General features: G+C 36.3%; 3 protein-coding genes, 1 long non-coding RNA gene, 1 other non-coding gene and 3 pseudogenes across 7 annotated transcripts; 2 read left to right on the top strand and 6 right to left on the bottom strand.

The window, feature by feature from the left end:
* Positions 1-6948: 6948 nt before the first annotated feature.
* HSD17B11 (hydroxysteroid 17-beta dehydrogenase 11) lies at positions 6949-27002 on the bottom strand. Of its 2 annotated transcripts, XM_039845652.1 has the most exons (7): positions 26329-26996; positions 24213-24320; positions 21182-21313; positions 19683-19789; positions 15357-15494; positions 11048-11164; positions 6949-8653 (listed from the first exon to the last, which is right to left on the bottom strand). In XM_039845652.1, the coding sequence occupies exons 1-7, from the start codon at positions 26536-26538 to the stop codon at positions 8563-8565; spliced, it is 903 nt and encodes a 300-aa protein (XP_039701586.1). In that variant the 5' UTR covers positions 26539-26996; the 3' UTR covers positions 6949-8562. The 2 variants fall into 2 exon arrangements, with proteins under 2 accessions (XP_039701586.1, XP_039701587.1); XM_039845653.1 differs by lacking the exon at positions 15357-15494 and having other exon boundaries at positions 26329-27002.
* Positions 23372-23489, bottom strand: LOC120588504 (uncharacterized; annotated as a pseudogene).
* A 12542-nt stretch (positions 27003-39544) lies between the features above and the next one.
* NUDT9 (nudix hydrolase 9) lies at positions 39545-67767 on the top strand. Its single transcript, XM_039845655.1, has 8 exons — positions 39545-40104; positions 49898-50137; positions 52316-52411; positions 54535-54621; positions 58919-59030; positions 59885-60031; positions 61133-61217; positions 64704-67767. Exons 1-8 carry the CDS (start codon positions 39998-40000, stop codon positions 64880-64882), a joined length of 1053 nt encoding a protein of 350 aa, XP_039701589.1. The 5' UTR covers positions 39545-39997; the 3' UTR covers positions 64883-67767.
* On the bottom strand, positions 47918-48039 carry LOC120588392 (uncharacterized; annotated as a pseudogene).
* Positions 67768-77782: 10015 nt separating the features above from the next.
* Positions 77783-114142, bottom strand: SPARCL1 (SPARC like 1). Of its 2 annotated transcripts, none has more exons than XM_039845656.1 (11): positions 113712-114142; positions 95061-95125; positions 91962-92138; positions 90624-91577; positions 89269-89341; positions 87942-88060; positions 87347-87467; positions 85691-85827; positions 83710-83858; positions 82962-83110; positions 77783-78222 (listed from the first exon to the last, which is right to left on the bottom strand). In XM_039845656.1, the coding sequence occupies exons 2-11, from the start codon at positions 95112-95114 to the stop codon at positions 78194-78196; spliced, it is 1962 nt and encodes a 653-aa protein (XP_039701590.1). In that variant the 5' UTR covers positions 95115-95125; positions 113712-114142; the 3' UTR covers positions 77783-78193. The 2 variants fall into 2 exon arrangements, with proteins under 2 accessions (XP_039701590.1, XP_039701591.1); XM_039845657.1 differs by having other exon boundaries at positions 90657-91577; positions 113712-114140.
* LOC120588298 (uncharacterized) lies at positions 81076-87158 on the top strand. Its single transcript, XR_005649218.1, has 2 exons — positions 81076-81711; positions 86548-87158. It is a non-coding gene; the product is annotated as an uncharacterized LOC120588298 (long non-coding RNA).
* Positions 114143-123528: 9386 nt separating the features above from the next.
* TRNAI-UAU (transfer RNA isoleucine (anticodon UAU)) lies at positions 123529-123601 on the bottom strand. Its single transcript has one exon. It is a non-coding gene; the product is annotated as a tRNA-Ile (tRNA).
* A 122-nt stretch (positions 123602-123723) lies between these two features.
* Positions 123724-123842, bottom strand: LOC120588388 (uncharacterized; annotated as a pseudogene).
* Positions 123843-144179: the final 20337 nt, after the last annotated feature.

Consider the following 144179-nt stretch of genomic DNA (forward strand, 5'->3'; position numbering starts at 1 on the left):
GTGAATTGATCCCTTTCAGGATTTCCTGTAGTGCAGTTCTTATAGTGGAGAATTTCCTCTGTTTTTGTATGTCTGGAAAAGTCTTAATTTCTCCTTCATATCTAAAGGAGAGCTTAGCTGGATACATTATTCTAGGCTGGTAGTTCCTTTCACTTAGTAGTTTAAATATTTGATTCCATTCCTTTCTGGCTTGCAACATTTGCGCTGAGAAGTCGGAGGATAATCTAATGGGTTTATCTTTATACTTTACCATTTTCTTCTCCCTGGCTGCCTTGAGAATTCTATCTTTGTCACTGATTTTTGATAACTTTAATACAATGTGTCTTGGTGAAGGCCTTTTTTGGTTGAGATAATTGGGTGTTCTGTTGACTTCTCGAATTCCAAGCTCCAGCTCATTCCTTAGATTTTGGAAATTCTTGTCAACTATTTGTCTAAAAATGCTTTCTAGTCTCTGCTCCTTTTCCTCCCCTTCGAGAATGCCCATTATTCTTATGTTTCCTCTCCTGATGGTATCAGCTAGTTCTTGTATTTCTCTTTCATCATTTTTCATTCTTCAGTTTCTCTCCTCTTCCTTCTGATTTATTTCTAGATTTCTGTCTTCGATATCACTGATCCTTTCCTCTATTTGGTCTACTTAATTTTCCAAGCTTGCTTTTTCATTTTTCATCTTTCGCAGTATGTTCTTCTTCTCCAGAGGTTCTATTTGGTTCTTTTTGAGGGTTTCAATCTCCTTGCTAAAGAACTCATTCTGCTGATTTAGCTGCATTTTCAGTTCCTGAAATTGTTGATATGAATTGTTTTGGATCTCATTGAGCCTTTTCAGAGGTACCATCCTGAATTCTCTGTCATTTAATTGGCATATTTCTATGTCTTTCAGTTCATTTTCTGGAGATTTGTCTCTTTCTTTCTGAGATGCCTTGTCACCTTGGCTGTTCATGGTGTTTAATGGGCTATTTCTTTGCCTGGGCATTAATGGAAATGTATTCTGTGGTAGATCTTATGTGTAGATCCCATGCTCAGATGTGTTGGTTTGTAGGTTTGGTGTTCTTTATTCTGTTTTAGATGTTTAGGTTATTGTTATTTTAAGGGGAGAGATCTGGGGATCTCTCTCACTCTGCCATGTTTCTGACTTCACTCCTGAACATATGTGGTTTAGATCTGACCTCCTGCTGGGCTGCAGTTTCAGGAATCTGTTTTCTGTTGAACGTCTGTAACCTCAATACTCAGCTTGCTCAGAGTGGGCCATACCAGAAGACTCACATCACCCAAGCTCATATGCTATTAAGAGGCTTCTGAAAGGCACATAAAAAATTTATAGCAGGATCTAGATGCTTTTACTTATTGGGGTATTTGTATTATCCAGGAATTAAGAAACTTGGGGAAGTGAAATCCCCTTTTTAATGGCATGCTCAAGTAGTTTAGTTGCTGAGGAATTTCATTTAGCCTGAGATGAACTGGTAAACTATTTTTTATTTATTTTCATTATCTTGGGCTCGGAATGTTCATGTGTCTCAAATATGAGTCTCTATTGGAGACTTTATTTGTATGTCTTTATAACATCATTGGCTTCATGTTAGCAGCTTTTCATAACAAGTAAAAATGTTTAATTTACTGTAATCTCACTTTAGGTCAGTTATTTCCTACTGATATGAAAGAAAGCACCTTGAGTTTATCATTAATTTGTCTTCACATCCCATTTTAGGATGATTTGCTTTGGAGAAAACTTTCTTGACTAAACTAATACTATCCATAGCATTATCCAGGAATTCTTATTAGATTCTTATTAAACTGAAATACTTTCTGAATGCTGTCTGCTCATTTCTTTTCTCTTTCCAATTAATGTCCCTCTTGAGAGCCATCCCTTTGACTGTCAATTTTAGAAATGTAATTTTTTTTACACAAGTAATAATAACCAGAAAGGGGAAAAAAATGAAACAGCATAACTAGCAGATTTATAATTCGGAGCATAGATATTAATGACATTAATAGTAATCATAGCATTTACATAGCAAAAATGAAGGACAAGAGAATGTATGAGAAAACACTGGCAGAGGTGTTATTCAAACTAATTTTACCTTCTGAGTAGAGCCATTCTGTGAGTGTCACTTGCACACAAGAGAATTCAGAAGAGTTGATGTGATATTGTAATTGATGGTGAGCAGGAGGAATAACATGGTGAAAAGAAAGGTCAACACTAAGCCATTATTAGGAATAAAATCCCTTCAAATAAATACTTTTTTTTCTCTCCTAGAGAGGTTCATTAATTCATTGTCAGCGTGTTTGTGTACTGCCAAATTGATAAAGCAGTATTAGGTAGTCTTAAAGGTCATATAACCTTCTCTTTGAGGTTCCAAAGCCTAGTATATATGCAAATAAACATATCCCAGTGTCGCATCTCATAGAGTGCCTCAGCATATTTTTGGCTTATGAGACTCCTCACTTCATTGTTTCTCAACCTTTCCTTGTTCCCTGAATTATTATTCTTTCCTTATTAATTCCAATCTCTTCCAGACCTGTCTTTTCTGCTTTCAACTATTTTCTGATCTCTCCCATTGTAAAAATATTCAGTGACATCTTTACCCATCCATACTGTCTTTCATATTTTCCTGTCAAATTAGTCTATGGTGATTGCCTTTGTTTTCTGGCTACCCATTTCCTTGGGAGGGTAGAAATCTCTTACCCCTTTACTCTCCATCTGGTGCAAAGTTCTATTACAGTTCTAGATATAAGGAACTACATGAGCTCACAGGAAGGGCAACTCACCCAATGCTGAAGATAGTGGTGGGAAGTGAGCCATAAATGGGACTTAAAGGGCAGATGATGAAGGGAATAAGACTATTCCAGATATAGGAAACCATATGTGTAGGTTCAAGGCAGTGAGAGATCATGGTGCATTCAAGGGATAGGAAGTTCTGTCTTGGAGAAAAGAGCTTAGGATAGAGAGAAGATAGAAGATGTAACAGAATTCCAATCACTCAGAGTCTTAGCATCAATGAGAGCTAGAGAAAGGTTTTGAGCAGAAGACCGTTGTCAGATTTAGAAATGCTGCAAGATGAAGAATACATTGGAAGAAGGACAAGAACAGATGGAGGAAGACCAGTTAGGAGGCTTTTCAGGAATCTAGGCAAGAGATGATGGTGGCCTGAATGAACGTTGTGGCAAAGGAGATATTTGAGAGAATAATAAAAGAAACGAGTATTCCTTTTATATATATATAGTAGCTGGTATATTTTAGGGACTGTTCCAGGCATTGGGGATGCAGCAGTGAACAAAATACGTAAGAAATAAACCACTTCCCTTGGGAAGTTTATGCTCTTAAGGCAATGGAGGCAATATAGTATGCTCCATAATGATAAGTGCCAAGGAGAAAAACAGAGAACAGAAATGGAATCTTATAGGACATGGCCATGTAGGCAGGTTTGCAGTTTTAGCTATGAAGTGAGAAATTCTGAAAAGACCTATGGAAAAAGATTTAAAAGAAAATAGGGAGCTAATCTCGTGAATATCTGGAGGAAGAGCATTCTGGAGAGGAAACAGTAAGGTACAAGTTCTTGAGATGGGAACATGCCTGGTGTCTTGAGGAACATCAAGGGGACCAGTGTTGCTGGAGTGAATTGAAAGAGGGCAAGGGTAGTGCAATGGTTAGTTTTATAGGTCAGCATGACTAGGCTATAATTCTTAAATTCAATCTAGCTTAAATTCAATCAAACCAAACACTAATTTAGGTGTTGTTGTGGAGATGTTTTATAATCAATCAGTACTCTTTAAATAAAATAATTCTTAATAATGCGATGGGCCTTATCTAATCAGTTGGAAGGCCTTGAAAGCAAAACTGAGCTTTCTCTGTGCTGCAGACTGAATATTTGTATCCTCCCAAGGTTCATATGTCAAAACTTAATCCCCAATGTAGTGAAATTTGGAGATGGGCTTTTGGGAGGTGATTAGGTCATGAAGGCGGAGCCCTTGTGAACGGGATTAGTGTTCTTATGAAAGAGACACCAGAGAGATTCCCTACTCCTTCAGCCATGTGAAGACAAGAAGACAGGCTGGCTATTTGTGAATCAGGAAGCAGGCTTTCATTCACCAGACACCGTATCTGCTGGTGGCTTGATCTTGGACTTCCAGCCTCCAGAATTGTGAAGAATTAATTTCTGTTGTTTATAAGCCTCCCAGCCTTTGGTATTCTGTTATAACAGCCTGAACTAAAAGACCTTGAGTACTCAAAAAGAAATTCTGCCTCAAGAGTGCAGCATCGGCTTCTGCCAAGAGTTTCTAGCCTGTTGGCTTATCCTACAGGTTTCAGACTTGTTATCTTCCCACGATCATGTGAGCCAATTCCTCAATCCCTTGAAATAATCTCTCTCTCTATATATATATGTATGTGTGTGTATAAAATCTATTGGTCCTGTTTCTTTGGAGAACCCTGACTAATACAGGTAGTAAAGTGGAGGATAAGAAGACTGAATTACATATGGCCTTGTAGTTCATGGTAGGGACTTTAGCTTTAAGTTTTAGATGAGAAGCTAATGCAAGATTTTGAGGTGAAGAAAGACATGATCTCAAATATTTAAAGAATCATTCTGACTACTGTGTTGGGAATAGCACAAAGGGGAATAGAGGTGATGATTGCTTGGATCAAGGTAGTAGCAGTGGGGATGATAGGTGATAAAATTCTGGATATATTCTGAAGGCACAGCAAAAGCAAACACAACTGTTTTATCATGGATGTGGGCAATGAGAGAGAGGAATCAAGGAAGACATTAATTTTTTTTTTCACCCTGAGCAACTGGAACAATGGTTTGAAATAACATCATAAACTTAATTTTGGTAATATTACCTTGAAATGAATGTTGGCCACACAGACAGAGATATCAAGAAAGCATTTGGATATGTGTCTGATGTTCATAGGAGAGATTCAGGCTGAAAATACAAATGTGGGAATGGCAATTGATATTGAATGTGTGTGGTGGGGATTAGAGGATTTTGGTGAGGTGAGGGATGAGGATAAGGGGAAGGAATAAGGCAGGTATAACCCTAGGTTATTGGTTTGGACACTTGTTAGAAATGCCATTCTCTGTTAGGGAACACAGATGGGATAGAGAGATGCTAGGCTTCGCATGTGTTGATTATAAGACATTTATTTAACTGTAATTGAAGAAAATCTAGGAGATTATGTAGTCTAATTAGATTCTTTTATAGATGAAGAAATAGGTTCTAGAACAGCTAGCTTAAATTAGATTGCCCAGTGCTCTTTTTTGCAGTACTAAGGCACCTGTAATTATGGGAAAGACTGTAAGAATACAAGGCACGTCTCCCTAATTCTGAGGTTGGCCCAGTTATCCCTAGACAAAAAAAAAAAATTTTTAATAAAAAGAAAAAAGAAAGAAAGAAAACGAAAAAAAACCTGAGTAGTCAGATTAGCTCTGAGGTCAAGTGGGAATTCTTATCTGTTTTAGGGAAGAGTATGATGTCCAGTATAGATTAAGACTATCTCAATATTTTCAGGCTCAGCATTTTAATTTCAGGAAATTACATTATGGTGATATTAGGCCAGGGAAGAATGGACCTTTTTAGGTCGAACAGTTGGACAAGTGCATTGCAGCATTTATTTACTTTAAAATAATTCCTAGATGAAATAGTTTCAGTTGCCACCAGAGCTTTTTATTGGCTGATTTTGGAATATTATTTGAATACCACGAAAAGCTTGGGTAAAAGGAAACAGAGGGAGTTTAGGATAATGGTCCAACTCTCCAAGAATTCCACTGAGGCTGTATGATAAGAGAGATCAGCAAACTTGGGTTCAGATCTTCAGCTTGAACTCTAAGTAGCTATGTGATTTTAGGTAAGTTTGTTGAAACTCTTTAATCTACAGTTACCTCGTCTATAAAATGAGGATAATGATGTCACACAGAGAATTGTCCAAGTGAGTAAACCTGTCAGCCAGCCTGGGGGAGGAGGCTGTTAATAATTGCTCCCTTTCTTCATAGTAAAATCCTTATTAGCCATTTACTCACTAGCCAATTTGGTGTTGAGGATGTACTAAGAGTGAATTTTAACCCCCTTCCTTGGCTTGATTCCTTACTCTTTCTAATCTTTGTTTCCGTTAAAAAGAGTAGATTTCTAGCAAGTGAGAACAGTGGTATGGGGGTAGGGTAGGGACGAGTGTTTCTAAAAGTGAGCATGGGAACATTCTCAAATGGAATAGGAGAGCTGTGAGTCCTAACAGTCCTATGGCAGGGCCTCGAGATGTCAGCAAGTCCTTGGAGGTTTTATGGTGTGTCCATGGAGGGCAGTTTCTTTGACACAGTCAGGATTTATGGACCTCACAAAAGAGAGAGCCATCTGTCATCGAGGTCCTGGTTTAGGGACAGAGTTCCCTGATACTTGACATTAGGAGTCTTTCCCCACTCACCCTAAGATAAGGTAAGCCTCTTTGATTTTGGCATGCCATTCAGAAGTAGCCCTATTGATGGCTGAGATGGATTTTCCTACTAACCTGCTGAGAAGTGGGTTCAAAGGTAGAATTAACTTGATTCAAATAATAGTTATTTAAAAGTTTTCAAACTTAAGAGTCACAGCAGAAATTGCCTGATGTTGGTGAATTGGAGCAAGCTTTTTTTTTTTTTAAAAAAGCAAAGAACAAAATTTAGAACCCCTACAGCGTTCATTCCATCATTTACCTTCCAGCAGAGTAGGGCTCCAGCCTCTAAGGTTCTGGGTTCCTGCTTACTACTGCTGTGTTCACAGCTATTTCAAGTCTTTCGACAATGCCCACGACACAGGATCACTGCAGGATTAAATGGCAAACTGTGCCTAGCATGTGGTTAACATTCAATAAAAAGAACTGGTTACCATTCTGTCAGCATAATATCTAGAAGTAGTACTTATTTTTCATAATGATTAAGGCCAAAGTTCATCTAAGTGTTAATTTCAGACAGGCATGTTAACAGCCAAAATAGGTTTATTGTGAAAAAAAGAAAGTTATCAGTACATTCTGGATCTCAGTTATCTTACTGAAGTTTCATTAATGGCTTTCTCCTAGCCTACTTCACTTTTCCACCTGGCAAGCTGAACAGGTATAACTTAATTAAAAGAACAAACAGCTATTTCAAAATAAGTTAGAAGCTTACTGTAACAGACTGTACACGTTCTAGTGTCATTCTCACAGATACTCTAGTAGAGTGCTACTGCAGTATGGGTAATGTATAGAGAGAAATCTAAGTTACATTCTTTAAATGTTTTGGAAAGCAGGTATTTTTGCCTCAGATATGTCTTTACATCAACTAAATGTTGAACATAGTCTAACAGTAATTGTATTTTGATTTTCTGTATTAGAAGAAGGTATTTGATGGGGAAGAGGGAGAAATTTATTGTAGGAATATCTTCTGTGAAATTTGCTTATGTGGTATAGAATCTAGAGTATAATCTTCCTTAAACAGATTGTCACATAATCCTTGTGATCTGCAGTGGCACTGACTTGTTCAATAAGTCAAGAGTTTAGGACAGCACCTGACACATGTTGAATAAATATTAGTTTCTGTTTAGAAATGATCAAAATCTTTCACTATGAAGTATCTGAATCTAAATGTGGCTCATTTGTTATATTTCACAGAGGTCAGTGACTCTGATTTATGTTTTATGAGTATGAACTTTCTGATATAAGGACCAAAATTCTTTATATCATATGAATGTATCTAACATAGTCTTGAAAACATTTTTCTATACTAGAAATCCAACAAACCTACTTATTTTTTCAATTTATAGGTCTAGTCTTATATTACCATCTCTCTGTGCCTCACTCTCATCTGAGAAATTTCCAGACAGTAAAAAAATAAAGATCTTTAATTACATAATCTATTTTTCTTTATTTTGACGGTTAAGCCATGTTCTGTTCAAAATAAAAAGATGGAATCACCACAGGTTTAAGTTTGATCCATTTCTTATTGTTGCCACTTTGGGTACATTCTTCCAATTCTCTGCTTTAAATCCCAATGATACTTTTTTACTTGCAGCAAGTGTCCACCTTGTGCTGAAATGTTTGGCATTAGAACATAAGGTATCTCTCTGGAATCAGAGTGGTAATGTATAGGATGAAATATTTGAGTGACATATTTTATATCATGTGAAATTCATTGTGAAATGCCACTAGATATAGTCATTATATTTAGAGAGCTTGAAGTTTTTATGTATAATAGAAAAAGGAAATGTGAATAGTATAAAATTTAAGTGTGATTAAAAATAAAAATATATCTTAAACATTTACAGTGCAAATTTTGCAAAGCCTTCATATAAGCCATAAAATCTTGGAAATTATTGTAAAACTGCTTTTGTTCTTTTTCTCGATTTCCATAAGGTCAATTGCTAAGATATTTCTCTCTTTGTTACATGACATTAGCTTTCAGTTAAAGAACAGGAATAATAAAGGATACTCCAGAGCCTCAAAAGGTGATATTGAAGAAAAAGATAATTGGGAAAAGCAGAAGTCCAAACATTAAAATTCTGATTAATATTAGATGAAATCAACTTAAACCTGGTAAATCAATTTTCAACAAAACCAAGTACTTATTGTCCTTTAATTTTATATCCAATATTTGCATCAAACTTAATATTGAACTTCCGTTTTACAACTGTCAGGAAACGATCAGGAGAGATCCTAAAAAAAGATACATGAAAATAATTAGAAAATTAATATTAAGTGCATTTGTAAGCTATCTTCTCTTAAAATACTTATGTTTATCATGTATCATGTCTATGTTCATTTTAAACAAGATTAAAAAGTTTAACATGGTCATTGCTATATGTTCTTGCCAATTAAATCCTTTTCCTTTTCAAAAGGAAAAAAAAAGGTTTAACATTCTTAGGGTAGAAGTGACTTGGAATATTGTTTTAAAATAAATATACGCCTATATTTTTCAAAAGATCTAAAAGAGGAAGTGTATGGAACTGAATAGCTGACATGCTAGAGGATTTTAAAAAATTGACATTGAAAAGGAAGCGAGAATAGCAACTAATTTTATACTTTATAATCCAGAATATTATTAAAATGTTCTGCTTCCCCACCCCCACTAAGAGGCTGGAGAAGCAGAATTGGTTCCCCAGTCAACAGACTTGGTTTTGAGCATAATTCTGAACAAATTATTTAACTTTTGAGTTTAAATTCCTCACATGTAAACAGAAAAATTAACACCCACTCCACAGTGTTCTTTGAAGAATCAATGTGTTAATATAAAATATCTTAAATGATGATAGACAAGTAGGTCTAATTTTTTTCTCCTCACCCTATCCTTAAGAATATTGAGGAACTTGTCACATTCCAATAAGTCTGACAGAAACTAAACAGAATATGTAATTTAGTATACCTATATTCAGACATCTGTCTAGATTTGGAAGTTTGGAAATTGAGCACTGAACATTCATAGGGGAAAATCAGGGCAATGATAATAATAGTAGTAATTATAAAAATAGTGGTATATAACATTTATCAAGTATTTATAGTATGCTAAACACTTTAAATGCATTATTTTATTTATTCTTTATAGCCCTATAAAGTCTTATTGTTGTCTCCATGTGACAGATGAAGAAACTAAGCTTCAAAGAAGTTAAATAACTCATTCATGTTCATGTTGCAAACAAGTCACACAAACACAGCTTCACCTAACTCCAGAGCACAGACTTTGAGTCTCTATGCTAAAAGTCTAGGAAACAGATTCGTTTATTCGATCATCAAACTGTTTGGTGTCTTTTAGGTGTCCATCAACTCTTCACAGTGCAGGGTATATAGTGATGAAAAACAGGCAAAATTCCTTCTCTCATAGAGTTACATTCTAAAGGAATGTAATCATTGAGTGCTTACTTATGTGATGTGACAAATAAAATGCTAAGCACTTCACAGGTTTTAACTCATTTACTCACCAAGGAGATCTTTGGGTTTTACTCCCTAAACCTCTAAAGATATGTTCAACCACATTTCCTAGAAGAAGGGGCTAAAAAACCCGACACATGTCACTTATGCTTTTGATTTCTTCAATTATTTTTCAGTCTCTAGGTCAGTAATTCTTAAACTATGATCTTTGAACTAACTGCCTGTAGCAGTGGCCAGTTAAAATACAGATTTCTGAGTCCCAACTCAAACATCTTATATTAAAATCTTGAGAGGTGAGATCCAGAAATCTATATTTAAAATTGACTTCCCAAGTGATTCTGATACCACTACCATGTTGGAGGAGCCTGAGTCTGGAGACATGCAGTAAGAGGCGTTTTTGTTTGTTTGTTTGTTTGTTTGTTTGTTTGAGCTATGGCACCTATTCACTTTCTCCTCATTAACTGACCAGTCTCATTGCCACACAGCTTTCTCAGATGAGTAATGAGGCAATGTGTTAAGATAAGCCATTCTTTGCACCAGTGGTTTCCATTGTTGGCTGTACATTAAATCTGAATATGCATACAAATCACCTATGGATCTTATTAAAATATAAATTCTGATTCAGGCGATCAGGAAATTCTGCATTTCTAAAACTCTTGGGTGATGCTAATGCTGATGCTGCTGATCCATGGACCACATTTAAAGCAGCGAGGCTCAAGGATCTTTAAAACTATATAAGATTATTTAGCAATTCCTATGCTGCAGTGTGATTTTGCACAAAATAATACCTCAATGATTATCTTTTGTATATTTAAATGAATATCTAAAACATAACTATGGTCTCTTCTAATATTACTGTCCTACAATTCCGTTATGTAGTAATGCTTAAAAATTGTCTTCATATTCATTCATTTATAAGACAAGACTTCCAGAAATATACAAATTTCTTTCTTAAAAAAAACTTAAAAACCTATGGAAATTATTCAGTTTATTTACCCAACTGCTACACCAATCTTGCTTCAATAATTAACAAATGTACTTTAGAAACTGATGGATTCTTTAAGCCCATTATCTTTATTAACTTAATTTCCTTTAATTGTACTTTATAAAAATTTGGTTTTAATCTGAGTAAAAACATGCATTAGATAAATATTTATAACGCTGACAAACATATCTGTCGCTTACCTTTCCAACATTGTTAAAATTTTTATAGAATATGGAACAAAAATCATTTTCTGGTCAGTCAGGATCCCATTCATCAGCTTGTCTACCACTTCCTCAGGTTCCAAGGGGGGTCCCAAACTGAAATCAGAAGCAGACTTCAGAAACAAATAATTTCACTGATGCTTCAGCTTTAGTTTAGTGCTAAACAAATAAGTTAAATTACCACAGGAACCATAACATTACTGACTTGGAGCATCATAGGTGCTCAAAAATGGTAGCTGCTTTAGCATTAATAATAAGAATAACAACCACCACCACTTACTTAGTGCTTGTCATGTACTGCACATTGTGCTAAACATTCTACACAGCTTATCTCACAAAAGTTTTACAATTACCCTATGAAGGAGAGACCATAGTCCCTACTATGCAAATGAGAAGTATGGAAGTAACTAGGATGCAAAAATAATTTAGCTAGATTAAGTCTGAAAAATTCACTTTTAAATCTTTAGAAGTCTTGGAATAGAAATCAGATACCATTGTACAAGTTTTATTATATACTAAGACTTTTTTAATGAATAATTTCTAAAGTATTGGAGAATTTAAAATGTAGGAACCTAGGTCCTTGGTCACCATACGAAACTCTTATATTGTGTTTGATTATTTAACTTTACCACTTTATCAGGTCTTCATTTAATTTTCAGCTGTTACTTAGCTCCATGTTATATCTTCACTGTGTAAACACCCTGGTATATTCACTATTGAATAGTAGGTGGTCCCTAAAAAGTGGCCGTTTTTATCTGGGTGTTAGAATAAGTGCACTTATGATGCAGTTGCACAAAATTTGGTCCTGAATTTTTAAGATTTCACTAATGACTTAGGAAAAAATGATTCATAATTAAATACAGTCATGACATTTGCCAATGTCATCAAACTGTTTGACGACTAACATTTTGGGGAGGCAGATTTTAAATGATGTGACTAGTTAAGAGAAGTGAGACAGAAAGAATTGGATGAGACTCCTTAAAAATGAATACAGAATTGTTCATTCAGAAAAAAATAGCAATAAAGTAAAAGTGGGATAAATGAGCACAATAATTGGATACCTGAAGGAGAACAAAACATAAAACATATATGATATAATTTTTCATTCTCAGCATAGATTGGTCATTTATTAGAATGCTGTGTTCATCCCAGGACTCTGAAACAATAGTGTTTCATATGAAGAGTTTGGAGATGTGACAGGAGAGGAAATACAACAGTGAAAGTGATGGCTTTGGCCAATGGAGGTAAAAATGAAAGGCGATGGAAACTTGAAGAAGACTAAGTTGTCTTTTAACCTGTGGCATAGGTGGGGTGTTTGATCATCTAACTTTACCACTTAAGTAGCTTAATAATTTTAGGAAAGAAATTTCTACTCTTTAAAGTTCAGGTTTTGGTTTTTGTGTTTAATTTGAAAAATAGGGATAATTCAGTGGTATGCTGGTAAATGTTTCACTGGCTCTCAAGGAGACAGAATTACCAGTTTTGTAGCATTTTCCAATTTCTATGGTGTAAATACTCCCTTCATGGCCAATTTCAAGTTACCGACATGGTGTTACTGAATGAGTATTATCCACCACACTCCATTGGTAATGTGAGGAAACAGATTTCGTTAAATATATTACATGTAGGAGAGTAGATGTTTTAAAAGAATGTTCAACAAAAATAATTCTTGGTCGTCAAAAAAATTAATCAGAACATCCAATTACACTTAAGCTAATAAATCCAGATTATGCTACATTGTCTATACTACTAATTGGAAAGAGATAACTTATTTGAGAGAAAAACATTTCATTAAAAATTGTTCATATACCTAACAGGAGTCCCAAAATACATGAAGCAAAAAACTGACAAGACTGAAGCATAAAATTGACAGAACTGAAGGGAGAACATAGACAATTTAACAATAAAAGTTGGAGACATTAATCCCGCTTTTAATGATGGATTGAACTGGACAAAAGATAACAAAGAAATAGAAGACTTGAAAAACAATATAAATCATCTAGACCTAGCAGCATTTATAGACAACGCCACTCAACAACAGCAGAATACATATTCTTCTCAAGGGCACAAGGAACATTCTCCAGGACAGATCACGTGTTATACCACAAAACAAGCCGTGTTAAATTGAAGAAGATTAAAATCAAAGTATGTTCTCTGACCACAATGGAATGAAATTAGAAATCAATAATAGAAGGAAAATTGGAAAATTCAGAAATATGTGGGAATTAACTGATGAGACAAAGGAAAAAAATCCCAGGAAATTAGGAAATACTTTGAGATGAATAAAAAGATATAACATACAACATTTATGAGATGCAGCAAAAGCAGTGTTCAGAGGGAAATTTATAGCTACAAATACCTACATGAAAAATGAAGAAAGATCTCAAATCAATAGCCTAACTCAGATTATGCTGTTATAACCTTTACAGTAAACCAGTTTCTTTGCAGTGTGTTAGATGTGTAAATATAAGAACAAATAAACTACATCATTTGTGTGATTTAAAAGAGAATTTAAATTCCAATATTAATATGATACAAATTATTTTGAATCAGTCATTTAGAAGTCAGTTCAGTTTCCTTCTTTCAGAAAGGCTGTCCTCTGTGTAAAGAAGACAAAGTTTGGTCTGAATCCAGTTCTGCTACTTACAGGCAAGTTACTCGACAAGTAAGCAACTATTGTTGTGAGGTTTAAGAAAATTACTGATTTTATTCAGTGCCCCAAATATAAACTAGAATAAGATCTCTCTGTCCTCTAATTAGAAGAACTAAGTTTCTAGATTAAAACCAACCTCACATTGGCATCCATTCTAGTATGAGCCTAATCTTCAAAGGGGTTTATATGACAGGCCCAAGCCCTAGATGCTTCTTTAGCCAGGTTATATTCCCGTGACTAGGCTAGAATCACACCACCTTCTATTTATACTTTCTTCCTATAGCAAGCTTCCATTATTTTTTTATTGTACTAGTAGAGCCTTGCCAAGAAAGGGCACCCTTGCCCACAGGAAGGTTAGCTTGTGCAGCCTGGTCCTAGGGACTAAGGTAAAAAATTCAATTACAATTTTAAAAAATATGGTGCCTCTTTTTAACTGCTGAAAGACGGTCTGAATGAAAAACTTGACTCAAACATTATTTTGGTATCTAGATCCTGAAAATAATGGGAGAAATTGGCAAATTTTATCCTTGGGAATGCCACTCACCTTTTCCTTTGACATTCCCTTTCAGTTTTAGTGAACTCTTTTAATTAATTAATTAATTTTTTATTGAGATATAGTTGACATATCATATTGTGTTAGTTTAAGGTGTACAATGTGTTGATTTGGTACATGTATATACTGCAAACCCTAGCGTTACCTAACACCTCCATCCCATCACATAACTATCATTTCTTTTTTGTGGTGGGAACAGTTAAGATCTAATTTCTTAGTAACTTTGAAGTTTTTAATACAGTATTGTCTATAATCATAATGCTGAGGGAAGTAAGCAGTTTACCTACTGCTTCCAGAATCCCATGTGTAACATATGCCAGTTATATAAAATTCAGACATTTGATCTGTACCTAGGGAGATGTCTAGAAGTATGTTCACCAAAATGTTAAGAGTAGTTTCCACAGGGTAGAGGGTTTTAAGAAAATCTAGAAAGGGACTTTCTTATTTATATTTTTCTGTATGTTGGAATTTTTAAAAGTATATATTATGTTTATAAAGACATTAAAGCTATGCCCAAAGAGCGGAAACACTAACAATTAACCTCAGAGCGGATCCTTATAATTTTATTTTTTAACCAAGGAAAGACCATGGTCTGGTACTCATTTTGGAAGATAATCTCTGGATTACCAACAGAAACTGTTTTCCACATTGTAGTCCTGGGTTCTCTCTATCAGAATTACCTATGATGTGTGGTAAACACACGTAGTTCCAGGTTTCCATCCCCACCACTACCCTGTCCCACCCAATAAATCAACATCTCTGGGCTGGGGCTCCTATGTGGTTCCCAAGCATCCCTGGTGAAATGTATGTACACTTAAGTCTAAGATCCACTGCTTGGGGGAAGAAAAAAAGGGAAGATTAGCAAGTTCACCTGTGTCATTCATATTTACATTTATATATATTCACCGTCTCTCTTTGTCTCTCCATCTGTTTTCCCACAATCTACAAAAGCTGAAATTGAGATGAGCCAAGGGCATGGAATATCAGGTGTTTTAAGGATTAAAACACTTAGGAAAATCCACAGAATGGCTCATATTCATGCAATTGCCAATCCTTTTATCTCCATTTCTGTCTCAACTAACCTGGTACTTGGGTTTTTGATGAAGCCAGTATTAATGAAATTAGTGCAAAGACATGTTGTTTTGACTCCGGTTCTTTCCAAGGCAGCAAGTTCTGCAGTCAAAGTTTTATGAAATCCAATAGCAGCAAACTTGCTTGAACTGAAAATAAACACAGAGAGCTCACAAAATAATTCAAGAAAGCTGCTGCATCTATTTAATTCAGATGTCTGTTTTCTTTAGGTGTGGGCCTCTGTTCCGCAGCATGGCCAGCACCTGAATTTCAAGGCCCAGACCAGACCTATTGAATCAGAATCTGTATTCCAGAAGATTCTCGGGTAATTTACAGGCACAGGAAAGTCTAAAAAACACTGACATAGAATATTTACTGCATTCCAACATCATTTATCAGAGTGACAACTGAGCAGGTTGAAATGTCTTGTTAGGAAAATTGGTAGGGTATTCGTTTTGTTGTCGCTATTTCCATAAAATTTAATTTAGTAGGCTGCTCATTATTTACTTTAATGGAATTCACTTGCCAACAGGGGAGCCTGCCTGAGACTTTAATTGCAGAGGCAAAAAATTCCTTTTTTGGCCTCTTGTGTTCCTGGCAACTAAAAGAGTCCAGACAAATAAATTACCCAACAATAACGGATAAATTAAATAAATAGTGGCATATATGTACAGTGGCATACCATGCAGGAATTGAAAGTGATGTTGCACATATATATTAATTAACATACAAAATGTTCATTTTAAACTTAAATAAAAGCAATTTTTTTGTATGTAGATTTTTTTAAATGTATGACTATCTATCAGTATTTAAAATGTCCTAAAAAGTTATAACAAATGCTTATTATGGTTATTTCTGCATGGTGAGATTATCAGTAAGTTTTCTTTTTTTCTTTTTCTAAAATATATTTTCTGATTTTTCCTAAGTGAACCAAAAGTGCGGGAATATATTAAAACTCAGAGTTAATGTACCTGAGCATGTGAAAAGAATTTTATATTTTTGAACTTCAAGGTGAATTTATTTTTAGACATGAATATACATATGTATATACACACACACACATATATACACATATGTATATAAGAAAGCTAAAAATGAGTGGATTTTTTCCCCATACTTTGTAATATTACATCAAATTTCTTATTCTTAATAATCTGAATTAATATTTCTTATTCCAAATTATTCTTTTAAAGAACATTTCATTACAAGTTAATGATCAGGTCTCAATTTTGCCACATGTATACATACTGCTAACTTTCATGCTTGTAAATTGGCTATTTGAGTTGATAAGATACATTAGCCAGAGTTTTGTGGTACCAAATATTTTTCTTTTTAAAATGAAGATACTTTTAAACAAAATACTTAGCAAGCAGCAAAACAATATAATCAAAAGATTAACCTCATTATGAATTCAGTTCTTTCAACATGCATTTTTCACATTAATCTTTAAAACTATTGAAATATGACTCCAAAAGAAATTTAAATATTTTTTTTCTAATATAGAAATGGATTCTGTAATGGATTCTTTTGCTATGGCTGCAACTCAGGACAATGATAGCTGAGGGCTGGATTATAGGGAAAAAAAAAAAAAGATTACTCTAGGTCCTCTCTTATTTCATTCTAACAAACAAGAGCCATAGCATATACGTTTAATTCCACTAGGGCAAAGCATTCTAGAAGCTAAAATGAGAGGAGGGACTTTACCATATTGTGTGAATATAGGCAAGTGGAATTGAACATACCCAACAGGTACCCTCCTGTCACTGAACACTTGCAGGATTTCAGATTCTATGCTAAGTGCATTACATTATGATTTAAACTTTATAGCACCCTGATGAGTTAGTTAAGTTATGAGTTAGCCTGTTATGGATGAGGAAAATAATGCACAGAGAAATTGAGTAACTTGTCAAAGGTCACATAAAATTACTAAGTGATTGAGTCAAGATTCATAGTAATCCTATTCTGGAAACAACCCAAATGTTCATCAACAGTAGTATGGATAAAAAATGATCTAAAAAAATAAAAAAAATAAAATAAAATTAAAAAAACGATCTAGTCACAGAATGCAATGCTATAAAGGCATGAAAATGATTAAACTATACCTATCAACAATGACAGGGATAAATCTCACAAAATAGTGTGATTTTATGTACATAAAGATCAAAAATAGGCAAAATTAATCAATGGTGTTACAAGTCAATATAAGAGTTAACTTTAAGAAGGAAAGAGGGATTGGTGAATGGGAAGAGTTCCCAAAAAAGCTTCCGGAGTCTTGTAATGTCCTATTTTTTGACCTGTGTTGTGGTTAAATAGATGTATCTACTTTGCAATAACTCATTGAGCTCTTTACTCATGATCTCTGCAGTTTTATAAATGTATGTTATACTTCAATAAAAAATTTGTTTTAGAAAGCAACACCTCAGTTTAATAACAGCTGATAAACATTGCTTTCTACTGGGAGAAGTCTTAGTGAATCTCTGTGAAAGTTCTACCATCGATCAGATGCAGAGCAAAAACTAAATTGAAGATACTGTGGTCAATAAGGACCAAAGACTGTGACAGCTCAGGCCAGGGATAGCTAAGGATCCAAACAGAAGTTCTGCGAGGGCAAGCAAACCATAGATCTTTCCCAAGCTGGACATATACAGCTCGTGTAGGTGCAACCTTGCCTTTTAGCCTAAAGGGCATCTTCGTGTAAATTAGAAAAGGCCATTCCTCTTCTCAGGCTAATTTACTGCCATTTGCAGGAAAATCATTGAACTCTAAAAGGACCTGACTGTGAACAGTGCATCCTAGAATTGTGCAGTGCACAATTTGTACAACTGTGTATATCACTCCTGCTTTGACAAGTACTCCATGAGAGCTTTTACTTCTGTTGAAAGCACCATCACTAGTCACCAAAATAAATTTGTTCCGTACACAAAGTATGCTCTCTCTTGGTTCTCACTGTAAACACTCAGTGGGGTAGAATCAAATCAGAATCAAGAGCTACAGTATTTACTATAGCCCTGTTGAATTCTCTGATACTCTTTGCTCACCTGGAGAATATGATAGAATTTGGCAGGGCAGGAATGTTATATAGTAGACTGGCAGCAGCACCTGCAACTATCTTCATCAAGGAAGTGAAATTAATACCAGATTGTATTAATTCTTGATGGCTAGGGGCTAATCAGCTAATTTAAATCAGCTTTGAAAGAGATAAGATACAATCTGCACACTATAGGTCTGGTCTTTCTCTGACTGCTTCAGCAGTTATTTCATTCTTTTTTAAAAAAACTCAATCCATGTCTATATTTATTTTTTAAACTATTATAAAACAAATATATGTTCAGAAAGGAAAAAGGAAAGAAAACAGATGAACAAAAGAACAAAATAAATCTTATTTTTCTTGCTATTACCTAAGAATAACCATTCTCTAGGTGTGGTTAGAATAAACGGTTCGATACACTTTCTTGCAAACTTTTAAAAATGCAAGAACATATATATATGTGTGTGTGTGTGTGTGTGTGTGTGTGTGTGTGTGTATATATATATATATATATACCTCAAAGTTACCAATCCATGCCTGTTTATATATTTATACACATATCTATAGCTACATATACAACTATATAGTTTCTAGCATTTAGATACATAATCCCAAAAGAGCACAATGGTAGAAAACAAATTTGAGCATTATTTGTATGTATATTTACATAATCATAATTCAACATTTTTAAGAATTATTTGTAAAGTATAGAAATAGCCAAGAAACTGTTGGGGTGTATGCAACCAGGAGGATCGCCTTGGCTGCAGTGGCCTCAATGATCAGTTCTTTACAGTATACAGTGGGGCACATTACTTAGCCCTGCTTGCTATAGTATGTTCTTCAATTATTACAATAGTGGTTTTTTTTAATGGATAAATATTACAGGTCTTTTTATAACAATTTCATTGTTTGGATGCTTTTAATGTTTAGAATCCCACATTATATTCTCTTGTCTTCACACTATTTTATTTCCACAACAATACATTATTTAAAATTATTAATACTAACTTCTGTTCCTGGTACAAAACTATTGCTCTTATTTTGTAATTCCTTGCTGCTTAAAGGGATGAGAAATGCTTTAAGCAGTTGGTTTCTAACTGGATAATTTCCCTGCAGCCACCTCTGAGAACAGTCAACATAGGAGGGGATTAATGGTTAATAATGGTGTTACATAAGCCACTTTGCGCAACTTTGTGCCTATTTCAGCAACTTCAACTCTACATCATTAACTATAATGCTCATTAGACAGGTAAGAAACCAAACACAAGTTAAGCTTAGGAACCAATGAAGGAAACACATGTTCACTTACCAATAAGCCATTAAAAAAGGGATCCCTACATAACCGGCTGCTGAAGCCACGGTAACAATATGGCCATGATTACACTTCATCATCGCTGGAAGAAAGGCCTTTGTAGTCTAGAAATAGTTGTTATTAAGAGAGAAACGAAATATTGTTATTTCTGATTCACAGACCCCTTGAAAACACTTTGAAACAAACGTGTACTTTGTTAACAGTGTTCCTGGAAGAAATGAAAAAACCTAGATTAATTGCCAAATGTGGCAACATACAGCAACTGGATAGGATGCCCAGACTAGAAAAATTAAGCTAAACAATAGATACTGAAAACTTGGGGCAACCATCCCATTTAAATTGTGAACAAGTTAGGGGTGGCTCCAGAGTATAGTGGTTAGCACATCTGCTTTGCATGCAGAAAGTCCTGGGTTCACGCCCCAGGTGGAGCCACAGACCATAACCCGGGTACCCTGGGCCTTGGGGTGCCAGGCCCTGGGTGCATGCCATGAGCGTGTGGGAAGAGACGCCCCACCTTCAGAGATCCAGTTCTTAAGGGGAAACAGGAATATCCATAGGTCAGGGGTAGAAATGCGGGTGGAAATAAATAAATTGTGAACAAGTTATGTCCAGTGATCTTCTCCCTTTTGTCACTGATATCATCTATCATCTCATACACTGAATAGGTATAATAATGTAGAGTTATCAAAAAAATTTACATTTAATGTGAAATTGTTAGAAAACAGTTTGGTTATATCATCAAAATACTGAAGAACAGTAATCTTCTCATCGTCACTGAATGTTTATACAATAAATACTTACTGAGCACCTATTACATGATGGGGATTCAGAAGCAGGTAAGACAATACCTTATATTCTAATGGAGGCAGAAAGATAGGCCCATTCATAAATCATAAAAATACAGACAGATGTCAGTAACTTGGAAATATTAACATGATACTGCATTTCTATCAATTGACTCCGATATTCTTTTGAGATTATTCATCCCAAACTGGCTATTTGGCAATAATTAGAACTTTACACACACACACACACACACACACACACACACACACACACACACAATGTTGAATGGTGAGTTGTTTATAAAGTTTACAACTTTGAGGCCAGGATACAACAGGAAAACTGGGTCTCATGAGAATCTGAAAGATAACTGAGTTCACCTTTTATAAAATCACAGATGACTCAGAAGGTACCTAATCCCTACTTCATCTCTAAACATGATCACACAGAGATGCGAGACTCTAGCTTAGAATTAAAACATATATAATACCTCATGTTTATTTATTTATTATTTTTTTGAGGGGGAGGAAGAATAATTGATGAATTTTGGTCCTAGCATGAAAAATGATCTCTTTGTATGTTATCCCTGGTATCTGAAAAAAACTTTAGTGTCGAGTTGATTTGATACATCTATGTCTACTGAAAGCTCCATTTTAAATTTAATCTTAGAGTCTTACAAAAGGGATTTTTTTTGTAAAAGAAATCATACTTACCCAGAAATGTGCAAATATATTAACTTCAAATGTCTTTTCAATCTCAGGGTCTTGTGTAGCAAACAAATCTGATGTATAGACCACACCAGCATTATTTATTAAAATACTAACATCTCCAATTTCTGCCTTCACCTTTAAAAATAAAGAAAAATATTTGCATCATTAAGAGGTATGAAGGTAGTTTTCCATGCAATAACCATTAAAGAAGTATCTGTTTATCCATAAGCTGTTGGAAAAAAATTTTGACTCCATGTGCCAACATGGAAAAAATAACTTTTAAATTTTAGGTACTTAATTTCAAAACAGCTCTTCCTATAAGTTTGTTAGGTAGAAATTTTCTTTTGCAATTTAGTCTCATGACTTTGCTCTACGGATTATAGCTCAAGAGGCATTTACTAACAAAAATATAACCAGTGACAAATAATCATCATTCATTTTTTAAATACTACTTCAAAAAGTAAGCCAAAAAAAGGTTAAATTAATTTGCAAATGCAGGAACTATTACGGGGAACTATGTAAAACTGATTGCATCATTAAGCTGGCTACATCTTCTATTTATTTTTTTGGTCATTCCGTTCTAATGCTCACCAACCTTTTTCCATCAAGAAGCAGTAGGCTGCTAGCAATGCAAGAATATCTCATTCAGTATTTTTATGTTTTTTTGAGTAACTAAGCTTCTCTGTAGATGCCCCCTAGAGTTACAATGCATTTTGTTGTACTTTGTGTTCCAAATGAAAGCTAGCTTCTATTAATAGAGTTATCATTATTTAATGCTGCAGTGTGTTGGGGGACTAAGGGGGAGGTGGCGACTAGCCTATTAAAAACTTTCACATATGTAAGGACTATGCATCTTATATGATTTCATGATCTCATTTAATTCTCACAGCAATTCTACGAGGTAGCAACTCTCAATATGCCCATTTTAAAGATGAGAAACATGAAACATAGAATGGCTAACTTTCTTGCCAAAGGTCACATGACTGGGACTCTTTCAGATTTTCTGACTGCAGAGCCCAAGACGAGTTTCAAACCTCAAACAGAAAGGAAGCCAGGAGGGGAAGGCCCATCAGCACCCCAGTAGGACACCAGTGTGCCATGGAGAAGCCTCCCCAGCCAGAACTGAATTTCATCAGGTTGTATTTAAATTATGAAAGAATCAAGCTAAGTTATCTGGTCCTTGATCAACATTATGTGTACCTATATCCACACCTCTAGCACAATATGAAAACTGTTGTTCAGAATAATGCTCCTAAGTTATTTAGAAAAACAGGATATTTTATGCGGTTTGAATGATGAAGCTGCTGTAACTCTTCCAAAAACATCACGAATCAAAATATACGTTACTGCTTTATATTGCCAAAGTACTTGCCCAGACCCTTTTGACCCTTCCTTCATCTTTGAGCTCCTCCATCATCGCCTATTGTCTCCCTGGAATATGAATATCTGGTTGCACATTTCTTAATAATGGAAGCAAGCTGAGCATTTAACTGTTTAGTGGCATAAAACTGTCCTGATAACAAAATAGCCACTTAAAAATATCTGATAATCATATGTATTGTGTATACTGTTTGAGCATCGAGTTAGTTCATCTTAGAACAATTTCAGTAAAAATAGTATGGTTAAAATACATGGAATAGGTTCAAATAAAATTATCTTTTCCAGAAAAGCTTATTCCCAGATGAATCTGAAAATGAATATTTTCCATTTAGATAACTAAAGATTTTGGGCTAGTAAATCCCCTTGACAATGGCTAATAACAAAATTATATAGATAATACTGGTGGTTTTATTATAATACTAAGAACTAATTCTTATAGGGTGACTACTGAGTTCTAAGAACTTTATATCATTAATTCACTTAATCCTCATCTTTTTTGTGATCCCCCTTTTATAATTGTAGGAAGTCAGGCACAGAGAGGTTGAGTAATTTGTCCAAGGCGACATAGTTACTATTATTGGAAAAGTGCTCATCTCTATGAAGGAGAATAATTGTTAATTTAAGTAAAATAGTTATTGTTAAATGCAGATGTTTCTTACCAATAGGCCTTGATCTTACTGTACTCCTTTCTAGGAAAGCCATTTCTCATCACTAGGCTGGATAATTTTTTTTTTTTAGGCGAGGCAACCCTTGGTTGACCTCACAGATTGCAAGGACCTAGTCAGCTTACGATCCCTCATTTTTTATTGTTTACACCTACAGCACCTGGTCTTCCAAGTGGTCTCCCATCTAAGTACTAACCAGTCCCTACCCTGCTTAGCTTCCAAGATTAGATGGGATCGGGCTTGTTCAGAGTGGCATGGCCGTAGACTGGGTAATTTCTACTTATTCTTTTGACTTAGCTCAAAATGTCCCCAAATCTAAAATTCCTTAAAATTTAAGAGGTTCTCAGGTATGGCTGAATCAGAATCTTTATACCGTACTGAATCAGAATATTCAAGGTGAGGTCCAGGAATGATTATTTGCCCAGGTAATTCTACTGACCTTCCTAACATTATCACATTTGGTTAACAAGTACATGTGTGAGGTCAAAGTGAAATCCCATTATACACAGCACATCTCAGTTGTAAATAGAAGAGGCCAATAATGCTATATAGAAATGGATATATCTATAATTAAGACTGATAAACAGGTTTATCCAAACTCCCTAACCCAGTTTTTTGACTGGGCTTCAGAAGATCGTGTCAGTGATCTGCAGTGTCACATAAGAATTTACCTGTACCAGAATCAGATGGGCAAGCTCTGGGTGTGTATGTAGGGTATTAAATATGTGGATTCTTGGGCCCAGCCCTCTACCTACTGAAAGAAAACCTCTGGGGTGCCTATTTTTTAACAAGCTCCATGGAAGATTCCAGAATACACTTAATTTAGAGAACTTCAGTTCTAGGTTCTAGTTCTGGGTCTGCCATTAGCTAGCTGCATAACCTTGGGCAAATCGCAAAACTTTTGTTAGTTTGTCTGGGTCATGACTGGGTCATCTCCAAAATCCCTTCCAGCTCTGACATGATGATTCTAACCAGATGTAACATTTCACCTTCTTCGCGGAATTGTAAATATCTTCTCGGTTACTGCAGTCTACCACAAAGGCATGAGCCTTTGCACCCAGTCTCCTGCATTCAGCGGCTGTTTCCTCAATTCCATGCTGGAAAAGTAGCAAAGAGGGCAAGGAAAACAAAATAAGTTATGTGAGTATATTATACCAACAGTTGAAAAGAATTAAGGCTAGTCAGATTCTTTGAACTAAAATCAGGCAAAAATTTACTGACACATTTTTGACAGGGATATAGGCACACTTTGCTCTCAATACTTTAACAAGCTTCTTTTATTTGGAACTGAACTTAAAGCAAGTTTAAAAAAGATAAAAATGTTAAAATATTGGTTTCGTATTCACGAATTTTACATTGTGTGTGTATGTATGTATTATGTATGTGTGTTCCACATCAGGCTTTTAAAAAAATCCTATTAAACTTTTTCTCTGTGTCACTAAAAACTATTCATGGACGTCAATTTTCTGGCTGCAAAATAAATAAGGAGTTAAGTACTATTCATTCATTCATTCATTCATTCATTCCTCCAACATTTTAATGTATAGGTGTCTAGAAGGACTTTGTGGACACAAATATGACTGTCAGAGTCCTGACCTCAGTGGATTCACAGTGTAGTAGAAACATAAAATAAGTATAATATTTAGTAGGACCATATTAAATTGTTATTCTTTTGGAATAAGGGATTGAATATTGCCAGTTCAAACTAATAGAGTGGTAAGTATAATATGAGGGCTATACAGAGAGTTATGGGAACACACAGAATGGGCATGTGATGCAATTATAGAAGAGGTACATGAGTTAGATCTTAAGGATGAGTAGAAGAGCCGTGCAAAGAGAGGGGCAGGGCATGCCAGCCAGACTGTAAGCAAAGGGACAGAAAGGAGGAAGTTTCTGTGGGGAAGCACTAGTCAATTGGTATTGCTAAGTCATAAATGCAAGTGGGAATCCAAATTAAAGGGCATTAAATGTCATATTAAGTATGTGTTATTTGGCATATACCTTGTGTCAGACACTGTGCTAAATGCTTTGTATACAGTATTTGGTATAATCCTTCCAGCCCTCTAAAATAAGTATTGTTTTATCTATTTTGAAGAAAAGGAAACTAAAGCTCTCGGAAGTTACCCAAGAAATTGGGTAAGTTATCTACGAAGAAGTAGATTGCTCAGGGGAGCCTGACCACCCTGCTATACCAGACCTTCACCACTTGGACCATACCAGACTAGGCTGGACCTAGTTTGTATCTTTCATTGCACATGTAATTATTTAAAGTCTATTTTCTTTACTAGAGTAAGAGTATAGGACCCTATTCTTGTTTGCCTCTGTGATCTTAATATCTAGGCAACAGATAGTCAAGTAGTATTTGCTGATTGCTACCTCAATCAGTCATACTGGGTTTAGCTCTCATCTAACTTTACATTCTATGAATTCTTGTTCATGCCAAGATGTTAACTAATTGGATGTTAACTAATGTGTAAGGTAAGGCATTTCAGGCCACCAGGTGCTTTCTGGAAACCTGTGTGTATATCAACCACTTGCCAAACATAAGATAAAATTCTAATTCTTCCTCTCTTCCTTAAGCTTACAACTATTCCAGTAAAAATTACATTAAAGACTTCCTTTTTGTTGTGTTTAACTAAAATATGATTTTTAAAAATTACTCTTGTAAATTACTATGGCATAGTAATGTTGCTTTCTGTTGGATATCTTTTAAACTCACTCACCTCAGTAACTGCAAGTAAGATATTTTTCTAAATAGGTACAAACCTCTTACTCTATTAATACACTAGCTAAAACTATTCTTCCATATGATTAAGATAGAGGGATCAGAGAAATCAGATTCAGGAGAAGATTACAAATTATTGTCAGGGCAAAAAAGTGAAATTTACAATGGCAGTGGGCAGTAACTGAGAATCTTATTATCGTCTAGGTTCATTCATACTGTGCTCATAAACACATTAATTAATCCCTGTTCTCCTCCATCTACAATTCCATAATTTTTTTCTACTTACTTTATAAAGATTCTGTAAGGGGTTGTTGCTTGCAAAATGCATACATATCCACAGATTAAAGTTACCAGGAAGAAAACATAATAAGCAGTATTACCTTATTTATATCCCACAGAACCAGTTTGCTTTTAAGTTTCGCAAATTCATAGGCGGTCAGTCTCCCGATTCCATGTCCAGCTCCAGTAATCAGGACGATTTCTCCAGTGACTGATTTTCTCTTCTTTGGAATAAAAAGCTTCAGGAGAGACTCTAAGGTGAAGACGATCAGTAAGGGCAGAAGCAGGAAGCAGCTGAGAATGAACTGCATCTTGTTGGTTGCTCCAAGGATTTGGTATGCTTTACCAATCACTAATTGTTTCGGGGGTGAGGAGCCGGGAGGGTTAATACCGTCAAACGCTAACGAGAACAAAAGCCAAAACAAGGAAGGGATCCCTTATCAAAACGAAACAACTCTGAAACTGTCCCTTCCACTGGGCTGGGCTTGGTTAGGTCCTTTGCAATTGGCTCAAGATGTGGTGAGGAGCGACTGCTTGCTGGCTCAGAAACCTGGCAAGGACAAAGTTGGGAGGGACAAAGTCGAGAGGAGAGGAAGGCTTCCTGGTTCTGGTTTGCGCTGCCCCCATGAGGCCCGCAGCCAAAGTCGTCTCACTCCCATGATTCCTATTTCGTGAGCCGACCTTGGAGGGATAGTTGCTGCTTGTTTTCCCAAATTTGATAAATTCCTCTTAAAGGGTAATTGACAGGGTCCGTAGTCCAGATGCTTCTTTGAAACATAATGGTCGCCCTTCACTAGTTAAGTGATGCAAATGTCGTTGCCTGTCTAAATGAGCCTAGGGAAACGCCCCATAGTTCTGCTCCCGGCTGAGACGACGCTACATTGCTTTTTGTTTGAGCTAAGCACGACTTTTGGAGGACGGATGAAATTTTGTCCTTTCAGGGACAAGGATAATTAAGACCCAGGAAATATCTGATCATATTAAAGGCAATTGTTTCCACAAGGAAGAGCAGTATTTTGGATAACCTTTTTCATTCAACCTATTAGAATTTGTGAAAGAAACTTGTTACCCTTTCATAATTTTATATTTATTCAGCTTAATAAAGCACTGCCTACAGAATAGATAATAGAATAGAAACTACCATGTCTAAAAATTACTTACATAAGTTTTGGTTTAGTAGCCTATATATCTAAGTATTCAATATATAACTGGTGATTTTTAAAAATCGTAGAGATTGGTTATTGAAAAAAAAAGAAAAGGCCCAGCTCTGGGCTTGTGTGAGAGTTTAATAATTGTCTGTTGTGTGTATTTTTTTCAATTAAGTTCTTGACAGTAATTGAATTGTTTTTTTTGCAAGACATTACGGTGCTTGGAACGAGACTTGTCATATGGGTGACTAATGGTCACCCTTTATTTTTAAGAGGAAGGAAGATAACAAGAAAGGAAAGTTCACAGATAATTCATACTCTTCCCACTTAAATACTCCTACACTGTTATAGGAGATGAAGAGATAGTAACAATTCTGCAAAGGTGAACTCTATAGTGGAGTTCTTGAAAATTCTGAATCTCATCTCCAATTCTTTCCCATGGCCCCCAAACTCAAGTTTACAACAGTACAAACACATGTATAGAAACTTTACTGTTTCCAGAGCTCTTTTCCACATCTATTATCTCATGTCATTTTCAAAAAGACTCCTAGGAAGTAGAGAGAAAAATTATTTTTCTCCTTATTTTATAAACAAATGAATCAGACTGATTTTTAAAAAGTTCCCATAGCAAGTAAAAATTTGGGACTAGATATAGGTTCAGTGTTTGTTAAATATTTTTTGCCCAACATTTATAGGAAGAAATCACATTTTCCATGGCGACCCAGTCTATGTATATATGTTTGCTTCGTATATGTTGACTTTAACATATGTTGAGGCTCTGACTATTTTCCTATTAAGGAATTGTAATAAGAAAAAAAACGAGTAGTTTTGACTCACTAAGTTATCCAAGGTTCCATTAGGGAAAGAACGCAGTGTTTGGAAGCATTCATACGTGAATCTCATGTGTGTATGTGACCACCTCCCTGATCATGTGCCCTAATTTGTAAAATTGAGATATTACTGATACTTAGTCTACAGGATTCTAGTGGAGTTCAAATAAATTAATATAAAGTACAGCACTTTATCAGCTACTCAACTCTGTATAAATTATAATTATACTAATAATTAGCTACAGTGGTAAAGTATGTGATTTTGTATAATTGCAGTTTTAAAAAATACCTTTCCTTGAGAGAGTTTAAAATGTTATATATGTGGAGCATCTTAGTTTCATTCTGCCTTCTTACCTGTTGAAATGGTATTTTAAAAATAAAAAAGTACTCAATGTTTTGAGCACTTACTATTATAGCCAGACATTCTGCTTAGTGATTCACATACCATACAGTTCCTTTTATCCTCTCAATAACCTTAAGCAATAGGTTTAATTGAGATCTCTATTACATGAATGAAGAAATAAAGGATTAAGAGAAATTAAGCAGATCACCTAGTACAGGTCATAGTATAAATGGCAGAGTTAAATTTAAGCCAAGGCTATTATGACTGTGCTGGATTGCACAGTATATCTAATTAAACACTACCTTATTTTTTTTTTAAAAAACTCTACCTTCTTCTTAAAGGCAATAAGGAAAATGCCACTCCAACAATTTATTTTCTTTCATATTTTTGCATAAACTCTAACTAAATAAAGGCACAACAACATATGCACTATGGAAGAAAATGAAAAGACAAAGTCGTCTTGTTTAAAAACTACTACTTTATCAAAAGATTAATTTCATTATATAACTATATAACAAACTTACTTCTGTTCCTGGGTGTAGGAGGCCTGAGATATAAGAGTGGAGAAGAGGAGGCAGCTTAATGTAATGTAGTGTCTTTAAAATATTTTATGTCAGTTTCCACAGAGAGAAATATCTTTTACACTGAAGATCAACACATATATGCAAATGCAAAGGCCCCGAGACAGGATGTGCCTGGCATGTTTGAATAAAACATATGTGGCATTTAAAGTCATATTGACCTGCACCTACTGGTCACTGGGCCTAGGACAAATAACTAAATATTTGTTTTTAGGCCTTTTTTGTAGTTTGGGGACAATTTGATTTTAAGAATAATTTTTAAACGTTATGCCTTTCTTTAATGTTTTTCGAAATTACTGAATGAAAAATAATTTCAATTAATTAATGTTGAAATATGTCTTTGGGAATTAATATTAAAAATAATCATATTAATGTTTAATATGCTTCCCCCTCTTCCAAATTACACATCATCCTGGAGATCCTGGTTATCCAGGCCTCTGTTTTATCCTCTGGTCCATTTGAACCCTCAGTTGAGAATAAATTATTCAAGCCCCAGTGAGTCTCAGAAGTTTCTTCATTTGTAATGTTAGCACCATAACTCTAATGTATACACTGCACCTCCTTTCTGGTTCGTGGCAGGTTTGTTTAAAACTTGTCTTCTTATTTTCTAATCACACCTAACGCTGGGGGTACAGGATCATATCTTTCCTTTAGTATTCAGCTTTTTCCTTGAAACATTTTGGTAGTATAAATGATCAAGGAATGACATTTAAATGTACTTCTCAATAACAGGGCAGCAAATAAAATTTGAATAGTATTTTGGAAGATAACCAAAATTTTATTTCCCAAATTCTTTTTTAAAAATAGTACATTTTCATTGACCTGGAATATTAAACCTAATTTAATGCCCTGTAAAGACGATGAGACTGTATGAATTGAATCACAGAGGATCGAATAGGCACAAAAGTTACTAATTTCTAAGAATAATTCAGCAACAGCTGTGGAAAGTTTCAGAAAACAGTGATCTATTAATCTGATGATCAGTAAGAAAACATGCTTATAAGGAAATTAAGTTTGTGTTCTGAGGAAAGTTTGTAAGTGAATTCATCAATGGGATTATGAAGTTGTAAAACCAAGTATATGTCAAACAAGTTGGTCTGGATATATAAAGTTCTTTTCTGCCTCACAGAGACCTGAATTTGAACCTGGATTTTTTTCATCTAACAACTTTTTACATATACTGTGCAAACTATACAATTTTTAATTCAGGATTTAAAAGAGGTTGGTGTTTACACTTTGCACCAGAATTTAATGCTGTTTTTTAAAATCTAATTTGCTTACTATTTTGTTATTCGCTGACTCAGAGTAAACCTTATACTGAGAAAAAGATGTTTAGAATCTTTCCTGTAATCTTCACCTTTGTTTTGTTCTAGCTTGTTTTCCTCCTCAGTCTACCGTGGATATTTGTTATAATTTGATTCATTTAATATGAAAATATTCCCCTATGGAGAGATAAGGGAATAAATAAAAGAGTATGCAGGGCTATTTATCTTTGACTTGTAACCCTGGGAATTAGAGTGAATTCCTCTTTCCCACTGTTGAAGAGTTTACTTCATTATAAGCAAAAACACTCAACATTATTCCGTTTTTGTTAACTTTATTTTCTGCAGCCTTCTGAGCACAAAGGGGTTTATACTCTGGATTTTCCTGGAGCTTTACAAAGCTGCAAGAACCCTTTGTTTTATGATCTCTCCTGTGTGAATTCTAAGAATCTAATAACTGTGCCATAACTACGTACCTACCAGTGATAACTTTTGAGAGTTCATTTATCTTTCATAAACCTTGACACTGCATTGTCTGTGAGCTGCCAAATTTACTGCTATTTGTAATAGTAAAAGTTACATGTTGGAGACGAATGTGCAGAGAAGAAACTAGAATAAGGCCAAAAAAATGATAGATTGATCTTTCACTCAATTCTTTTTGCCACTCATTTCTAGAGTTGTATTCATGATCCCTAGTAACTACCTCACATCCCAACCTCAAGTTGGTGCCTCCCACACTCTCACCACCTCCCCTTGCCTGCCAACTCATCTGCTTCAGTGCACAGACTACAGCAACTACTTGACTGGTGTCCTTCAATCAGCTGACTCATCTACTTCCTGATTACCCTACTCAGTTCCTCCCTCTTCCTTACTCGGCTTAGATCCAACTCTCTTCATTGTAATCAATTATCCTGATTATCAATCCTTCCAGTAAGCTCAAATAGTGAAGATCAAGCCCTAATTCAATCCTGCTCTCTTCTTCTTTGTGCTTGTACCAAGAAGGTGAACATTTCTGAAAACAAATGTTAAAAACAACACAAGGCCCAAAATGCAGTCCCTTATGCCAAGCCTCACATCACCAAGCCAAGACGTAACACCTAATTTATTACAGTTTCAGCCTCTCCTAGGAATGGAATCTTAAACCATTTAACCTGAAATTACCTGCTTAGCACTAGTGAGGTCATCTGCCTGATAGATCCCTGCCATCCTCCAAAAGAAGGTGACCTTGCCACAACCAACCTGCTTTTTGCCAGTTGTTTAACTTCTTTGTCCCACTCTCTTCTGCCTATCAAAGCCTTTCATAAAAGCCATTCCTCAGAACTCCTTTCTATCCAATAAAGAGGATGCTTCCCGATTCATGAATCATTGATTAAAGCCAATTAAAATCTTTAAAATGTATTCAGTTGATTTTTTTTTTTTTTTAAATAAAACAAACAATCTCAACCATGCAGAGTGAATTCATGAACACAAATTTCATATGGGTGTGAAGTACTCCCTGGGAGGAAATTCCCTATTATGCTTCCTTTCTCACTCTCTGAAAGAGGGCCAAATCTCATGTTGTCCTCTCTCTTCAAACTGCCTGTACTTTCTTTCCTACCCCTACTCTCAGCTGATGACCTTGTTTCAACTGACAAACATAGAAGCAATTACAAGGAATGTCCTCATCCTCTGGCTACCAAATCCATCATTCTCTGCACCTGACCTCAAGCTTTCTGCTTCCTCTTCCGTTCCTACGGATGGAGTGTCCCTGCGCCTACATCATCGTCAGGAAACTCCTCAACTGGGCACTGGATCCTGCTGCTCTTGCCCAAGGAGGAAAAAGTTTTCTGCTACCCTCTTAAGTAATTGAGGTTCTGTGAATGAAGCAGCTAATACACACATACACACAGATTAGCAAGAGAAAAGACAAGAGTTCACAGAAAAATGTGATTCAAGCAAGAGTTTAGAATTAGGGGTGTATATACGATTTTAATAGGGGAAGTCATAGCCTTGCTCTAGAGCCCTAGGGCTTTTGCTCTGTGAACTCCACACAGCTTCATTATCTACCAAGGGTAACTCGCACCCAGTGGATCTTCAGGGCCATAATGGCCAAGAAACAGGCAAGCTTGCAGTACAGTCTGGACCTGATGCAGAGCTCTCCGTTACTCTGGCAACACTCAAAATAGGCAGCATTCTGAGTTAATCACATGCCACCTGCAAACCCCCAAGAGTCCATGACTCATGTTCCTTTTTCTTGGTGGTAGGTAGTATAAAATGCAACCTTTATCTAGAATTTTAGCACCACCTGGATTCTAGAATTAATGTTTACAGTGTCACATCCTTGAAGCCATTCATCCATTTATGTTTACATTTTGAGAATCTGCACACATAATACCAGCACATATTTACGTTCAGTATTTAATGGTAAAATGTAAATGTGTTACAAGTACAATAAAACTTAAAAACTGTATACCCTTGCCCTCCTTGAATGTGGATTCTTCAAAGTGACTACCAGTGATTTGTCCATTTTCCCAAATAGGCCAGCACATGTAAACAGGGAGGCATTTGTGATTGTGATGTGCCCATACAAAATCTCCTGGAGTGAGAAGGGAGAGGGACAAATGGTCAGCGTCTGTAACCACATACAGACTTAATTTCTTTAAGACAGGTTTTTTGTTTTTTGATTCAAACAGGCTTTGCCTAGTATAATAACAGCCTTGTGACTCACTTGCTTTTCTGAACCTTATCTTTCTGCCTTTGTGTGCCTACTCCCTTAATCATCAAACCTTAGGACATAAAGTTCAACCAAATCTTTTAAGAATAAAGTCTCAAGTCTATGATCAGGAGGACAATAAGTTCCCATTATACTAAGGATAACATCTTGGCTTTCCATGTGTTTCAACCCTGGGCCCATCAAGGATGGAACCGCCCCACTGACCATGGGACTAGACGGGATAACACCGTGGCTGATTCCAGAACCAGACACAATGATCAGTTACCCCAGCCCCATCCAATCAGTAGCACCCATGACCCCAACAACATTAGTTTCCATGGCTAATGACTTTTCCCTATAGGATCTATCCCTTAGAGACACCCGGGGAGCCAGGTCTTTGAGCCTTAGCTCACTTGTGTCTCTGGGACTTGCAACACTCTAAAATAAACTGTTACTTTCTTTGCTTGTAAAACCTGTACGTATCTCATTGGACTTAGATGCTCACAGGCAGGCACACCCACCCCTCTGTTCTAGTAACAGGTCCTGGGCCTCAAGAATGAAACCTAGTCTCTGCTTCTGCCTACCTTTAACCAGGACAGGAAAAGCTTGATGGCATGAATGAGGAATTTCTTCAGAGGGACAGGACAGGAAAAGCTTGATGGCATGAATGAGGAATTTCTTCAGAGGGAATAATATGACGAATGTTCTCCAGAATTGGTAGACAATGTGTATATGGAATTGATTTGGGCTCAGGGGAAAAATATGGCCTAGAGTTCCCCCACCCTGTCATAGGGACTACCATATTCTTTATATAGTCCTAGCTCTTAAACTCAGTATCTGGAGTTTTATTTTCCCATGTGCAAGTATGGCACCTTTAACTTATCTCCTTGTTAAACTTAAATGTCCCACTTTTGACATTGTTTCTCAGCAATCCTAGCCGTAAAACTACAAAAGGAATTCTAGACTTCTGACAGGCTTTCAGTGCTCCACACATAATCTCAATAAATATTCCAGTAGTTGAGGACCATTGGACTACCAAAGATTTGACTTCTGAAACCTGTGTTGAGACTGGCTATTAAAGAGATTTACATTTGAAAAGGGCATACAGATTCTGAAAGTGGAAGGGGAAGTTTCTTCACAGAGAAAATTAAACCTCTTTTAATTTACCCATTTAATTTGTATTTGCACAGTGGTATAGGTCAAGTGGCTGAATCCATGAGCTAGCAGTCTGCCAAATCCCTTTAGCTAGCTATATGTAAATATAGAATAGCCAACTATATTTAGATCACTTTTCTGTACCAGAAGGAACGTTCTTTAGGAATGTTACTGTATTTAGGAATGCAGCTTTCTTGTGTGCATATCCATGATTGCCTAAGTGCCCACTCTAATGAGTTGTGGCATTTTATAGTCTTACCAGTATTTTGTATTGACCTTTTCCCTTCCACCCCTGTTCATTCTAGGTGAAAGTGATCTGTTTCCTTTAATAAATTAACTCTTAAAAACAAACGACAAAGAAATAAGATACTGCATTTAATATAGAAGATGCCCTACTTGAACTAGTAACAAATGAAATACACATACACTCCAATAGATGGGAGAAATGGAAGGTGGCAAGATGGGGATGCGAACTCATAATTATGCAAGCATGTACAAATGTTGCAGAAAAATCAGATCGACAAGAAACCAAGCACCACTTGGAGAGCTGGAGAACTCAGGTTTATTATGCTTGCAGTCCCAGAAGAACTAGTGCTCTGAGGATCTGGGTCCCGAGCTCAGGGATAACCTTGCTTTTATAGAGCTTATCTGGGCAGTTACAATTGGACAGTTGGCAGGGGCTGATTGGTTAATTTGTCCTCAGGCAGTTACAGAGTGCGGGAGTTGCTATGAGTTACAGGCAGTTACAGAGTGAGGGATTTTTGAATTTAGGCAATATATCTGTTATCTAGACAGAACAAGCAAAAAGGAAGATGAGTCTCTAGTTAATTTTGAAGTCACCCTGCCCTTCGGCCTATGTGGCAAGCATATCTACAGAAGCAGAACAAAGAGCTGATTATAACGTTAGCCTAATGAAAATTTCTCTTCACAGACAGCTCTTATAGTCCTCCTTGCAGCACTACTATTGTATTCAGTAGTTTCGATTTCATGCAAACCCAAGTTTCTAAGTTCTTTCTCTAGCAATAAATATTGGTAAGAGGTTATTAATGCAACCTTATGGGACTCACTAAAAGGAAAGAAATTACTGACTTAAAATGTGAAAACAAAATGTATTTTGTTCTTTGACTAGCTGTTAAATAAGCTTACTTCATTTCTTCCACAAAACAACTCTAACAATGAAAATTTTGGAAAACATTTCTTTTTTTTTCCTTTTTAATTAATTAATCAATCAATCAATCAATTTATTTATTTATTTATTATGGTGACGTTGGTTAACGAAATCCAGTAAGTTTCAGGTGTACAATTCAACAGTAAGGCATATGTATATTGCACTGTGTTCACCTTTTTCTTTTTTAAGAAATTGGAATTATTTTCTTTTCTAATTTTCATTTGCAATTGGAGTTGACATTAAATATTACTTTATATTAGTTTCAGGTGTATAGCACAGTTAAACAATTTGCTCAGATTACATGAGGATAATACTTTTAAAATGTTTTCAAATTAAAAAAAAAATATTCTGTGTATCTTATTGCCCTGGGACACCCCGTCCATTGGCATAATGGTTTCAGTGTTTCAGGGGGAAGAACAGATATAAATTAGAACAAAGAAGTGACTGTCACATGGGATTTCTGATTCTCTAGCACAGGATTAATCTTGAAAGCCAGACTTTGTCCAATGAAAAAGGGTTTTAAAATTTCCTCAATATGCATTAACTTATTAACAGAACTTGTGAGTATGAAGTCTCTTCTGATTGAAAGAACATGAAAAGTGAACAAAATTCTTGCCATAAAAGAAGAGAAAGAAGGAAGTTGGCTACTTCTGACGCAGATTGTGAAAAGGAAGACAGAGATGACAGTGGAGGGGAGTATTCAATCTGGTTCCCCGACTTTCCATTTCAACTCCTGCTCATTGTTGCTGTTTATCTAGTTCCAATGTTTAGAATGCCTATGTCTCTATGTTGTGAGGAATAGAGTTTGGAGTATTAATGGCTTGCCATTGCACTTGGGATAAACTCCTAATTCCTTACCGTGGCCTAGAAGACCTATATGATTTGGCTCTTATGTTAAGATTTTTATATAAAATAAACCCACTATAGTAGTTTAGCCAAACAGGGGCTTATTTTTCTCATTAGTCCAGAAGGAGGCTATTCAGGACTGTTGCAAGTTCTTGAAGAAGTCATAAAAGACTCAGGCTTTTTCTTTCACCTTATTCTGCCATCCATGTGGCTTTTGTCTTTATGGTTTCAAGATGGCTGCTCCTTCTCTAGGGATTGTGGCCTTCTTTCAAACAGGAATAAAATAGCAAAAGGGTTAATAATTTCTGCCAAATGGGCCAGTCTCTTTTCACCAGGAAAATAAAAGCCTTCCCAGAGACCCACGCAGTAGGCTTCCGCTTTCATCTCATTGGCCAGGAAAGGTCAGTTGGCCCCTTTAGATGTAGGGAGCATAGGGAGATAAATTTTTAACTGGACACATTTCTATATATGACATGGAAGAAGGGAGAATGGGTAAGTGAGTACTAAGAAGCAGCGAGTTTGTCCACCAAGCTTCATCAAGGATCAGGATTCTTCCAGCTAACTGCTATGCTTTAGCACATCGACTTTTCTGTTCCTTGATTATGGCCAGGCTCTTCCCTACCTCAGAGAGTTTGCACTTACAGTCTTCTCTGTCCAAAATGTTCTTTCTCCAGTTTATCCAATGGCTGGCTGCTTCGTGTCCTTAGGTATCTCTCAAATGTGACCTCTTCAGAAAAGCCTTCTCGGACAACTATCATCTAAAGTATTCATTTCTGCTTCAGATATTTTCCACAGAAAGTAGTCTATTTCCTTCACAGCACTTCTCCTAATCTGCAGTTCCTAGGTTACTTATTTATAGTTTATTTCTCTCCGCTAGAAAGTAAGCTTCACGAGAGCAGGACCTTGTCCATCTGTGACAACATAGATGGACATTGAGATAATTGTGCTAAGTGAAATAAGCCAGACAGAAAAAGCTGAAAATCACATATCACTTACATCTGGGATGTAAACCTAAAAGCAACAAAGGAACAGGACAAACAAACAGAGACTCATGGACATGGACTATAGACTAGTGGTTACCAGAGGGTAGGGAGGAGGGTGGAGGAGGGAGGCAGAAGTGATAAAGGGGGGCTCAATTAAAAAAATGTAAGTACATTAAAAATGTTGATATCTATCACAATATATATTTATTTCTCAGCATCTTTTGCCTTTCTCACCAAGATGCCCTTAAAGTTGGTATGTGGTTTCTAAATAAAAAAATAAAAAAATAAAAAACAAAAGCCCCATTTAAATTTTGATGACACTTATTTAATTTGGGATGTGGCTAAATGGACAGTTACATAAAACCGTATGTATCTGAGAAAGCATTTTGGTTTTGCCCGAGAGTGGGCTGCAACACGCTGTGTATTCACTAAGTAAGTTCTAGCTGACCTAGGAGAACAGTTCCTGAGAGGAGGAACCTGGGACACTTGGCTGTCTGAGCCAATTGTGGTGCAGTCCCAGGGCCATGGAGTTGGTTTTGTTTGCATAGTTGTGTAGGTCTTTAAACTAAGTACTCTCCAACCTCCCTTAAGAAATGTAGAGTTAGAAGAGTAAGGCTCAAAGAACTTTCTATGAGCCCTCCTTTCTGTTTCTCCCATTCTTTGATCAGAGATTTTGAGACTCACTGCCTTACTCTTCTCCTCCCTAATGACTAATCTCTCAGTAGACTTTAAAATGAGCTGAACATTTTAAACAGAATCTGCATAATACATTTCCAGTTTAAGCAGAAGTTGATGGTTATCAACAACATTGAGACCAATATTTATCTGACCAGAGGAAGCCAAATCTAGATATTTTTGAAAAAGCAAGCACATTTTAATAGTACTTCATTACCCAAAAGAACTGTCAAAGATAAAGCTGTACGCTAAAGCCATAAAGACAGATTTTATTCAGTAATACATCTGCATGAACTGAATTCAATTTCCTTGAAACTAAAAGGAGACTTTAAAGGGTGGAGTGTCCAAGGGAAAGGAACTGAAGGTTGTAAAGGGGATGAGTGACCTATGTGACTAGGACATCTGGGTTTGTTAACTGGAGCTTATATCAGAGGGGAACAGAACTTCTATCTTTAGAACAGGAAGCAGTAGTACAAGTTGAAGAAAGACAGGCACTGCAGTTAGGCCCTTATCCTTCCACAGGGACTCAGTGAAACTAGCAGAGAGGGTAAGGGAGAGGGGAAGGGAGAGGGAGGGGGAGGAGGAGGGGAGAGGGAGAGAGAATATCTCCCAGAACGTTAGCATTTCAAAGAAAGGGGCTCTTAGGTACTAGAGGCAACAGTTCTGGGTGGTAGGTTTACATCACAAATGGCAGAGAAAGGTTTATAACTGCAAGCTTTCTAAAGAAATATCTTTTAAGAGAAGGGTCCAGGGTCTATCTGCCTATTACCAGGTTTTGCCTGGAATAAACAATAAATTCTCCTGGAAGTGCTGCGTTTTACTGGACAGGATTTTTTTGATTTTTTTTTTTTTTTTTTTTTTTGTGGTGGGGGGGCAGGGAGGGGGCGGGTGGCCGCTGGGATCGTCCTAGGAACAAGTTCTTAAGCTGCTAGAAGCCGTAGTAGTAGTTTGGTCAAGTCTCCTCATGCAGAGGTTTAGATGGGGTCATTATACAAGAGTTCTGCAGTCTGATTAATCTGGCTTTTAAAATGGTCAAAGTTTTTAGAGTGTCTGTCTATACTACACCATTGTAACAGTGCAATATGTACTGAAAAATTAAATGTTTGCCACATTAATAATATAAAAGTTGAAATCCAGGTTACAAGCTGTTTTGGACCATCTGGATTTCCGATGGTCCTGCTCCTGGCTGTGTGCCTATTTCACAGCTGGTTTACTACACGGGTTTATTACGGCCATACCCAGCAAAGTTTTCTGAAACTCAGCAACTGCAGCAAACAACTTGATAAAAAAGGAAGAGAAAAGTTAACTTTGTCTCTTTTCTTTCTTTTCCTATCACTACTTGTGCTGGCTGGAAAATTACTGTTTGGCTATCACCCATGCGTACCCCTGGCAGACCCAGCTGGCTGAATAAAGAGCGTGTTTCCTACAACTCACTGATTTCTGGTGGTCCCTGTGTCTTTCCCGGGCTGGCGGCTACAACATACTTACTCAGACATGACTAAGATGCGCGTGACTCACTACATCAGCTGACTGTAACCCCTTCCTGCAAGAAAAAAAAACAAAAACCAGAACAAACTTCTCTTGGTCCCCTTTCTTTCTACTTCTTCCCGTTTCTTGTCTTCCTTCCTTCGCTTTTTCTGTCTAGCGCTTTGTCGCTGTTCCCCTCCGCCTCACCCCAAGAACGCCTGCGCAAACTCAGAGGTCCAAGTCGGCAGGCGCTCTGTAGCCCGTAAAGCCTTTGCTTTGCAGCGTAGCCGTAAAGCGCCGGTCTCGCCTTGGGGACGTCAGGGGGCTCAGGTGGTTGTTCCCCGGCAGCTGGGGCAGAGAGTGTCCGTGTCCCCTGTGGATCTGGTTGGCTTCGTTGCACTTAGGAAACAGTTGGACTGGGGAAGCAGCTGGACTGTTATTTTGGGAGGCCTCCTGGTCCCTGTGTGTTTAGGGGATAGACCTAGCTAGTCCTCGGAAACGGGAGGGCGGCCCGGTCCTAGTGCCGGCCAAATACCCGGGGCCCGGGGCTGTGGCGCCGGCGGAGGCTGCAACCTAAGCTAAGAGAGACTTCACTGCGTGAATTCGCCCGTGGGGCGCTGATGGCCGGAGGCATCCTGAGAAAGACTTTAGCCACGGTGTCTCTCTCTGTGGCCTTGGCCTCTGTGACTGTCAAGTCCTCGGGCTGTCGCAACATCCCGGAGTGCAGGTACTCCTCCTCTTAGTGCTAGCTCCCCGCGAGACCGTAGGTTGCGTAGAGAACCTGCTTCCGGTCTGGCGGATTCTGCAGGCTTTGTTTGCGTCCGGGATTTTTATTGCCATGCACGTACACGTTTTCAAAAAGGCTCAAAGTGTTTTATCTGCCTTTTGAGGAAAACTAGTGATGGAGACCTTTCTTGATATCAGCTATTGAAATTTGCCCATCCTCCATAAGTCACCAACATTATTGTCCTTAGTTTAAGTAGCACTTTTTTTTTCTGGTTAATTCTTAAAACGTTATTATTAAAGTTAATACATGCATTCAGTTTAAAGATGTGGAGGGCATAAATGGTATTAACATGAAAAGTGTGTTTATTCCTCCACTTTTCATTGTAGATAATGTTTTTATTATCTACCTCTTTTTCTTGATTTGTCAGCTCTGGATAAATTTTAGGATTTGTGATATCGTACTGCCTCCTACTTTTATTCTCCTCCTCTTTAGTTTTTATTTTCCAAGACCATTGTTCAGGCAACACGGTGGCTTTTGCATTACTCTTTCAGACTTCAGTCACGTGCATTCTGTTAGTCATCTCTTCTTTGACATTGTAAATTTTGACAACCTTTTTTTTTTTTCTTTCTCTAAATGCTCTCTTTAATAGAAGCCTTTTCTTATTTTATGGATATAAAAAAATCTTAATCTATGAAAATGATAATTAGAATAAAAATTGTCTTTTATTTCCTGAATTATCTGTTTTGGATCAATGGTTCTGTAAGTTTTTGGTCCTTTTTCTTTCTGTTTTTTTTTTTTCCCTCAAACTTCTGGTGGACACCAGTTATCCATTTATATTTTAATTAATGTAGTTTGTAGTTCATAAGCATGGTTTTCTCTAAACGGGAGAACTGATAAAACATTGGCTCCATATACCAGGACGCCTAGACTTGAAGGTTTCAGTTGAGTGTTTGTGAGCAGGTAGTAGCAGGTGGACAGGCTGGGAACCGGTACGCCTTTGTCTCAGGCTTTACACTAGTGGAGCAGCTTCTTCGCTGAGTGTGGCGGCCTGAACTTTATTTCCTCAGTGTGAATTGTAGTGATATAAAGCCTAAGTTTCTGCTGTGTTCTCTAATGCCAGTATTCACGGTAGAGGTCCTAGTCCTTATTTTCTTTAACTTTTGGCTTTATCTTGGGGGTACAAACTATTTCAGACTTTTTGTTTGGGGGAAGGGGAGGAGGACTGATTTTCATGGTTACTGCCCTACTGCCCACTCATGACATTGGGGCCCAATTATTTCAAGCTTGAAACTTCTCAGGGTCCTCCTGTAGAAATGGCATCTCTTCCTCACCTTTTTGTTCGTATTCTCAAATATAATTTGCTCTACTTTTTAGGTCAATGTGATTCCACCTACTTTCTATCTCAAATTGGTTAAAACCTCTCATTCACTGATGGGGCCCTTTTCTCTCCCTGGCTGTGGATTTTGTTGCCTTTTATATATCTTAATCTCTTCAGTGGGATTTGGGGAAGGAAGGAATAAACATCTATGCTCTTTGGAAGTCACTAATGCTATTTTCGATAAATGCCACTAAAACAATGTGAAATTTCTTGGCAGTTATTCTTCATTTTTATAATGTTGGGAGCCCTAGGCAAAGCAGGATGTATCCAAAACCAGTGACTGCCTACTGGCTTGGAAGAAAATGCCAAATGTTAGGCCAACGAGTATGTGTTGAGTATTTGGTATCTTACATTGCAAGGCATCCTGGAAGAGACAAAAGAAATTTATCATCAAGAATTTTACTGCAGTTTAATAATTTGGAGAAATCCAGAAGGTCATAGTTTTGCAGTTGGTTTTGTGATTTAACTAGAAAGTCGTACATGCCTATTTCTAGAAAAAAATAATATACAAAGATGTAGTCAGTGTTTCCAGATTTTACAATGGGATCTATCAGCAATGTGTGGAGAATGGTGTATATTTTATTTCTGTGAATATGTATGTGTATATGTGTGTGTATAAATAAATATATATATATATATAAAGTCTAGATAGTATAGCATAATCTTAAGAGCCTGGAATTCAGACCCAGCTTGACTAGGATCCTGATTCTACTCTAAGTTTACCTTGGCACTTATTTATCTTCTCTGGGCCTTTGTGGTCTTATTTCTAAAAAAAGGATAATAATATCTAACCTTAGAGTTGTGAGGATTAAATGAGTTAATATATTATAGCACAAGAACAGTGTCTTACACATAGCATGCACTATATACATTTAGTTATTATTATGGCTGTTAGTATTACTGCAAATTTGTTTTATTTCAAAGCACCATGACAGTATTGCATTTCTTCATGTTTGACTATTTGAAGGACTGGTTTTTATTCTGTAAAATGAACTTTATCAGCTACTTAATTCCTACTTGCTTGGTAAAATGTATTTTTTGCACCTATTCAATAATGCAATAAAAGAACCTAGGCTATATATGTGTATATTATATATATTCTTATGATCCATTTTAGTATATCACATTTAAACAGAAGATAAAAATAGCAACGTTGCTACTTCTTAATGTGGTAAGATACATAGTCTTTAAAGTTCTGTTTTTCTTGCACAATTAAATATTTTGGAAAAGTAAATAATCAGGTCTGTAAGTTTCTCTTGTCAGGGAGGGTAGCAGGTTTGTGGAATTCCACATGCATATTGCTAAACCAGGGAACAAAGAGCTAAGTACTTAAAAAACATCGTTGGTACTTGGAATAGAATGGAAAGATCCGTGTTTCCAATTGGGCTTATCATTAATGTCCTTGACTGTTTTCTCACCCTACTCCCAAACCATGAAAAATGACTCTAACTTTGTAATAGAATTCAATTAGAGACTAGGGCTCCAGGTGTAAAGTTTTGCGCTTCTGAACATACATACCTAAAGTCTATTTGCTACTTTTGATAAATACATGTGTTTCATAGCTGTTCATTTTTATTGAGTATGAGTTTAGGGTGGGCGATGAAAATCTTATTTTGAGTGTTCATTATTTGGATTTCCTAAGCTATGGCAGCTTAGGCAAGCAAAAATCATAACATGAAAATGAGGAATCCATCACTTTAATAAAATAGTTACATGTCAAATATTATTTTCCCATGTCACATTTGTGAATAGCCTCTGAGGATATTAACTTTTTTTATTGGTCAGGCTTTCCTGATTGTTGGGTGTTTGATAGTACTTCCCAGATGCAAACTGAGTGCAAAATGAAATAACATTTATTCAAAAGTCTTTAAGACGAAAGGGGACAAATTGCACATAAAGCTATAGACAAGAACAGGAAAAAATTAAACAAGTTAAGAATTAAAGAAGAAAAGATAGTTTGGCAGTTTCTCACAAAACTTATCGTATGATCCAGTAATCTTGCTCTGGTATTTACCCAAATAAGTTGAAAACTTAATTTCCACCCAAAAACTTGCACACTGACATTTATAGCCACTTTATTCGTAATTGCCAAAACTTAGAAGCAAGCAAATTGTCCTTTAGTAGGTGTATAGATAAATAAACTGGTACACCTAGACAATGGACTGTCATTTAGCTTTAAAAAGAAATGAACTATTAAGCTATGAAAAGACATAGAGGAAACTTAGATGCATATTATTTAGTGAAAGTAACCAATATGAAAGGCTACATATTGTATGATTCCAACCATGTGATATTCTGGAAAAGGCAAAATGATAAAGACAATAAAAATATCCACTGCTGTCAGGGGTTGCTGGTGGGGTCAAGGGATAGATAGGGATAAACTGGAGTAGCTAAGAGGATTTTTTTAGGGGCAGTGAAATTACTCTGTATGATATTATAATGGCTGATACATGTCATTATACATTTGTCAAAACCAATAGAATGTATAACACCAAGAGCGAATCCTAATGTAAACTTTGGACTTTGTTGTGATAATGATGTGTCAGTGTAGGTGCATCTATTGAAACAAATGTACCCCTCCTGTTGATAGTTGGGGAGGCTGTGTGTGTATGGGAGTGGTGCTGGGGGTATGTAGGAACTCTCTGAACTTTTCACTCAGTTTGGCTGTGAACTTAACAACTGCTCTAAAAATTAAAGTCTATTAAAGTAAAAAGACAGGAAGGAACCTTGGCTACTTTCTTCAATTCACACAGGGGGTAGGTACATGGAAAGTAAAAGGCATAGCTGCTTTTTTTCTTTTTTTTTTTTAAAGTTGACAAGGCTAAGAAAGGGTAATGTTTCAAGCAAGAATGATTTGAGTATCAAAGGGTTAAGGGAGGTCTTGGGGAAATTTTGATGAAGGCTTCTAATATTTTTGCCAAAATTATCCCTTATGATTTATGAAGGTGAAAAGTGAGGGTTGCTGTAATAGCAGTTCTACAATTTTGTTGAACATAAAACGTTTGATTAATTATTTGTTCTTAGTATATATATATATATATATATATATATGTGTAGATTTATGTATTAGTATATATAGATATAACCTAACTTATTTAACTAATGTAAAATTTATTTTCATAATTTCAAATTTCATTTTTAAAGATAAAGCCCCAATCAAACTCCTTTTTGCTAATTACAATGAAATTTTTATCTCTTCTTAAGTGTCCTTTTTCTTACTTTCAGATAATGAAGAAGGACCTCTTGTATCTATGATTTGTCAGGCATTATGCCAGACACAGGATATAACATTGAGCTACTACAAACATGCTCCCTGTTCTGTGTTTGCTTACGGTCAGATGGCACCCTAATGTAAAAATCACAATTTTGGTATTCAATGAAAAGTATAATGGATCTCTGATATTGTATAGCAGGAGAACTTGGTTTCTTCTAGGGAATTAGGGAGGAAGACTTCCTGGAGGAAGTGAACTTTGTTTTGAATTGATCTGAAGGATGGATGCAAGTTAGCTAGGTAGAGGAGAAAGTAAAGCAGTTGCAGGTAGAAGAGCGTGTAGCTTCCTCTACTGGGAGGGAATGGAGGAGTTTTTAGACACTGACAGCAGCATGGCAAAAGCACAAAGAATTGAGTGTGGTAGGAACTTTAATACTTTTTAAAAAAAGAAATTGCTTTCTATGCAATTGTAATTACTTAAATTGACCAAAAGGCATAAATGTGATCATTCATCCTTTTATTTGGTGTGTTTGGGTAGGTTTCTCTTTCTTTTTTTGCTTGCTTCCTTTTCTCTTTTCTTTTTCTTCTATTTCTCATCTTTTCTTATCCCTTCTTCCAACCCCCTTCCCTACTACCCTCTTCTTTACTTCCCCCTCACCTTTTGCTCTCCCTTTCCCTTTATTCCCCTCCTCCTGTACTCTTTTCCATCTCCTTCCCTTTCTTCCCCCTTTTTCTTTCCTCTTTGCCTATTTTTAAATCAGGTTGATTTTTTTTTTTTGCTATTAAAATTGTATGAGTTTTTTATATATTTTGGATATTAACCCCTTATAATACATGATTTATAAGTGTTTTCTTCCTTTCAGTAGGTTGCCTTTTCATTTTGGTGATGGTTTCCTTTGCTATGCAGTAGCTTTTTAGTTTGATGGAGTAGTCCCACTTGGTTATGCTTGCTATTGTTGCCTTTGCTTTTTTTGGTGTCAGATTCAAAAAGTCATCTCCAAGACAGATGTCAAGGAGCTTACTGCCTATGTTTTCTTCTAGGAGTTTTATGGTTTTAGGTTTCACATTCAAATCTTTAATCTATTTTAAGTTAATTTTTTGTATGGTGTAAGATAGAGGTCCAGTTTCATTCTTTTGCATGTTGCTGTCCAGTTTTCCCAACACCATTTATTGAAAAGAGTGTCATTCCTCCACTGTATATTCTTGGCTCCTTTGTTGTAAATTATTTGGCCTTATATGCATGGTTTTATTTCTGGGCTCTATTTGGTGCCATTGATCTATGTATCTTTTTAAAATGCCAGTACCATACTGTTTTGATTACTATAGCTTTGTACTGTAGTTTGAAATCAGGGAGTGAAAGGCCTCCAGCTTTGTTCTTTTTTGTCAATATTGCTTTGGCTACTTGGGGTCTTTTGTGGTTCCGTGTAAATTTTAGAATTATTTGTTCTAGTTCTGTGAAAAATGCTATTAGTATTTTGATAGGGATTGCATTGAATTTGTAGATTGCTTTGGGCAGTATGGACTTTTTAACAATATTCTTCCAATTCAGGAGCACAGAATATCTTTCCACTTGTCCATCAGTGTCTTATAGTTTACAGTGTCCAGATCTTTCACCTCTTTGGTTAAATTTATTCATAGATATTTCATTCTTTTTGATGCAATTGTAAATTAGATGTCTTCTTAATTTCTCTTTCTGTTAGTTCATTGTTAGTGTATAGAAACACAACAGGTTTCTCTATATTGATTTTTTTTTTTTTTTTTTTTTACTGAATTCATTTATTCTAGTTTTTTTGTGGAGTCTCTAGGGTTTTCTATATATAGTATCACGTCATCTGCAAATAGTGACTGTCTTTTTTTCTTGCCTAATTGCTTTGGCTAGGACTTCTAATACTATATTAAAAATTTGTATTGTTTTAAGCTACTGAGTTTGTGGGAATTTGTATGTCAACAGTAGAAAAAACTAACATATCATGTACATACTCTTAAATATATGTACTTATTTATTTTTTCCATCATTGTTTTATAAAACTGGGATCATATTGTACACATTTATCTGCATTTTGCTTTTTGTTTTCAATAAAACCTCATGAAAATACAAGTCACTTGATATCATTATTTTTAATAGCTGCTTAATAGTCATTTCATGGTGTGGCTCTTCTACCATTTGTTAAACTATCCCCATATTGTTGGGCATTCCTTTCCCATTGAACACTGCTGAAATAAACATCTTTTATACATATTACTGGTTTTGTTTTTGTGGGATAGATTACCAAAATGAAATTACTGGGTTTAATGATATAAATATATTAGTTATTACTGCCAGATTGCTTTCTAGAAAATATGTAATAATTCACATTTCTACCAGTAATGTGTGGAAGGTGGTGTTATCTTTTTAAAGGGTTGTCATTCTAGTTGGTAAAAAGAATTTAATGTTGCTTTAATTTTCACTTTCAGTTGCTGGTTATTATAATAATCTTTTAATGTTTGCTGGCCACCTGGATCTGCTTTTCTGTAATTGTTTAGTTCTGTAATTTGCTCAGTTTTCTATTCCAGTTCAGTCTTTTCTTGTCAATTAGTTAGAATGCCGTATATTATAGATATGAACTCTTTGAATGTCATACACATTACAGTCCATAGTTTGCATTTTCACTCTTGTGCCCTTTATTCACAGAAGTTGTTACTTTTGTAGTCCAATTTACCTATTTTTCTTTTGTTTCCTGTGCTTTTGTGCATATCCAAGAAATCAATGCCAAATTCAATGTCATGAAATTTCTCCTGTATGTTTTCTTCTAAGAGTTGTATAGTTTTAGGTCTTTTGTTTGGGTCTGCGATCCATTTTGATTTAATGTTTGTATATGCTGTAAAGTCAGGGTCCATCTTCAGCCATTTGCATGTAGATATCTAATTTTCCCAACACCATTTGTTGAAAACTGTCCTTCCCTGTTGATCTTGCCACTCTTGTTGAAAATCATTTGACATATGTGTGAGGAGGGTTTATGCCTGGGCTTTCTAGTCTGTCCTGTTGATCTATGTCTGTATTACACTGTTATGATTCCTATAGATTTGTAGTAAAATTTATCTATCTATCTATCTATCTATCTATCTATCTATCTATCTATCTATCTATTTATTTATTTAGGCGAGGTTGACCTTAGTTGACCTCACAGATTGCAAGGACCTTGTCAGACAATCCCTTGTTTTTTATTTTTATTTTTATTTTTTTAAGCCTACAGCACCTGGTCTTCCTAAGTGGTCTCCCATCCAAGTACTAAACAGGCCCGACCCTGCTTAGCTTCCGAGATCATCAGAAGGGATCAGGCTTGTTCAGGGTAGCATGACTGTAGACAGCTTTGTATTAAATTTTAAATCAAGAAGAGTGAGACCTCCAACTTTGTTTTTCTTTTTCAAGATTGTTTTGGCTATTTGGAATCCCTCGTTCCTGATCTTAGGGAAAAGCTTTCAGTCTTTCACCATCAAACATATGAATTTTATTATGTTGAGGTAGTTTCCTACTCTTCCTAGTTTTTTCGATTTGTTTATCATGAAAGGATGTTGAATTTTGACAAAGGCTTTTTCTGTGTCCATTGAGATGATCATGTGTTTTTTTCATTCATTCTGTTTAAGTGGGGTATTACAGTGATTGATTTTTATATGTTAAACCATCCTTGCAGTCCAAGAATAAATCCCATTTAGTCATGGTGTATAATCTTTTTAATGTGCTGTTGAATTCTGTTTGCTACTATTTTATTGAGGATTTTTGCATCGATATTCATCAGGGATATTGGTTTGTAGATTTCTAGCAGTGTCTTTGTCTAGCTTTGATATCAAGGTAATAATGGTGGCCTCATAGGAAGAATTTGGAAGTATTCCCTCCGGTTTAATATTTGAGAAGAGTTTGAGGAAGACTATTGTTAACTCATCTTTAAACATTTAATAGAATTTACCAGTGAAATCATATGGTCCTAAGCTTTTCTTTGTTGGGAGTAAATAAGTAAGATTTTTATATCACCTTTTAAAATAATTTATATAACCCCATTCACATTTCACCATGTGTCCTGCAATTTTTTTCCTTTATGGTTCAGGAACCAGTCCAGGATCATTGATTGCACTTAATTTTCATGTCTCCTTAGTGTCCATCTATCTGCAAGAGTTCCTCTGACTTTATCCTTCTTGACCTTAACAATTTAAAGAATAGAGATCTTTATTCTGTAAGATGCCCTTTAACTTAGTTCTGTTCTATAGTTCCTCATGTCTAATCTCTGGGCAAATAATTTTGTAAGGAATACCTCAGAAAAGCTCGCTGTGTACTTTTCAGTGTGTAATATCAGGAGGTACATAATGTTGTCTTATTTTACCACCCCATCAAGTTGGTGTTTGTCCTATCAACTGTTTGTCTCAAGAGGGGAAAATTGATATTGTAAGATCAGGGGAAGGGAGCTGTCATCAGTTTACTATGTTTTCAGAATTCCCTTTTCCACTTTAGATGTCCTAATTTAGGTTCATTAGGAATTTTAATCTTTATTTTAAGAATAATGGTAAGTTTTTAGGCATATGGAGATATGAAAAGTTTTTGTGTATGCTGTGAGGTAAAGGTTAAGATTCAATTTTTTAAATATATATGTTATCCACTTATTTCAGTTTTATGCCTCTTAATTTTACTTTAAATTTTACTCTGAAGTTTACAATTTGCATATTTATTACAGCCTGATTTTAAGTAATGTTACATTGCTTCACATACAATGTATGAACCTTATAACATTAATTTCTATTTTCCAGTTATTCTCCTTTGTGCTGTTTTTGCCATATATTTTACACATGTATATTAGATTGTAGACTGTACTTTAAAATGTATTCCTTAATGTAGACTTAAACGGTTTTCTCTTACATTTGTTTTTATGGTTGAATTTCCATAACAAACTTCCCTTCTCAACTTTTATTCTAATCAAAGTAAACTTCTGTCCCTTTTTCTCAACTTAATTCAATGTAGGTTCCAATTAATAAGATTTAGCAATATTTTCAAAATTTTCATATTTGAAAATATTATTTCATAGATCTTAGACCTTTATACTAATATGCATCACATTTGAATTTCTGATTTTTAAGTTTTTGAAATTGAAAGGCATATTTTTGGGTCTTTGAATTTGATTCTTAAAAAATTTTTTTTTGTGTTTAAGTAATATGTGTTTCTTTTTTTTTCCTCTCAGAAACTCATTTTCATCCTGTGGGTTTCATCTTAACTCCAACATCATGTCTGCTTCTAATGGTGCCAAAGAGAATTCCCACAACAAGGCTCGGACATCTCCTTACCCAGGTTCAAAAGTTCAACGCAGCCAGGTTCCTAATGAGAAAGTAGGCTGGCTTGTTGAGTGGCAAGACTATAATCCTGTGGAATACACTGCAGTCTCTGTCTTGGCTGGACCCCGGTGGGCAGATCCTCAAATCAGGTGAGCAAATTAGCTGGCATTAGCTGGGCATAAGAGAAGGTAAAGATTGTATTTGTAAATTATCATTTCGACAGCTGAAAAATTATTTTTATCTAGTACTTGACTTTGCTATAACTCATTTTCCGTATTTGCTTGAATTCTTGCCAAAGCTAGGCAGTCCATGTTTGTTTATTCTTTTCGAGGTTTTATGATGATCATTCCAAATAGATAAATCTATTTTGCAACAGATTTTTGTTTTACGAAATGACAAGTGATGGTATCTATTTTCATTTGTTTTGTCTGGATTATTCCTAGGTAGCTAGACTTGTATTTGAAGTAGTGAAAATATTTTTCAGAAATTTTTTTCAGATTACTAACAACAGGATGATGATAAAATTAGACCAGTGTGAAAACTAGAAAAGGGATAAAGGAGAGAAAGTGGAAAACAAAAAACTGAAGCAAAAAATGCTTTGATGAAATTCATTGAAGCGTTACATTGATTCACATTTTATATTTATATTCTTTTTAATACAGTGATAGAATTTTTTAAATGTATTATGAGCTAGGCACTGTACTAAATGTTTTATAAGCATTATTTTATTTTATTCTTATAACTATTCTGGAAGGCAAACAGGGTTGTTATCTCTGCTTTGTAGGAAAACACACATATACGCACACAAATGGCAGCACAGAAAGTTTGTCCTTTGCAGATGGTTAAAGGGCAAATAGATGGTATAGCTTGGACTTGAACTCTGTCTAAATCCAGAATTTATGTTCTTAACTAGTGTGCTAAATTGCCTAGTTTTAAGGTTGTTTAATAAGTTTTTGTTTAATAGGTTAACTTATTGTAAATCATAGTCCTTTTAAGGCATTATTTAATTAAGTAAAAAAATTTGCTAGTTCGATAGATCCAGTATTAGTTTATTAGGTTGTTAAACTTTACCGTAAACTTTTTGCTGTCATTTGATTTTTGAACCACAGTTCCTTATTTTATCCAAAGATGTGTTTGCAATTTTGTTATAGTACTTGGATTATTAATTAATCATGAAGCTAACCTGTGGAGAAATTATTAGCTTTAAACAAGTTCCTTGTTTTAGAAGATGTACATATTTTCCCTGTTTTAGAGGATGTACATATTCATACATACATTATACATATACACAGTTTAAATTAATGACATTGACAGGGGTGCTATATAGTGTGAACAGAGGAAGATTAAATGCATTTTTTTATTTTTCATCAAATTTTTTAGGAGTTGAATTTATATCACTACTTAAATCAAGCTTTATTGCAAACATTATGCTTTAATTATAATTAGGTTCATGCTTTTTTTTAAACAATGAATTTCTAGAATCCCAAGAGCAGTGTAAAGCTGGTTTTATAATTTAATGACTTTTACCATTTAATTATTTTTATTTGTGTGTTAGATGGAAGATTGGTTAGAAGTCTTGAGAAAATGTGTGAATCATTCAAATTAGAAATTATTCCCAAAACAGAACACAAAAATTTCTATGCTCACTTACTGGAATTAAAGCAAAAAAAAAAAAAGTGAAACTTATGTCATAATTGCCCATGAACTGTCCAGTGCTATATGACTCTTTATTCATTGACAGTGCAGTTATGTCAGTGATTTGATAATGGTAAGGAAAGTAGTTTATTTATGTCTGTTTTCAAAATATTTATTTTGAGATGTGATATAAATGTAGTAAAGTGTACATTTCTTAAGCGTGCAGGTATAGCTCATTAAATTTTATGTTTATATAGCTCTGTAACTATTATCTAGATTAAGATCCAGAACATTTCCAACATATTATATCTGTTTTAAATCTACATTATATTTATTATGAAGTTTATGGGGTAAATTTTCTGTTTTGTGGATTTACTTTGATAAAAATATTAGTGTACATTTGAAGAAATTAAAATTACTTTGCGATAGTAGAAACATCAAGATATCAGAAGGAATCTTATTTTTGGAATTACATGGGAACAAATAATTGCCATATTTTGCCCACAGGCCATTCCATCTGGCTAATAGTAATTATAGACTTCTTTTGTAGCATGTGGAAATAAAGTCCAGTTCTTCTGCCATTAGTCCTTCCCAGAGGGTTATGATACATATTCTTGTATTGTAAGGTTTGGTTAAGCTATTGGTAGTATTGGACCATTATTTCTTACTTTGCATTGGTATTCTCATTACAGTGAAAGTAACTTTTCTCCCAAGTTTAATGAAAAAGATGGACATGTTGAGAGAAAGAGCCAGAATGGCCTGTATGAGATTGAAAATGGAAGACCTAGGTAGGTACTGAGAATGGAACATCTTACAATAATGTGTCTTCAAAAGGTAGAAAATATAATTAACATTTATCGAGTGCTTGTGTGTGCCAGACATTGTACAAAAGAATTTATATATGCGATCTAATTAAATCATCACAATAACTCTGTGGGTGGATTTTTCTAGTTTCATTTACAGATAAGGAGAAAATGTAAGCAATTTGCATGTAGTGAGTTAGTGGCAGAGGCGGGATTTGAATGCATCTTTTTGTAACTCAGCCTTGAAGGTAGAACTAATTAATTGAATATGTTAACAGAGAAAAGATTGAAAATGGTATATTCAGTAGTTATTTATTAAATAGAATAATGCCTTAAAGTAAGAGTTTATCCAAACACATAAGAGTAAAATAAAAATAGCCCAATAATTTAACATCAAGAATCTTTCTATAGTTTTAAAAATTACTTTTCTACACAACTCCCAAATTTTCCATTTTCCTTAAGAAGCCATTATGAAAGTTTGGAAGAAATGTAAAAATTAGCATGACCCAGATAAAACAAGGAAGGATCACAGATTTGTAATTATGGTTTTTACCTTGTAAAAATGTTGCAATTTGTGTTCTTAGTTCCTTTAGGACAGGAAATAGATAACGCTCCTCTTACTGCACCTGGTCTTTTATGTTTGCAAAGTCCTTTACCTTTGCAAAATCCCCTCTTTGGTCATAACTTATTTGCTTTTCTATGTTATTGAATCTTCTGTCAAACTCTCTTTGCATTTGACTAATTGCTTAGGTTCTTTTCTGGGTAACATAAATTAAAAGATATGTACACATATAAAAGCATAGGCAGCAAGGGCAAGATAGCATGTTGTTTTAGTCCAGACTCTTGGACTAGTAGAAACCAACCCTAGCTTTCCTAAGCAAAAAGTGAGACTTACTCTAGGGCTATAGGTTCATCTCTAGGAACCTAAAGCGGAAAATTCAACTAACTTTAGGAAAGGGTGAAATTGGAAATCTATCAGGACTGCTTCTCTGTCTCATCTCTGCTCTTCTTTATATGTTTCTTTCATTTCTCTTTTTCTGCTTCTCAGGCTATATGTCTTCTCCAAAACTTCTAGTTTATAAATTACAGACTTGCTCACCTCTAAAACCAGCATTCTCTCTCTTAATTATTTGCTTTGATCATTTGTGTTCAGAGTGTATGGTTACATGGAATAAAACATACTTAATCGCCACCCTGCCCCTCCCCCTGTGAATTTGAAAAGTAGTATTGTCACCTGGCCAGGTGCCATGTCTTATCCTTCTGTTTTTATCTGAAAGTCTTGCCGAAATATTTGAGTCTAGTACAAAACAGTATAAAAATTCATTTAACTTTAATAACAGTCACAGGGGGAAGACCAGAATAAAAGGAGATGCTGAAAGAGAAATTTTGGGAAGTTATTTACTTTTACATACTGAGAGGAAAAAGATATAATATTAAATAGGTAAGATTGCAGATTAGGGCATATTACTGGTATGTAGTGATGATAGTTGAACATTTAAGGTCTATTGATTGGAAGAAAATTACTCAGGCATGAGTGCTGCTATGTTTATCTGACAAGCATTTTAATATTGAGGTGACATTGGAACTTTTATAAAATTGTTTTCTTTAAAAATAGAATACTTGAAATACTTGAAATCTTGAAATATTAAATAATACTACTACTTGATTATATGATACAAAATATATATTACTGAGAATAAAAATTAAGAACCCACTGAGGAATAATAGACTTTAAAATGTAACAAAAAATGTGTTAATAGGAGAGGTTGTAAGAAAGTGAAGTAGAAAAAGAGGATGATGAGAAAGTGAAGAGAAAAGTATCTTGAATAAATCGTCGCTGTTGTAGAGATAGATAATAGTTAGGTGCAGAGTATTTCATTCTCCAAGATTTAAGAGTCTAGTCAGGTTCTAGTTTGCATTTAAGAGTATATGTGAAAACTGAAATTAAATAACAGTAAAAGGAAGTATGTGCTTTTAGTGCTAGATATATGATAGTGCTACTGAATTTGTGTGGAGAGATGATTTTCTTCTTATTGTTCTTACTACCTTTTATTGGGCCATATCAAGTTGGTTAAAAAGAAAACCTGTTCAGTTGATTTTTTTTCCAGAAATCCTGCAGGACGGACCGGACTGGTTGGCCGAGGGCTTTTGGGGCGATGGGGCCCAAATCATGCTGCAGATCCCATCATAACCAGGTAAGAACTAAAACAACATTTCAGTAGCAAAGAGCTAAGTGATTAGAAAACTACAGACTGTAAACATGTGTCATATATATACATATATATATGTATATACATATATATAGAAAAATGTACATTATGTATGTATATATGTGTATTTGTATGTGTACACATGCTTCTGTACATATATGTATTTGTATACACGTGTGTATATACATATGCACACACATGAAATCTATGTGTTAAAGGGACTATATGTAAAATTATAGTGATGTTTTATAAGTGTAAAGCTGTGGTTTTATGTTGTATGAGTAGGTTAGGCATTATCTAAACAAAATTAATTCACCAGATATTTATTAGCATCTATCTATTGTCAGAATTGAGTAGGTGCTTTGGAAGATATAAAAAAGTAGTTTCAGCTCCCTTTCATTAAAGAGCTATGGCAAAATTTACAAGATAGACATGGAATAAGAAAACATGTCAAAGTAACATGGGTGATATAGGATGCTTTAGAAAATTAGAAGATTGGATGTGGGGCATGATGATGGTAAACCAGAGCACCCAAGAACAGCGTTATGAAGGAGGTAGATCGGAGCTGAACGTGAAGCTTGGATCGGGGATAGGAGGAGCCCTTAGAAAAAGACTTGTAGTAGTATCTATTTGAGTAGTGAGGGACAATAAAAAAAGCAGCTTGGTTGAAACAAAAGATTCTTATAGGAGAATAGTGGGTGATAAAGTTAATTAATTTTTATATGATTCTATTGTGGAGAATGTTAAATGCCAAAGTTAAGTGTGAACTGGAGCCATTGAAGGTTTCAGAACAGGGGAAAGCCACTCTTTTCCTGAGGCAGATCTATCTGGTAAGCCAAATCATATTCTGAAGGTTCGTTGGTCAACATGCATCAGAATGAAAAAGGTAGGTGAATCTAATATTTAGATCAACTTAGCATAAATATCCATAGGGACCATCTTTCCAACACACCTGGATTTTTCTGTCACCTCTGTCATCCTTTTAATTTTTTTCATTTTTAGAATTTCTTCACTGACCAGCTCCCTCTTTACATGTAATTGTCAGTTTTCTTCTTTAAATAATGCTAATATTTAATGCAGATATTCTTTCTTTTTTTAGTTTTGATATTTTAAGGGCCTTTTGTTCTTCCAGGAGACTATTTTTCTCTGACCTGAGATATAATAATGATTTCATAGTTTAAGTCTGAAAAAGCAGCTTATTTTCCTTATTTTCAAGTTACCTTAAGAGGTACAAATACTCGTGCCATCTTATTCTTACTTGCCCTTTTAGTTCTGCCAAAATGAATCTTTACCCATCACACCCATCTATTCATTCACCCATCCATCTTCCATCCATCCATACATTCATCCACCCATCCACCTCCCTACCCACCCATCTACCTACCTATCTACCTACCAACATGCCTATCTATCCAGCTTAAATTCCTTTAGAAACTTTGTGGTTTAAATGAGATAGCACAAGTTAATATATTCTTATTAATGTAAGTAAAATAATGTAAATAAGTATTAATGGCAGTATTAGTTTTTTCCACTTCTGGTGAGGTTGACTAAAAACAAGAAGATGTGAAATATTTGAAGCAGGAATGCTAGCAAGGATTGGTCAAGGAGCAACAAAGGGAAGTCAGATTTAAAAGTTAGCTTCTAATTAGCTTATATTTATCTATGGTGGACCAAATAATGGCAGTGAGTAAACATGATGATTGTATGTCGTGTTGTTTTGAAATGGTAGACTTTTTGAGCATAACTCTGTTATTATGCAAATGAGAGAACTGAAGGTTAAGAAATGGTCCAAGGCTATAAAAGAGCCCACAAGTGGTTTTCTTTCCAGTTTTGGTGAAAGACAGGAAGGTATGATCCATCAAGAAGTGGAAAGAGAATATCGATAGTATATAGGACTATTATTTCTTTTGTTATAGTCAAAGAAATTTTGTTTTAAATTTGATGATAACTTATTTGGTAGTAATAAAAGAACATAACAAGAAACTATTCTGCTTAATATCCTTAAATGAGTCCCTTCAGGAAAAAAATCAGAATGTAAACATAATACGCAAGTTGTTCACATCTGTCTGATCTTGCCTTTTTGTGTGGCAGCATCTCTCTACTCTGCTTCTCTTTCCTGTGCTCTGACCATAACTGGCTGGCTGGCTGGCAGAACAGCCAAGAGTCTGTGTTAGTCTTTGTTTTCCCAGTTCCTTACATGTGATGTGTAGTAGGTGTCAGTAAATGTTTGTAAGTGACCAGAGCCATCATTCGCCTTCTTATTCCTCATATCTAATTAGTGTAAACATTCTGTTTGTTTGGCTTAAGTAAAATAATATAGCGATTAAAGGTAGAGATTCTGGAACCAGATTGCCTGTGTTCAAATCCTGGTTTATACAACTTATTCACTTTGCAATTTTGGGCAAGTTATCTCCTCTGTGCCTCATTTTTCATACCTGTAAAATAATGACAATAGTACAACTACTTTATAAGGTTATTTAGAGCAGGGGTCCCCAACCCCCATAGACCTGTTTCTGTCTGTGACCTTTTAGGAACTGGCAGGAGGTGAGCAGCAGGAGAGCAAGCGAAGCTTCATCTGTATTTGCAGCAGCTCCCCAGAGCTAGCATCACCACCTCAGCTCCATCTCAGATCATCAGGCATTAGATTCTCATAGGTGCATCAGTCCTTGGTACCAAAAAGGTTAGGGACTGCTGGTTTAGAGGCTTAAATGGATAAATACATTGAAGCACTTACTACACTATCAGGTACATAATAAGTGCTATATAAATTTGCCTTTAAAAAAGAAAGTAAAATCTATCCTTTCTTTATTCCCACCATGTCTGCCCTCAGTCCTATCTTCATCATTTGTATCTGGATCATGGCAATACTTCCCAGCTGGTCTTCTTGCCTCCAGTCTTGCTTCCCTCCAAAGCAACCTCCAAAATTCTGTCAAAGGGAGTGAGCTTTATAAGATAAATATTGCTTATAGCTTTATCCTGCTTAAAAATATTCTTTGACTCTCCAAGCAAATGAATTTGATGAATTTTTTGCCTGCTTCTCCAGCCTCATATCCCGTCTTTCTCTCACTGATGGCTCACGTTGCCAGACTCCAAATATACATTCAGTTTCTTGAACGCATCATTTTATTTTTTTATCCAATGGAAGATATTATAAACAAATGATTTTTTAAAAAAACAACAGACTGGGAACTATGCATGTTGAACACATCATTTTATTTTACAACATTGTTTCTTGTTTGTTATTCCTCCAGCTGGCATCCTTGAAAACAGATGTTGTTTTCTTGTTATCTATTATTCTTTCATTTATAGTTACTGTACTTATCAGACTGTCACTCTGCTTATAATTTAACTTACATTTCTAGCTCCATTGCTAGTATATGAGCTCTTCTAGGGGAGGAATTATAGGTTAGATATGGTAGTCAGCCACTATAAAAAGAAATTTGGAGGCTCATATCTGAACCAGTTTATTTCATGGAAACTCCTGCAGAGCAGTGATTAGATCATAGACTTTCTTTTTTGATTTAGTATTGGAAATTCAGAATCTTTATCTTAGCCTAAGAGAGTGTTAGGACAATTCTTGAATTGGAGTTGGGGGCAGATGAATGTGATTGGGGTAGGGAAAGGGGTAAAAGGAAGTTTATCAACATTTTTAGGAAGAAAGCTATGATTAGAAAAAAATACATTCTGAAATTAACATTGCCACGATACTTTTTAAAGAAAACATATTCAATTCAATTCAAAGTATAAAGTTAAACTAAGGATAGAGTAAGATTTTTTTAAATCAAAAAAGAGGCATAAAGATTGAGAAGCACTACTTTTGAGACCACTAAGCCTGTATTATGTAGTCTGCTTTTCTGACAACAGTGAACTGTTAAAAAAAAAAATTACCAGGTCTTTATACTACCTCTAATTCTTAAAAAGGATCCTTGGACTTAAAAAAAAAAACTTTTATGACCGTTCCTTTAAATTCTGTTCTCCTTTTAAATGCTTTTTATTGGGGTGTGGGGGGGGAGTAATTTAAAAGTATAAAAACTGTTTATATCCTGAATTTTCATCACAGAGAATATAATATCTTTTATAGAAAGTTCTGGGTTGTAGCAGTGCTAAATATAGAATATTTCTAATACAAAACATTTTTTTTTTTTTTTGGTAAAAGGTGCTGATTTAAAGTAAATTTATGTGTACTGTTATAAAGAAAAATACATTATAATTTTGTCTCAAGCTTGAGATAGAACCTTGGTCTTTGTCCTAAATCGGTATGATCTTACATTACTATTTACAGGTGGAAAAGGGATAGAAGTGGAAATAAAATCACCCACCCTATTTCTGGGAAAAACATCTTACAGTTTGTTGCAATCAAAAGGAAAGACTGTGGAGAATGGGCAATCCCAGGGGTGAGCATTAAAATGAAATCAAATTAATGTTTTAAGTTCTTTTTAGTCACTTTATTTACTGCAAGGTTATTGCATATATATCTGTTCTACTCCATTTATCCTCTATTCCTCCCCACTTCAATTAGTTATTCTTTCATCATTTATCATTGAAATTTAATGTCATTGTCAATAATAAGTGTAGGATAATACAATAAGGCTATTAGAATCTGAGTCTAAATCTGAAACCTTTGGGAAAGAAAATGGACTTTGTAGTTAGATGTAGGCTTGTGTCCTGGCCTTCACACTTTGAGCTGGGTAAGGTGGAGTTCTGACTTTCATCTTTACAATAAGGATAATCATATTTACTTAATAAGATTACTAGAGATAGCATACAAAGCAACTGGTGTAAAATAGGTACTCAATAATGTGGGATCCCATTTCAGAACTTGATACATACTCTAAGCCAAAGGTAAGATTTTTAGCATTATTTTTTGTTGAATTCTGATAATTTTAGACGTAATAGATAACTTAGATCAGCTTAAGATCAACTTGCTATATTCTTTCTTGCCTCCAGGCCTTTCTTCCTTTGCTTTTGTTTGAAAAATACTAGGAAAGGAGTCTGATGGGCTCAGCTAACCATAGGCCAACCCTGGACCAATTACTGTGATCAAATATATGAGATACCCTGATAGGCTGCTTTTACAAGAAAGAAATGGTTTAGAGAAGAACATATGACAGAAGAATAGAGATCATGACTGTGGGCAGATAGAATAATAAGTATCCGCTGTATCACTCAGTAAATATTTGTTGAATGAATTAAAGCTTATTACTTTTTTTTTTTTTTAAAAAAAAAAAAACAAAAATGTGACTCTTAGGGGATGGTGGATCCAGGAGAGAAGATTAGTGCTACACTGAAAAGAGAATTTGGTGAGGAAGCTCTCAATTCCTTACAGAAATCCAGTGCTGAAAAGAGAAAATTAGAGGAACAGTTGCACAGACTCTTCAGCCAGGAACATCTAGTGGTAAGAAATGATGGTTCCTAGGAAGGATTTAGTACTGTGTGGATTAGCGAAAATTAAAGTTCACCTGGAAATGTGGTAGATAATTCTCTGAATAAAATGAAATACTTGTATATTTGTTGTACATATTCATAAAAACAACTTAAATTGTAGTAGATCTTCACCGTAAATAGATTTTTACTGAAAGTTTTAGAGCCCACTTTTAGGTCAGTTACATCATTTATTATAATACCTTTTTTTCCTCCTAGTTTTTCTTTAGGTGTGAACTAATGTGACACTGAGCTCACCCATCCAACAGAAAAACTTTAAAAAATTTTTGCATTAATTCAGCTCTTTTGAAAGGACATTTACATCTGAGGTTATGTTATTAAGAACGTTTCTGGTTGATAACCGTTTAAGTCTCATGTCTGTTTTGTCTACGTACTCTTTGTAAACATTTTAAAAATCACCTTATAAGGAAATGTACACTAATTCTAAGGAAAAGGACAGATTTTTTTCTTTTTTGTTGGCTTTTGTTTGGATTGCTTTTTTTTTTCTAGAATTAAGATTTCTTAATTTGTTCTCTATATTGTCCATTTCTTTGGGTCACATTTGTGTTAGATGGCTAGATCCAGATCTTGTCATGTATTAATAGTTTAAATATTAGTGTTTGCTAACTTTATTTATAGATATCTTTTATTTAACTAGATGAATCTATATTTGTATGTCTGAAATGATAATTGCAGAAATTATTAAAACAGAAGAATACTTAAATTATAGAGACTCTAAAAAAAATCATATGGCCAAATATGATTGTTATAAAATTCTGATATTAGAATCTGAGGTGTTGAGGGTTTTGTGAATTTTAAAGCAGCCTCAAAAGGAATTTAAAATAAGCATATGGAATGCTACATTAAAGGTTCTATGACATTTATATTTCTTTTATTATGTAAAAAACACATAACATAATTTACCATCTTAACCATTTTTTAAGTGTACAGTTATGTTAATTATATGTGCACTTCTTTGGAACAGGAGATTTACATTTGTGATTATAATGCTTCTCTTCTATCCACTCCTATTTCACCCTACGCTTTTTTTTGGTCTGCTTCCTTTTAAAAATAGATATATAAGGGATATGTTGATGATCCTCGAAACACTGATAATGCATGGATGGAAACAGAAGCTGTGAACTACCATGATGAAACAGGTAATTTTACTTATGTTTATTAAATTAACTGAATTAAAGGATCAATTTAAATCAAGCAGCCTAGTAGGGCAAAATTAAATTTGGATCATTTTACCATTTTAAGCCAATCAGCTACTGATTATAGGATTATATTATATGAAGCCAAAATTGTTGATATTAAAAGAATACGTAGAAGAGAGCCTTAAAAGTATTACCAGTAACTAATTTCCTTACATTCTTTGGTACCATATAAAATTAAGATTGAATTTATAGACTAAAATTATGTGCCTTAAAGTTGTCAAATTATATACTATGAGTCTATTTGTGTAAGACAAGAACAAAAGCAACTGGAGATTTGGGTAGGAAGTATGGCCAGGATAAAAGAAATAGGATATATATTTGTCTTACTATTTGAAATAATTTTATAACAAGCATGCTTATTAAAACATAAGACAATATGAAAAAAATTCCAGCTGTTGAAAGAATTTAAAATGAATGCTTTTTCTGGTCTATGGATTTAATAATTTGTAGGGAGTGGGAAAATAAAATCTGTTATAAAAAGAGAAGGGAAATCTGTTATCTTAAAAATTTATTATGACATTTAATTTATATATTGAATGGCTTCTCTTGAAACATATAACTAAGTTGGATGACATTTTATATATTTTGTTTTTATCAATAGCATAATGAAATGAGGGTATCATATCAGAGAACTGAATGTCCTACACATGACTCTTTTCTGAGCTGTGGGCCCTTGTGTAAATCACTTGTTTTCTTGGACTCTTATTTCACTTATAAAATTGGCTGGAACTAGAAGATCTGTCAATTTCACATTCTTTACTTTTGCTTGTTGAACTTGGAAAAACTTCCAGTGCCATTTCCATTACTGCTATACAGCTACCCTAACTGAAGTATTACACGAGTTCATTCTGATATTGAGAACTTAGAAGAAATATATCAGGGGAGAAATATGCAAATCTAACTTAGAAGCATATGAATTAAGTACTGATTAATTGAACTGTTTATTTTTGGAGTGATCCTCTAGAGGTTGATTATATAGTTTATGAGTTGTTTAAATCACTGTTTTCACTCTTCTATTCTCTCTTTAAACTTAAAATATATGTGATCTGATAATTCCAAAATCTCTGCTATATCTGAGTCTGATTCTGATACTTGCTTTGCCTCTTCAGATTGTGCTTTTGCCTTTTAGTATGCCTTATAGTATTTTTTGAAACCTGGACATGATGTATCTAGTAAGAGGAACTGAGGCAAATAGACCTTTAGTGTGAGGTTTTATGTTTGAGTCAGGTTATGCTTATTTATTATTTGCCATAATTATGTCAGAACCTTGTGTCAGCCCTTGTTTTTGTCTCTTCTGTTGTGTTTGGGTTTCCCTAGAGAATTCTTAAATAAGGTCTGAGCCATGCAATCCTTTCAGTTGTATCCAGCTGTTACTATACAGGAGTTCTGTTGATGTCGTGATAAGGAGTGGGGGAGGGGACTCATAGGAGAATCCTTTGATTAGGTCCTTCACTCCTAGTGAGCCTGTGCCCCTGGGCTATGACCATCATGACGGCTTCTCAGCAGTTCCCCCTCCCCCTCACATGCCTTAGGAGGGACAGGAAGTCTAGAGTTGGGCAATTCTCTTCCCTCAAGTTGGGTAAGCCTTAGTAAAATAGTTTTCCTTTAGGGCAGAAGGCTTCGGGGGTATTTCAGAATGATTACTTTCTAGTTCTCCCTGCTGAAAGCGAGTGGGGATTTTTCTCCAATATTCACCATAAGAACCTGGTATCATTTTTGGAGGTAAAACTCAAGAAAATGTGACCCCTCTCCTACCCTCACCCCAGTCCTGGGCCTCCAGAAGATTTTATGTCTAAAATTAGTCCACAGATTAGTTTCCAGAAATTAAGTCAATTACCTTTTAAATGGTCTTAACACTTGCTGGCTGAAGTGGTGGGCTTCTGTGTTCTCTGTGTTTGCTTGTTTCTCTAGTTTTCAAGATGGCAGAGTTCTTGGCTTTCATTTGGTTCAAATTTTTTCATGTCAGCTTGGTAGTGATGACTTCTAAACTTTTACATGTCAGACTGGACCTCTTTAAACATTTTAGAATTTTGTTTTGTGTAAATTATAAGGTGACCAGAAGGGAAGAGGGAGGTAAAAGAACTTCAATCATTATTAGTTCTGATGAAGAACATGTTGTTAGAGTACATTGTTATTTAGATAATCAGATATTTTAATTTAACTTTTAGATTCAGGTTTATTTTTTAATTCTGGTCGCCATTGATGGTTTGATGTTGTCGTTGTGATGGGGATACACAAAGAGCTGTCATTTGAGATGGGAATTGAGAAAACTTTGTGCTAAAGTATTCAGTCGGTTCTATTTTTAAGTAGCTTTATTATTTTATTATTATAAAGCTAACTATTATAAAGGTAATAAGTGTTTATAGTAAGTTATTTAAAAAATAAGTGATGTAAAGAAAAATTAAAAACACCAATTATTTTATTTCCCAAAGATAACCAATATTGATATTTTGCTTTTCCTTTCAGACCTCCTGTAGCTGTTTTTAAAATAAAAACTGGGTTCATACTATACGTTCTGTTTTGTTATTTGACTTTTCACTTAAAAATGTATTATGGACATTTTTTCACATCTGTATATGTAGATCTGCTTCATTTTTAATGACTATATGGGAATCCATTGTGTAGCAGTTCTCTCATTTATTTAATCTGTGCCCTGTGGATGGAAAGTTTGGATATGTTCACTCATTTTTTTTTTTTTTTTTTTTTTTTTTTTAGTTATAAATCATGTTGCCCTGAATTTCGACAGGCTTGTATTTTTATTTCCTTAGGGTAAATTCTTTGAAGTGAGATTGCTGGATTGTTTTTCATTATTTCCTCCGTATCTAGCACAGAGTCTGGTGCATAAGAGGCACTCTGATATTTGTTGATTGAATGCTCATCAAAGAGCATTTGCTTTTTAAAAGCACTTGAAAAATATTGCCAAGTTCTACAGAAATATGCCATTTATATTCCCAGTAGTGATTGTGAGTCCTTACGTTTAAGTTTTGGTAATTACAAATATTTTCTTTTATGGTTTCCAGTTTGATGTCATGCTTGGAAAGGTACACTTACCCTAAGACTATAAAACAAATCACCAATAATTGTTTTGTTTCTTTTTTTTTAATTGAAATCTCTAATCCTTCTGGAATTTATTTTGATGTAAGGTTTTGTGTTTATTTAATATGAACTCTGTTTTTTGTAGGATAATATTTTTTTTAAAGAGAAAAGCTTTCTTACTAATGTCTTTACTTAAAATTTAGGAACTTGGTTAAAGTATGGACATTTGGAAAATTTGGGATATTCTAGTTTTTGATTCACTTGGCCACCTAATACAATGATGATTTTACTTATTTTTAGTAACAATACTTGAAAATACAGAGTTGTGCTGCAAAAGAAATGAACAAATTAATTACTTTTTCTTGGTGATGTTTTTCCTTTGGTAACCAGGTGAGATAATGGATAACCTTACCTTAGAAGCTGGAGATGATGCTGGAAAAGTGAAGTGGGTGGAGATCAATGATAAACTCAAGCTTTATGCCAGTCACTCTCAGTTCATCAAACTTGTGGCAGAGAAACGAGATGCGCACTGGAGTGAGGACTCTGAAACTGACTGCCATGGGTTATAGCTCACAGTCTCCATGTATGCCAAAGGCCAGCAAAGGAACATGTACTGATAAGGCAATATCACAGAACTCATACTAGAAAGGGGGCAGGGTAGGTGACTTAGAAATTATTTTATTCACTTTCAAAATGATTTTCATTTAGAAAGTTTTACATCAGAATAAAATTAGTAAATACAGTGAAATGCAGCACAATTTTTTGCTTTCTAGTCAAGAGAACTATAAACAACCATATTTTGTATGTATTCTATTAAAGCATGCCTTAAAGCAAATTTAAACAACTTTGATGCTCTTTAAAGAATTGTAATCTGAATAAAGACAGGTTTCTGATCAGCCGTACTTCTGCTTTCTATCTGGTTCTTGTCTGTCAGTTCTTTTTTTTATTGTCTCCCCCTTATCTTCTGTGGTCTGAAGGATGTTCCTGCCACATCAAGCTCCTCTAGGAGGAGTACCACAATTGTCTAATTTATTTTTTAATTATTTGCTTCACATTTTGCTTTATATGATCTTGTTGAAGCTGATTTAGAAAATGGAACCCTTATGTATTCTTGTCTTCAGAGCCTTCAGTTTTATGAAGAAATTTCAACACTCTTAGTTGATATATAAAGATCAAGATCAATGAATAAGAGCTTATGTTCTCATTTTCAAAAATTCTGAATTAAAAAATTAACCAGGAAATTAGTAATTTAAATACATTTATTTTACTCTAATTGTACATGTCACAAATCAATTAAAATAGATGTTCAGAAAAGAGTTGAAATCAGACAAAGACAGAGGTCTTTGGGAGTTGACGTATTTTTTTGTTAGGAAGAGAATGTTAAGGATTCAAATAGGTTTTTGAGGCTCACTGTTAACATAATTTCCACAGGAAAGGGGAAAGAATTGGTGTTCTAGGTGCTCTTGGAAGCCTGGAAGAAGGGAAATAACAAACACTGCCTTGTCTCAGTGTAAATGTATATTACATTCTGGCTAAGATATTCATTTGGAAAGTCCTATGACGTTAACTCCTGTCAACCTGAAGGAGGGACTGAAAGAATTCTATCTTTGTTCCAGTTGGACCGCAGATGGGGCATTGGAAGAAAAGGGGGTTGAAGGGAAAACGACATGGTTGTTGTCTTTTCTTTAGACATTCGAAAAAGGTATTAGGCTTGTATTAGGCTTACTCTGTAGCTAGAAGACAGAAATAGAGCTAAGGTAAATCAAGAGTTTTGTTTGTTTGTTTGTTTTGACTTAGTGTCAAACTCCTTTGGTGGTAAACCTGAACTGAAAAGACAGGAAGCTTTTTTCCCCTTCGTGTGACTATCAGTTTTACTGAAAAACATCAGAATGTTTGGTTTCAGAACTCTGCCTTAAATCCCTCTGGAAGAGTTATGTGTAGTATTTTCTAAAATCCATAAAATCCTTGGCTCTGGGTCTATAATAAGGGACTTGTACTTGACAAGGATGACATACCCATTGAGGAGGGGTAGGATGGCCTTCTCCCGGCATGAAAGTGTCTGATTACACTGCTACTGTTTGGCAGGAAGAAACTGCCTGACTTGTTCTCAGGCAGGAACAGTGACTCAAGGTAGTGTTTATTCTCTTAGGATATCCTTTTCTGTTTTCTTGACTTAAGTAGGATCACTAGGAGAAAAATATTCTTATCAATGTAGGGCAGTTCTATAAATTATTCTGTCAGGATTCTTTCCAGGATGGGCTGTGGCCAACAGTGCTTTAAAGTTCAGAAAAAGTATAAATATGTATTAATTGTTCAGATATGGTCATTTGAATGAGTCGCGTGTGAGGAGTTAATATTTTCACTAAAAGAGATCTTGGAGCTAAATCCATACATTTACCCAAGATCATACAGATAATTGGAAAGATGAGATTAGAATCTAGGCTTTTCAACTACAGGCTGGTGCTCTTTTAGCCATGTTTTGATACAAAGATGAATTTGCTAATTTTGTAATTACCAGTAACTAATCATTGAAGCTAGTTTCCGGACACATTTTTAGTTAGAAATATGCTAGAATTTTAAGATTTTCCATTTGAAGTTGGACTATAATATTGATTAAACAGACTGGATTATGGGAGGAGAACTTAGCTATTTGAACTCAAAAGACTTAGGTTCTTATTTAGTTAGGCTCAGAAGCTACCTGTTTGACCTTAAAATTTCTGGGACACTTTATTCTTCAAGATGGTTGACTTTAAATAGTCTGTATTGAAGAATCCTGAAAATTTATATCAAGCACGCAGATGATTTAGGCCTTTCTGACATTAAAAAAAAAAAATACTGCATATTCCTGATTGTAAGATACTATCAACTGTAAAATGTACCATTTAGTTAAGATAGTATTTTAAAGAAAAAGATCCTCGCTGAAATGTATGTATCTGTTGTGAAATGTGTCTTGATTTCAGAAAATGTATAAGTGTGACAAGTATTTTACAGACTGGAAAATAGAATTTTTTAATGTTATCTTGTAAGTTCATTCAAGTATTTCTCCTATATTTTCATAAACTCAAATTCTGAGTAACTTATTTTATGAATAAATGGCCTCAACTAAAAAGTTGAATGATGTGCAATTCAGTAAAAGAGTTATCTGTTGGGATTTAAATTTGATAATCTTCAATGTATTATATGTTTATACTAATATTTTGTTAGTGAAGAAATAATCGAGTCTATTTCATCTCTCCTAAAATAATTATTTGTAACTCAAAGCCTTTTGACTCTTCACTTTCACCCTCATCAATGGTAGAAGAGGTTGTTTTATTGATTTATAGTTTGGATGAATTGAATAAATGAATGTAGAATTGTTCACAGGCATTGAAATTGTTTTTTGGCTTTAAATTTAACAGCTATGCTTTATTTTATTTTTAAGTGGATTGGAAAATAAAGACAGTAATTTTCATGATGAACTGGCTCATCTTATATAGGGTATTGAAAGTAATATTTTTATAAATGTTATAGATTAACAGACTAGAATATATTGCTATAAGACCATTAAAAAAAAAAAAAAAGACCATTCATTAAGTATCAGGACCTAAAAGGAAACAATCAAATAATAAAGGAGTTGTAGTTCAGCATTTTATCTATCTTTTCTGTTATACATTTTATATTAGCTTTATTAATGAAAACATGCTTTTTATAATTCTTAGCATTTCTAAAATTATATCATTAAGATTCATATAATATTTTAAGTAACTCCCTACAACCCCCCATTTTCTTTTGTGGGCTCCAAACATAGCAGGGACTTCTTGAAAAGATCATTAAACTTATACTTACTAGGTTGGAAAAAGGCTATATTTTGGGACCACTTCTTTATGAAAGAAAATAATTTCATTTCCTATACTTGTAGAAAAAATTGGAATTAATATACTATAGTATACATAACTTATTTTTTGGTTTGTGCTTGAGTTAGTCGTCATATGTAGTTGTTATCCCTTATTCAATACATTCTTGTCAAAAGTAAAATTTAAATAATCCTATTATACCATGACCTTAACCTTAAATCTAGTTCAAAGCCATCTAGGACGGATTCCATTTAAATAAAAATGCCTTTTTCCCTCATTAATGGCAGACATAAACATAAAATTTAAGAAGTGAAATGGACTTTATAAAGAAATAATTTTTACTATTTTATATTCTAGAAGAAAGTGAGGCTCAAAGGAGCTTAAGATACTCCAAAGTACTAAATAGCAGAGCTTGCATCCCCAAGTTGACTTGAAATGCTTTTTCTACTGGTTTCTCCACACATGATCAAGAAAAGTTTCAGGTCTTAGGTCAGTTTTCAAAAGTATGTGAGATTTGTACATCAAATCACTTAAATCAGATAAAATGTAAGTAACTAAAGGTCTACAAAAGGGAATGGTAACCATTAATTCTTGGTCTCAAATTTCTTTCTGATAAAATCTAAAAAAATTTTGTTTTAGTTTTGTATTCATTTAAATACTTTCTTAAAGGAAACTTAAAGTATAATTACCTGATTTGGATCTTAAGGAAAAGGAAAAAGAAGAGAAATTGGAAACTACAAAGAAAGATGAAAAAAGTGAATTGTGAATAAAAACAAAATGTGAGCATTTTGTTTTTGGCTTTTTTCCTCATTCATCGACTTCATCCATCCATCCATCCATCCATCCATCCATCCATCCATCCATCCATCCATCCATCCGTCAATCCAGTATTTATTCAGCTATTAAACGCTCTCAATGAGCCTATCTTCTATTTGGTAGAGCTTAAATTCTAGTGGATTTTAAATAATTTTTTTCTTTCAAGAGTTATGTTTATTTTGCTTAGTCAAACCTAAAGCCCAGTAATCTGTCTTATGTGTTGATAATTCTTACAAATCCATCAGTTTCACCAATTTATTCTTTGCCTGATTTTTAATACTCTCCTACTATCCGGTGGAAGAAATAGTTTTGATTTCAAATACTAGTGATTTTTATTTTTGCCACATAGATTTACATAATTTTATACATAAGATGTTCACAGAGAGTTCTAAATTCTAATTATAAACCAAGACTCCAGGAGTTTGCATTAATTTAAAGCAAATCTTACTGAGTTTCAGCCACAAAAGGGGTAAACAATGCACCTAGACATGACAAGAACCAAAATAATTAGCAGTCAATTATAAATGCAAGTACTTAGAAATTTAGTAGCTAAGATTCAATTAAGATGTGAAAATACTAAACAGGGTCAGTGTTCTCATTAAGCACTGTAACTTTAGTGACAAATTTCCGAAGTCCTACTTATGTTGTAGCCACCACGCCTCGAAAGACACATGGGCCACCAGCAATCAGTGAGTTATAGGAAACACACTCTTTATTCAGCCAGCTGGGTCTGCCAGGAGTATGCAGACCCCAAATTAAGCAGCCCCGAAATGTAGAGGTACAAGGTTTTTAAGCCCTAAATCCCATTCCTCATTCTGTCTTAACACAAAAGTCTATTTATCTTCTAATTATTAACTGAAAACCCACAGGTAGATTGTGCAAGCAGGAGTACAGAAGCTTATTGTCAGAATGTTATGTTTCCATGGGCTATAGCCTATGTTCTCATGGGCAATAGCCAAGCAGTAATTTTCCAGCCAGTAACATTCCCCACTGGCCTTAGGAGAAAATCAAATCCTTGATTCTTCATGCGGAATTTGCTCATAGCCTCTATTTTATAATACTAAAAGTTTAATAGAGTTACTTCTCTTCCTTATATATGCAAACAAGAAATTGAGGAAACATGGGCCAAAAGTTAACAAGAGGAGGAGGATGATTAAAGGTCCAGCTACAGCAGATGGGAGGGTTGTTAGCCATGGTGACCAATTGAACATCCTATGAAACCAGTGACTTGATTCTAGTCTCTGTTTTTCCCTAGCATCTAAATTTCTCTGTACTAGTAAACTTGCTCTAATTATTCCAGAGTTATTGGCATAGAAGCAACAGGTTTCACCTAGAGCCATACATAATCTGTCTTGTTCTAAGAATAATAAATCTAAACCTCTTCTATTTTGGAGGACCACCTCTAGTGAATCGACTTGAAGTTCTAGCCTGCTGAGGTCAGTTAAGTTTAGGGGAGTTCCTACCCTGACATAGTAAGGGGGTTTTAGGTTTAGGCACAACCAGCAATCTTGTCCTATGTCTGAGGTGGTCTTATTTAAGACCTGGCGTATTGTTGTTAACAAAGTTATTAATGCTCCTCCTGATCGTGGCTGGTCAAATGCCTGGGCTAAAGAGATAAAAAGGAAGAAACAAAGGGTTATACTTATGTATGCTTGAGTCTTAGTCTTAAGGGCCCGTCTTCCTGAGCTGTCCACTCTCGTGCTGCCTTCACGTGGGAGTGATGAATCCATGATGGGATGCCGTCTACTTTAACTGCAGTGGGCGTCGTCAGGTAGACAGTGAAGGGTCCTTTCCAGTTCGGTTCTAGTCCCTTGGAAGTGAACTTCCGGATCCACACAGAGTCCCCAGGCTGAAACCGATGGGGAAGTCTGTCCCCCAGGGCTGAGTGGGCAGCACGAACTCCAGAACAAATCTCCTTCTGTACACTTTGAAGGGCCTGTAAAGACTTAAGTAAGACAAAGTTACGTAGTTCTGCCTTTTTCTCATCTTCTATTCTAGGTACTAAAGGTGGGGGTTTTCCGAGGAAAATATCAAATGGAGTGAATCCATTAATATATGGAGTACGCCTGGCTCGGAGAAGAGCAAAGGGGAGAACTTCTACCCAGGTCCCACCAGTTTCTTATCCTAACTTGACTAATATCTCTTTTAGGGTCCGATTCATTTGCTCTACTTGGCCCGAACTTTTGGGGCCGATAGGCGCAGTGGAGTTTCCATTGCAAATTTAGGTAGCTAGCCAGTTTTTGTGATACCTTTGCTATGAAGGCTGGCCCGTCATCCGACCCTAAAGTTCCAGGGAGACCAAATCGAGGGAGAATTTCTTGTAGCAGTTTCTTAGTAACTACTAAGGCAGTTTCTTTCCTGGTAGGGAAGGCCTCTACCCATCCTGAAAATGTGTCTATAAAAACAAGTAAATACTTGTAGTCCCCCACAGTCGGGGTTATCTCAGTGAAATCTACTTCCCAGTGGTCCCCCGGATAAGTTTCTCTTTCCTTATGCCTAGGTTCTTCTATCTTCCCCTTCTTTGGATTAATTTGGGCACAAGCCGGGCATCGTGAGGCAATCTCCTCTGCAGTTCTTCTCCCTTTTAACAAATGAAAGTAGGGTTCTAAAGCTCGGAGCATCTTAGCTCACTCTAGGTGTGTGGTCTGGTGTAGTTGGTGGAGGAGAGTCCTTCCAAGGGCCGTGAGAGCCTGATTTTTTCCATCTGGCCACCACCCCTGTTGGTTCCTAGTGGCTCCCTTATCTTGAAAATATGTGTTCTCTTCTGCCGTATAGGCCGGAGACGGAGGCAGTTCTGGGTAAGGGACAACAGTCAGTAGATGTGGTGGGGGCCCCACCGGCCTTGTGGCCGCTGTTCTTGTCTCTGCATTGGCTCAGTTTCCCTCAGCCTCAGGACTATTCCTTTTTTGATGCCCTTTACAAAGAACAATAGCAAGAGTCTTAGGCATCTATACGGCTTCAAGTAAGGCTAAGATCTCCCCCTTGTTCTTGATGTCCTTCTCAGCTGAAGTCAGAAGCCCTCTTTCCTTGTAGATGGCTCCGTGTACATGTGCAGTGGCAAAGGCGTATCGGCTGTCAGTGTATATTGTGACTGCCTTATCCTTTCCCCATCTTAGTGCCTCAGTGAGGGCGATGAGTTCTGCCTTTTGAGCAGAAGTCCTATGGGGAAGAGCTTGTGACCAGATGGTGCCAGTTAGAGTTACCACCACTGCCCCAGCGTTCCTTCTTCCTTCCTGCATGAAGCTGCTCCCGTTGGTGAACAGAACTTCATCGGCCTCAGGCAGAGGGAAGTCTTTGAGGTCTGGCCGCGAGGAACACACGGCATCAGTGAAATCTATGCAGTCGTGAACGGGGGGTCTCGCGGTCTGGGTTTGGCAACAGATTGGCTGGGTTGATGACAGTAGCTTTGGATTTTAGCCATATGTTTGGAGTCATCCGGTGGCTCCCTGTTGTCAAACACCTTCTGGGCTATCTCAGCAAGTTGAGACAGGTTCATTCCTGCAAAACCTTCTAATTTTTTGCAATTTTCACCGGATATCGGGGGCCACCTGAGTAGCAAAGGCTATATTAATTGCCTGCTGATTCTCAGGGGCCTCAGGATCAATGGGGGTGTATATGTGGTATGCCTCATTCAAGAGATGCTCCAGGGGATTCCTGAGGTCCCTCCCTGTGTAACTTTAGTTACCTTAGAAAGGTTAGTTGGCCGACGAGCAGCCATCCTAATTCCTCCAGTTAGAATCTGGTGGTACCGATCTAATGCTGTTCTCCCTGTCTGAGAATCGTGTCCCCAGTCTGGGCGGGTGGAGGGAAATTCCTCCTCAGTCTGTTCCCTGCTTCCTCAACTCTCCTCCCTCCCGCAGCTATCGTTTGCGTTTCAGTCAGAATGCGACCACGTTCTTCCTCAGTGAAGGGGGTAATTAAAAGCTGTTGGCAATCATCCCAAGTGAGGCAGTGAGTCTGAAAGACACTTTCTAAGAGTCCCATTAGCGCCTGGAATTTCTCAGAGAAAGGCGGATTCTGTGCCTTCCAGTTGTACAGATTCCTAGTTGAGAAAGGCACATAAACCATAAAGGGCCTATCTGTGTGATGTCCCTGGGGTGGTGCTTCTCGCAAGGGGAGGATGGCTGGGGTGGTGGTATTGGCTGGTGCCCCGCCTGGAGTCGGAGCAGGAGGCCCATAGGGGTTACCTGCCTGCATCTGAGGAGGTGAGGCGGTGCTATTTGGCTTCTGTTGTCCTGGATTATAGGGTGGGGAAAGGTCACTGTCCTCCGGTGGAGATTGGAGGACTGAGGGACTGGTCTGTCTAGGAGATTCAGTTGCTGCATGTTTCGGGGTGCCCACAACAAGACTCACGCCCTAGAGAAAGGGCACACCGGCGGAGCCAAGGAGTTGGGTTCTGAACAAGGTTTAACCATTGATCAATGTAGGGAAACTGATCGGGATGTCCCGGGTCTCCCGTGACAATCTTCCAAACATTTCTCTCTAAACTCCCGTCAAAAGAACCCTCCAGAGGCCAGTTTACATCAAAAGACAGCCATTCAACTTCACACAATGTTCTTAGTCTGCCTGGAGAAAACTTTATGCCATAGTCAGCTCCCTCTACAAACCCTTCTTTGAAATGTCGCGGGAGACAACCCAAGGGTGTCTTTTGTGAACTCGGGCTTCCCCCCATCGCTTGCGCAGAAAACGCAAAGCAGACACTCAGACAAGAACAATTACTGGGATGTAGGTGGACCCAGAGAAGTCCGCCACCTACAACCTAGACGAGACCAAAGACAATATACAGAACCTGAAAACAGGGCACAGGAGGCAGCGTCCCGCAGCCTGGCTATGGTCCGGGAGATATGACTGCGTCCAGTCTCTCCACGGACCCCCACTGACCGGTCAACAGAAACAGGAACAGAAAGGTACCTTTTATCCAGACGTTGAGGCCTCGGAAATTCTTGTCGGGACCAGGAACAAAGAGTGTGTCTTAAAGGTTGCGTCCTTGACGATTGTACTGACCCTGTCACGGCATTCAAGGGCCCTGGAAGGTCTCAGGTTGGCCAGCCCTTTGAATCCACAACAGGGACAGCAACTGCTCGGGAGGCTGGTCCGGTCTTAGATCCCAGGGCCACTCCCTGAGATCTCGCTGGGGCCTCCAAATGTTGTAGCCACTAGCCCCCAAAAGACACATGAACCACCAGAAATCAGTGAGTTATAGGAAACACACTCTTTATTCAGCCAGCTGGGTCTTCCAGGGGTACGCAGACCCCAAATTAAGCAGCCCCGAAATGTAGAGGTACAAGGTTTTTAAGCCCTAAATCCCATTCCTCATTCTGTCTTAACACAAAAGTCTATTTTTCTTCTATTTACTGTCAACCCACAGGTCGGTTGTGCAAGCGGGGTACAGAAGCAGAAAGCTTATTGTTAGAATGTCATGTTGTCAAACTGTAATTTACCAGCCAGCACACTTAAAGTTGAGAAACCCTTTGCAATTAAATAAAGGAAAAGTAAGGTGCTTATTACATTTAGAAATAAAAACAAAATTATGCAAAATAGTATTTTCAAAATAATGTAGGTGATAAACAAGCAAGATGTTATTTTAAACTGTGTGTGAAGTTTTCAAAACATCATCGCTTAAATAATGTCCAAATTTAACATGTTTCCAACTTGAGTTGTAGTCTTGTTATACTGGTCATTTCTGTCCCTCACCCCCAAGCAATTGTTATGACCTTCTTGGGTCAGCCCGATGCTCTCGTTCCCTCTGCCTGAGTGCCCCACCCACTTCTTATTCTTCATGACCTGGCTGCCATACCATCTTCTCTGTGAATGAAGTCTTTGACCCCTAGCCTAAGTCAGCTTTGTATTTTTATCTAGAAGCACTCTTTAAATTACATTTTTTTTTTCATTTAGGAATCTCTCTTCCTTATCAGACTGTGAATTTTTCTCATACTTTTTGTATTTCCAGCCCCCACTATAGACCCTATTATATACTAGACACTCAGTAAGTGTTAACGATGAATGCTATCTGTACCAACAAAAGTATTACATATGGAATAAAGGCAATTCTATTACTTAGCATTGTTTTGGCCTTTATTAAAAAATGTTATAAGAATCCAGAGATTAGGAAGATTAGAGAATATTCAACAAGAAGAGCAAACTAATTATATTGTTTGACCAGTGAGAAAAAGTTAAAGAGAGCTGGAAAAAAACTTTTTAGAAGAAAGCAACAAGGTGATTTAGAAAAAGAGCAGATATTATGAAAAGAGGTTAGTATTCTCTTTCTGAAGAGTTGGCTCATTATAGAGTAATTCAGTATAAACACCTCTTTGATGGCAAGTGGAGAAAGACGTTCGAAAAAGTCACTGAAGATTTGGGGGGAAATTTGCTCACCCTTTGTCACACTCTTCCACAAGCTATTCGGGGAAGGGGTTGTGAATAGCTGATGCCTGGCAACTTCAAAAAGCCTCATATTTTTGTATCAAAATTTGGAAAAAAACATAACCATCATCCAACTAATAAATACTTTTCACAATTTGAGATTCCCCAAACCCATGCTTACTAGGGGCAGTTGTAGAGGTTGAATTAATTAATGCTGTTACTGGCAACTGTAATTTCTCAAGAAGAAAATAATATGGGAAAAATCTTGTAAGATTGGTAGGGAATAAGCACAATATGAGTAAATTCCTTAAAGCAAATTAATGTGGTCTTTACTGGCCAGCTGATTCTGAAAGCAAACTTTTTCATGGTCTTCAATTACATTTAATTCAAATGAACTTACCCTGTGAGTTTCAAACCAAATCACTGTCCTCTGGAATTGAATTTTGGAAGAAAAATCAACTTCATCATGTTCTTATTAAGACTCGTCCCCAGCATCTGAAGCAAATTATAACTCTTTATGTATGTCACTCTTCAACTGTTTTGTATGTATTTGAAACTCAACTCTGATTTACCTTTGTACTATTATTTCTTTTGCCTAAATTTAAGCAAATCATCCCCCTTTCCCCCCTTTTTCATGTTTCTCCTTTGTATTTTTTCCCCATTCAAGATTCAAACCCTTGAATTTTTTTTTCCCCTTTGGTAAGTGGCACTATTAGGAATCACTAAGTTATCCAACACAAGAATATCTTATATTCTTTTACCTAGTGTAATCGAATCAGTCCAAATGATACTGAACATCTTTTTAATTACCTTGCTTCAAATGGCCCTCGGAGCAAGAATTCAAAGAACAGTGTGATCTCCTGGAATCTCTATGCCCATCTAGTATTTAAGCCATATTGCTAATGTTTTATGGTCATGGGCAATATGAGTCACAAAATTCAAAGCTACACTGTATAATTGGTTCCAGACTAGGAACTCCAACTTCTAAAGCATCTTAATTACTGAAAAAATAACTTCATCTCCTTGGTTAGGATTAGAGTTATGTCTTTATCATAAACAATCCACAATTAAAAACTGTGACCACCAAGAATATTAAAGTGCTTCTTCAATATATCATTCAGGGCAGTGATACACATAGGAGCCTTAAAAGATAGAAAAATTAAAAGTTCTAAAATTTTCGGTTATTATATAATATTTTTCATTTCAAAATGAAAATTATCTTCAAATAAAACATTTTTGGTCAATATTTAAGTAGTGTCTTTAGCATTAAAATTACTTTTCCTTAATCCAAAAAACATTTAAAATGGTAATATAGATCTAATTAATGCCTCTAAACATAATTTCACTATTCTTGACATAGTAATAATTAGAAACTTGGTTTCTAATTAATTAAGATCTCTAACGACAGTTATTTGCAACTACCCATAAATGCATTCTGAATTTTGAAATAATTTCTAAATTTTCCTAGTTGGAAAAAATTATAAGTAATAATGAGATTTTGATTAAATAAATTGAACATAATTATTTAGTCATGACATGTGTGATGTGGTCTGATTAAGAACAAGTGATTCACTGAGCTAAGAAAAGAGATAATAAACACAATTTTGAAGTTAATCAGAGAAGATTATTCTGATAAAAAACAAACTCTTCCATAATTATCCTTTAGATAAATTTCTAGAGGCACATTCTCTCAGTGACTATCACAGATAAGGCTCCTAACAACAATTACAACAAATTTTTGATTATTTTTAAAAATAATCAAAGACAATTGCACTGATAGCTTCCATTTCAGTTAGAAAATATGTTTTAAAAAAAGCTTATTTTCTTTCAAATATTATAAGTAGATTAAAGTGGGTGTCAGGGTCATCTATTACTTTGCTTCAGACTTTGCAAAACTCTATTACGATGTCTTTTATATTTTTGCAATCTAGCTTTTACCGTATTAATAGATACCAAAGAAGAGCTCAAATAAAAACACAAATTTTCTCTTATGACACAGTTTCTTGCTATCAATTTATGGTAGTAATATTTATCTCTGACAGCATAGGACATTAAGACAGTTCAGAGCTCTCCACTGTCTGTTATGTTTACATTACATTATTTTGAGGACGTGAAAAGTGTAGACAGTTTACAGGGCCTCTCTCTCCCCTGACACACATGCACAAAGGTTAAAATTAGTTTTATCAAGCAGTGCATAATCATTTACACTTTTAACTGAATTTGGTGAAGAGTACTTGAAATAATTTTTTTTCTGTTTACACTTACATTATGACAAAGGACATTCATCAGCAACTACCTTTAACAACTATGTGTTTACTATAAGAAACATCTCTCCCAATCACACTCACACTTAAAAAAATGTTTTAAGTAGTAAGATCTAGAAGACACAATTATAATTCGATATAAAGTGTGGGCTTATATAATTGCTTAAATAAATGACTGGGAATAAATGTTTGGATTTTTATAAATTTTTATTAGGATATTAAGATACTGAAAATAATACACATTCACAACAAAAAAGCATTATTCCATTTTTGGACATGCACATGATATTACGGACAAAATGACAGTATTAGTTTTTTCAACTTTTATAATCAGTAAGTATCTCATAAATGGATGCAGAGTGATGAGTTAAACTCCTGTTTACAAACAGCATGCAATATATTGCCTTTACTTCAAAGTTTTATTTCCAAAGTTAATGTTAAATGCCTGATGAATAACTGTCATCAAGCAGTTACTCTCATTGTCTTCTCAGACATGCAAACATTTTGCTAAATACGAATCTACAAGTATTATGGTTGCATATATTTCAGAAGTGGTCAGAACAGAAGAGGATGCTGGAAAGTTTGAGTTCTTTCAGATCTTAATTCAAAACAGGAGATTTTCATCTATGTCTTCTGTAAAAAATGAAAACAAAACATATTTTTAGAAAGTAGCCTGAGTAGAAATATAAACAAATAGCATTAGAGGTGGGGGATTAGAGAAGTCATCAATAAGGCAGTGTGATGGTTCTCAGCCCTGGGAGGGCATCAATATCACCTGTGAAGCTTAAAAAAAAAAAAAAATATATATATATGAATGTGTGTATATATATATATACATATATATACATACATATATATACATATATATGTGTGTGTATGTATGTATGTATGTATATATATATGAAATGAAAATGAAACTTGCTAAGGATAAGTGGCATATATATATATATATATATATATATATATATATATATATATATATATCCCTGGCATCCTGAATCAGAAACCCAGGAGTGGGCCAATGGAATGTATATATTTAGAAAGCCCTGCAGGTTGTTCTGATGTAGGGTTCAGAACCACTGAGAAAAGAGATTGAAGGGAGGCCCATCCAAGAAGTGCTAACTATATCAATCCATAACAGTTGCTAAAATATATATAAGGCAAATAAATGGAACTATAGGGCCAATTAAATCAAATTTCTGATGAAGTAATTGGGAAAGAACTAGTTGCCATGGATGGATATAAGGCCACCCCTTACTAGTATGGCCCGCCTCACTCAGTAGCTGTTGAACGAATGCTTAAAGCAGGTTAATTTGAAGCATGCTAACTACTAATCTGTATGGGACACCAGGTAATTTTCCTGCCCAATATAAGTCTTCCTTTCATACCAAGAGTGGGAAAGATTATGAGCTTTGGTTTATTTCTTTTGAGCACAAGCTTCATTTGTAAAATTGGGATAATAGTCTCATTACTTATATATTTACTTATATTTGCACTCATACTTTTTGTCTTCTTCCTGTTGTTTGGATTGTAGGTGTTGTTCCTGTTGACTTTAAGGTTTGTATTCTACCTGTACCCAGGATCGCTTCTGACCTCAGAATTCTCTCCATATTTCCTCTTTTTCTTTTTAAAAATTATATCTTCATCTTTTTCTTTCTTGCTGGATCCTTCCCATTAGCACTTAAATATGCTGTATATCTAGCCTCGAGAATAGTGCCTAGTACTAGGTGGGCCATCAGTAAAGATTTGTTGAATGAACAAATGAATGAATGAATAAATGAGTGAGTGAGTGCTCAAGCTTCTTTTATTTCCAAAAATGCTTTTCTGAACTCTACATCCCTCTCTTGCCCTTTCCTGCCTTCAAACAACCACTTTTACCCTTTTTCATCTCCTGTTCTTTCTCAGCTAGTAGAATCTGCCTTCCATTTCTACTATTCCACAAAATCTGCTCTTTCCAAAGCCACCCAGGATTATCTTTATTTCTGTATCCAATAAGTATACTCAGTCTTTTATCTTACTTGACATCTCAGCAACACTTGGCACTGTGCTCTCTTCCTCCTCTTTGAAACACCCCGTTAGGCATGATACTACCGTGTTTGCTTCTTTCCCTTAAGGAGACTTTTCATTTTCCTTCGTGAACTCCTTCTTTCTCCTCTATCCATTGCCTAGATGTTGTTGTTTCCTGGTGCTCAATGCTGGACCCTTTTCTATGTAACTCAACACATTTTTCCTTGGGGAATTAATTTCTTTCCCCAGAGTCAATTACTTTCTGTATGCTACTGATTCCAAATATGTATTTCAATTTCCAAACTCTGTCTTAAAAAGTCGATCCATATCTTCAATTATCAAATGTGTGTGGTCTCCCAAGTACTTCAAAAATTAATGTGTTCGAAATGGAATTTATCATCTCCCCCAAATTTGCTACTGTTCTTGTGTTTTCTGTCTCAGGTGAAGGTACCTTTATTCATCCTGCCTGGCCTGAGCCAGGAACCTAAGGGTCGTACTGTTCTTTCTTTCAATCTCTCAGCTGCTTCCTGACCTTACATATTTCCTATCAAACATCACCTTACTACTTCTACATACTATACATCTTGAATATGTTTATATTCTTGGATATATCTTGAATACATTTATATTTTTAATATATCTCACATATATTTATTTTTCTATTTCTCCAATGTAACTGCCCTGGTTCAAGTTCTCATCAACTCTTGCCTGAATTTACAACACCCTCTCAACTGTTCTTTGTAACCAAAAGAATCTTTCTTACATACAAATCCAGTGAAATCACTCCCCTATTTAAAACACTTCAGTGATCCTTATTTCTCCCAGGATAATGTCTGAACTGACTTAGTAGGACCTGCATGATCTGACTCATTTCCTCTATTAGTCTCACTTGGAAGGTTTTCCTAAAGATTTGCGTGGATATAGCAATATTTGTTATGTCATGGGCAATATATAGACAAAACTTCTCCATCTCTAAATTGAACCCCCTTTTTACACGAAAGGAAAATGAAACTTGCTAAGGATAAGTGGCATGCTCTAATTGACATAGCTAGTTAATGAAAGAGCTGGACTATCTGAAGTACATTTAGTTCAAATCAAAGGCAATTAAAATTCAGGAAAACACCAGCTAAAATTTACCTTGTCCTTCTGTTGCTTTCTCAGCACCAAGGGAAGGAAGGGTATACTTACAAATAAAAATATAAGTTTAGCTTTCCCTAGCTGCATCCCAAGCAGTAACTTGTTTGCTTGTTCTGACCGAACATTTAATATCTGCTTTATTGGCTTACTATGTAATAATTCTTTCCCTTCTCCAAAATAATGTAATCAGAGCCAAACCACAGTGAACAAACAAGACCATTAGGAGCTTTACGAGTCACTGAGCTTTACGCCTTTCCTGCTCCTCCCAAAACAGAGCCTGAGTGCTCCTGTAGGCTGAGGGGCTGACAGAAGTTTCAAAAGAACAGCAAAGCACAACTGATTTCCTTAAATAAATGACTTCTCTTCAAATTTGCCTTTTGATCACTCCCTTAAAATTAAGTGCCATCTAAAAGGCATACATAAATACGTCCTGTCCCAGTTGTTATTCCCCTCCTCATGATGGTGGAGCAGAGCAAGCAGGGCACCTGTATTGAGTACCTTTTAATGTGGGAATTGGAAAGACAATTTTAACTATTTTTCAATGGATATATTTGAATTTGTAAGTACTGGTCTTATGGAATAGGTGTTAGAAAATTGGCATTATTTGTATGGGTCTGGGTCTTAATAGCTTGTTAATTTCCTGTCAATGCAAACAGGATATAAACATCATGTGGTAGCCAGCCTCCAAGATTGCCCCCAACTATCCTCATCTCCTGTATCTCCGCCCGCATTGTGTCTGGGTTGGTCTGTGTGACCAACAGACTATGGCAGAAGTAATGGTATGTCACTTCTGAGATCAGGTTATAAAAGACATTGTGGCTTCGGTCTTAGATATCTCCTCTCTCTCTAATCACTCACTCTGGAAGAAACCAGGTGCAGTGCTATGAGCAGCCCCATGGAGAGGACCACATGGTGAGGAACAGAAGCCTCCTGACATGTGAGTGAGCTTACAGCAGATTCTGAACCAGAACCATCCAGGTAAGCTCTTCCTGGGTTCCCGAGCCTTGGAAACTGTGAGAGAGATTTTAAGCTTTTAAGCTTTAGAGTAATTTGTTATACAGCAATAGACAACTAACATACAGAACTAGGTGCTCACAAAAACATACATTCTTTGCTCATTACAGTGGTGCTTATTTCTTTTTTTTAGTTGTGCTTATTTCACAGACTAATATTGTAGAGAAAAAGGACTAACTTTTTCTGCTTACTTACTTATCAATACATAACTAAATCCTCATACTCTCTGCTCTTTCTCCCTAATTTTAAGGCATTATACATATGTATGAAAAATATTTTTAAAGTAAAGATCACACATGTTGCCTCCTTCTGGGAAATTCTGACCTTTGATGAGCTTACTTTTCTTTACTGCTTAGGTGGATGTAATCCTACATATATGTTGTGAACATCCATAGAAAATCTCTGCTTTAGAGGTTTGATGTTCACTGTTCACTTACACTCTGCAAGCAGTTTTGATTGCTTACTTTCTGAGCATCCTTCATACCCTGATTATTGAAAATATGCTTGCTCACAAAAATCAACTCTCACTTAGGAAAAAAAAGGAAGTAGATTAACATATAACCTAGCAAAACAAATGTCTAAATTTAAATTTCTCCACTGTGGGAGTAAAGAAAGAACTTTCTGATCTCTCGCTCTCTCTCCTTTTTTTGTGGGGTGAGAGGTGGGGTGGGTGGGGAGGACACTGAAGATGAAATAATCGGTCACTTTTGGACTAAAGGAATAATATCTGGACACAACTTGTGATGTAAGACCCAATCTTCAGTGTGTTGGTAATGAATTCTACTATTCTTCTGACACCTCACATTGGCAGAATCAGGCTGGCTGTTTCACTCTTCACGTATGATTTTTAAAAGTTTGGTCCAATACCCAGGTTAAGAAAGGATATAAAATCTTTCCTTCCTTGGAAGAGTAGCCTTCTGAGATTTGGCACAACTCTCTGGATTTATATCATTTTCTTAGGCTTAACCAACTGCTGAGACCTCAGTGCAGTTGTTCCCTAAATATGCACAATTGCTATACTTTGAAAACAGTATTATAAAGCAAGTAAGAAATAACTTTGCAATGGCAGCACATACACTGAAGAAGTCCTACCCGGGATGCTTCCATTTTGCTGTCTCTAAGTTTCAGTTTGAACACACACACACACACACACAGCAGAACCTCTTTATGAGGGCTGCAGGGCTTATGGCTTGTCTAGAAAATGATGAATTTACCTTCTTTAATCCCAAAGCAGTGGCCCCACTCCTTCAGGGTGATGTGCTTATCCTTGTTGGGGTCACACTCCTCAAAGAAGCGAGTTATGCAGTGTTCCATGGGTACCAGCGATGCTCGCAAAGGAGCAAGCTCTGAATGTGTCAAGACTCTGCAATGAAATAAATGGCAGTGTACTAACTGAGTAGCTTGTGTATGAAAGTTGACAGAGAATCACCAACGGCATTTTTCTTCCACAAGGTTGCTGAGTATGCCAAATAAATAGCATACTTATGAAAAGCTGCAAATGCAATAAGCTATTTATGGGTAAGATAGACAGCTTTTGGGGTGTCAACTTGCAAGGTTTTCTTCTTCACTGGCAACTGTCTTCCCTCCACCTTAAATTTATAGGAGTGTGCCCCAGCAATCATGTTCGTATAAACTGGCTCTTACTCACTAGTCAGAGGTAGGTACTTGGCCAAATTGGGCCAATAGGATTATCTTGTGACTTTAGGATCAAGAATGAGAAAAAGTTGAAAGAGTAGTTGTGGGAGGCTGGACCTAACATGTAAACTTGAGAGCTGTGTGGCCATAATCTGTTATTTTCAAAGCAATTTTACGTACAGACACCTAACCACGTTTGGTTAGTATTTCAGTGTTCTAGAATGGAACTGGAACTTTTCTGAAATCTGTTTAGAATTTTCTTTGTAAAGATAATTGGACATTATATCAGGAGGATGACTTAGTAACAGGAAGGTAAAGAGCTTTTACCTGTCCATAGGATGTTTGTCAAGTTCACTAAACTGCCAGTGCACAGGATACACATACATGTGGTAGTTTTTCTTAAAATCTCTCAAGAGAAGGTCAATGGAATGGTCCCCAGCCAAGAGTCTCTTTTCATCCAGGTAAATTTTCTTGACCTGGGATTAGGAAGGGGAAGATCATCAGAGAATCAGTGTAATCTCTTGCTAAACTTTACTCAAAGAGTGACAGTAACTTGGCAGAGGAAAACAAGCCCAGCCCATCACATGAGACCAAATGAAATGCCTTCTAATCAGCATTAAAGCTTTCTTATTTCTATATAAAATGGCAGCTAACATTAAAAAACTTATAGTTTTCAGAATAAAATTTGTCTTTTTAAAGTTTTTCTTGTAATCAAGTAACATTTATTGCATTCCTTAAAACTATGAGAAGGTTTTAATGAAAAGGGCTGAACTGACTTTGGCAAAATTATTGATTAGTTAGTGAAAAGCCCTGCTCTTCCACCATTGGAATACTCTATTCTTAATACTCTATGTAATTCCATCCAGTCCCTGCTCAGTTCAACCCTGGTGTGGTAGCATTTGGCCACTTCCATTGAAATCTCTCTGTTTTGTTTCTAATGCTCTTAAGGCTCTCTGTTGTGATGTATTAAAGAGAGAGAATAGAAATTATTTTGGGGCAATGCATGTAAAACTCTCCATTTGTGACATTACTCATTATTTCACTGAGTAATCAGAAGCAATCAGAACAGAACTTCTACCCATTCCCATGACCATATCTACAAATGTCCCTCCATGTTACCATGAATGAAATTCCTGTGCTCCTAATCGAAGCCCATGCCCTCACTGGTGCTCAGGAGCCCACCCCTTCTCATCTACTCAAGAATACCCTATGGCAATTGGGCACCTTTCCTTCTTTACTGGATTATTTCCAGAAGCACATAAACATCCTCTACCATCTCCCATTGGTAGATGGAAGTCTTGTACTCACATTCCCCTCCAGCTGCCACCCTATTTCACTTTTTGCCTTTACAATAAAATGTCTTAAAAATATTGTTTACACTTGCTGCTTCCACATCCTTCTTTCTATTCTATTTTGAATGCTGTCTACTCAGACTTCTCTCCTCCCCACTCTGCAGAAACAGCTCTTGTCAAGGTCAGCTATAATGACCACATGCCAGATCAGTGGTCAATTCTTAGTCCTCATCTTGAAACCTGCTAACAGCATCTGATAAAGTGAATGCACACCCTCCTTTCTGTTTCATTTTTTCTTCATAACACATATCATCCCGCCTGACATATCTTTTACATATATTCGCATGTATGTTCATATTTGCATATATAAAATATACATTTACATACATATATACATTACACACACACACACACACACACACGCACACTTATTTATAAAGAGTCTGTCTCTTTGCCTAAAATGTAAGCTCATGATGGCAGAGACTTTTATTTGGTTCATTGCTCTTTCTCTAGTACGTAAATTAATTCCAGGTACCTAGGATTCATTGAAAAACTATCTGATAAATGAGTTTTCCCTGAGAACTTTTGGACTTAATATTCTGCACATTTTAATCTTAATATATATTACTAACATTGTGAAGTAATGAATTTGCCTTACATCATAAATCTATATCTGGTCTGTGAGGGCAAAAAGATGTTTAGATTTAAATAACATGTGTGGGCCTGAATATATAAATGCTGAATTAAGGTTCAGTTTATTCAACCAGAGTCTGCTCTAGACCTTGCTCAGGCCACTGCCCTTTGTGTAGTAATGGGGTAGTTTGGCCATGTCCCAAACCTTGTGGCATGAACATTGACCACTATTATTCTGTTAATCTATATGCGCTAACTAGGCATGGGCAGGAAAAGTGGGCTTTTGCCAATTTCAGAGGGAGGTAGCTCCAACCCTGGTCCCCAATTTTTTTTCTTCAGGCCTTGTAGACAGACCCGTGGTAGCTGACTCATGGATAACTTACTTTATTTCTCTGCTTCTCATTTAGATATCCAGCATGTTCAGGGTTAGACTCATAAAGCTGCATGAGGATATTCTTGAGCCAGTCTCTCATCCTTAGAGGAAATTGAGTCACTTCAAAGTCCGTACAAGTGGGAATAGCTGTTTCAAGCAGAAGTAAATAGATTTTAATCTTTGGGTCTTACTCCTATCCTAAAGCAATTCCTCATAACAGGAAGCTTAAGATTTTCCGGTGACTGACAGCATCCTTACTGCCCCATCATCACAACAGTGGTCCTTAACCCTGGTAACACAACAGAATTACTTGGGATGTTTTGAAAACATATCAGATGCCAGCTTCCATTCAAAGAAATTCTGATTTGATTGGTCTGGGGTGAAGCCTGGGCATCAGGATGTTTCAAAAGATCCCAAAGTAGTTTTGGTGTGCAGCCAGGACTGAGAACCACTTCTGTAGAATCAGAGAGCTGGAATTTAAAGGAGGAGGACATTAAGAGCTATTCATTATGGGAAAAGAGAAAAAAGTAGAAATTCACTTACACCGTGGTAATGATATAATAATTTTAAATCTCAGTGGTTTAAAGGAGCAAAAGTTTTTTTTTTTTCAGTGTTATTGAGATGTAATTGACACATAACACTATAAATTTAAGGTGTGCAGCATAATGACTCGACACATGTGAAATGAACACCACCATAAGTTAACAACCATCACCTTATATAGTTACAAAAATATTTTTGTTTTACTTGTGATGAGAACTATCAGGATCTACTCTCTTAGCAATTTCAGTGTTAACAGCAGTGTTAACTATATAGTTGTCATGTACTTTAATTATATCAAAGGTTTATTTCTCTATCCTGCTGCAGATCCAATACAAGTTGTTGAGAGGGCTCTCTGCTCATTGCAGTTTCTCTGGGGCTCAGCATGATGAAGACTCTACCTTCATAACACCATCTCAACACTAGAAGAGGGAGCCTGGAGAATTATGTACCAACTCAAATGCTGTTGCCGAGAACTCACATGGGTGACTATTCCTCATTTCATTGGATAAAGCAACTCATATGATACATCTAAAATCAAGGGGGCCTAGAAGTCTAACCCTCTCGTGTGTCTGGAAGGAGAGGAGAACTGGAAATATTAGTGAGCATGGCTAATGTGGGGAATCACTTAGCGACAAGGAGATACAAAGACAATTGAGACTATCCTGGGAAAGGAAGACAATTTTTAGAAACTACTGGATGAAATATGTTGTAATAAACCTTCTTGGCAGAGGCTTAACCTAACTTGAGAAGAGGACAAATAACATGGCAAAATTCTAATGATTCATCCCAGTTATTAAGTGGATAACATTATCACAGTGGGGCCAAACCCCTGGCTGCACTGTAGACTTGTCTAGGCTACTTTAAAAACAAATGAAAAAACAATGCTAAGGTTCCAACCCAGATTTCAAATAAAACTGAAATCTCTTATAATTAAAGCCTAGGCATTCTTCTTCTTCTTTTTTAAGTCTCTCAGTTGGTTTTAATGTGTAGCCAAGGTTCAGAACTACATTAGCTTTTTCCTGTTTATATATGTATGAGTACGCACATGCATATTATTCAGTTATGCACAGATTCACCAAAACCTTCTCAGCAATGGTGCTTGGTATTAGTGATGGAATCTTACATTTGCAGGCTCCAAAATAATCCAGCTGCAGCTGGTGCCCCTTTTTGGTCCCCTCCAGGCTGCACTTAGTAGCAAATAGATGACAGGAGCTAGCATAGGTCTGGTTGTCAGTGCCACAAACCTAGGAAAGACAAGCATGAGAAAAAGCTCGTGTTTCTGAATCTTCATTGGGAAAACACTCTGCTCTTTAAAGCTCATAGGCTCCCTGGTAAACTGTGCTGTGCCATGTAATTGGTCAGATAGGTGAGGCTATTAAAATAATAACTGTCCTAGTTGGCACAAAAAAATCAACTAAGCTATACTAATGGTGATTACAATTTGGCTCTAGATAACTTCAGTAGAATGAAAAATGCATATGTTCCTAGGATAGAGGGAATTAAAAAATGAGTTCTACAAATCAGTGCGATTATTACATTTTTAGGGCACAGTTGAGATTCTTTGATTTTGCTGGTGTTTTTTCCTATTTAATGTTAATTCAAATATTAGATGATGACTTGGACATTCACTTTTTTTTAAACCAAAATTTCAATTGCAAACTACTTTCATTCAAATCACTGTTTGGTGCCCCTTAGAAAGCATTTTGTAGAATACTTACTTGGTCAAGGAATTTTGTAGGAGGACAAGTCACTGGATCTTGGCAGACACAGCGGGGTTTTCCCTGTTGGTCAGCCTTACACATGTGTCCTCTTTTACACTCGTAGTTCATGCAAGAATCTAAGAGAAAATTTTAGATAGGAAACATGGACTAAGCTAAATTGAGTATGTATACTCAGATTTATTCAGACAAGTACTCTATTTTCAGTAATAAGAGAAAATTTGGGAAAACATTAGAAACGATTTTAATGTTAATTTTCAGGTGGGGCCCCCTGGCATCAGACTGTTTTACACAATAGTCTGGATCTGCGCAGTTTGGGTTGGAGATTTAAAAGGAACGAACGGCAATTCTTGGCCTGACTGCAATAGTCATAGTCTGAAGTCTATAGTGCAATTTTGTTCAAGTTGTTCAGAAGTTAAATAAGCCATGAGAATTTTATTGTGTGGAAATTCAAAATGTTTGTGATTGGGGTATGTGGTTGGGAATCAGGTCTTAATTAAATATGAGATCTAAATTCACTAGTAAGTTATGGATTTGAGAATAAATAAGGTAGCATTAATTCTTCTCAGAAGTAAAAGGATTTAGAGAAAAATAATTCTAGCTTTTGCAATAATATCACAACAGGACGTGTAGTTGTAAAGACATTTATCCATAGTTGTACAGTAGTCCCCTCTTATCTCGGGGGGATCTGTCCCAATACCCACAGTGGATGCCTGAGACCATGGATAGAACTAAACACTGTATACTAGGCTTTTTCCTATGCATGCATACCTATGATAAATTAGGCACAGTAAGAAATGAACAATAATAACTAATCATAAAATAAATTACAATAATATACTGCAATAAAATTTATGAGAATGTGGTCTCTCTCAAAATATCTTATCGTACTGTACTCACCCTTCTCGTGATAATGTGAGATGATAAAATACCTACATGATGAGATGAAGTGAAGTGACAGACATAAGCAACATGATAGCGTCAAGATACTATTGACCTTCTGATGCTACGACAGGAGAATCACCTGTTTCCGGTGATGTCAGGAACAGATGATGTCAGTGGTTGGGAAATTTAATATTTTCAGATCATGATTGACCATGGGTAACTGAGACCTCAGAAAGTGAAACTGAAGGTAAGGGTGAACTACTGTATATTATATATGGACAAGAGGTTATCAACAATTTATGAGAGTATTTTTTGGGGGAGAACTGGAGAGAGGAAAAATTCTGTGCAGTAGTCATGCATGAGTGGATGGAGACAGCCCACTGTGGCCAGTTCCATCTCCTCCTAGACATGGTTACGAACAGCTTGCTAAGCCCATACTCACCAACACTGTACAACCCCATGTTGCCTTCACTCGAACTTTCATCTTCATTCAGTGAGCTTTCTGCTTTTTTGGCCTTTGTAATAACAAGAATAGAAGTTGAAGTCGATTGGAAAGCAGTTACATAATTTATATTACCACTGTGCATACCTTCACAGAACTTTTCATATCCATATCATATTAGATCTCAAAAAGAGACACCAGTCACAACTGTGTAAATAAACAGAGACCCTTTGAGAATAGGAGCCATTTCTACATCAACTGGATTCAATGCAGTATCTCTGGGGATTACTCAATAAAAATTGGAACTAACATCAGGAACAAAGTTGGAACCCTTTGGATTTGGGAAAACAGTAGAAATGTAATATTATGATGTGATTCTGTAGTTAGGGCATGGTTATATCAGTAATCTCTGTGAAGCTGCTGGTAAAGTTTTCTTACCAGGTTTCTAAAGTATAAGAAAATTCCTACCTTTGATTGGCAGCAGAGTTATCAGTAATCAAGATTACTATTGATCTTGCCTACCAAAAGCTGATACAAGTCTTCCTGGTGGGTGGCTGCTGGGTTTTTGCAGGAAAGCTCCAAATGATTAAACAACCAAAGAACGATATGTTTCTCCCCAACTCCTGCCAGACCGCAGTTTCCCGATTATCATTTTGGTGTGTGTTTGCTTAATAAAATTGTAGCTGAAGTCCTTGTTCTTAATTTTTATAGCTAAATCAACACACATTACTGGATCTCTTACTATGTTAGAGGCATTTTGCTAGACATTGGTGATTCAACTCGACATGACATGGTACCTACCTGCTCTCAAGGCATTAGAGCAGCAGTTGTCAGTATCTCCCATCCCTCATATCTGTCAGAGTTAACCATTCTAGTTAGCTCCAGGGACTTTCAAACTGCCAGTATTTGTGTCTCTGTAGCTTCAAAACCATGGAATTCTATTTGGACTGCTTAAAGAACAGACTGGAAGTTCTGCAAAATTAACACCCCTCCTGGCAATTCTCGGCCTGTATAAATGCCCCAGCTCTCTCACTCACCAAATGAGACAATTCAGAGGAATGTGCTTTACCTGGCTCTCACCAGGTACCTCTGATTAGCTTCCTTTCTTTTCCTGTATCACTTTCACTTCTCTTTGTTCCCTGAACTCAAAAAACTGCACTAAAATCCAGGTTCTGCTTCTAGGGGAATCCAACTAAAACACATTTTCAGCCTAATGAGGGAGATGGAGAGGAAAATAAATAACCATAACATATTTAGTAATGTAATGATAGAGATAAGCACAGGAGACTGGTTATAGCTGTTTCTTGATAAAGCTAAGTGTTTTATCGGATAAGGCTCATTGTAAACAATCTTACCCCTTGGTATTCTCCAGGTTCACTGGTACCTACATTCTCATTCTCATGTGCTTTTTCTCTTTGCTCCTTATATTTGATGAAATAGTAATTGGAAGCAGCTCTTTCATCCTCCTGGAAGGCTTCACTTTGGGGGAGGTAGTCATCACTTGCACGGAGTCTGGAGCCATCATCACCATCATCAGTAGGCCCTACAAGCAAAGTCTCAGAAACGGTCTTTTTATCCATCTCCTCAGGGGTGCTGATAATTTCAAGGCCAGGTTTTTCCTGTTGGTTCTGCCATTCAGTATCTTGACTGTGCTTATTGATTTCTGCTTCAGTTGACTCTTCCATTTCTTCATTGGAGTTATCCTCTTCTTGTTCTTGGTGACCCTGCTCGGATTCATCTTTCTGCGTTTTGCTTACTTGAGTTGGTTGATTGGACTCTTTCGAAATATCATCAGATTGGGTACTGTCTTCCTGCTTGCTGTTAGAATGCTCCTTGGGAACTTCTCTCTCCCTTTCCTGGTTATCATTGTGGGTGCCAACTTCACCTTGCTCTTTCCCTGCTTCCTCTTCTCTGTTGGGACTGATTGGATTCTGCTCTTGGTTATCCTGATCACTTAGGTCTTGGCCATGGTTGCTGCTCCTATTTAATTGAGGAAGTGAATCATTTATAAGCTGTTCTTGGCTTTTCTCTGTCTTCATGATGCTTTCTTGCTGGTTAGAATGTACAAGGGAACTAACATCAGGAGCAAGGAAATCAATGTTCTCTGGGAGTTTTTTCTCTTGAGGCTTACTCATGTCTTTTTTTAGGTCCAATGCACCTTCAGTTGGTGTATACTCCAAATTCTCACTTAGGTCACTTTCACTTTCCTTTTGATCCTGTAATCTCAGCTCTGGGCTGTAACTCTGGTCCTGATCTGCTGACTGTTCATGGTTTTCCTTCTTTGATTTTATTATTGAAGCTTTTTCAGCCTTAAAAGAAAAAGTGTTTTTTTTTGAAACAAATAATTTAATACCTACATAGCATTTATAATTTGTACATCAACATTTAATGTTTATTATTCTTTTTCTTCACATAATATCATGTAAACTTATTTATGATGTCTTTCACATTTTATAGCTAGAAGTTTTACCTGAATTTTCATTTTGTGAAATGAAAAAATTATATAGCATCTCAGCCAAATGAGTAAAACTGATTAAATCTCACAATTCTTCTAGTGATTGGAGGCAGTTGTTGTGATCAGCTTTAAAAATATTAAACTGAGGAGAGAATGAAGTAATTTCTTTGACCATGCTTTGAAATTGAGACTTTTAGAGAATTTAAAAATTACATTAGCATGACCCTGTTACTTTTACCTTATGGTTGGGATGGTCTTCTACATATACTGTAGTTTCTTTTCCGTTTTCTGTATCTTCAGCCCTTAAAATGGGCACAGTAGTGTCTTCAGGTTTTACTAACATTTCAGTCTGTTGGACAAAACTCAAGGACTCGGCAGTTGGTTGGGGATGATTAGATAGGAACCTTGCATTTGTCTGAAAAAATTAAAAACTGGTTTGTGTTATTCATGACTAGATGTTAATGTTTAAAATTTCTAGTTACTGTTGTATCGTTGGCGTTATTAGTAGCAATATACTTCATTTCTAACATCAATTAAAGGATATTCTCTAGAATTGTTAAGGACACAAGCAAATGTCCAGAATGTAATCTTAAGTGAAGATAGAATTTTAATCATATTTAAGAAGTTATATATGCAAAGATCAGATGAAAATAAAAGCAAAAATGATTTTAATAATAGTGACCTTTAAGTTTTGGAATTATTTTTTGTGTTTTTCAAACTTTTACAAAGCATTGTTACTTTATAATTTTGATGTGTTTAGCAGAAAGTTGAAGTCAAATTAAATTAATCATAGGATATAACATACTTTTTCTTAAGTTAACTGATAATTAGCAGAAAGGTTATAAACTTTTATTCAATATTTGTTTACTTTCTTAACACTATCAACTTTATATCCATCAAGAAATCTTTTAATGAAAACAATTTAATCTTAACTAATTAAAAAATGGAAACAGCACCAATTCTAGCAGGGAAGAGCAGCTATGGCATAGCATTTCCACTAGAGGGGTGGCTCTACCTATTTCTAGCAAGACTGGAAGCATAGATAAGAGTTGGTCAGTGACACACGATGAATAGTTGAATAACTTGACTTAGAAATAAGACACCTCCCTTCGAGTCTTGACTCTGCGATTTACTATCTATCTGTGGTTTTGTTAATCTCTATCCTGTTATCTCTCAACGTAAAGTGAGCAGAAATATTAAGATAAGGTTATGTACATTAAAATATTTTGTAAATTTTAGGGAGTTATCCAAGTGAAAAATTACTGGTAGTAATATCAGAGTGGTAAAAATATGAACTGTCTGATATCTTAGGCGAGTATTCACTGTAGGTCTGTTTTAGAGAGATGCTGTCGACACTCAGATGTCAGATCCAGGTGTAAGTATAAAACTCAGATTCTATTTGGATTGACGCATCTTTATTCCATTAGCAGTGCTAATTATGTCATAACGAAAGCCATGTAGTAAAGAATTTATTTTAGATTTGGTTTGCTTGCTTTCACACTTCTTATTACCTTTTCAACTAAGAAAAAATTCCCAAAGAAGCAATTTTTAAGAGGAAAAAGGAGAAAAAAAAAATGGTGACCAAGTTGGCAAGTTGCCAGCAGGAGCGTCATGTAAGTCAATGGATAGAGGAGATTTTAGGCTTATTAGTGGAGAACTGCTCCCTCTCTCTGTGTCCTTTCCCCTCTACACCCCCTCCTCCAAATGGAAGAAATGCACACACACACACACACACACACACACACACACACACACACACACAAACATAGCAGCTTGTCTTCTTTTAGAAATTTTCTGAAATGAAGTTGTTTTAGTATTACGCTCACATCTGTATTTATAGCAATGTATCCTCTGGAAATCTGCATGGAATCTTCTAACCACTCAGAATCAACCTACTGACTTTTGGAGAACTCAGACAGATGGGGAAATGCTACAAGACTTCTAATAAGTAAATCTATGAGAAGATATTTTAAACATTTGATTGGGTCTATATGATAAGAAACCATCCTAAAAAGAAAACATCTGGAATGTGTTTATATGCAAGTGTGTCATTCAAACATTTGGCTTAAAGACTCTTTTGACACCTATTTACATAGCGGCAACAGCTGCTGGTGCAGAATACATTTTCAGGGGGAAAACAATGATTCTGTGGGAGTTCCTTTCTGCACTGAACATAATTTATCACATGTTTGTAATTTCCTTTTTTTAAAAAATAAGAGTTTACTTGAGTCAAACTGATGACGTCTGATGGGAAGCAAGATCTCAAATGCTCCCCCATGTTTGTAATTTCCAAGGACAATGTGTAATGCTGGAGTAGCTACACACTTCTTGAGCATTATTCTTAGCAGTGGTCATAAATTCTGTTTCCTAAGAACTGCTTGGTCTTCGTGGCATGGTGTTTGTCTTTGCTGACATCTATCAACCAGAAGTTAGCCGCCATCTATCCAAAAAGCAAGGATAGAATCTTCGACATAGAGAGGGAGGGAGAGAAGGGACAAAAGATAAATTGTTTTGTCTATTTAAAGGAGCCTGATTCCTCTATTTGGTGAAAAAGAAAAAATCTCCCACAAATCCTTTAGTTTGATTAAGGATGATATGATCATCTAGCGATAGTTCCATATACATAACTTTCAGGTTATTTTGAAGTGGCTGACATGGTCTCAAATGATCTGATTTGTAATGGCTTATTTATTGCTGTGTGAATAGATGGGCCAGTATATCTGACTGTGAAGAAAAGAATGTTCTAGTTGTGTCTCCTTTCAGCTTGTTTTCTTGGACAAACCCCCAAGGATGAGTTAGGAACTGATTTGTGGTTACCATATCATTTCCTGTCCCTAAGCCATTGGTTCCTGTTTTTATTAAAGACTCAGAATTTCTTGGCCAGTATGTATTTGATCTTGAAGAAAATGCTGGAGAGTGTGGGTGTGCACTTCAAGATTTCTTATACTAATGTGATAAGCTTCTACAGAATTTCCTTCTTTCTTTTTTCTTTGGTGTTTGGGCATATTCCCTGTCTAATAAACTGATAACCAACACTTTCAGTTGCATATTTATTGCATCTTGTAGAACCTGATAGTTCTAAAATATTTTTTTAAAAAGTACCTTATCTCAATTTTTTTGGTCATTTATTCCTTACTTGGGCAAAATATATATATATATATATATATATATATATATATATATACATATATATATATATAATTAAATATATATATATATAATTAAAATAAAAAAGAGAGTTTCAAACCACCGTATAAGAACATTTTGTTTTAAATGGAGGACTTCTAAGCTAAATGTCAAGAGGGAGAGATGTAATAACAGAAGAAAGAATATTTACCGGGATTGCGACTGCAGTTCCCAAAATGTACAGGAAAAAAAGCACAGTCTTCATGCTTTCTAGACCTGTGAACCAAGAAGATAATTAGCAGTGGTAGGTAAAAGTTTCCATATGAAAGATTAGGCGATAATTTTCTTAGCGTATCTGGAGCTTGATATAGTCCTTTGTATACTTAAAGGCAATTGTTGTCTTTGTGGACTAACATGTCTGAAAAGACAGATTAATGACAGTTTTTACTCTGTGGTGCCCCTGTGAGAATGACTACTTGATTTTTTGGCCCAGCTGTGTTCGACGGAAACTCTCTCTGTTTATGACTGTGCTTCCTTTGATGAAAGCTGTATGAAATCTTGGGTCTTAAGATTTGTGAGTGTTCACAGTGAAGATACAAGTCAGAAAGTGAAGTAATATGATATTTAAACATATTGCCTCTTTGGTGATGGAGAAACCCATACATTCAGTGAAGATTTTTAGGAATGAGACAATTCAGTGACCTAAAGGGATCACCAAAGTTCACCTAATTTAAAGGTCTCACACCTGCAACCTGTGAGTTGGCAGTGGCCTGCAGATGAGTTTGGTTTGGTAGGCACTGTGTATTTTAAATTAGTATTTAAAAATCCAGAGCTTTCAAGGCGGCTCCATAGTGTAGTGGTTAGCACATCTGCTTTGCACGCAGAAGGTCCTGAGTTCGCTCCCCAAGTGGAGCCACGGACCATACCCTGGGTGCGTCAGGTCCTCTGGGTGCGCTAGGCCCCCCCGAGTGTGCCGAGTGCGAGGGGGGGTGCCAGGCCTCAGGTGTGCTGGCCGCCGGTGTACGCCGTGAGCGTGCGGGAGGGGACACCCTGCCTTCAGAGATCCAGTTCTTAAGGGGAAATGGCAACATCTATAGGTCAGGGGTGGAAGAGGGTGGTGGGGGGAATTAAAGGGGGGGGGAAAGTCCAGAGTTTTCACATAAAAATCCAGATTTACAGTTTCTCTTGAACTCGTTGGCCTTCTTAGTAACAGGAGGCCTTCATGGTGACAGTTGGCTAGATCTGAGTAGAGACTACCCTGTACAAGGGATGCGGGCATTTGTATCTGGTCTGTTTCACTTTTGTTATTTGCCCTGCATTTGAGTTTAGTTAGTTCCAAACTGACTTCTTCGGTTTAAGGATGAGACAAGAGAGGCTAAGAGGCTATGTAAATTGGCCTCCAGATGAACTCTTTTAAAAGGAGCAGGCTGTCTATATTTTCTTGCAGAGTTCTGTCAGCCTGGTAGTCTGAACTCTGACTGAGATTAGAGATAGTTTTTAGTCTTCAATAGAGATTTTTTTTCATCTCCGGATTTCTCAGAAATAATAATTTAAATAATTTAAAATTATCTTTTAAAATTATTTTTTCCAATCATCGTTTCATACATAAATGCATCCGCAGAGCTTTAAATAATACTTTGAGGTTTATAAAGAAAGTGAGTAGTTTCTTCTGCTAGTTACCTAATATTTCTAAATAACAGGCTTAAATAGATATTTTTAAATATATTATATTTCCCATTATGACACAGACTTAATACTGTAACAGCTATTGCTTCACACACACATACACTGTATCCATGCACACATATGCACATTTTTTTCCTCCTTTTTCCCTTCCCCTCTCTTACTAAAATAATTGTATCACGATTCTTATTTAAATCATTATTTAACACTTATTACAATGTAAACCTTCTTCACACCTGAGCCAAGTAGGAATTTCTGGTGTTGAATTATACTTAAATTTCTTTTCTCGAGTTGTGGTATGAAGGTCAGAGCCTTAAAGTTTGGTTGTGTTGTTGGAACTGGAGAAGAGAAAAAGAGATCCAGCTTGTACTGGCTTGAGAGAGCCAATTGTTAAATTTCCAGGAATTTTGAGAGCTGCCTATTAAGCAAAGCAAACTTTAAAAATTAAATTATATACACGCGTAATTTAATTATGTCAAAAACAAAGGAAATAAATACTCAAAACTCATTACTTCATACTTATGTTACATTTTACTGTTACTCTCTTGAGGTTTCTTATGCCTGTGGTATGTGTAAGTGGAAGTACGATATAATGTGTGCTACTGAACATTGCTTCCCAATTCTGTTCGGTGATGTCATGTTAGTAGCTTGAAATTAGCCATGGTGTGAAGATTACACCACGAAAATCATCAGATGCTCCCCAATCTCTCCCATTCTTCCCCAAAGCCGGTTATTGAACATTTACCAGCATACCACTGGATAGTTCTGAGAAATATTTAAAGGCAAAGCAGATGAAATTTAATGAGCAATTGTATATTATGGGAAGAAGAGAAGGAAGTGTCTTAGGTTATCATATTTCTAATTTGGGCAAATGGGTGAATGGTGGTATTAGTCACCAAGATGAGGAATTATAAGAGGAAGATCTGATTTTAGAAGAAAGGTGCTGAATTAGTTTTGGATTTGTTGAATTTAAGTAGAGATATACTTGAATAAATGGGTCTGCAGGTAAGCATAGAGTTTAGAGTTAAAGATACAGTATGGGTGCTATTAGGACGAGAAATTATATAATGAGTAGAGCAGAGGGCAAGAGCCAGAAGCCTGGTGAGTGAAGACCATTAGGCACCATTAGGGGGTGGAAAGAGATAAAAATACAAGATGAGAGAAAAGAGAGTCACATAAGAAAAAGGAAGTGTTAAATGTCACAGAGAGGTCAAAATAAACAAGGCCGGGAAATTATCCATTGTCGTGGAAGTACTAAGGTAATTGGAGAGTTGAAGGAGAGTAGTTTTGGTACAATAATGTTGGTGGAGGCCAGTCTGGAGTGACTGGGGAGTAGGGGAGTAGATAGATAGTAATGACGCAAAGACAGTGAGTGTAGACCTCTCTTTTAAGATGGTTGGCTATGAAAGGAAGGAGAGTAAGATGGTAGCTAAAGGGGAAAGTGTGATCACTGGAAATTTTTATTTGTATTAAAATGTGGTTATCCAAGTATTTTTATGTTTAGGGGAAAGCATAAATAACACAAATAAGAAGATAGTGGGGAAGAGAGGAAATGTGGTAAGAAACCATGACCCCAGTGAACCACAACTCCTGGGCGTCATGCCCTGTGACTTTAGCCTTGGCCTGGTGACTTGCTTTGGCCAATGAGACACTAGCAAGCATGATGCCGGCAGAGGCTTGGCAAGCACTTTCACACTGGGATTTGCCCTCCTGTAGAAGCCATCCACCATGCTGTGAAAACAAGACTGGTCTAGAGACTAGTTTGAACCACAGAATGATAAGCAGCCACCTGGAGAGAACCCTGGAGGATGAGGGACTATCTGGGACAGTTCAGCCACAGGGCTTGTTGGAGCTACGTAGCGACTCCAGACAAAATCAACAGAAACACCACTCAGTCGTGCCACGTACAGATTTCAGATTCATCTGCAAATAAGGGGCCTGGTTTTAAGGCATTTAATTTGGGGGCAGATTGTTATGCAGTAATAAAGAACTAAGTAGGAGAAAACAAAGAAGTCGCCTGAGTCACTGAGAAGCTAATGTTGCATAGACGTAGGCTCAGAAACAGGACTTTGTGGGCTCTAATACTTAATTTGCATAATTCTGGGTAAATGATTTAGTTTTTTTGAGCCTCAGTTCTTTATGTATAAAATGATGACGAAGGTTAGGTGAGATGCTGGAATCTCAGTAAGCCCCTAATAAATATTTGCTGGTCTAATATTAAAGCATAAATGAAAGGTTTAACTTGGAAAAGAAGGTAGTATTCTTTATTTTTTTAGAAAAAGGTGAAGAAAGCTTAACTATAAAATTTGTTGAGACATGGCCCCAGGAATATCAATTTATTAAGTCAGATAGGGTTACACGTTCCTTACATTTATATAATATAATGTAATATAATATAATATAATATAATATAAAATAATATAATATAATAGCATTTCACAGTTTATAAAATGTTTTCCTGTATACTGTCTTGTTTGAGCCAATAAGGAAAGGAGCATAATAACATTTAACTATATGAATCAGAAGTTTGGAGAATCTGAATGATTTGGCTCAGTGCGCAAAGACAAGAGGTGAGTGAGGACTAGAAAACCACACTTTGGACTCAGAATCCGGGGTTCGCACATAGTCCAGCAGAACAGGCTGCAGACTAGAAATCAGAGGTTTTTGCTCTGGGCTGTGCCAAGTGCTAAAAGTTACTTTGGGCAAATTACTTAATCTCTCCAAACTTCATCTGTAGAATGGGAATAAAATCCTTACAGTAACAAAGGAAGCCACTGAAGTGGGAAGCTCTTCGCATACTCTGAAGTAAACACATGTAAGTGGTTATTATTTCCATTGCTCTGCCTGGCGCCTCTCATCAATATTATCATTATAGTCATTTATGTCCTGTATTAAGTGATATAAGGGAAATGAACTTCTAGTGTTACCTTACTTTTTCTCCTCTCTTCTTCCAGGTTTTCTTCCCCTCAGTGATTTCAAGCTGCCCAGGAGTCCTAGTTCCAGAACACTTTTATATTTAGTTCATTCATTAAAAAACAGCTCACTTGTCCTATATGTCATGCATTTAAATTTTAGTTTTCTATATGCGTCTAGACTATACCCAGAAGATAAGAATATTCCTGAATTAATATCTTTCTAGTCTCAGGTTAGAGGTATTTTCATACTGGCCTTTCCCCAGAGAAGCTACTAGAATGCTAAGAATCTTGGCATAGCTGTGTGGGGAGACATATTTAAGACAAAGAATAAATATAGGGTTTGTCATATGACCTTTGGTGGTCAGTTGTGCAGGCTTTTTGAGAGTCAATCCCAACATTTCCTGCATAATACCTGATTATTTACTGTGTCCCAGGCTGGAATGATTTTTTTTGGGGGGGGCGGGGAGTCTCATGTTTATTTATACTTCCATCCAGAAGTTGAAAACAAAACTTAAATACAGAATATGGTTATAGCATTTAGACTGATCCAAATGGGGAACAACTTAGAGTTTTCAGTGAAAAAGCATGTGCCCATGTTGTATTTTTAAAAATAAGATCTTGTAGAACAACCTAGTTCCTAGTAGTTCCGAGAATGTAGAAGTCTTTGAGCTCTTCTGCTGTGTTCCACATTGCCCTTTAGACCAGTCACTGGGCATTTTTGTCTCAATGAGCTAATTGTATTTGCCACATGTTGATCAAAATAATTCCACAGCTTTTAGCTTCTTATTTTAAGAACTGAACAAATGTACTGATTTGTATAAATAAGACAGAGTGGAGAGCTTTCCTGGGAACCGAGAGATATTTTGAAAACAACTATCATACTGAAGATGACAGGGAGGCTTAATTAGCTGATGCTTGCAAAGTACTTTGTAAATGGACCGATGATGTTCTTGCTAAGTAAGATGAATGCCATTTATTCTTAGGTATGTAAAAAGTCATATATTTTGAGACATTCACATTTAGTGTGTACTCCCTACAAAATATAGATTGTTATTTCTGCAGAAAGAGCAAATAAAAAATCTAGGTGAAAAATGAAAAAATGAGACATATTTTTGAATAGAATTATTGTTCTTAAAGACTTAAATATGCAGTGTTGATGTGAAATTAGATAAATATTATTTTGCCCAAAATGTATGAATTTATTCAAAGGCAGAAGCATAGCTGAAAGAACATTTAGTATAGAATTGGGAGATCTAAGTTCCAGACCAGAGTTGCCTTTTGGTCAAGTCTCTGATTCCGTCATCTATAAAACAGGGAAAATAATAGTACCTTTCCTATTTATTTATGTGTTCATCAAAATCTAATTTTATTGAAAAAGTGGGTTTTTACCATTGATCTCTAAAAATAGCTAATGTCACGGTTTACATTTTTTAGATTTTACTATATGCCAGGTACTATGCTAAATACTTCACCTATGCACCACCCATGTATTCCTACCTACCACCTCACTTCCACATCATATTCATCCAATGAGAGCTTCCTGAACATCCCTCTGTGCCAGTGTACCCAGTCATGAATGATGGAGCATGGAAGTCAAAGGGTGGGAGAATTTCAAAAGAGGTTGCTTTTCAGGGACACTCTCAAAGACCTCTTTCACTCTAGCTCAGGAGATATTAGTAATTCTTCTCTCTATAACGGGGGAGGGAGCTGGTAACTGAAAGATTACTTTACTTATATTTAGAGCATCCTCTCAGGCTTATCTTAGGCAAAATTGTGCTATAGCCAAGTTTCTGCACATCTTTATCATTTCTTTCAGAGTTCCTCATCTTATTGTACCACTCAGCACTCATTAATCTCTCTGAATCTCATTTCACAACTCCTTATGGAATGGACCCACGAAGGCAGTGCTCTGTTCTTTCCCTTGGGCATTTGCCAGCTTTTCAGAAAGTCTCCACCACACCCTGCCCCATGGTGTAGTAGGGGAAACTATTTTGGCCAATTTTATTTATTTATTTTTGCTCAAATAATATCATATCTGTCCTCTCATTTTTATTTCTCCGTGAATGTGGATTTTTTTTTCATATTTATATTTATTCCTCCCTATTAGATCCAGGAGGGCCTAATCCCTGTTCCCCCTCACCCCGCACAGTGTAGGAACCAGACTTCTTCCTTAGTTTGTGTGGGAACTGGACCTTACGTCCAAGTTGGCAATGCTACATGCTCACTTCTGCTTCCCTGGGCTCTCCTTCCTTCCCCATCAATTTACCCACCCCAAATATTCCCACCAAAAAAGCCCGCCTCAAGCCCCTTATCAGTTTCAGATACCCTCACGTTCGGGGCTGACACCATCTTCGGCTCAGCCCGGTTGTCACTCTACTATGGTAAACCTTGCTTAACCTCTTCAGTCTTGAACATTCTTCCTTCTGCTCACCTAACACTCCTTCTCCTTTTTTTTTTGTGTAGACATTTGAGTATGGCCAAAGGTAGATGTATCACAAAGCTAGGAAGCTTAAGTTTCAGGTCTCTTCATTTGTGCAAAGTCCTCACAAAGCCCTGTAACAAATTTTGATTTTTCTATTATTAAAAAAGAGGGCCCCACACATTGTGCAAACTTCCTGTTCACAAATTCTGAATCCACTCTTGAGTAAGGCTCACCTGAAGGCTTGTGTCATTTGTCATGTTGCAGGACTTAATAATATCTGAATGATTTGCTTCATAGTTACTAGCATGACAATTCACATTTCTAAGCCTGTCTCACCACTGAAATGATAAGATACATTAATCCTATTCTTTTTCTGCCTTTAGCTCTTCTCTCTATCCACTAATTTATTTTATTCTCCCTGAAATTTCTTTTCCCTGAAGGTCAGGTTCTTAGCTTTCTCTTCTGACTACTCTTATTTGAATTTCCCTTATTTATTAAACTCTGCCAGCATAATATAAAACTTCTTTGGATTCAATGGAAATTGTCTTTTTCTTTTGTTAATAGGGTAAGTTGGTTGTTAAGTTCTGCTGGTTGGGAGGAATTTCAAGTGCTTTCAGCTCTGTGAATGTACCAAGACTTATTCACTGGGATAGTTCTCTTCCAAGATTAAGAAAAACAGCAAATCATACCTAAGAACAGTTCCAAGTAGCCTCATTCTCATGGTGTTGGGACCTGTGGGGGAACAATGCTGGGCTTTGGTGAGTCGTTCTTGTGTGAAAGTCCTCAGTCCAAGCAGAAATCCCTCCAGGATTCAACACGTGGTTGACACTTCTCATGTGCCTTGGTGAGGGCCAACAATTGCTTGCCCCAGTGGTACATCTCTACTCATTACCTGCTTTCTCTGAAAGAAGCAAATACAATAAATCCTAATGGATTTCATGGCTGGGGTTTGAAGAGTTCTTTGGAAATAAGGTGAAAAACCTAATCTTATTTATGCCTTCAGAGGGGAAGCACCAGAAGATTCATTCAAGGAGTGGCACAGCTGATCTGCAGCTACGAATTCTGCCTCTCCCGCATGGGAAGAAAGTTTAGTTCTCTGATATCTAGATATTTTCCATTTGCTCCCTCAGATCCACTCCACATCTGATCCACTCCACAGCCTTTCCCACGCTGAATTGTCCCAGGGCCTGTGCGAACAGCATCATCAGGTTTTCTTGTCTGATGGCTTCTGTTAGGTTCTGCCAATGGGGAGCACTGGCAGGAGTGTTTTGAAGGAAGGAGGGAGTGAAATCAGGGTATTATTTTCTCAGTTCCCTCTCTGTGACCGTATCCCTTTCCTGAAGGTTACAGCCCCTTTCAATAACTTCCACATGGCATTTTCTGTCCGGGTTCAGAAAATGCTCTCTTCTCTGACTCATACAAGCTTAGCTCTTACTATCCTGTTCCTCCAACCCCTTATGCTACTCTATACCCTGCCTACACCTTGGTAAATACTCTCTTCTCAAACCCCCAAATTCAATTTTCTTAGCTGGATCTATCATTTCCTTGCTGAGATTTGAACCAATACAACCCTGGATTCAAAGTTTAGGATTCATGTGTTTGAATATTTTTCAGATGCCTTGCCAACAAAGCTGCTCCTGCTCCCCAGTGCTTCCCTGTTTCAAATCTTTCTATAAGTGCTGTGGGGATCTACTCAGAATCTTAGAGTTAGTATCAAGATTATTTGAAGAAGATACTTGAGATTCAACAGATACAGAAGGAAGCTTTCTCAGGGATTCTCTTATCTGACTAAAAGCGGACACTTTTAAGAAGTGAGAATTGCCATAAATTCCCTGTTGAGGGTGGCTTCTACTCCCAGGAGAGAGATTACAAGAAAACCTAAATCCCTCTTCAGGGGAAATTTATGACCTCGAACAAGACAGAAAGACCACTTACACCTGTATATAGACAAATAGCACACACTCTTTTTATCTCTTGTTTGTTCTAAAAACCCATTTGTCTTTCCTAAAGAAATATTTTTGTTCTTTCTACAGAAGTCGTTTCCCCCTGTTCTCTTTCCTTTACTAAGTCAGGTATATAAGCCTTTAACTTTAACAGTTTAAGGAGCTAGTACTTGGCTCCCGTGTGCATATAAATAAGACATTTTCTTCTGTTCATCTGCCTTTTGTCAATTTAATTTGCAGGCCCCAATTACTGAGCATATGAGGGTAAAGGAGAGTTTTTCCTCTTTTACGTTGCCTTAGTGGGTGTGCAGTTTTCTTTTTAAATGGAGCATAGCAGTCCTTGTCTGGGAAGAATGAACAATGAAGTATTAAACCGTGATTAGCTCAATAAAGATGATTTCACTGATGTAATCACAAGATTTGAAGGTGCTATAGAATCTGAGTTTTAGAAGGACATGTGGGCAACTAGCTCTGGGAGCATTTTGTGTTGGAACATGGGTGCTCTACCATTTCTCTTTTCATGAAATCTCTAGACTCTTATGACACCATAATCTGGGATCTTGGGAAGTAAATTAGACCCTCTGTTCTTTTTCTTTCTACTACAGTACTTTCCCATTCCAAAGGAAACCCAACTCATTAGCTCAGTCTGATTGAACATTTTAAACATTTTAAACATTTTAAACATTTAAACATTTATCCAAGGAAATCTGTTGTTAATTCTTTTTGGACAATGACTATTTTTGTTTTCATGGCACTGAAATGTATAGACTACATTTAATAACTAGGCTATGGATCTCTAGAGATATTAGCCCTGTTATCGAGATGCTAGGAAGCATGAGGTGAGCCAGCTATATTCAGCCACAACCACTACCCTAGATCTTACTGTGGCCACTATCTAAACTTATAGGATTTGAGAAAAATTAAACAACAAAGAACCAAATGTAGAGTAAGCACTGGCTGGATTTTTGTGTCACTTTTTGGGAAAGAAGAGAAATGAATCACATCCAGACCTCAGGCGATAGTAATCTCTTACATTCCTACACAGAGTATTTTTCAAATTAGAAGAAAATATTTGCTTTTGAAATTAATTATTTTAAATTTTTTTTCAGATTACAAGGAGACATCAATTAGCTGTTTTTACAGTGAGCTGATGCTGGTACTCTGCTCTCCTGCTCCATGCTTATCTAAGAAAATACTAAATACAAGCACTGAGAGAACCAAGATCTAATCCAAAAGTTTCCTAGATTTAGACAAATGCTTCTAGTATCTTCTTCTACCTATATTTTAGGAAATTACTAAAAAGGGTTCCAGAAAGAGCTTAACCTGCATCCCACTATGAGGTCCTTAAAGCCTACTATTTTGTGCTAGAAATGGAGATCAAGAAAGAAGAAAAAGAGGGAAAGAAGGCATTTGTGTTTTGTTTCTTCCGAATTCCAACAGAATGCTGTGTGCTTTTTTGAGTTAGCTCCGAGTCATTTGGTCCCATAAAAGTTTGGAGAATCTGCTGAACTATTGGCTTGAAGTTAAAAGTGATTCCAATGTGCTAAGAGAGTGTGAAGATCTGACCAAACAGTGTCTTGAAACCAATTACAGGTTTTCATTGACCCATAATCGAGATCAATTCTTCTTTTGTAGATCTGGGGCCACCTTCCCTCCGAGTCCTTATCCTATTATGTGACTGATTAGGTAACTCAAATTGAATCAAGTGTAGTAGAAATGCTTTGCTTTCAGTTATTTGAGGATACTCTGAATGGTGGATTCTTATCCTTGTTTATTTATTTTTATTAACTCTATGGGCATAGATAGCATTTTTATTAAACCTAGGGCAAACTCCATCTTACTGAAAAAAAACAAAAACAAAACTAAAGTATTTAGCACTCCTAACTCTACTCATGCTCAATTACAAACCTATTAGTTGACGGGATGCTCCTTCTAAAAATTTTGCCCATTTTTTGGGGGCAAATGTGGGTTTCATACCTATTCAATGGACTACAGTGATCGTGTAGTAGTGACAGAGATTCGATTAGAACATGGTTAGTAATTTTATTGTTTCATCAATTCTACACTTACACCAGGTAGTTGTAAAATACATATTTCTGTAGATGACTATTTTGAGAACTGTCTCCATTTATCTCAGTTAGGGTTTAGGAATGTGATGTGACACTTCTTCAAGCCTCAGTGCAGTTTCTCAAGCAGACTGGCTGAAAGGGTGGCACAAAACTCTAAAGATGTCAGAAACAGATTATAGGAGACTTAAAGTACTCACTACTTTTTTATTTTCTTGTCTAACACTACAGTCTAAGTTCAATAAGAGAAATCATCTTACTGAATCAAAAATGAGTGTGTGGAGAGTGGGTCAAAATTCATTTTGCTCCACAAATGATTCCTTGAGGAAGTCTCCAGAAACTCTTGGTATCAGATATGAAAATATTTGTCCTTCTTATGAGAGTGGGGGTAGTAATAGATTGTGACCATTGTTCCCAAGCAAAAAAAAGCCAAGGTCACTGCAACATTTCTGCATAGTTGCCTAAGAGAGAAGGCAGAACACAGGAACATCCCCTGCTTGAAATCCCTTTGTTTAGCTTCCTTTTATGTCAAAAGGATTGGCTTTCACTGTGGGAGAGGTTGTAATTGAATTTCACCATGAAAAGAGGTAGTAATTAGATTTCTCAGCAGGTCTACAAATTCTGTTCTTGGAAAAACAAGGAACTGGGCCTAAGTATTTTTTTCTCTAGCTGGAGAGGTAGCATAGTCAAGCCTACAGAGATTGGCCTGAAAGGCACAGGCAGAAAGGATTATGATTGTACCAGCCACCCCTGATCTCTGATGAAGCAATGTCAGCTCTGGCCTCCAAAAAAGAGTTCATGGCCCTTCAGGTGGAGGACAGAAAGCAGTGCAGATAATAGCAAATATTGCTTGGACATTGCATTTGGTAGGGAACATAGGACATTCCTCTGAGTGAAACCCTCTGACTCTTGGTCTCTCTGTCTGTTGGTGTTCTATAATTTCTATTTCCTAGAGAAGGAGAAGATACCCTAGAACATCATTCTCTGATTTAGGAGTTAGCTTACACAGATGATCAGAATATACTTTGGGTACTCTGGTTTATTTGGTGTCTTGTTTGTAATTGGTTCCATTTCAGTTTCTATAATATTTTCTAGAAGTTTATATTAGAAAAAGATTAAGTCAGAGTAGATTTTTCTAACTGATTTCTTTTCAGTTCCTATAGCTTTTTAAGAACATTAATTGAATTAATTTAGAACATTAATGTAAATTTACATTCAAAATGGTAAACGTTTTTGAAGTTCTGTTTGTTGTCTTGCCACTTAAGTCTGCTTAACCTAACCACTTGTCTCTACTGGACACTTCTTGTCTCACCATACCTCTTCTCTCTTTCCATCTCCCTTCTCTTTCCTTTTCTCTAAAGCGTTAACAAGCTGTCTGACTACTGAACTCAAGTGTGAACATGGCCATCCATATCTCTAAAAGGAGGAACAGGCTGGGAGTCTATTCTTTCCATCTCTTGTATTGGCTATGTCAATGATTCCTTGGAAATTTTAGTACTGTTAGTTATTTCTTCAAGTCATTCTGGTTGATTTTTCTCATGTTGCTTTGAGTTTTTCTCCAGTTGTCAGCTCCTTTGTTGGCTGCCTCAGCCAAACTTACACGCCCTCCTCCTTCCTTTCTAGACAAGGCAACCTGCTTCAGCATTTTTGGTTTTCAAGGCAGATGGTAACTACTTGATCTGTTCATCCTGTCTCCTCTTAAGTCATAAAAACTGAGAAATAATTACTGCATACTCTAGAGGGAGGAGAGGTTTTCATTGACTGTTTTCCCTGTTTTTTTTTTTTTTTTTAATTTTTCTTCTTTTAGCATATCACGTCCAGATGTACATCCACACTTCCAAATAAGGACAGGTATCTTCTGTTGAATTCGTTTATATCAGAGGAAGCCTGCAGGCTGCTATTTTTAGTAATTATTATAACTATGGAAAAAATTTTCTTCCAAGGAAATGTAGAAAACAAAATGATTATATGGGTACTTTATAATCAGACTCAAAAAGAACATTCATCACCCTGCCTTTACATGATAGCCAAAGCCTTTGTAACAGAGACAAATCCTTTAGGCGTATTTTGGCTAATATGTACGTGTTGTTACCTGATCTGGAGTTAACACTGATGCTTTATGGCTTTCAAAGTATTAATGAGTCTCTTGGGGGAGCTCTATAGCTTGGAGTTAAAGTCATTTGAAGGATTAAAAAAGATGCTCTTCTATTTCGAGTTCTCTGCTGAGTCACCACCATCTGACATTAAGATGTCTCCGCCCAGTGGGTGTACAGGTACAGACTTTTCAGGAGCTCTGACCTTTAACAGCCTATCATTCTTCTTAATTGAACCTATCCCTACGTGGGTCATGTTTCATGCCTATTGGAACTTAGACAACACAGAATTCAATAGAGACGTTGAAGACATATATTAAATGCGATCAAGCAGCAGATAAATACCTTTGTGCTCAGGGAAAAGGGAATCATGGGGAGCTGCTTAAGGTTTACATCTTTCGCTGCTCTGCCCCTTGCTCAGAGGAGCCGGCCTTCTCTCTGTTCCACAAATAGGCTAAGATCCCTCCTGTTGCAGGATCTTTGTGCAAAGTATTCATACTCTCAGAATCCTCTTGCCAACATCCACTCACCTCAACCACCACTATCTCTCTCTCTCTCTCTCTCTCTCTCGCACACACACACACACACACACACACACACACACACACACACCAGAGTTAACCTCCCATTAAGCCTTCAGATCAAGAAAAGTCATTACTGACCTTGAGCAGAGGTCAGGCTCCTCACATACTTTCTTAGAAAAAGGTGTTCTGCCCTCTTAACACCTATTTCAGCATATAATTATATACAGCATATGTTCGATATAATGTAAATTTTTCCATCCTTTTAACTTATACTATAAAAAAGAGGGACTTGCCTTACATTCTAGTACTTCTGGGGTCTCTCACATTAAAGGCCATTGTCTCAATCACTTCATTTTGAACAACAAAGTACCATTTCAGGAACACAGCTTGAAATGATCTTAAGCAATACTTATGTTTGTTCTTAAGAAAGTCACCTTGACAATAATAAAAGGAGATAAAGAAATTTAAAGCAGATTTAGTAATTGTTCTTGAGATATGATTTCATTATTGCAGATGATGGAATTTCGCAATTTTAGAAAGTCACGCTTTACAGACTCAAGTGGTTTCAAATAAAATCTTTTAAAAGCACTGGTAAAGGCAATACAATAAGTAATTAATATGTAGAGATCATTGCCATAGAATGAGAATTCATGCTTGGGGATCCAATGTACAGCATTGTCAGACTTTTAAGAAGTGTATTATAAACAACATGCAGAGGATTAATGATGTACTCTGCATTAGATAAGTATAGAGTGGATCCAGTGAACACAAATACTGATGTTAAAGATGCATATAGAAAGTTTTAAAATATGAGAATGGAAAAAGTCATTTTTATAGTTGTGAAATATTTGAAATGACATGCGATTTGAAATATGGATGTGTAACAACAGAGTAAGTATCTCGAAGATACATTATAATATATTACTCACTTGTGTATTTAGGTTGGCCGAAGACTTTAGCTGAGGATTTTTTCAGTAGAAAAATGAAGACGTTTGAGCACATGCACTTTTTATTAATGTGATGATGTGATTAATGACTGTCTCCCTAACTACACTGTAAGCTCCACAAGAATATGGCCCCTTTCTATTTTTGCTTCTGTAATGTCTCTGACATTTCACATGGGATGGAACACTGAATAAATACATTAGCTGTTTGAGACATAAGATTAAAATATTGCTTATTTACATAATTGCATGACCTGAAAAACACTGGAGAAACTAAAACAGAAACTTTAATAAAAAAACATTTTAATGCATTAAATGCCTTTTGCTCTAGGGTCAATCAAGATGAGAAGAGTCTTCATTACTCTTTATAAATGTGAAAACCCTTATTATTTCTCTTTTTTCTTTTTAGGAATTCAATGGTTCACATTTATATAATGATACTTTTGAGGCTTGTATTCATTACAGTTTACTTACTGAGAAATTCCAAGTTGAAAAAAGCCATTTTCATCAGAGTTAGACAAAATAATGAAAAATATTTTAAAAAGTACCACTTACATCCATTTTTCAGTTAATTCTACAACAGTCTTATGAAATAGCTATTATCCCTATTTATTAATTAAGGGAAACTGAGGCTTGTCAAGCTCAATAGCCAGCCTTTACCAAGGTCAGATACTGTGCATACCTTACATATAGTGTATCTCATTCAATTCCCATGACAAGTTTATGACTATTATTATCTCTATTTTACATATGAGAAGATGGAGGCAAGGAGTGGATAAAATTTAAAAAAAAAAACTAGTGCCATGATTCAAGTCCAGGCAGCCTATCCCAGAGTCCCCCTAGATAACAACTATACTATCACATATCGTGAAGATGGGAGGAGGCAGTGGGAACGCAATGGATTTATTGTGGGGTGTAAAGTATGTGTTATAAAGTGAGGTCATTTCTATTTTTCTTCCTTTGCCTTCCCAGTTGTTTTTCCCCTGCACTCCACAGTAAGCTGGTCACTGTGTTAGTAGCTTTCTTGTTCATTTTCTTAACATCTATTCATTAAATCTTTAAAGGAAACATTTAGCTACTGCAATTGGTGTACATAAGTTGGTTGCATAATAGGAAGGAAACAAGCCAGAACTAGAGACTTCATTTCTAAAGAAGGGTTTTAAAGCGGTCTAAGACTTATTTCACAGAGTGGGTCATGAAACTTGAGTTTCTCTATACCCTTTCATTGCTATGACAACAGGCTGCTCCTGCTACATGTAGCCAGAAAAAGCAGCTGACATTTCAATGCTAGGAACATAGGGGAGAGGTTTACAAAAACAAAAACCAAAAACCAAATCCTTTTGTTTGAATTTCAGTTAGAGAGCAAAAAATACCCCCTTGAGCAAGTCAAAACTCCTATTCTTGCCTTTGGATAAGATAAGAAAGGAGAGATGCTGGGGGCCTTCTCCTCTGTCCAAGTAGACTAATGAAACAGAATCGACAGCAAAGGAGCATTTCTTCTCACTCTCTTTCATGGCAATATGAAACAGAAAACTCTTTTTGGTTTCATTTGACTTGGCCATTAAGAAGCAACTAATTGTTGAAACAGTAAATACTCACAGTAATAAATACTTCACGTTGAGGCCCCAGGGGTATATGGTACTGGCAGATTTATTTTTTTCATTTCTTTGATAACAAAAGACAATTAATTCAAAGACTATTTCCTTCTTACTCCCCAATTTTATTACCAGAAAAATCATTCCAAGTGCATTACCACTTTCTCACTATGTGTCTAGTACTCTACCAGGTACTATACTTCACATTAAAAACTTGTTTAATTCCTACAACAACCCCATTTGGGGTAATACTGTTACTATTTGCTTAATAAATGAGTAAACTGAGTCCTGGAGGTGTGAAGTGACTGCTCACACAGTCCGTAAGAAGCAGAGTCAGGATTTGATCCCAAGTATGTTCGACTTTGAAACTTATGCTCTATCCACTTTGTTGTGATGACTCTGAGGCAGATATCTGGCATTGAGATTTTATTATGCAGCAAAGTGTAGGGAAGAAACCCTGAGGGAAAACCTGGAGTAAATTTCCTTTCTACAGTTTTCTGATCAGGACATATAGGTAGGCTAATGCTTTAATATTAGCTATGATTGATTGTTTCATATGTACCAGGCATAGCTGTTTTTTTCTTTTCACTTAATTATCACAACAAATCTTTGAGGCCCCATTTTCACAAATGAGGGGACTGAGGCCCCAATGTCATTTGCCCGAAGTCACAGAGCCTGGTAAAGCCCGGATAAACCATGCCTGTATGCCTCCAGAGCCCATGATTTCATTCACTTTATTATACCATCTCCCTACAGTCACTCTCTTCCTCAGAATTCTGTTCACCTTTTCATGCTCAAGACAAAAACCAAGCCAGCCCCAGGTGGTACCACTATTGCAGGCTCAGCTTTTGGGAGAAGATGCCCTGTGGGCCCTATATGAACCACATCCCGGCCTACTTGGGCATCTCTTTGGCAGCCAGGCCTACTGAGGAAATTCTCCTGGACTTATGGGGGTCCCCTTCTCTTCCATGAAGGTTGTTCCAGAATGATATGTGAGGGAAAAGGGCACCTGCAGTCTTTTAACAACAGTTACTCATGTTCTTTTTGGTGGAAAAAGATTCCCTACATGTTCTGGACCTCGCGCCACACTTCTCTAGAATAGCGGTGTTTGCGTACTGTTACAAGTCAGCTGAATAAAAATAACAAGCAGTCAAGAGGAAACGAAATAAATAATGTTTTTGAATTGTCCAGATACATCGCTATTCCTTTCATTTTTTATCATCACTATTTGTTATTTTTCCTTAGTTGATAAGTGAAACTGCACATGAGAGACTATTGCAGATTAAATCCCAAAGGACCTGGAAAGGAAATGCAGTACTCTAATTGCTAACTGGCTGTACAAAAATTTCCTGAAAGAAAAAGGGCAAGGTTTATTAATAATATGTACATATTCTTTTCCAAAATGTGGAAAGCAGCGTTAATTAATTGGATGATAAGTAGATGAAACAGATTGCTCTGTTTTGTTAACTCTTGTTGGATGAACAGAAATACGCACTTAAATCTTTCCTAAGAGGAGTGTCTTTTTTAAAAAATCATAGTTAACAATAGTCATAATTATCAAGGTTTAGCTGAATAAGCTGTGAGTTGATAAAAGCCAGTATCTATGAGAAGGGAGAATTTTTTAAAAAAGATTTCTGCTGAATTGGACTGAGTGAACATTTCTATTCAGTGTACTTAGGCTCTGGGCCAGACGAGAGCTCAGATACAATGCCAAGGTGACATATTTAACCTCTTTGCAGATTAAAGGCTGCGCAAGAAAGATATTCTTTCTGCAGTACCCCTTGGTTATAGTATCAACAGTATGGATCTGCAGCGGAAAGCATGGTTTTCTCCTGCAGGGTGACCTCTAATACCTAGAGGAATGAATGAGCGTGACTTGCATTATTTTTTTATTTTAGAAGATAGCGCCAGAAGTGATAGTACCTTATAACAGAAGTTATCATAATCTCTTTAGCTCTTTGATTCCCCTCCTTCCTTTTCCCATTCCTAAATAAGAAATCATTAGGAATTAGACAAATTTTGTGTATGTGTGTGCACATCTTAAAAAATGATAGAAGGAGACGAGATTGTCATTAAACTGTACAAGGGAATCAGGAAAGGAGTAATAGTCACTATAACAAAAAAGTAATCAGAGAAGGGTATAGTATTTTAGGAATTTTTCTACCTTTTGGAAAAACAAAATGTTTCATTTCTACATTGCTGTTATGTACAGACTGGGGTAAATGGTGGTCACTGAATAACTTCAGATAATTTAAACATGAAAAACACACAAATTACTTTGATTTGACAGTTTTTAAAAACTACTTTCTTTATGATTTATTTAATATATTTAGCAAAGTATTTCTAAAAAACACATTTAAATGTGATTCAGACTTCACCAAGATCTGAATGCAATTCTGGCCAGCAACATTTGTGTCTTTGCTTTATATTAAAACCATCATTTGTGAGTACTTCCTATTTAATCTTGGTGAAGAAAAAGAAACATGAATACAAGTATTAAAATTCTCTACAAAGTAGCTTTTCTTGTAATCATACAAAAGGTTTCTCTGTGTGTGTGTGTTTTTTTTTGTAAATGAATGGCTTTGTATTAGGCAAAAATCTTAGATATTGTTATCAGATCATGCAAATCAGCTAAATAAATGCAATTAGACAATACAGTAAACTTATTAAAATTTACCTTTAGTTAGGTAGCTGGACCAGAGCCTCGGCAAAAAATTGAAGTTGAATCCCCTCTTTGCACACAGCCGGGAAATAAAAGTTTGACAAATACCCAGTACTCTTTAAATCTCTTCCCCCTTTAGCTCAGCTTCTTTGCCCAGAAACACATTCGAGTCTATTGGAGTTGAAATTCTGCTGCTCTGTCAGCTAATCAGGGTCCGAGGTGACAGACAAATTTGGAGGTTGGCACTGGTCGCGTTTCAGGCTGTCATCGTTTTTGTTGCAGATTCCTGCGGTTCTCTGGCAGGCTGGCCTCTCACCGAGGGTGCGATGAGATTTACAAGCAGTGCACACCAACTGGGAAAGAGTTAACAGTCCTTCCTTCAAGCCCGTGTTCTCAGAGGCTCATAACTTGGCCAGAGTATAAGCGGTTGGCTCGTTATGCATTTTTTTTCCCCCAAATGACTCTAACCCTTTTTTGGGGATTTTTATTTTAAGGCTTTGAAAAGAAAACTTCATGCCGTTGTTTCTTACTAAAGGAAATTGGAGGGTGGGGGTTAAGGAAGGGGAGAATCGTAGTGGATGCATTTTCACATTGCTTAATTTGAAATTGTTCTCACGAGTACTGTCTGAATTTTAATAACAGCAGAGTACTTCTGATACTCTCACCTTTCTTTAAATGATCTTCAGAAATTTATGTATGTATGAAGCATCGCTCCTTTATTTATAGATCTCTTGTATGCCAATTCACAAATGTTGCAGTTCGTAGACTATTCTTCACCCCTTCCCCCAGCACACTCTCTACTGTCACCCCTTGTATAATGATTGCTCTATAAGGAATTTTCTGATGAAATAGACATTTATTTTTGACTTGGAATTCTGGTTATTTATATGTGTGTCTAATCTCTTCTACTGCTACTTCTACGTTTATTGCATATTTATTATGCTTTAGTCACTGCGCTAACAGTTTTTATGCATTGTTTCAGTTGATCCTCACAAGTCTATCTGAGGTGAGAATTAATATGTTCCTATTTGAGGGAAGTGTAGTATAGTGGTAAAGTCTGCACACTGCGAGGCCACACAGCTTGAATTTGAACCCTGGCTTCACCATTTTCTAACTGTATGGCCTCAGACAAGTTATGTAAACTTTCTAAGTTTCAGCATCCTTGTTTATAAGATGGGGATACAAACATAGGGACGATAATAGTATCTAGCTTACACAGTTGTTCTGAGTTTTAAAGTTGTTCTGACTTTGAAGTAAATTCTAGTCTGTAGAATATCTCCTGCCACCCAGCTGACACGCTGATATTAGCTATTGTGGTTTGCATGAGAAAACCTAAGCTTGGTAAAGTTGAGTGGTTTTTCCAGGCTCTCCAGCTGATCAGTTGTAGGATTGGAATTTCAACCCAGCTACTTTAGCTGATGGCTTTGTTGTGTTACTCAACCTCTAGGCAATAATATCTCATTCAGAGCAAGCCATGAGCTCCTTGAGGGTAGGGAAGTGCCACTTCTGTATTCTCCATGTGCCTAGCACAGTGCTTTGCATATTGAAAATGCTCCATCAACATGAGATGAATGGTTGTAATTTAATTTAATTTAAATTTTCTACATTAATGCCAGTGTCAGGCCAAAAGCAAATCAACAACAACAAAAATAAACAAAAACACAATCTCTAATTCTAGGGAAATCTCCCTCAATGATCTCCAACCACTTTAAAAACATTTGTGCTGTTTATTTTTCAGAACACCACAAGAGAAAGGTAACAAAAATTATCTCTCCTTTGCAGTTGTGGAAATTTGGGAGCAAAGGAAACTGGGCAATTTGCCTAGGAACTAAAACGAGTCACGACGCAGCTGGGAATCGTCTCATGTCTCTAGAATCAGATGACTAGTTCCAAACTGCCTTTCCAGGCACAGGATGAAATGACGTGATGTCCTTTTGCCTCAGACAATGGGATGTTTTTCATCTGTCAAGGTCTAGGGTGTGAGCAGTCTCCTCAGAGAAACGATCAAAGGGGTAGGCTGTATTTGACTGCTTCTCCTCTGCCTCTGTGCACATCTGGGTCTGAGAAGTGTGGGAGATAGAAGCACCCTTTCTCCAACAGCTCTCGAGAGCCACAGGCATGGTGGGACTATTGCGGGACATGTAGGACAAGCAATTTCGAAGATTTTGCCCAGGTTAGCTAAGGAAAATTTTCTCTGGGACCCAAAATGTTGACTCCTTGTTCTAACAACGTTCCCCATTTACTTGAGATAGCTTTATAAAATTGATTTCAAGTAATTATATCAATTCAATGAGAATGTAGAGAAAGTTTTAGCTAGAGGGCTATGGAAAAAAGATTTGACCAACAAAAATATTTTTTTCTCATACTAAAATTAATATTTTATGTTTCTATGAAATGATCAAAATAAATTTCTTATAAAAATCTATGTTAACATAAAACATGATTTGGTTAAAGCAACTGGATTTGTCTCTTAAATATAAATATGTATACCTAGAAGATTTGTTTGTAGGTGGCAAAGCTTGAGAACTTTAACTCCCAGTTATGCAAGATGTTTTCTCTAGGTCTTATTAATCTATAATGTGATTAAAAAGATCTATTGTATTTCTTATAAATAAAAAATATAGAATTTTTGAAAAAATAAAAATAAAAAGACCTTGAATCCACAATGTCTTTTAAGCATAGCTTTATTTTTGGAATGTTCTTGGGCAGATATCCAAACTCTTGTTTTTTGTGAAGCTGTCATCTATAAAATAATTTACAGCTCATGAAGCTGAGGGCAATAAACTTACAATAATACCCACTTAACATATGGAGCTGTACATCAGATTTAGAAGCTTATCCAGTGTCTAAATGTGTTGGGAAAACTTTGACTAATAAAGAGCTTATTCATTGTTGCACATGAACTGACTCACATAACATCAGCATTGGGCAGAAGAGTCTAACGAAAGCCAACATCAAAGCTGAAGTATTTTTTTAACCTTCTAGAACTAGGATTCCCTTTAGAGAGTTTAGTGAAAGCTGTGGGTAAGCTTCTATAGTCCATGTATGAACTCCCCGACTCAGGGATTCCATGAAGTTAAGAACTTCTGAATCAAGTGAAGGGCTAGAGAACACATGAATCAATCCTCAAGCATCAAATGAGCCTTTTTGTTATTCGTAGCACAAGTCTCTGGGTGATAATGAGAGAAATATCATTGTTCCTGCCTATTAGATGTCTAAGAGGCAAGACATACAGTCATTGTCAGAAGGGTGCATGGTTCCCTTGGAGTAGTGAAGAGCCCCAGGCTGGAAGTGGATGTGGATGAAGGCAAGCTGCAGTGAAAACAGTATCGATAATCATCTTGGCCAGGACCTGGCCTGAGGTTTTCTTCTCCTTGCTCTCTTATACCATGTGTTAATTTGCTAGGGCTACCATAACAAAATACCACACACTGGGTGGCTTACACAACACAAATTTATTTTCTCATAGTTCTAGAGACTGGAAGTCCAAGATCAAGGTGCTAGCTGAATTGGTTTCTCCTGAGGCTTCTCTCCTTGGCTTGCAGATGGCTGTTTTCTTGCTGTGTGCTCACATGGCCTTTCCTCTGTGCTCACACACTTCTGTTATCGATTCCTCTTCTTATAAGGACATTGGTCCTATTGAATTAGGGGCCCACCCTCTGTCCTAATTTAACTTTAATTATCTCTTTAAAGGCTCTGTCTCCATATTCAGTCACATTAGGAGTTCAGGCTTCATATGAAAGTTTTGGCTTGGGAACACAATTCAGTCCATAACACCTGCAGGACTTCCTTCCTTGCTTATACCATGTGTTAGTTTGCTAGGGCTACCATAATAAAATACTATGGGTGGCTTAAGCAACAGAAGTTTATTTTCTCACAGTTCTGGAGGTTAGAAGTCCCAGAACAAGGTGTCGGCAGGGTTGGTTTCTTCTGAGGCCTCTCTCTTTGGTTTGCAGGTGGCTGTCTTCTCTCTGTGTCCTCACATTGTCTTCCTTCTGTGGGTGTCTGGATCCTAATTTCTTATAAGAACATCGGTCATATTTGATTAAGGCCCACCCACATGACCTTATTTTACTTCAATTACTTTAAAGGTCCTATCTCCAAATATAGTCACATTCTGAGATACTAGGGGTTAGAACTTCAACATATGAATTTTGGGAGGACTCAACTCAGGCCGTAACAGGAGTCATTCTTCCTTTTCCTTGAAGGATAACACATGTTTGTAGCCATGTAGAATTTTGGAAGTCTGACGGCCTTCAATTTTTTCTCAATCTCCCTTTCAGCTTAGGATGAAAGTATTTCTGCTGGTATAACATTCTCAAGAAACTTCTGGGTCTCCTGTGCAATCTATGGGGTTCAAGCCATCATATCCTCCACAAATCTTTTCTGGATAAATCCATCTGTATTCCTGGCTTCTTTGAGAATTTTCAAAATCATTAAGTGCTGATTCCTTTTCACTCAATAGTTTCTTCCATTTATCTCTTTCTTCTCACATTTTACTATAAGCAGCAAGGGGAACCAGGCTACATATTCCATACTTTGAAAATATCCTCAGCTCAGTATTCAAGTTCATCACTTACAAATTCTGCTTTCCACCCAACAGTAGAAGATAATTCAGCAAAGTTCCTGCCACTTTATAATAAAGGTCACCTTTTCTCTGGTGTCTAATAATATGTTCATCATTTCCTTTGAGACTTCATCGGAATTACCTTTAACATTTATATTTCCACCAGCATTCTGTTTGTGATAATACATGCCTTCTCTAAGATGATAGACAATTCCTCTATAGTTCTTACTTCTTTCTAAGGACTTACCAGAATCTTCTTTAATGTCCATATTTCTACCAACAATCGCTTCAAGGACACCTAGATTTTTTCTATCATACGCCTCAAAATTCTTCCAATCACTACCCATTATCCAATTCCAAAGCCACTTCCAACTTTTTGGGAATTTGATGTAGCAGTACCCCATCCTCAGTACCAAAATTTTATTAGTTTCCAACAGCTGCCATGACAAATCACCACATATTAGGTGTCTTAAAGTAAGAGGAGTTTATTTTCTCAAAGTTCTGGAGGCCAGAAGTTTGAAGTCAGCAGGTACAGGCTCCTTAAGAAGGCTTTAGAGAAGAATCCTTCCTTACCTCTTCCTAGCTTCTGGTAGGTGCCAACAATCTTTGGCATTCCTTGGTTTATAATTGTACCATTCATCATTCTAATCTCTACTTCTATCTTCACACAGCCTCTTCTCCTGGGCTTCTGAACCTCTGTGTTCTATTTTCTTATAAGAACACCAGTCATTGAATCTAAGGCCCATCCTAATCCAGTATGACTTCATCTAAATTAATTACATCTGCAAAGACCATATGTCTAAATAAGGTGCCATTCACAGGTACCCGGGTTTGAGACTTGAACATATCTTTTTGAAGGATGCAATTCAACGCTATAAAGTGGATTGCAGATTTAACTTTAAACTTCTGGTTCACCAAAGGAATGAGGAAAATATGATTAGTGATAAAATTCACAATGTAAAAAAACTTCAGGAAAAAACATGTAAGACACTATGTAAAGCAGCAAAAGTTACTCGTACAGCATCCTTGGACTATCATGTTTCTTTTTTCTGTTTCTTACAACAAAGATAATAGAAAAAAGGCTAAAGTCCAATTAAATAAAAGAAATTTTGTGAAGCAGTAACAAATGATCTGTGGTTTTTAAAATTCTTAAATGTTGGCATTAACAAAACTCCAATTAAAAAAAAAGTAACTGCTGTTTGTGATTAAATTCCGATGTCTGTTCCGTGGGTTCAGTTTGAATCTAATTTAATGTACTACTGAATAAATTGGATATGTCTAAGGGAGCCAATGGTATGGCGGAGTAGTTTATTTCTCTTAGATTTAATCCTAGGCTAACCCTCAGTAGACTCAAGTGCATACTGGAAAGAGGAGAACTCTGGGTTTAAATGGAACAAATCATTTAATTGAATTTCTTGGAAAAGCTAAAGCATAAGCAAACCCATTTTCATACTCACGTGATTCAGTTTAGTGAAAAGCACAGCAGGCTTTGGTATATGATGACTCCAGATCACACAGAGCTATTTTGGCATCTCAGTATCTCCAGCTACAGGCAATAGTGCACAGCATAGACCATTGTGGTGATGGTGGTAGTGGTATTGACTGGCAGTGACAGTGCTCAGCAGAGGTGGAGTGCCTGGCAAAGTTGGTGGCGTTAGCAGTAATAGTGGTGCTCACTAGAGGTAGTGGTGTCTGGCAAACATAGTGGAACTTAACAAGAGAGAGGATGGCTGGTTAGAAGTGGTCCAATTACGGGCCTCAGACCAGGGTTGAGCTCATGTATCTTCCCAGGCAGTGGGTAATCCCAGAGGAGCCGTGGCAAAAGATTATGAAATGGGAGTCATCATGTGATAATTGGGGACCTAGGAACACATGAGAAATCTCTGAAGACGTCAGGAAAACAATGATTGAGCATAACTTTGAGGTGGAAGGCTGAGTTTAAAGAGTAAAATCGAAAGTCAAAGAAGTAAAGCTGCAGTGCCCTGAGGAAGGAAACAGGAGATTTATATATATATAAATAATATATATATAAATAATATACACACATATATATATGTATATATATATATATTTTTTTTTTCTTTTAGAATTGCATAATATCATTCCAGTTTAATCAAAATCTACAGTTGTTTTTATGTGGTCCAGTTCATAATGATATTTTTATACGTTTGTGAGTGGATTTTCATATACTAATCGAGGGTTCTGTCTCCATTTTTGTATTCCTGAAATCCTTCTTCACAATAGCAAGATTTTGTTTTTTCTTTTCTTATGTCCTCTGAGTAATTTTAATCAAGAACCTAGTCTGATGGTTTTTATCTATGAACATGCTCTGTCAAATCCATTACTTAGGTGCTAGATACATATGTCTGAGCCCCAGCCCAAAAAGTTACAAGTAGGTACATATATCCACTGCTTTGATTCGGAATCGGTAAATTCTAAACTGAAAGACATTAGTAGTTGAAGTTCAATGCCTGCCATTTTCTTGTACCTTCAGTCTTTTGTGCCTATCTCCCTATCAGGTGCCAGATTATCAAAGGACATCAAAAAGGCCAGATAGATCTTGCTAATACACTGATGCCACTGGACACTACCAGAAATAAATTCTACTGCCTCTGAATCTAAATTACATCAGTCGAGCTTTTGGAGGATGGAGCACGTGTTTAAATTCTTATCCCTGGAGAAAATATAGTAGAGAATTGATGTGTCAGACAGACCTGGATTCATATCTCGCCTCTGAAATGTTCTAGCTGTGTGACCTTGGGAAAATTACTTAACCTCTCTGTGTTTCCATGTCCTTATCTGTCAAATGAGGATGATAATAATATCTACTTTATAGAGTAATTTTGAGAAGAGGTGATGTTCACATAATGCCTTGTCCAATGCATGACTAGACCAGGACTCAATAAATAATAATAATAATTAATAATAATAATAATAATAATAATAATGAAGACCAATAAGAAAGCTGAATATTAATGGAGATTGTCATGGAGGCTTCTGTAATAAGAATTAGAACGCCTCCTCTTTTCACAGAAACTGCTAATATACTCTGTGAGGGATGATGACTTTCAGGCACAGGGATGAAACACATTCTTTTAGTCAAGCTCTGTAAACACAGCAGCTGCTCACATCAATCCCCGGAGTCCTATGTCGCTGCCTTTTGCTCAGACAGAACCCTCATTCAGTTTGGGGGAAGTGGGGTGGGCCATGCACTAGCAATGTGAGCTACGTGGCTGTTCTCTTGTTCTGACCTTACCTTGGGATAGACACAGAGCCCAATCTATGAAATCGCCTGGTGTGCGGATCTCTTATCCAAGTGAGATGTGGTTGGACTTCTTAATATTTCTATGCATTTGATTTACAAGATGTGTCTTGTTTTCCAAGACTGAAGTTTATACTCGGGCCTTCTCACGGGTGAGGTCACTTTGCTGTTATTAGCCAAAAGCCGCCCTCCTCCAAATCTGTCTGATGTTTTTTGGCTGTAGCGTTAAGTTCCCAGAGCAAGATGTTTTAGACTAAGAAGTACTGTTTGTGTAATGAAGCAATCCTACTCTGGAAATTTGTTCCAGAGGTTGTGTTTTCTTCTTGGATTTGAGCAAGGGCATTTGTATTTTTGTCAATATTTCAGTTGTGAAAGAGCACTTGGTTTTTAATAGAGATTTTGCGTGGTCCGGTTGTAAACATGAGCATTGGTGGCACTACAGCTGAGGCTCAAGCTTTAGCAAATGGTGAGAGAGCCAGGTTAGGCCTGATTAGAGTCTACACTGGCATTAACTGGCTGGCAACTCAAACGGAGACAAAACAATGATTTGCTTTTATGCTAAGTGAAATAAGTCAGATAGAGAAAGACAAATACCATACGATTTCACTTACATGTGGAATCTAAAAAACAAAATAAATGAACAAACAAAATGAAAATAGACTCAGATACAGAAAACAAACTGGTGATTGCTAGATGGTGGCGGTGGAGGTGGTTTGGGGGCTGAGTGAAAAAGGTGAAGGGATTAAGAAGCACAAATTAGTAGCTGCAAAATAGTCACCAGGATGTGAAGTACAGCATAGGGAATATAGTCAACAATATTGTGATAACTACACATAGTGCCAAGTGAATACTAGACTAGTCAGGGGGATCACTTCATAAATTGTATAAATGTCTAACCACTACGCCCTACACCTAAAACTAATATAAAATAATATTGAAAAAGAAGCAAACGATTTGCACAATGCCTGTTCCTTCTAGTCTAGTATTTCTCAAAAATTTATTTTCATTATCACTCTCCCAAAGGAAACTTTGAACATTTTTTTTCCTATATGTTCCTGCCCACCCCTCACCATGAAATTGCAATTCCATAGATATACTGTACATCCATTTATGTACTATATCCACAGCTATATTATATATTATATATATGGAAAAATAAGATTTTCTCCCCTCCCTATTTTGCCCCTGTGACTAATGAGACTCACTAATTGACTAAAACGCAACTCATGCTTAAAACTACACAATTTATTGTGGTATCATCAATTGGCGATTATAGTTTATGCTTGGAGAAACTGAGTCATTCATGTTTTCTTGTTGAACCCTGTATAATTTGTAACAGTATTCATTACTCTAAAAAGTTTATAAAGGAACAGGTGGAAAAACTTTTTGAAAAGATTATAGTTGTTTTTCTGAAAACATGCCATCAAAATTTTCATAATTATAATTAAAAAAAATCTTGTTAGCGCTTCTCACATTGTATGTTAACAGTTGGTGGAGGTTTAGCAAAAATAGCAGGACGAATATCTCTTACACACTTTCAGCAGCTTCTCGCTGCCTACCAAGTCCATTCTGAGCTTATGAGCTGGGCATTTAAAGCTATCTGCCACTTTATGTATGATCTTCCTTTCTCTCTCTTTTCTTCGCTTTGTAATTTTCTGCCTCTATGCTTTTGCTGAGGTAGTTTCCTCTGCCTGAAAACTTCATGCTTAAATTCTACCAGTCTTTCAAAGTTCAACATAGATGTATCTTTTCCAAGAAGCCTTCTCTGCTATCTTGAACAGAAAGTTATTTTTCTCTGAATTCGACATTTTTAAAAATAATTTTTATTTATTTACTTTTTATTTTATTTTTTCTTTTTATTATTTATTATTATTATTTATGCCTACAGCACCTGGTCTTCCTAAGTGGTCTCCCTTCTAAGTACTAACCAAGCCCGACCCTGCTAGCTTCTGAGATCAGACATTGGGCTTGTTCAGGGTGGTATGGCTGTAGACCATCAACTGTGGCTCCACTGGGGCGTGAACCCAGAACCTTCTGCATATAAAGCAGATATGCTAACCGCTACACTATGGAACCGCATCCTTATTTTTTTTTTTATTTTTTATTTTTTATTTTGTTTAGGCTAGGCAACCTTTGGTTGACTTCACAGATTGCAAGGACCTTGTCAGCTTACAATCCCTTATTTTTTTAATTTTTTATGCCTACAGCACCTGATCTTCCTAGGTGATCTCCCATCCAGGTACTAACCAGGCCCGATCCTGCTTAGCTTCTGAGATCAGTTGGGATCAGGCTTGTTCAGAGTGGCATGGCCGTAGACTAAAATAATTTTTCTGTTGTGGTAAAATACATATCAGATAAAATGTACCATCTTAGCCATTTTTAAGTGTACAATTCAGTGATATTAAATACATTCATAATGTGCAACCATCACCACCATCGATCTTCCTGTTTTCATTTTGTAAAAGTGAAACTCTATACCCATTAAACATTAATCCTCATGCCCTCTTTCCCCTCAAAGCCCTGGCAACCACTATGCTATTTTTTGTCTCTATGATTTTGACTACTCTAAGTACTTCATATGAATGGAATCATACGTGTTTGTCTTTTTATGACTGGCTTATTTCACTTGGTTTAATGTCCTCAAGTTTCATCCATATTGTAGTACATGTCAGAATTCCCTTCTTTTTTAAGGCTGAATAATATCCCTTTGTATATGTATACCTTATTTGGCTTATCCATGAATCTGTCAATGGACATGGGTTGCTTCTGCATTTTAGCTATTGTAAATAATGCTGCTATGAATATGAGTGTACAGATATCTCTTTGAGAACTTGCTTTCAATTCTTTTGGTATATACCCAGGAAGGGAATTGTTGGATCATATGGCAATTTTATTTAAACTTTTTTGAAATGGCCATACTGTTTTCCACAGGGGCTATGCCATTTTACAGAAGCTATAGCAATTAAATTCTAAACAACAGCATACAAGTGTTCCAATTTCCCCACATCCTTGCCAACATTTCTATTTTCTGTTTTGTTTTGGATAGTAACCATCCTAATGGATGCTACAGGAGCTGAGTGAACAGGACTGTTGAGGATAGAATATTGTGGACATCACTCATTCATAGGGTCGCCAGGAGTAGGAGCCAACTCAGCACATAGCACACACATCCTAAAGAGCCTGAGGTGAATAGCATATTATTTTTGATAAAGTGCTTTGAACACCTGATGCAGAATAAGTGCTATATTTATATTTGTCCTGCACTAGAATGTGTGGACTCACAAGAAGCAGCTCATCAACTGTTCTCTTTCATTTCTCATCTCTGGCTTTGTCCTACATCATAGGGAAATAGCATATTAATTTAATTTTCAGGGAGCATTTATCATTTTCATCTTGTAATATAGTTATATGTATATGGTTCCTCTCCCCTACTAGGTAATATGTTAAGGCAGAGATTATTTCTTATATAACCTTGATTTCCTACAGTGGAAAGTACTCAATAAATATTTGTTAAATGAGTATTTGTGATTCTATTGATTGCTGCATCTATTCTACATTCTTCAAAAGTTTCAAATCTACTGGTGTGCTAGTTGAAAGGAACCAAATTGAAAGAATGCCAATATAATTAAGGAAGGATAATGTGTAAGCTGTGACCAGGCCTCTCACGTATTTGCATTAAACCTTCCACCATCTTTAGCTCAAATGTTGAGCTTTTTAAACACTGATCACTGAAGATTTAATACAAAGTCACTTGAACTATGTTTTAAGATGCTGCTAAACGTTCTGCCAATTTTTAAAAATTGGTCCGACATTCTAGAAGGACTAAAGAATGAGTGATTCTCAGATTACCTAACTCAAAAGAAAAAAATCTGATGGCTCACTTGCCTTACTGCACTCCTGTGTGCAAGCCAGTATACTTGAAAGTGGCCACAAGAGGGGAGTATGAACCATGATCTTTCATAAATGAATGGAGCCCATGAGTCATTCTCTCTCCAGCTGAATGCATGTTCTACTCTGAACAATAGTAAATTGAATAATCATACTGCCTCCAGCTGATTGTCAAGAAAGGATGTGTATTTGCCTTTTTTGTGTTCACAGAAAGTACAACGGTCAACTCTCAGCTGTCCATTTATATCACAATTGGAGGAAATATTTATGGAGGAGGGCCCAAAGGATATGTAGTCTTTTCCCATTATTTTACCTTGCATTAAACCAGAACCCTGAGAAAACTGTTTTTGAATAATTTTGTTTTGCCTCATTTAGAATTGTTTATATTGAGTGGTGATTTGTCATGTTGTCATAGGCTTGTATTGAGGGATGCTTTACGAAACAGCTGTTTGAAAAGTATTATATCAATATAAGGATGTTATCTACAAATTCACACAATGCTATGTTCTTGAGGATCCAAGGGAAAAATTTTGCACAAAACATGGATGCAGGAAAAACTATGCTTCTGGAAAATTTGTTTGCTTCTACTTACCGATTTTGTAGTATTTTAACTTATCATGCTTCTCTCTTTCCTCTGACTTCTGAGAGGTGTCTGTTATTTAACAAATATTTATGGAATGCCCGTTATATGTCAGGCACTGCTGGCTGATGGAAATATGATGGGGAGCACGGGTAGAGGATTTTTGTCCTCATGAAGCCTCAAATTTAGTGGAAGAGGCAGATAGTCATTAATCACTCAGATAAATGTGTAAACTACAAAATGAAAAACGCTATTAGAAAAGGAACCTTACTGTGAGAGTATGTAACAGAAAGACTGGACTTAATTTGACGAAGTGTCCTTTGAACTCAAGGATGAGTAGGCATTAGAGTGACAAAGGTGGGGCACTAGCATTTCTGACCAGGAGGGGACAGCACCATGCATTCTGACAACTGGAAGAAGAATTCCAGGGGAGCTGAAGCACACAGGTGGGGAAGGTATGGGGCAAGGCTTGAGAGGACAGTGAGGTTTTGTGGCCTGTATATGAGTTTCTGCTTGCTAAACTTACCCACGCTTTTATTTTACCCTCTATCTATTGTCTACATTATCCTTTCGTAATAATTATATTTTTGTAGAAAAAGATGGGATATAAATTAAAAGTTATTATTCTAAGTTGCATGACAAGCTGACTCCATCAGACATTATGTGAAAAACAATTTCATACATACACACAACTTCATTACCAAGGCTCACTTCCATGCATGATTCTTAGGTGTGGATATGGGTGTGCTGACCTACTCTGGGTGAGCCTGTGGACTTGAGAACACGGGTTGACTTCGTTCTGATAGCATCTGGAGGCTCACGTTATTCTTCCTCTGAAGGACGTCAGGATCCAGAATTAGAGTTCTTAGAAGACAGATTTGTTGACAGTTTAGAAATAATAGCCCAGCTTTCTGGTTCTGTAAAAACATTTCAGTCAGCTGCCTCTTAAAAGCATTTCAGGAACAAAAAAGCCATGAGAATAAAAAGACAGTATTTTATAGTTGCTTTTTTAAAAAAAAATTATAAATCTTCATTCTGCCAGCTTTGCTGAGGATTAGAATGTGTTGGTAAAATACTCCTAGAGAAAACCTTTGTGGTTGGTATTCTTCCCTTCATCTATTGCCCCTGTTCTCGATATGGAATTGAACCAAGGCTTTAATGGCGCAAAAACAAAACATATCAACGTTGCTTACTTTTCCTAGTCAGGAAAAGGTTTATTTCTATACCTCACTCAGTATGGTAAAACATGTTTCATTTAACAGAAGAGAGGAACAAGAAAGAAAGAGGATATGAGTTGGAGATATCAATTGAGAGCGCTTACAGTTACTCATTCTGCCTTAGCTAGGCAGACCTCCTTCCTGAGCTTCGAAGCACACCAGACACATTGCTGCCACAGGACTTTAGCACTGGCTATTCCGTCTACCTGGAATGTTCTTCCTTTATACAACCACAAGTCTGGCTTGCTCACATACTTCTAGTTTTTGATTGCATATACCTTCTCAATGAGACTCACTTTGATCATCCTATTTAAATTGATGACCTTCCCCTGAACTCCTGATTCCTTTTACCTTATTTCTGGTGTTGACAAACTGTGATGCCCTGTTACTGTAAATAAAGTTTTATTGGAACATGGCCATATTCATTTGTTAATGTCTTGACTATGGCCAATTATTGACCTTTAATAACTGTTTGCTGACTGACTGAATGAATATAAAGTGTTCCACAAAGATTAGATAGTGAATTATGATCATCATCATTATTTCAGTATGTCCACAACTTTCCAAAAGGGGGAGAAATGCATTACACCAGCACATATTTTTAACCTAATGTGTTGAAAGTAGTGAAAATCACAAGACTCCCTCACCTACTGCAGGAAGTATACTCTTATAGGTTTGTCTCCAAACCTTATATACCTGCTTACCTCTACTAGAACACCTACATGATTCCAAAATAAACACTAGAGGAAAAGGCTTTTTTATGAAAGTAAACATCTTTTGCAGCTCTAAGATGTTTGGCTTTTGTTGGGGGAAGTGCTATTTTCATGTTCAGACAGAGGAATAGCTATTTTTACAGCTAGACAAGACTTAACTACTGAGCCAAATGGGTAGGTGCATTTTCAAACTGTGTCTTTATTTCATTTAAAAGAAGAGAGGAATGAATAAGCTTACCTTTTGACCAAGGAAATAAAAGATTAAGCCTCCCAGTTCCTCAGCTATTAATAAAACTTTTTCAAGTGAGTTACCTTTCTTGATCACATTAACAAACACCAGTTTATTTAAAATGCTTTCTTATCTATGCAAAATATTCACATAGCCACTGCAAAAGAATTAAGGTTGGATCATATCTAACCAAAATTCTGAAATTTATTTTTTATTTCTGCTGGCCTTTTAATCTCCACTTCAGTTGTAGTTTTCAGAAGTGCAGATGTACCAGCCTCCTTATTATTTCTAGTTTTTGAAGACGAACATGAGCTAAGAGTTATGTATGGCACAACAAGTTCGCCCCATGACAGTCAGTCTCAGCTGAGGTTGATTGTGCATTTAGCAAAGGCTGGAGACATTTTTGATTGTCTCCAATGACTGGGAAGGAGCTACTGGCATCTAATGCTACTTAGCATCACCAGTAATGATGCTAAACATTCCACAGTGCCTAGGATAGGCACCTCCTACCCTCTAACATCCCTGCAAAGAATTTTCTTGTCTAAAATGTTAGTAGTGCCCAGATTGAGAAACCCTGCTATATAATATATATCCTAAGATGGGACTATGTGCATTTCTACATAAGTCTCTAATAAATTTTTAAGAGAGGTTAGTAATTAGACTATAGCACAAGGCTGGAAACACTTTAGATGTAAAAGATTGAGTTGGATAGGTCATTGGTCCTCCCTATTATGTTATTTCTTAGGTTTTTATGTGTTTTCTTAAAAGAGGAGAGATAGTTTGTCTATATCAATTAAATTCAAGAGCAAATGTAATTTACTTTTCATTGCACTCAATTTAGCACCCAAAGTCCTTGCACTGGTCTTCAAGGTCTAGAGGCTATGGCTGCCGTGGCTCAATGGCCTCATTTCCTACTATTCTCTCCTCACTCACTCGCTCCCTCTGTTTCACAACACGGGCTTCCTCGCTGCTCCTCAAACCGTTCAGACACACTCTGGCCTGGGGGCTTTGTACTTGCATTTTTTTATGCCTGGAACGTTCTTTCCTAGTTTATTCACATTTTTTATTCTCTCCCAACCTCAAATTTTGTTCTAATTTCTCCCCAGTCAGACCTCTTTTGACCATGATATTGAATGTTGCAAACCACACATTTGCCTTCTCCTCTGAGCTCTTTTGATCCTTCTTCCTTGGTCAACTTTTTTCTTTTTTTACATAATAACAATGATCTTCTAACAGGCTAAGTAATTTACTGCTTTATAATGAATTGAATTTATTTCCTGTCTTCTGGTAGAATGCTAAATAAAGGAATGCATTGATTAAGCACAGAACAGAGAGGTGTTGTTAGGGCAGGGGCCTTTATGAGAAATTTTTGACCATTGAGAGGGTAGCTCGAAGACATCATGAAACAAGGACAGAAAGAGGACAAACAGAGATGGGGAAAGGGGGTGATATGTATTGCACTTTACAATTTTCCTAAGGTAGACCTTGCTGATGGGTATCTGAAGTGTAGGAAAATACTTGGATATAGGTGCTTATAAACAGCTGTTTCCAGTGTATTTTAAGAGTGTGTGTGTGTGTGTGTGAGAGACAGAGAGAGGAGAGAGATGGGAAGGCATTGCAACTGAGTTGCTAAGAAACTTCCTATTCCCACTTGACCTCTCAGATCGCCACCTCTATATCCTCAGTCTACGTGCTCGTATGTGCAGCACGCCATTCGGTTTTATTTTTATAGTCAGACAAAGATGACAAACACAAGATATCTCTGGATATAACCAGGGCCACAGTGAGACAAAACAACTTCATCCTTACCAGACACAAGACAAAGATGACTCATCAGACAAAACAAATCTACTTTTCCAAACCCACCTGTTCCTTTTTGCGAAGTTCTTTTAACTTGATATTCCAGCAGTTCTGGATGAATTAGGAGGCAGAATGGTAAGGTTATTAGAAGACGATATGGTCATATTAATTTATACTTTCTTCAATAGCGTGAGGATCTGTTAGTGAGTGTGGCTCTGAGCTCAAGCTCTGTATTAGTTTAGAGGATAGGAATCAGACTGCCTGGGTTTAAATCTTGGCTCTGTTACTTAAGAGCTATGTGACTTAAGGAGAGTTATCTAATTCTTCTAACTCTCAGTTTCCCATATGTAAATAGTACCATGAGATTATTATGAAAACAAAATGAGCTAATATATATGTAAAGCACAGTATGCTGTATAAAATACAAGTAGTCAGACTGCCTATATTAAAATTCTGTCTTTACTGCATACTTGCTATGCAACCTGGGGCAAGATATTTTACCTCACGTTGTTTCAGCTTCATTTTCAAGAGGTGAATTACTTACCTCAAAGGATTGTTATGAGGATCCAATAAAATAGTTTGGGCAAATAACTTAGGAAAGATATGACACATAGCAAGTGAGCAAAAAAATGCAACTTTTATTACTCTTATTTACCACTACAATTACAACTACTACTATTACAATGAAAAGGTTGGGAAAAAAAACCTTGTAAACTTTACTGTCAAAGAGATTTCTGTTTACAGTTTTTAAAAACACTTTCCCTTATCTTCCTATTCATATCCCTTTAGCACTGAAGTACTATCACTTATCAATAGAAATTGGTGGGCGTTATCAAGATACTAGAGTAAAGGGATGCTCTTCAGATTCTTGACCTTAGAAGCACTCATGGAATTCCTTGGATTATAATTTGAACAGCATATTTGTGTGCAAAAGTTCCTGTTTTCTAGTTCATTTCATTAATACTTGGACTTGGTGACATACTGAAAATAATAGAAGGGATGAGGAACTGGATATCACTGAGGAATAACTAACTGATCACTGTGGGAGAAATTACAAATTGTCTACCAATATTTATCTTGTCCTTTCTTTAATTAAAACTGCTGGGTCATAGCTGGGCACTCTGCATTTCAGCTGGAGACTCTAGTTATCAGATTAACTTGCAGCTAGCTGTACCCTTATGACTAAGTTCTTGATAATAGAATGGCCACAGAAGTGATGTGTGTCACGTCTATGTCACACTTTTAAAGAAATGGATAATCCATACTTCTTTACGTTTCTTTCTTCTTACTACTTGGGATGTGGATATGATGGAGGGTGCTGAAGCAACTATTTTAGACTCAGAGATGGAAGGTTCATAATGAAGATGGCAGAGATGTCCTATTAAGTTTGGTCATCTATCTCTGGAATTTTCCATGAGAGACTGTGAGACAGTAATAAGCTTTTATCTTGTATTAGTCACTAGACTTTGGAATCTCTTAGCCTGTAACAAATACAGCCAAATTAACTCAATAAAAATGGCACTCTACTCAATCACAATCGTAAAAGAAGATAATTTAAAACAATTTTAATGTAATGAAGATATTTTCCAAAAGGAAATACATTAGCTTTTGAGGTAAGTCAATTTAAATTTAAGAGACCAAATAAAGTTTTAAACTTTAAAGCAGTTTCCAAGTCTTTTTCTCATACTTTGTGCCATGATGAAACTCTGGTGATAAGAAGCAACTCTCAGTTATATTTGTAATGTTATCAATTACCAGAGCTCTTTTGGATTTGTGGTTAGATACAATTATCTATGGTTAGAATTCAAACAAATATTGATGTGGTTATCTACATTGTCTATATTTGCAGTTTTAACATATTTGGTCCATGGATAGAGTGATGTAGACACCAAAGTATAAGATTTTAAAATTTAGGGTAAAAGATAACTATATTAAAATGTCAGTCAGAGGTCAATATAATCGAGAGAATGATGTGCTCAAGATTTGTAAGTCTGAATTATTTACTGTGAGCATCTACTGTTTTCATATTCAAAACTATATATATATATATACTATATATATATATTATATATATATATAGTATATATATAGTATATATATATAGTATATATATATATAGTATATATATATATACTATATATATATATATAGTTATATATATATATATATATAAAATTATATGCTAAGGTTGCAACTGATTACTTACAAGTTTATAATTATTCTACAATTTAAAAGTAGTTTACTGCTTCATGAGAGTGAGCCTAATCATTCTTAGGAAGTCAGCATGTTAAAATATACATGAAAATTGGTAGGTACACTTTGGAATTAGCATGTAAGTGGAAGTTGAAAGAAGCAGGCTCATGTTACAATATTAAATTGGAAAGAAGGTAAGTAACCCTCTTGTAGAAGGGAGACTAAATATGGGTCTTTTCTTTAGTATAATCATAGCCAAAGGATGATTTCACCTTATAGACTGTGATTGTGACTCATTAAAGAATATCTAAAGTGAAGGGAGCTTTCTATCAGGCTAGTACAGTGTAAGAACATCCATGTCCTGTGCTTTCTTTCTGTAAACATTTTCTCTGAGGTTTGGGCACTTGAATAGACCCACCATGACAAGAGAACTAATATCTACTCTCCGGGTCAGATTTGTTTGATATTATTATACCCGATGTCCTAGGCTACAGATAGTCTCTTAAAAGTGTGGCATGGCTCAATGTCTGTATGTCTTTTTATCTTTAGGTCATAAATAAAATAAAGTTTCTGAATCTTTAAAGCTGGGAACAGATCACTGACTTCAGTAAAAGCCATCCGTTGAGATTTCATCTGAAATAGCTATCCTTGGGCTCATATTATCACATGTATATTTATGCTAATATTGTTTGGGAAGCACTATTCTTTATTTAAACAGTTCTCAATTTTAAATTGGATATATAAATAAGGAAAAAGTTATATTAATCTTAAAAATTAATGATTACCCCACTACACACAAATTTGCCTGGCGGAAAATACTGATAATACTAAATGCTGACAAGAATACAGAGAAACAATCTTTCATATATTGCTGGTAGAAATGCAAAATGGGGCAATTATTCTGGAAAGCAGTTGGGCAGGTTTTTATACAATTAAACATATACTTTCCATACAACCTAATGATTCACTAGTGGGCATTTATCCTTGAGATATAAAAACTTATGTTCACACAAAAACTTGTTCACAGATCTGGCAGTCAAGACAGCTGAGTAGGTAACCTCTGTACTTGCCTTCTCTCATGACCACATCAAAATTACAACTAAACTACACAACTTGCCTTCTCTCATGACCACATCAAAATTACAACTAAACTACACAACAACCATTGTTGAGAATTGTCTGAATCTAATTGAAGAGGAGTTCTACAATAAAGGACATATAAAAGAAGCCACTTCAAGACTGGTAGGATGGGTGAAGACACAAAAGGAGCTTGTCTCACACACATGTGTGGCGGTTAAAAATCGGGAGGGCTATCTCAGCTGCACAGGGCCCCCTGGAGGAGTTAAGGGTCCCAGCTCCATACCAGGCTCTCCAGCCCAGGGGTCCAGTGCTGAGAAGATAAGTTTCCACAACTTCTGTTTGTGAAAACCAGTGGAGATTGTGACTGAGTGAGACAGAGGGCCATTGGACTCTTAGCCATTCCTCTTAAGGTGCCCATGCATGAATTTACTTGCTGATGGGCTCTCTCACTCTGAGCTCAAGCTCTGGGCAGCAGCTTGAAAGGTGCCAGGGACATACGGGGAGAAACTGAATTATCTGGCTTCGGGATGAGGGCTGGAGGGGTAGCTTTCTCCCAGACAAAAGTGTTGCCAAAATCCCTTGTTTCTTTGTTGAGCCCTATCCCTCCCAGCATATAGATGCATGTGGATACCGTATCTGAGTCTCCATCAACTTGGCAACACAGTTCACCTGCCCAGGTAATTTCCTGAGACCCCCCCAACCTACCCAACTCACAGGCCCACCTTATGCTGAGGACTTTTCTAAAATCTTTCAAAGGTTTATAAAACCCAAATAAGCAGTCTCTGGCCTCAATGTGCACTGTACCTCTTGTTGAGCAGCCTGAAGCCTGGCACTAGCGGCAGCCAGCCTTGGTTCACTGCTTGACCTCTTGAGGCACCTTTAAGTCCTGAGTGGTTGGTGGCCCACCTGTGGGTTGCTTGGTGGTTCATACTAGATGGCCCCGGGTAGGGCACAGGCTGTGGCTGAACTTGGCCTATGGTGGGGCTCTTCCCAGGAGGTCCCATGACCAGCACACCTGGTGGCCAGCTTCAGACAAAGCTGGAGCACCACCCAAGGTCACATCCGAGAATGATACACCCAAAGGGCAGGCTGGGCAGTTACTAGAGCCCTGCTAAAATGGATCCTGCTCCGCAGGGTCAACTCCTACAACAGTTCTACAACAGCTCCTCCACTGTAGTCATGGCCAGTTCTCATAACCAATCAGCTTGAGGGTCAGTCCCTCTCATTGACATGAAAACAACAATCAAAGCTCAACTACAATAGGAAGGCACACACAAATCATTCAAGGGGCCCTCCTGGAGCACCTGGTTCAGGTGATGAGGGAGGCTGAGAGACTGGGCCCCACAGGGCACTTACTAGATAAAGCCACTCTACTAAGACAGGGAGACATAGCAGCCCTACCTAATGCATAGAAACAAACACAAAGAGGTAGCTAAAATGGGGAAACAAAGAAACATGTCCCAAATGAAAGTACAGAACAAAGCTTCAGAAAAAGAGCTAAACAAAATGAAGACAAGCAATCTATCAGATGAAGAGTTCAAAACATTAGTTATAAGAATGCTCAATGAATTTATGGAAAAAGTAGATGAACTTAGAATTTTAACAAAGAGATAGAAAACATAAAAATGGATATATAAAACATAAAAATAGAGATAGAAAACATAAAAAAAAACCAGTCAGAAATGAAGAATACAATAACTGAAAAGAACACATTAGAGGGAATAGTAGATTAGATGAAGTAGAGGATTGAATCAGCAATTTAGAAGATAAGGTAGCAGAAAACACTCGATCAAACAGCAACAAGCAAAATAATTCAGAAAATGAGGTTAAAGGGACCTCTGGGATAACATCAAGGGTACAAACATTCACATCGTAGGAGTACTGGAAGAAGAAGAGAGAGAGCAAGGAATTGAAAACCTATTTGAAGAAATAATGACAAAAAACTTTCCCAACCTGGCAAAGGCAATAGACATACAAGCCCAGGAAGAGCAGACATACACACCCAGTCTCAAACAAGATAAACCCAAAGAGGCCCACACCAAGACACATCATAATTAAAATGCCAAAGGTAAAGACAAAGAGAGAATATTAAAAGAAGCAAGAGAAAAGCAGTTAATTACTTACAAAGGAGTTCTCATAAGACCGTCAGCTGTTTGCGCAACAGAATCTTTGCGGGGCAGAGAAATTGGCAGGAAATATTCAAAGTGATGAAAAGCACATCCCTACAATCAAGATTACTTTACCCAGCAATGCTATAAATTAGAATCAAAGGACAGATAAAAAGGTTCCCAGATGAGGAAAAGCTAAAGAAGTTCATTGCCATCAAACCAGTATTACAAAAAATGTTGGAGGAACTTCTTTAAGAAGGAAAAAAAGATCAAAAATATGAATAATAAAATGGCAATAACCACATATCTAACAACAATTACTTTAAATGCAAATGAATTAAATTCTCCAATCAAAAGATAAGGTGGCTGAATGGATAAGAAAATGAGACCCTTACATATGCTACCTACAAGAGACTCACTTCAGGTTGAAAGACACACACAGACTAAAAGTAAAAGGATGTAAAAAGATATTTCATGAAAATGGAAACCAAAAAAGAAGAAGAAGAAGAAGAAGAAGAAGAAGAAGAAGAAGAAGAAGAAGAAGAAGAAGAAGCAGCAGCAGCAGCAGCAGCAGCAGCAGCTGCTGTAGCAATCCTTATACCAGACAAAATAGATCTTAAAACAAAACCTATAATAAGGGACAAAGAAAGACTCAGTGATCCCACTTCTGGGTATTTATCCAAGGAAACCTGAAACACTACTTCAAAGGGACATGTGAATCCATATGTTCATTGCAGCATTATTCACAATAGGCAAGATATGGAGGCAACCTGGGTGTCTCTCAATGCATAAATAGATAAAGAAGAGGTGGTATTATATGCAATGAAATATTATTTAGCCATAAAAAAGAATGAAATCTTGTCACCTACAACAACATGGGTGGACCTAGAGGGTATTATGTTGAGTGGAGTAAGTCAGATAGAGAAAGACAAATGCCATATGATTTTACTTACATGTGGAATTTCAAGAATAAAATAAATAAACAAAACAGAAACCAACTCATAGATATAGAGAACATTTTGAGGGAACAGATAGGAAGAGGGTTGGGGAGAGAGGTGAAAAAGGGGAAAGGATTAATAAGTACAAAAGTGTAGTTACAAAATAATCATGGGGATGTAAAGTATAGCATAAAGAATACAGTCAATAATATTTCAATAACTATGTATGGTGTCAGGTGGGTACTAGATTTATTGAGGTAATTATTTCACAAGTTACATAAATGTCTAAACACTTTATAATACACCAGAAACTAATATAATATCATACACCAACTGTAATTGAAAAAATTATTAAAAATTAAATGAAACAAAATATTCAAGCCAAGAAAAACCTGTATACAGATGTTTTCAGCAGCTTTATTTATAATAAGCCTAATTGGAAATAACACAAATGGCTTTCAAAAGGTGAATAGATAAACTGAGATAAATTTATACAATGAAATACTACTCTGAAATACAAATTATTCAATTATTGATACACATATCAGCTTGAACAACTCTCAAGGCATTAAGCGAAGTGAAAAAAGCCAGTGTCAAAAGGTTACATACTATATGATTTCATGTGTATAATATTCTTGAAATAGCAAAATTATAAGGCTCAGATCAGCAGATCAATGGTTACTAGGGGTTAGGAATAGGGATGGAGGAAAGGTGTAACTGTAAAGGATATCACGAGGGTATTCCTTTGTGTCATGGAATCTATACAAGTGATAAAATTTTATGAAACTATATGAGACAATGCGTGTGTGTGAAAACTGGTGACATTTGAGTAAAGTAATATTCCTGGTTTTGATAATGCATTATAGTTATGCATTACTATAGGATGTTGCTTTGGGGGAAGCTGGATAAAGTGTTCAAAAAACCTCTCTGTACTGTTTTTCTAACTTCTTGTAAATTTTTAATTATTTCAACATAAAAAATTAAAATAATGATTACGTTAAGTCATCAACTATGATAGTTTACTTTTTAATCTATTTTTATTATATTTTATGCATAAAGAGAGTGATGCAAGGGAGGGGGAGCACGCCAAACTAGTTTAATCAGAACAGTTCAGCTTTTATCTGTTTATCTCTCTGGGAAGATTTCTTATGGAGAGATTTCCTGGGATAAAATTTGAAAACCACTTCTAAAGGGTTACAGAAATTTCTTGAGACAATAAATGTCAAATCCTGTGCAACAATTTAGTTTATGATCAAGAAAAGTAGATGTGTTTTAGAAGGCAATTTGACTATTATTTATTGTAACAAAGTGTTATAGCTTTCAAGGTAAGTGATTACAAGTAGCGGCATATTTTAGACATGGTATCAGAATTAGTTTGTATGTGATGAAATTACAGCTGTTGGTGCTAACCATAGCTAGTATACTGCTTGTTGCAGTGCAGAGAAATGAAATTGTTGATGTACTCTTCCTAGAAGTCATTTAAAACTAACAGTTAGCTGGTAGACCAGTGATTTTTCAATCTGAGACCCAGTTAGGCAAGACAAGACAGCTACACAACTACTTAGCTTAGTCTAACACAGGATTTGTTGCCAATATAAACGGTATCTCTAAACATTCAAGAAATCTTTATTCACGTCCATGAAATTTTGCTCCCATTCAAATATTTCGGACAGCAGATCAATTAGAGGTGGTTGTCAACCTCATTGTTTAGAAATGTTTCTTGCAACATCTGGGGAGGCAAAGCTTTCCTGATAGCTTCTGACCAGATGAGGTTTGGACTCTTTACTCCCCATGCCCACCATATCTACCCAGAGCCCCAATGTTTCTTCTTCTGGTGACCAATGCCTGATTACTGCTGTGGTACTTAGATCAGGCCTCTGAGTAATTATGGAGTCAGCCTTGTGGTTGTCTTCCAGGAAATGGCAAGTACCACTTGCCCTAGTGTGTCCCCGCAGACTTCTCTTGGGGACAACAGGAAACAAATGCCATGTAAGGACATCCTGAAGCAGCTGCTGCTTTTCTGTGGACAACTGGGAGGTAGATGTGTTCTCTTTCACCATCTCTGTTTCCCTTTCCTAAATTATTTTCAGGTTTATCATTAGGAAAAATTCGTGCCTATATAGTGATCTTCCAAAGGACATCATGAACTTTCACACTAGAATTTTGGAGACTTGCTTTTGACCTTCTTCTACTTACGGTGACTTTGAGAATGTTTTTGCAGCTAACTTTTCCAATGCGATTATCTTACTGCCAAGTCTCCTGAAAAGTTCTTCAGAGAGTTTCTGTTTTCATCATTTACTTGAGAGAACAGTAGCTTTATTACTTTGTGGCCCAAAATAGATTTTACAAATATAAATTAATCTCCAAAATTAAACTTATCAGTTGCAGAAATTCAACTCTTCTCTGAAATGTTAAATTTGGATGTGTAATGTAAAACTGGAGTAGGAAAGGAAGTCTGTTGTTTGTGAAGAGACATGTCAGACAGCATCTTCTCAGGTGTCTTCACCATCTATTGCTCTTGGCTACTTGTCTCATTTTTCTACCACAAGAGGAATTTTAGAGGGAGCTGTAATGTGAAAGGAGACCATAGCAGGAAAAGCATTGGAATATCCTGGAATATTATTTGACCATTAAAAATAATGAATTAGAGCTGATCCAGATATTTTTTAGAAATTTAATTTTTTGCAAATTATTGTTGAGTGAGGAAAATAAGACACAGAAGAGTGTAATGCTTTACGGAGCACTCAACATTGGTCTCCCTTGCTTGCAGGTTATACATTTGGCAGGGCCAGTTGCTAAGTCAGCCTTGGTGAATGGGCACATATGTAACTTCTCTTCCTGACATGAGCTACTTCCTCCATTACCCGATGTGCTAGTAGTAGGTGGCTGATGGCAGAGGATGGCTGATACCAACTGGCTGAGTCATTTTTGTCTGCCTGGTTGTTTGATGCCCCTTCCATGTTAGTGTTCTTGCATGGGTGTTAACATGTATTATGTATGCAGCTCTTCATACTTCATGCTCATTCTTTACTATTCCACTATCTGTCTGTTTTCTGGACTTCCTTTTCCTTAATATTCCAATTTTTCTCCTTTTAGTGCCTTGTAGTGAGTTAAAAAGTGTCTCCCCAACATCCACGTCTACATGGAACCTCAGAATGTGACCTTATTTGTAAATATGGTCTTTGTAAAAGTAATTAAAAAACTTGAGATTAAATTATCCCGGATTTAGGGTGGGCCCGAAGTCCAACATCTGGGGCCCCAGTACAAAGAGGAGAGGATGCTGAGAGACAGAGAGAAGAAGGCAGTGTGACAATAAAGGTGGAGATTGGAGTGATGAATCTGCAAGACAAGGAATGCCAACGATTGCTGGCAATCACCAGCAACTAGAAGAGAGGCTTGGGATGCTTTTTCCCTCAGATCCTCCAGAAGACCAACCCTGCTGACACCTTGAATTCAGTCTTCTGACCTCTTTGAAGTATGGGAATAAATTTAAGCCACCCAATTTGTGGCAATTTTTATGGCAGCTTCAGGAAACCAACACAGTCTTTGAGCAGCTGGCTAAGCATTTGCCACTGTCTTTGAGTCCATGTATATTCTAACCTTGGGACGTTTCTCTCTTCACATAAAGTGGGTGATCAGGTATACAGCCTAAAGCTCTACCTATTGGGAGGTTTCCCTTAGCACTGTCTTTCAAATCCAACCCTTGAATATCTACGAATGCAGATTTATCTCACAGAATAAATTTGACATATTAAACTAACAACTTCATTATATTAAAAGATCTCTCTAAGAAAGTAAAAAAAATAAAGCGAGACAAAATATTTGTAACACCTGGCAAAAAATTGATAAGAATATGTAAAGAATATCTACAAGCTAATAAGAAGACTTCAATGAGATACTATTTAAAACCCAATCGACTGGCAAATTAAAGAAGTCTAATAGCAGCAGATATTGGAGAGAATGTGGATCAATAGATAGCTTATACTTTGCTGGCGGAAGTATAAATTGGTTCAACTACTTTGGAAAAACAATTTGGCATTTTCTTTTAAAGTGGGAGTTTTGCATACTCTTTGATGAATAATTTCACTCTTAAATATATATACTCACAAGCAATTCTTGTACATGTGCATTAGGAAACATACACATGAATGTTCATAGAAGCATTGCTATAGCAAAAAATAAAGAAAAATACACATGATCAATGAGAGGAGAACAGATAAATTGTGGTATATTCAGGCAATGAAATATTTTACCATGAAGAAAAATTACTGTAAGTATATTTTAGAAATATAATTTGAGTAAAAAGCTAGCCCCCAAAAGTAGTTTATAAACAACTAAAACTACCCAATATATTTTTAAGAAATATTTATGTTGTGGCAAAACTAAAAGGCAAAACTATATTTCTAAAAAGCAAAGATAATAATAGTAGAAATTCCAGGATAGTGATTCATTCTGGTGTTGAGAGGCAGAGTATAAGACAGGGAGGAGAATGCAGGTAGATGTTAGAAATTAAGAATGTTCTCATTTTCATAATTGGGTGATAAATGTACAGGTATTTATTGTTTAATAAACAAATACGTGAGTGAACAAATAAGTCAGCAAATCAATCAATCAATCAATCAATCAATAAATAAATAAATAAATAAAGGCCATGACTGGATCAAGGATGAGACTGTGTCACAGACCAAGAGTTATGATTAGCCATAATTTAAGCACCTAGTAATGGAAACACAACAACTGGACTTTTGATTGTGCACAGATATTCCTGAGTGAATCAGTTTGAGAGCAAGAAGAGGCTTGGACCTGAGACAGGACGAGACATGATGGGATCTAAAGGAGAAGGGAAAAGAAGCCCCAAGAAAGTTACAAAATGGCCTGTGGAGGAAAACTTGTGAGAAATTCCTTGTGAGAGATGGTCCGGGAGCTTGGAAAACAGAGATGTTTATGGGTCCATTTAAAGTTGTTTCCTGTTCTGAACTTTGGTGTAAGTAACCTCATTATCTAAAGCCCGCAGTAAAAGTCGTCTACATAGATAAAATAAATAATAATAATAAAAGTCTTCATTTAACTACTTGTTCATTACTCACGTATTTATTGAATTTCTACTGCATGGGGTACATCATTAGGGAGACGGCAGCAAACCAGAAAGACCAAGTCTGTCCTCATGAAGTCAATATATAATTTTCCAGATGATATTAAATTCTAGAGCAAAAAATAAAGCAGAGTAAAGGAGAGAGAGAGCCAGGAGTGGAGGTAAGTTATATTAGTGGTATTTGGAATGAATAAAGAGAAAACAAGCACAGGGATGGTTACTCATACAGTGGGTGAGAACACTGGTAGGGAGATAATGAATGGGGATTCAGAATTCTGCAGAAGCAGGAATTTGCAGTGACAAGCATCTAGGAGAATATGAGTCATATTCATAGCAAATCATAGGAACGCTGGAGAAGATTTTGGATTGCACATTCTACGCGGAATATGTTTTGCATCCACTTTGTTTGTAAATTAAAGGAAAAGTTAATTCCAAAGGTTGGAGAATTTAGGGTCACTGCCACTATACCTCCAACATTTCATCTATGAAGTGTTTCTTCTACCTTCTTTTGTACCAGTGGTTCTTAACTTAGAGGAGCAGTAGAGAGGAACATGGGCATTTGTACTTTAAGAAGGTTTTCCAGGTAATTCTGCCTCCTGGCACCCCTCCCCCAATTCCACCCATCTCCACTGGTGAACATTCGTCTATACCACAGCGACTACTAGTTTGGTTATCTTAGGGTAGCTCAAATGATCTCAGGTTATAAAGTTTTAACAAAGTAATAAATGAAATTATTGATAACATTTAATTAAAAAAAAAACAAAAACCTAACAAAGCAATTGTTTAAAAACAGTAGTCTTGTAAAATGAAATACCAAGGATCCTCAGTGCCTCAACTTGAGAATCATTGTGTGAGAGTCTGTTTTAAAAATAATGGTTTGATTCTCTTTAATAATAGTTCTATTTTTTTCTGACACTTGTTTCTAATATATTGGAATTAAAACTGGACAAAAACATTAGATGAATGTTGAATTAGCATAAAATGCTCTTTGATCTTTCTGTGTGTGTTTACAATTTTTATTGAATTTTTTCAATAATTATTCTTTTTAAAAAATTAATTTATTTAAATTAGTTTTAAGAATATAGTACATTGATTAGACATCAATATAGTTCATAAAATGATGCCCCCAGTTGCTCTCTCCCTCCCCTAGTCCTCCACCTAGCCAACATATTAATGCTAACTGCATTCCCTATGCTGTGCTCCCCATCCCCGTGACCATCTATCAACTACTAATTTGTACTTCTTTAACCCTTCACCCCATTCTCCCAGCCCCCCGACCCCTCCCTTCTGTCCATCACCAAATTGTTCACTATATTTGTGAGTCTGTTTTTGATTAGTTTGTTCTTTTCGTTCCTTAGATTCCACATATAAGTGAAAACATATGGTATTTATCTTTGTCTGACTTATTTCATTCAGCATAATAACCTCTAGGTCCATCCATAAATGGCAGGATTTCATTTTTTTTTAATGGCTGAGTAATATTCTATTGTATATATGAACCATAACTTCTTTATCCAATCGTCTGTTGATAGGCATTTAGGTTGCTTCCATGTCTTGGCTATTGTAAATAGTGCTGCCATGAACATAAGGGTGCATAGATCTTTACGAATTATTGTTTTGGTTTTCTTTGGATAAATACCCAGAAGTGCAATTGCTGGGTCAAAAAGTATACGCATTTTTAATTTTTTGAGAAACCTCCATACCGTTTTCCATAGCGGCTGTACCAATTTACAATCCCACCAACAATGTATGAGGGTTCCCTTTTCTCTGCATCCTTGCCAACACTTGTTGTTTTTTGATTTATTGGTGATAGCCATTCTGACAGGAGTGAGAAGATATCTCATTGTGATTTTAATTTACGACCTTGAGCAAATTAAAATCACAACGAGATATCTTCTCTGATGATTAGCGACCTTGAGCATCTTTTCATATGTCTGTTAGCCATCTGTATTTCCTCTTTGGAGAAGTATCTGTTCAGGTCTTCTGCCCATTTTTTAATTAGATTTTTGTTGTTGTTGTTATTGTTGAGTCGTATGAGTTCTTTATATAGTTCTTTATATAGTTTATATCAAATGTGTCAATAATTTTTCAATTGACTGAATGCTTACTACATGCCAAGAACTATTTTAAGCATGTTGTATGTATTATTTATTTAAAGTTCACAAAATCCTCATGAGTTATATTCATTAATATCCCCACATATAAATGAGGAAACTAAGGCACAGGTTCATGCAGCTAAGAAGTACAGTGCGGAATTGTCACCAAGGTAGCCTGACTCCTGAGTCTCTGGCTTTAGTTCATTTGCAACACTGCGTTCAGTAAATACCAACACAATAGATAGAAAAATGTCCCAACATCACTGAACAGTAATGAAAGTAGAGCACAGAAAATACTTTTTCTCATAGAAAAGTGTAGAAGTTCTTACTGATCCATCATTGTAAAGTTTCTTATTAAAGTGATTCAAAAAACTTGCTGTTTTGAATTTTCAAGGTCTTCCTAGTTCATGATTATCAACTCATAAATGCTAGGAGGAAAGATGATTCATTTCTGCTCAAATTAAAGTGCAGAAGGTTCTCAGTGAAAACAGTCCAGGGTTAGTTGATGACTAAATCTAAATGCCACATAGTATATGTCTTTTTATTTTTAGGGGCTCCAGGAAACAAAGATATCCAGGTACAAGCACATTCCCAACTCTCAGTGGGCTTTGCCAGACAGCATAACTTAGGCATTTTATTTTGAGTATAAAGAACTTGGTCTTTGTGCCCTACAAATGTCACACTATTTGCTTTCATACCATGTTCTTTTCGTCTGTGGTT

Source organism: Pteropus medius, unplaced genomic scaffold (genome assembly GCF_902729225.1).
Source record: "Pteropus medius unplaced genomic scaffold, Ma_sr-lr_union100, whole genome shotgun sequence".
Lineage (NCBI taxonomy): Eukaryota > Metazoa > Chordata > Mammalia > Chiroptera > Pteropodidae > Pteropus > Pteropus medius.

Bases quoted from the DNA above. Each gene is read 5' to 3' on its own strand.
- NUDT9 (XM_039845655.1), top strand. From the start codon at position 39,998: ATGGCCGGAGGCATCCTGAGAAAGACTTTAGCCACGGTGTCTCTCTCT. The intron at 50,138-52,315 runs GTGAGCAAATTA...TTCTCATTACAG, and splicing joins TGGGCAGATCCTCAAATCAG to TGAAAGTAACTTTTCTCCCA. The intron at 60,032-61,132 runs GTAAGAAATGAT...TTTTAAAAATAG, and splicing joins TCAGCCAGGAACATCTAGTG to ATATATAAGGGATATGTTGA.
- HSD17B11 (XM_039845652.1), bottom strand. From the start codon at position 26,538: ATGCAGTTCATTCTCAGCTGCTTCCTGCTTCTGCCCTTACTGATCGTC. The intron at 24,321-26,328 runs GTAATACTGCTT...CTACTTTTCCAG, and splicing joins TTCTGTGGGATATAAATAAG to CATGGAATTGAGGAAACAGC. The intron at 21,314-24,212 runs GTGAAATGTTAC...TTATTTTTAAAG, and splicing joins TTTACAATTCCGCGAAGAAG to GTGAAGGCAGAAATTGGAGA.
- SPARCL1 (XM_039845656.1), bottom strand. From the start codon at position 95,114: ATGAAGACTGTGCTTTTTTTCCTGTACATTTTGGGAACTGCAGTCGCA. The intron at 88,061-89,268 runs GTGAGTATGGGC...ATTTTCTCTTAG, and splicing joins CATGGGGTTGTACAGTGTTG to ATTCTTGCATGAACTACGAG. The intron at 83,111-83,709 runs GTAAAAGCTCTT...ATTTCATTGCAG, and splicing joins GACAAACATCCTATGGACAG to AGTCTTGACACATTCAGAGC.